Source organism: Pseudophryne corroboree, chromosome 8, assembly GCF_028390025.1.
Source record: "Pseudophryne corroboree isolate aPseCor3 chromosome 8, aPseCor3.hap2, whole genome shotgun sequence".
Taxonomy (NCBI): Eukaryota; Metazoa; Chordata; class Amphibia; order Anura; family Myobatrachidae; genus Pseudophryne; species Pseudophryne corroboree.
The window spans coordinates 433,192,806-433,336,984 of record NC_086451.1 but is presented as its reverse complement, the minus strand read 5'-3'; the positions used below and the strand labels follow the sequence as shown (position 1 = coordinate 433,336,984).

General features: G+C 46.3%; 1 protein-coding gene and 1 long non-coding RNA gene across 3 annotated transcripts; both read right to left on the bottom strand.

The window, feature by feature from the left end:
- Positions 1 to 27,862: 27,862 nt before the first annotated feature.
- Positions 27,863 to 65,452, bottom strand: LOC134947924 (uncharacterized). 2 transcript variants are annotated; one of them, XR_010182861.1, is made up of 4 exons: positions 65,240 to 65,452; positions 57,482 to 57,560; positions 56,834 to 56,869; positions 27,863 to 28,169 (listed from the first exon to the last, which is right to left on the bottom strand). It is a non-coding gene; the product is annotated as an uncharacterized LOC134947924 (long non-coding RNA). The 2 variants fall into 2 exon arrangements; XR_010182862.1 differs by lacking the exon at positions 56,834 to 56,869 and having other exon boundaries at positions 27,865 to 28,169.
- A 20,419-nt stretch (positions 65,453 to 85,871) lies between these two features.
- LOC134947923 (uncharacterized protein DDB_G0271670-like) lies at positions 85,872 to 86,516 on the bottom strand (the record flags this gene model as incomplete). Its single annotated transcript, XM_063935737.1, has 1 exon — positions 85,872 to 86,516. A coding segment is annotated over one exon (645 nt), but the record flags the coding sequence as incomplete, so codon positions are not given.
- Positions 86,517 to 144,179: the final 57,663 nt, after the last annotated feature.

The window sequence follows — 144,179 nt, the reverse complement described above, 5'->3', positions numbered from 1 at the left end:
AACACACAGGCTTTCACCTCCACTCCTATATTGGTGTGGAACAGAAAGGACTTCAACCAAGCAAATATATAATTATTAATTACCACATTACTGAACAAACTGAAAAACTAGGCGCCAAAGCCTCCAAAATGTTACCCCCTTCTCCTTTTTCGGGGATTAAGATAATCTCGGATTTAATGATGGGATGCAAATAAACTGGTGTATACCACAGAATCAAGATTGGTATTTTCCCCTCCACGGAGTCTGGAGACTTATTTTGTGAAAATCTCGTGGGTTTCTTTTTTTGCCATTTTTTTTATTTACATATTTTGTGGCAGATGCTTTATTTTTGTTTTTCACAGCTCCCAGTTACACGCATGTGAGCATACCTGTGTGTCCCAGTTACACGCATGTGAGCATATCTGTGTGTCCCAGTTACACGCATGTGAGCATACCTGTGTGTCTTGTTTATTTTATTCATATTTTATTTTTAAATAAAGCAGCCCCTTAGATGTTTTAGCAGCCCCTCCTGAGCCCCCACATCAGCCCCGGGTGGGGCAAGTTGAGTTCGAGTGGGTTCTGTAAAGTGCTAAGCATGACTGTGCAGTAATTTTTTTGGTATTGAGCCCCTGCCCTAGTGGAGCTTACCACTCTACAGTCCAAACTCATTTCATACTATAAGTAGGACGGTGGGAGGAAGCAATACTAATCTCTGTGCCCACAGCATGCCTCAGCCTAGCAAGCCAGACATCTTCCTGGCTGTAAGCCACCATGAGACTCCATACTGGGCCTTATTCAGTAACTGTTTGTGCCTCACAGGAGCTCCTGGCCCATCTAGTGCTGCAGTGCAATGGAAAGCTGATGCAATGCAAGATCACTGAAACGCTGTTATTCTAACACCGCAAGGTCTTGCAATAACCCTACGCAGCCCTTAGGAAAAGAAGATCCCTGTACAACAAATGCGCATCTTCTAAATAAATAATCCCCAAATGTGGAACATCAATAATAAATCAAAATTAAGGTTGACTAATTAGAGCCATTCATTTGAGTGAGTCCCAAACACGAAATAATTGAGAAGAACCTCTCTCTAATGCTCCGGCAGAAAATATCACTTTTACCACTCCGGCAGGTGGGCTGGATTATGATTCAGTCTCTTCTGAGTAGTGATGAGCGGGTTCGGTTCCTCGGAATCCGAACCCCCCCTAACTTCACCCATTTTACACGGGTCCGAGGCAGATTCGAATCTTCCCGCCTTGCTCGGTTAACCCGAGCGCGCCCGAATCTCATCATCCCGCTGTCGGATTCTCGCGAGATTCGGATTCTATATAAGGAGCCGCGCATCGCCGCCATTTTTTACTCGTGCATTGGAAATGATAGTGAGAGGACGTGGCTGGCGTCCTCTCACTTTGTTTCAGAACTTTCAGGGGGCTGCAAATATCTTTATTCTGGGGACCAGCAGTATTATAGGAGGAGTACAGTGCAGAATTTTGCTGACCAGTGACCACCAGTATTATACGTTCTCTGCCTGAAAAACGCTCCATATCTGTGCTCAGTGTGCTGCATATATCTGTGCTCACACTGCTTTATTGTGGGGACTGGGGACCAGCAGTATTATATAGGAGGAGTACAGTGCAGAGTTTTGCTGACCAGTGACCACCAGTATACGTTGTCTGCCTGAAAAATGCTCCATATCTGTGCTCAGTGTGCTGCATATATCTGTGCTCACACTGCTTTATTGTGGGGACTGGGGACCAGCAGTATATTATATAGGAGGAGTACAGTGCAGAGTTTTGCTGACCAGTGACCACCAGTATTATACGTTCTCTGCCTAAAAAACGCTCCATATCTGTGCTGCATTGTAGTATATAGTAGGAGTACAGTGCATAATTTTGCTGACCACCAGTATATAATATATAGCAGTACGGTACAGTAGGCCACTGCTCTTCCTACCTCTGTGTCGTCAAGTATACTATCCATCCATACCTGTGGTGCATTTCAGTTTTGCACAGTTTGCTGACCATCAGTATATAATATATAGCAGTACGGTACAGTAGGCCACTGCTCTACCTACCTCTGTGTCGTCAAGTATACTATCCATCCATACCTGTGGTGCATTTCAGTTTTGCACAGTTTGCTCACCACCAGTATATAATATATAGCAGTACGGTACAGTAGGCCACTGCTGTACCTACCTCTGTGTCGTCAAGTATACTATCCATCCATACCTGTGGTGCATTTCAGTTTTGCACAGTTTGCTGACCACCAGTATATAATATATAGCAGTACGGTACAGTAGGCCACTGCTCTACCTACCTCTGTGTCGTCAAGTATACTATCCATCCATACCTGTGGTGCATTTCAGTTTTGCAAAGTATATATAGCAGTAGGCCATTGCTATTGATACTGGCATATAATTCCACACATTAAAAAATGGAGAACAAAAATGTGGAGGGTAAAATAGGGAAAGATCAAGATCCACTTCCACCTCGTGCTGAAGCTGCTGCCATTAGTCATGGCCGAGACGATGAAATGCCATCAACGTCGTCTGCCAAGGCCGATGCCCAATGTCATAGTAGAGAGCATGTAAAATCCAAAACACTAAAGTTCAGTAAAATGACCCAAAAATCTAAATTAAAAGCGTCTGAGGAGAAGCGTAAACTTGCCAATATGCCATTTACGACACGGAGTGGCAAGGAACGGCTGAGGCCCTGGCCTATGTTCATGGCTAGTGGTTCAGCTTCACATGAGGATGGAAGCACTCATCCTCTCGCTAGAAAACTGCAGTGCCACTCCTAGATGGGCCAGGTGTTTGTGTCGGCCACTTGGGTCGCTTAGCTTAGTCACACAGCTACCTCATTGCACCTCTTTTTTTCTTTGCATCATGTGCTGTTTGGGGACTATTTTTTTGAAGTGCCATCCTGTCTGACACTGCAGTGCCACTCCTGGATGGGCCAGGTGTTTGTGTCGGCCACTTGGGTCGCTTAGCTTAGTCACACAGCTACCTCATTGCGCCTCTTTTTTTCTTTGCATCATATGCTGTTTGGGGACTATTTTTTTGAAGTGCCATCCTGTCTGACACTGCAGTGCCACTCCTAGATGGGCCAGGTGTTTGTGTCGGCCACTTGGGTCGCTTAGCTTAGTCACACAGCTACCTCATTGCGCCTCTTTTTTTCTTTGCATCATGTGCTGTTTGGGGAGTATTTTTTTGAAGTGCCATCCTGTCTGACACTGCAGTGCCACTCCTAGATGGGCCAGGTGTTTGTGTCGGCCACTTGGGTCGCTTAGCTTAGTCACACAGCTACCTCATTGCGCCTCTTTTTTTCTTTGCATCATGTGCTGTTTGGGGACTATTTTTTTGAAGTGCCATCCTGTCTGACACTGCAGTGCCACTCCTAGATGGGCCAGGTGTTTGTGTCGGCCACTTGGGTTGCTTAGCTTAGTCACACAGCTACCTCATTGCGCCTCTTTTTTTCTTTGCATCATGTGCTGTTTGGGGACTATTTTTTTGAAGTGCCATCCTGTCTGACACTGCAGTGCCACTCCTAGATGGGCCAGGTGTTTGTGTCGGCCACTTGGGTCGCTTAGCTTAGTCATCCAGTGACCTCAGTGCAAATTTTAGGATTAAAAATAATATTGTGAGGTGTGAGGTGTTCAGAATAGACTGAAAATGAGTGGAAATTATGGTTATTGAGGTTAATAATACTATGGGATCAAAATGACCCCCAAATTCTATGATTTAAGCTGTTTTTGAGGGGTTTTTGTAAAAAACACCCAAATCCAAAACACACCCGAATCCGACAAAAAAATTTCAGGGAGGTTTTGGCAAAACGCGCCCGAATCCAAAACACGGCCGCGGAACCGAATCCAAAACCAAAACACAAAACCCGAAAAATGTCCAGTGCACATCACTACTTCTGAGTCACACTGACTTTGGCCACAATATTCGCCAATTTCCATTTCCACCTTTGCCGATCGTTTTCACAAATCTGTGTTTACTGCACCCCTGAATTTTTACAGCATACAGGGCCAGTGTAATGTTATTTTAACAGCAGCACCCCTATATTTTACAGCATACAGGAGCAGTGTGCTTTTAATTTTTAACAACTGCACTCCTGAATGTTTACAGCATACAGGGCCAGTGTAATGTTAATTTAACAGCAACACCCCTATATTTTACAGCATACAGGAGCAGTGTGCTTTTAATTTTTAACAACTGCACCCCTAACCCCACCCGACGCCACCACTCACAGAGAGACCTAGGTCTGTCTCCCTCACTCTCCAAGTCTGGAGTGAAAATGGCGGTGAATCGCGGCTGTTTATATGGAATCCAAAACCCACGAGAATCCTACAGTAGGATGATGACGTTTTGCCTCGTTCTGGTATCCAAGTCTGGTGGGAAGTTCCAAGCCGTGCTCGGATACCAGCTTGGAGCGTAAAGTTCGGGGGGGAAGGGGGGTTTGGTACTCAGGGAACCGAACCTGCTCATCTCTAGTTTTGTGTTAGTTTTTCATAGAGGCTGCCTTGTGATGGGTACACATTAGAATGATGGGCAATAGGGACGATAGTCTGGCCGAATTCCCTTAGGTCTGGCCATGCTAGATTGCCGGTACACACTAGACGAGGTAATGAAGGACGGAGCAACATCCCGTTCCATCCTTCATTACACTGCACCGGGTCACGCGTGATATCTTCTGGCTGGCTGTGCTGCAGGGCCAACCAGAAGATGCCGCCTTCAACTCAAAGCCGCACGCAATAGTGGGTACACACTAGGTGATGTAGACGATTTATTGTTCCAATACGGCAAATCTTTCCGACATCGCTCTAGTGTCTACCCACCAGTCCGTGTGAATGGAGCTGGTACACATCTGTTACAGTGAGAAATACAATTGAAAGAGCAAAATGGCTGGACCAAGAGAGTCAGGGATTGGGATGCAGGGGAGTGGAATAGCAATAAGAAGAATAAGAAAAAGAATAAAGATACCTTTATAGTTTTTCCTATTACAAGCAGAATGCAACGTAGTAGAGGGAGGTTTTGATTAAGGGGCCTATAAATCTATTTTTTGTGGTACATTTTTTTTTTGTTTGCACAATATTTTAGAACTGTATATTAGTTATTTATCTACAAAACATGCTGGTGGTACTTGAGGACTGGAGTTGCGATCCCCCTGATCTAGAAATATGCTACTTATACTTCTTTTTGTGCACAATAAACCTACACACATCCTGGGTATGTCCTGCAACGGGTGGTATTTGATATGCCAGCTGTTGGGATCCCTGTGCTCAGTATAATGGCGCCGGAATCCCAACAGCCGGCATACTGACAACTATTTTCCCTCTTGCGGGGTCCACGACCCCCAGAGGGAGAATAAATAGCATGGCGTGCGTAGCGCGCCACTGTGCTCGCAGCGCGGGCTCTTTTGCGCTCGCCCCACTGTCGGCATGCCAGCGGTCGGGATCCCAGCGCCGGTATGCTGGGTGCCGGGATCCCGACCGTCGGCATAACATACTACACCCCCTGCAACTGTCCTGCCCTCTTTACTACCTCTTTAAAGTACAGCACAGCACAAAATATTTAGCAAATACACTGGACCAGTGCCGTAACTAGACATTTTAGCGCTGTGTGCAAGAAACGGCATCGGCGCCCCCATAACGTAAACCGGCGGCAGTGCACGCCGTAGGCGCGCGCAAAAGATATAGGGGCGTGGCTTCACGGGAAAGGGGTGTGGCCACAAAATAATACCAATTCATATAATGGTGCACAGTAGTCTCTATTATTCAAATTACGCCGCACAGTAGCGACACTACACCAGGTAGAGACCCTTTTTACACATTACGGCAGACAGCGTCCCCTTTTTACACATTACGGCAGACAGCGTCCCCCTTTTTACACATTACGGCAGACAGAGCCCACTCTTTACGCATTACGACGGACAGCGTCCCCTTTTTTACACATTACGGCGGACAACATCCCCTTTTTTACACATTACAGCAAACAGCTTCCCCTTTTTTACACATTACGGCAGACAGCGTTCCCTTTTTTACACATTACGGCAGACAGCGTTCCCTTTTTTACACATTACGGCAGACAGCGTTCCCCTTTTTACACATTACAGCAGACAGCGTCCCCCTTTTTACACATTACGGCAGACAGCGTCCCCCTTTTTACACATTGCAGCAGACAGAGCCCCCTCTTTATGCATTACGGCGGACAGCGTCCCCTTTTTTACACATTACGGCAGACAGCGTCCCCTTTTTTACACATTATGGCAGACAGCGTCCCCCTTTTTTACACATTACGGCAGACAGCGTCCCCCTTTTTTACACATTACGGCAGACAGCGTCCCCCTTACACCCCCTACCCTTAGAGTGGAGTGGAGTGAAGTGTACTTTGGTGTACAGAGATAAGGGTAAGAGAGAGAGTAGAGGAGACAGATAGAGAGGGGAGGGGAAAGAAGAAAAGAGAGAGGAGAAAAGGGGAAAGAGTAGGATGAGACAGACAGAAAGAATGAGAAGGGGGGAAGCAGACAGAGAGAAGGGTGGGAGAAAGAGAGAGATAAATAAAGAGAGAGAAGGGTGGGAGACTGAGAGAGAGGGTGGACCAAGGATTGAGACAGACATTCCACCCACCAGTACAGGCATCACTGTGTACTTCTCCTCTGTACAGGCGGCACTGTGTTCCTCCTTGCTCCCCCCACACCCCACCTTCATACATTCGGCAGCAGTGGATCCCCCTGTCATTGGCACTGGCAGCAGCGCTGCGGATCCCCCTGTCATTGGTGCTGGCGCCGGCAGCAGCAGCAGCAGTGGATCCCCCTGTCATTGGTGCTGGCAGCAGCGCTGCGGATCCCCCTGTCATTGGTGCTGGCAGCAGCGCCGCGGATCCCCCTGTCATTAGCGCTGGCAGCAGCGCCGCGGATACCCCTGTCATTGGCGCCGGCAGCAGCAGCGGATCCCCGTGCCAAGGCCAGTCACTACATCGTGACGTAAAGGTTGATTCTATTTCGGAGTGGGAGAAGGGACCTTCTGACGTATCTAGGGGAAGAGACACGTCACCAGGGGGAGGAGCTACGGGCGAACAGGGTACCCGAAAAGTACCCTCGCGGGCTCGCTTTGCTCGCCACGCTTCGGGCTCGGTGGCTCGCTCCGCTTCGCTCGCCACCTGATTACTAAAGGTAATAGTTGGTGGCGTGGATAGTAGAGGAACTATTCCGCTGGCCTTGCTCCTCCCCCTTGTGTTGTGACTCCTCCCCCAGACGGAAAAGGTCCCTTAGCCCACTTGATTCTAGCATCTACCGTGACGTAAAGGCAGTAAGAGGAAGGGGAGGAAATGTGAGTGGAAGGGCTGGCCCGCCCCCTTATGTTTTATTACTGCCCCTGGAGGAGAGGAACCCCGCAGCAGCAGCAGCAGTTAGTATTGATAGCTTCGGCTTTGGGGCGGGGGGAGGCGGAGCAGACAGGTATTCATCACCTGTGTATATTGTGCTGCCGGCAGATTGCGCCCCAGGTCATCCTGCGCTGTGTGCAAGGCACACAGCGCACATAGCTAGTTACGGCACTGCACTGGACCCCAAAACTGTTGTTAATATTTTACTTACCTGTACCATCCGCTACCATGCAATGGTAAATGTACTACCTGTCTTGCCTACAACACGCACCAATGTAGGATTATAAAGTCAGGTTAGTAGGAATAACACATACACAAATCACTAATTGTCTGTGGAAAATGCTGGACAATTGTTAACACTGGTAAGTGTATATTTGTCTAGAGTAGTGTGACAGACAATGGGGGTCATTCTGACCCGATTGCACGCTGCAGTTTATCGCAGCGGTGCGATCGGGTCAGAACTGCTCATGCATTGTGTCTGAAAACAAATAATTTTAATATCATTGCAAAAGCTGCAAATAAATATATCACACGTTGTGACACCTAGGTGGATATAAGGGATCTACAATTATACTGGACATGGTATAAGGGATACAGTCCTTAGGTCGACAGTCATTAGGTCGATCACTATTGGTCGACATGCATTAGGGCAACATGGGCATTAGGTCGACATGAGCTTTTCACAATCTTTTAAATTTTTTGAACTTTTTCACACATTTTACGATCCACGTGGACTACGATTAGGATTAGTAACCTGTGCCGAGCGCAGCGGTAGCGGAGTGAGGCACCTTGCCCAAAGCATGGCGAGCGGAGCGAGTCATGCGAGGGGACACGGTACACTAATTGGGGTTCCCGGTCACTTCATGAAGAAAACGACACCCAAAAATATAAAAAACCTCATGCCGACATTTTTCCATGTAGACCTTTTCCACATCAACCTGATGGCCATGTCAACCTTTTCTAGGTGTCGACATAGTGCCTGTCAACCAATAGCAGTCGACTTAACGAGTGTTGACCTAAATAGGGTCGACCCAACAAACCCATTCCATGGTATAATATGACAGTTTAATATTGTTCTTCAATTAGTATCAAGGCACAATAACAAGAAAGAAGACCATTTGCTGAGAATGGCTCCCATGTATAAGTAACAGAGGACTTGCATTGTCCAGTTGGCCGATACTGGCAGACATGAACATTTCTTGGAACCAATGTTTAAAACCTGTGTGTTACTGGGGAATGATAGCAGCTAACCTACTATTTGTTTAGTGGTTCTATCCCTGTGTTTCTCAAACCGACATTGAGTCCCCATGCTACCTGCTATTGTGTTATTTATGCTGTTTACCTACCGCCACCGGCACACGCCGCATTACAATACAGAAACACTGCATAAACTACAACTCCCAGCAGCCCTTGCTTCTGTGAGCTCCGGCAGCAAGGGTTGCTGGGAGCTGTAGTTTATGCAGCATTTTCTTTATTGTAATGCGGCGCGCTGTCGGACCCCGGCACCTACAGGGGCTCCAGCTGCTGCCTGCCTTGGTTGATGCCGGGGTGGCACCGTCGGGTGGCGCACCTCCTTGGCTGGCGCCCCTGGCGAGTGCCATCCTGGCCAATAGGTAGATACACCTCTGCCTACCTGTTCCCAAATATGTAACATAGTGGAGATACCTCTCATCCACTGATCACTCAGGTGTCTATATACTGTAACTACCATACATGGATATATGCAGTATAACACAGCGTTCGATACTGTACCACACATGAGACCACACATGAGACTTATCTACAAGCTACAAGAATCAGGGCTAGGAAGCACAATATGCACTTGGGTCAAAAATTGGTTAGATAATAGGGAGCAGCGCGTTGTGGTTAATGGATCTTTTTCAACTTGGACTGAAGTGCTAAGTGGTGTGCCGCAAGGCTCAGTATTAGGACCGCTATTGTTCAATATTTTCATTAACGACCTAACAGAAGGTCTAGAGAGCATGGTGTCAATTTTTGCAGATGATACCAAATTGTGTAAGGCTATAAATACAGAGGAGGATGCCGAGTCTCTTCAGAATGACTTAGTTAAATTAGAAGCATGGGCAGCCAAATGGAGAATGCGCTTCAATACAGACAAGTGTAAGGTAATGCACTGTCCTAACAAGAACAAAAATTACACCTACCTACTAAATGGGGTAAAATTAGGGGATTCTGTACTGGAAAAGGACTTGGGTGTCCTCATAGATAACAAGCTAAGCAGTAGTACCCAAAGTAGGACTGCAGCAAAGAAGGCTAATAAGTTATTAGCATGCATAAAACGGGGTATTGATGCTAGGGACGAGAGTATTATACGCCCGTTATATAAATCACTAGTGAGGCCACACCTTGAATACCGTGTACAATTCTGGGCACCGTACTACAAAAAGGATTTCCTGGAGCTTGAAAAGGTACAGAGGAGGGCGACCAAACTAATTAAGGGCATGGAGACGATGGAATACAAGGAAAGGCTTGAAAGACTAGGCATGTTTACATTGGAAAAGCGGAGACTAAGAGGGGATATGATCAACATCTACAAATATATAAGGGGACAATACACAGAGCTTGCGCGGGACCTGTTTTTGGTTAGATCAACACAGAGGACTCATGGACACTCGCTCAGGTTAGAGGAGAGGAGATTCCGCACAATACGGCGTAAAGGCTTTTTCACGGTAAGGACAATACGTGTTTGGAATTCCCTGCCCGAGGGAGTTGTAATGGCGGAATCTGTCAACACCTTTAAGAATGGGTTAGATAAATTCCTAATGGATAAGGATATCCAGGGGTATGGTGCATAGTCATGCATTATAGTTACTATAAATAGGGATAAAATGCAACGGCTGACAGCAGCATTAGTCAGAAATTTTAGTCAAATCATCATGCATAGGAGACCACAAATAGGTTGAACTCGATGGACAATTGTCTTTTTTCAACCTCAGATACTATGTTACTATGTTACATAGCACCTGTTATTACTTACCTGTTGGATCAGTCTGTGTACTATGATGCACCTCAGTGACGATGCTGTGCAGTAAGATCTCACGAACTCTGGTCTTATTCTTATAACCTAAGGGTCCAACCAGTGGAAACGGCGTAATATAGACCAGTCGTGCACAGCTCAGACCACAGGGCTATTTTAGCAAGATGTGGTTAACAAACTCATCTTAGACACGTCGCATCTTAACACTTTAGATGGAGTTTCCACATTTTGTGCTATGTGTGTGACTTCTGTATACAGCCCATATAAGGAGGACACGAATAGTGCAGCAATATCGCCACCTCATATATCGCTTAACCAACTAAAATAAGATACATAAATGATTGGCGTTATAAGGTCACAGTTTGTAATGTAAAATGTGACATCTAGCTCTCAACCCAAGTTTTCATATAAGTTGTAGTGAGGTGGCACACCTCACTATCTCACAGGTTATCTGAGAGTGAGTGCTGTAATACAATTCACCCCCAAAGTCACATTTTTATTATTGGAACAAACAATAAGATGAGTAGCTAGGAGAGTATTGCAGACAATCAGCTATAGCCAGCACAATACTGTATAGAGCCAACAAGGATTGACTGTACGTCCATGATACTACTGGTACATCCAGGACAGTGACCAGGTCCACCCTCAAGAGTACGTCAATTCACCTCACTTAAAGGAGAAGTGCTCCACAACCACTTCTAGCACCACCTGTAGCCATTGAAGAGTAACAGCCAAGTTCTAAGGGAACCACAGCCAACCACACACATCTTCTCTATAGCACCAATCACAAAGAGAAATAGCTGCTCCAAGAAAACCTGCCCTCTAAGGTACACACTGTCAGAACTGTAGAGATTGGCAACTTCACAACAGGGGGAGATAAAAGCACCACCCCTACCTGGAGTCACAAATTAAGCCACATAGGTATTTGCCATGGGCAGGGGGGGATTTAGGGGTCAGGCCGCCCCTAGGCACATTATTGCCACCCCCTCCCCTTAAGCACATCATTGCCACCTTAATTTCGGGTGCCAGTCCAGATGCCTCGAGACCACCAAAGCAGCCTAAGCCTCACCCTACCACAAACTCCTAGATCACAATTTGCTGACCATTGTCCCACCACCGGAATTTGTTAAATAAAATATAAAAAAAGAAGCTGTAATGATGAAAAAAGAAGCCCACCCTGCAAGTGCCACCCCTAGGCACATGCCTCACATGCCTAGTGGGAAATCCACCACTGGCCATGGACCGCACACAACATATCAATGAACATACATACCCCTGTTTGGCCGATTCCAGACCCATCATGGAATGATATCAGATCAAACCATGCAAATTGGATTGCACCATAATTGTACTTGTGCAAAGATATCACTGAAAACACTTGACAAATGTAAGCCATTTACCTAAATCCAAGATCATACCACGCGGAAGGGGTGGATGAGAAGCCAGGAGGCTTTGTAATCTAGTTCATGGCTGAAAGCCACATGCTGCCTGCTTCGTGGCCAGGAGAGGTCAGCACAACCCCATGGTGGTGGCAGCTGCCCTGCAAGAGAGACTGCCTCCCTGATAAAATTATTTCCGGATAGTCCCCATCATTTATTGTTCACTGGGTTTATTTATAGTTTCATTGTTTTGCATTTTAAATTCTCTTTTTTAAATAGATGTCAACTTGTTAGACTTCTAAATCCAGAAACGTCCAGAGACAACATTTTAAAGGGACAAATGTCTAAGACCTCGGAATAGTAACCCAGACCCTGGAAATGAGGGACAGTTGCAACTATACATTCCAAAACTAAATAGCATGTATAATTAACAGGGGTGGATTGGGCAACTGAGACCACAAGACAGTTCCTCCAGGGCTATCTCTGAGGTGCCTCGGTTCCCCCCCTCTCACAGAACAGGGGTGGGCCCCAGTGTTAGTAGAGGATGCGCTCTGTGCCTGTCTCCTTCTACCATAGAAGCCTATGGGCGCATCCCCTAGTGTTTGTCCCCTTGTGTCAGAGTCTCTCGGAGGCGGAGCTTAGTGTGTGTGTATGCTCTGATCCTCCATTTTAGAGAGAGTAAGTAAGTGTGCTGAGCTGAGACCGGGAGTGGAGCTCAGAGTGAGAGACTTACAGTGCTTCTTGCATGTACCGTGCCACCACAGCTGTCACAGAACTGGGCGGTGCACCTTCTTCACAGCGGGAGACAGACTGCATGGCTGTGCAGTCCTCCGTCCCTTACCACCGGAGACAACGTCTGCTGAGATACCGCAGCCACACAAACAGACTGATAAGTACCGCTACCAATGCTGTGTTACCTTGTATGATATAAGGGGCCAATTACCTATAACAATAATACTGAATAAACCTTCATTACTGTTTAAGTTCATTAAGTGTGTGGACTAACGTCACTATACCAGGCAATCCGCTATACTCTGCCTACAGGTCATGGGCCCAGTCTCGCATCTCAGAACTGCGTGCCCAGAACTGCGTGCCTAAAGATTAACCCCTGAGTGTTCTTAAGTAATAACACAGATAAAGTTTAAAGTGACATTTTATACAAGTGCAGAAAAGATGTATATCACAGGACACAGTATGAACTTTGCTAAGCTGAAAGGTTCAGAGAACTATGCTACATGGAAGTTTGCCATGGAGATGCAGCTTAAGCGGGAAAAGTTGTGGAAGGTCACCATAGACCCAGGAGCAGGTCCAAACCCAGATGACATAGACAGAGCCATCGGGACGATATGCTGCTCCACAGCTAAACCTGTCTCTTCAATAGTCAGTGGGAAAGTGTCAGCTAAGGACATGTGGACAGCCCTGCAAAATGCGTATGAAGACAAAGGTCTAGAAGGATAAGTATGAGACGCATGCTATATGGAACGAAACTGAGTCCCTGTAAGGACATGATTGATTATATTGATAAGTTATTGTCGATAGCTCAGCAGTTGGCATCTGTGGGGGCACAGGTGGATGAGGAAAAAGTGGCAATGGCTATGTTACATGGTTTTTTGGTGGCTGCTTTAGAGTCAAATGACACTAAGCTGACAACAGAGATTGTAAGGGCCAAGTTGCTACAGTTCCAAAAATGTATTCCCGTCAAGACCATAGCTGAGCATAGTTCTGCCTTGATCACAAAGGGCACAAAGTCCAAAAAGCACAAATTCAAATGTTTTGTATGTCACAAGATAGAACATAAAGCTTCAGATTGCAGAATGAAAAATTCCAGTGGTGTGCAGAAGCGAGTCAGCACTGAATGTAGCAGACGTCACAGGAAGGATTGTAGGTACATGAACTCAGGAGCCACTAGACATTTTAGTTGCAATAAGCATTGGTTCAATTCTTTAACACTCTGTGTTCCCACTACAGTTACAGGGATTGGAAATAAGGTCCTTACTGCATCACAAGCTGGGATAATCACAGTACGTTTAAGTATTGGAGGAGAAACAGTTGTTACAGTTATCCAAGATGTGTTGTACGTGCCTGATTTAGGAAGTAATCTCATTGCTATCAGCATCCTAGAGAAGAAAGGCTATAGAGTCCAATTTCAGGAGGGCAAGTGCATGGTGCAAAATAAAAGAGGGACTGTTATTGCTTCAGTAACCCAGTGCAACCAACTATATGTCCTGGACACTGAGGAGTGTACTGCAATGATGGCTACTGATGAAAAACAGTCAATGGAGCTGTGGCATAATGGAGCATGGGTCATCTAGGATATGACAACGTCCAGCAACTGCTAGCTGGAATGGTAAAAGGGATCACCATGAGCAATGCTGAAAGACCCATGTGTGAGAGTTGCATAACAGGCAAGTAAACTCGCAACCCATTTCCACAGTCAGTTAATAGAGCAGAGACACCGTTAGCTCAGACATGTGTGGTCCAGTGGAGGTAGAATCAATCAGTGACTATAGGTATTTCATGACTCTCATTGATGACGCCACTAGAATGACACACGTGTACTTCATTAAAGAAAATAGTGAAGTTGTCGATAAAAGTGTGGAATACAAAAACCTGGTGGAGAATCAGACAGGTCTGAAACTAAAGAGCCTGAGAACAGACAACTGTGGAGACAGTGGCGTAACTACCACCCCCGCAGCCACTGCGGAGGCTTGGAGACACAGGGCTGAGGGGGCGCCACCACTGATTGCTGCTGTGCTGTGTGTGAGTCCGGGAAGGAGGGTGTAGCGCACGCCTCTCCTGTATCCGTCCTGACTCCTGTGTCTCTGACGGCAGCGGCGTCAAATGAAGCGCCAGTTTGTGAACCAAGCAGTGCTTGCGGACCGGCAGCTGCGGCTCCTGATTGGCTGCCGGTCCGCGAGCTCTGATTGGCTCATGAGCTGGCATATCATTTGACAGACACACTGCCGGAGACACAGGAGTCAGGACGGACACAGGAGAGGTGCGCGCTGTGCCCTCCTTCCCAGACAGCACAGCAGCGGTGAACGGGGGGAGAGTGTGTACCTGGCACTGGGGGGGCATATTTGGCACTGGGGGCATATGTGTAGCTGGCACTGGGGGGGGGGCATATGGGGCACTGGAGGCATATGTGTATCTGGCACTGGGGGGCATATTTGGCACTGGGGGCATATGTGTATCTGGTACTGTGGGGGCATATGTGTTTCTGGCACTATGGAGGCATATTTTATCTGGCACTGTGGCGGAATATCTGGCACTGGGGGCACACCCCTAGCAACAAGCATTACCCCCTGGTAACAAGCACAACACCCAGCTCATGAAATCATAATGTGTCACAGGCATTACGGTGTGTGGCATACTATATCATGGGCATTGTGGTATGTGGTATAATGTCTCAGGGGCATTGCAGTGTGTGGCATAATGTATAACGGAAATTGCAGTGTGTGGCATAATGTATCACGGACATTGCGATGTGTGTCATAATGTGTCATAGGCATTGTATGTGCTATAATGTATCAGGGGCATTGCAGTTGTAACATAATGTATAACAGGCATTGCGATGCATGGCATAATGTGTCACAGGCATTACGGTATGTGGCATATTGTGTCAGGGGCATTACGGTGTGTGGCATATTGTGTAATGGGCATTATGGTGTGTGGCATAATGTGTAAGGGCCATTGCAGTATGTGGCATAATCTATACAGGGCATTACTGTAAGGAGGAAAAATGACAAATAATGTAAGGGGCATGAATCAGGATTATTTTGTTCCCTGTGGTGGCCAACGTCTGGGCGTGCAGGTTGCAAAACTGGGGTATAAGGTAGCCTTTTCCTGCAATGCTACACCCCTCTAAGCAAAGCCACACCCACCACAGCAAGGCCACACACACCTTTGCGGCACGCGCGCAGATTCATCACTTTTCTAGTGGCAATTATGGGTGGGGGGGCACCAGAGAATGTTTTGGCTTGAGGGAGAAAAATTTCTAGTTACGCCATTGGGTGGAGAGTATGATAACAACGTCTTAGCCGCATTCCTTAGGAAATATAGCATAAAGCATCAACTAACAAATGCCTACACATCGGAACAGAATGACGTGAGTGAGCGGGCAAACAGCACAATTGTTGAAAGAGTACGGTCTATGTTAAGTGATGCTGGAAAAGAAGTTTTGGGCAGAGGCAGTATCTACTGCAGTATACCTAAAGAAACAGTGGCCGTCAGGGCTGTTTCTAGCCAATTTGGCTCCCAGTGTGAGATTAAAAAATGCCCCCACCCCCCATTTACATTAAAAAAATGTGCCCCCCGCCCCCCCCCACCCCCCCATATGGCTATAAAAAGAAAAAGTATGTGCATGCCGCAGGCAAGGGGGCATGGCCTCATTAAATGTGCATGGTCTCATTTAAATGGGCGTGGCCTCATCTGAAAAGACTACCTTACACCCTAGTTTTTGATAGTGATGAGCGGGTTCGGATCCTCGGAATCCGACCCGCCCGAACTTCACCTTTTTTTTACACGGGTCCGAGCGACTCGGATCCTCCCGCCTTGCTCGGTTAACCCGAGCGCGCCCGAACGTCATCATCCCGCTGTCGGATTCTTGCGAGACTCGGATTCTATATAAGGAGCCGCGCGTCGCTGCCATTTTCACACGTGCATTGAGATTGATAGGGAGAGGACGTGGCTGGCGTCCTCTCCGTAATAGAAAAGACTAAGTCTAAGAGTGACATTGTTATAATTGTGGGGAGGATTGGGGACGGGGAGCAGCTGTTAGGGAGTACAGTGCAGGGTTTTGATTATACCACCAGTGATTTTAATCCTTTGTTTCTCTGCCTGAAAAAAACGATCCACCATATCTGTGGCTGTGCTCACTCAGTGTGCTGCACTGCTGCATGATATATCTGTGCTGAGTGCACTGCTCTGCTCACACTGCCTAATTGTGGGGACTGGGGAGCAGTTATAGCAGGAGTACAGTGCACAGTTTTGCTGACAGTGACCACCAGTCCAGTATACGTTTGTCTGCCTGAAAAACACTGTGGTGTTTTTTTTCTTTCTTCATGCTAGTTTGTTTAGCAGTCTGCTGACAGTGTCCACCAGGTCCGTTATACAGTATATTATATATATATAAGCAGCAGTACGGTAGGCCACGGCTGTACCTACCTCTGTGTCGTCAGTGCACTCGTCGTCCATAAGTATAAGTAATACTATACTATCCATCCATCTACATTGTATACCTGTGGTGTTTTTTTTTTCTTTCTACATACTAGTTTGTTTAGCAGTCTGCTGACAGTGTCCACCAGGTCCGTTATACAGTATATTATATATATATAAGCAGCAGTACGGTAGGCCACGGCTGTACCTACCTCTGTGTCGTCAGTGCACTCGTCGTCCATAAGTAATATAATACTATACTATCCATCCATCTACATTGTATACCTGTGGTGTTTTTTTTTTCTTTCTTCATACTAGTTTAGCAGTCTGCTGACAGTGTCCACCAGGTCCGTTATACAGTATATTACATATATATAAGCAGCAGTACGGTAGGCCACGGCTGTACCTACCTCTGTGTCATCAGTGCACTCGTCGTCCATAAGTATAAGTAATACTATACTATCCATCCATCTACATTGTATACCTGTGGTGTTTTTTCTTTCTTCATACTAGTTTAGCAGTCTGCTGACAGTGTCCACCAGGTCCGTTATACAGTATATTATATATATATATAAGCAGCAGTACGGTAGGCCACGGCTGTACCTACCTCTGTGTCGTCAGTGCACTCGTCGTCCATAAGTATAAGTAATACTATAATAACCATCCATCTACATTGTATACCTGTGGTGTTTTTTCTTTCTTCATACTAGTTTAGCAGTCTGCTGACAGTGTCCACCAGGTCCGTTATACAGTATATTATATATATAAGCAGCAGTACGGTAGGCCACGGCTGTACCTACCTCTGTGTCGTCACTCGTCGTCCATAAGTATAAGTAATAATAGTATACTATCCACCCATATACATTGTATACCTGTGGTGTTTTTTTTTTCTTTCTTCATACTAGTTTAGCAGTCTGCTGACAGTGTCCACCAGGTCCATTATACAGTATATTATATATATATATATATATATATATATATATATATATAAGCAGCAGTACGGTAGGCCTCGGCTGTACCTACCTCTGTGTCGTCAGTGCACTCGTCGTCCATAAGTATAAGTAATACTATACTATCCATCCATCTACATTGTATACCTGTGGTGTTTTTTTTTCTTTCTTCATACTAGTTTGTTTAGCAGTCTGCTGACAGTGTCCACCAGGTCCGTTATACAGTATATTATATATATATAAGCAGCAGTACGGTAGGCCACGGCTGTACCTACCTCTGTGTCGTCAGTGCACTCGTCGTCCATAAGTAATATAATACTATACTATCCATCCATCTACATTGTATACCTGTGGTGTTTTTTTTTTCTTTCTTCATACTAGTTTAGCAGTCTGCTGACAGTGTCCACCAGGTCCGTTATACAGTATATTACATATATATAAGCAGCAGTACGGTAGGCCACGGCTGTACCTACCTCTGTGTCATCAGTGCACTCGTCGTCCATAAGTATAAGTAATACTATACTATCCATCAATCTACATTGTATACCTGTGGTGTTTTTTCTTTCTTCATACTAGTTTAGCAGTCTGCTGACAGTGTCCACCAGGTCCGTTATACAGTATATTATATATATATAAGCAGCAGTACGGTAGGCCACGGCTGTACCTACCTCTGTGTCGTCAGTGCACTCGTCGTCCATAAGTATAAGTAATACTATACTAACCATCCATCTACATTGTATACCTGTGGTGTTTTTTCTTTCTTCATACTAGTTTAGCAGTCTGCTGACAGTGTCCACCAGGTCCGTTATACAGTATATTATATATATATAAGCAGCAGTATGGTAGGCCACGGCTGTACCTACCTCTGTGTCGTCACTCGTCGTCCATAAGTATAAGTAATAATAGTATACTATCCACCCATATACATTGTATACCTGTGGTGTTTTTTTTTTTTTTCTTCATACTAATTTAGCAGTCTGCTGACAGTGTCCACCAGGTCCGTTATACAGTATATTATATATATATATATATATATATATAAGCAGCAGTACGGTAGGCCTCGGCTGTACCTACCTCTGTGTCGTTAGTGCACTCGTCGTCCATAAGTATAAGTAATACTATACTATCCACCCATCTACATTGTATACCTGTGGTGTTTTTTTTTCTTTCTTCATACTAGTTTGTTTAGCAGTCTGCTGACAGTGTCCACCGGGTCCGTTATACAGTATATTATATATATATATAAGCAGCAGTACGGTAGGCCACGGCTGTACCTATCTCTGTGTCGTCAGTGCACTCGTCGTCCATAAGTATAAGTAATACTATACTATCCATCCATCTACATTGTATACCTGTGGTGTTTTTTTTTTCTTTCTTCATACTAGTTTGTTTAGCAGTCTGCTGACAGTGTCCACCAGGTCCGTTATACAGTATATTATATATATATAAGCAGCAGTACGGTAGGCCACGGCTGTACCTACCTCTGTGTCGTCAGTGCACTCGTCGTCCATAAGTATAAGTAATACTATACTATCCATCCATCTACATTGTATACCTGTGGTGTTTTTTCTTTCTTCATACTAGTTTAGCAGTCTGCTGACAGTGTCCACCAGGTCCGTTATACAGTATATTATATATATATAAGCAGCAGTATGGTAGGCCACGGCTGTACCTACCTCTGTGTCATCAGTGCACTCGTCGTCCATAAGTAATACTATACTATCCATCCATCTACATTGTATACCTGTGGTGGCTTTTAGTTGTGCGCAAAATATGGAGAACAAAAATGTGGAGGTTAAAAAAATAGGGAAAGATCAAGATCCACTTCCACCTCGTGCTGAAGCTGCTGCCACTAGTCATGGCCGAGGCGATGAAATGCCATCAACGTCGTCTGCCAAGGCCGATGCCCAATGTCATAGTACAGAGCATGTAAAATCCAAAACACAAAAGATCAGTAAAAAAATTACCCAAAAATCAAAATTAAAAGCGTCTGAGGAGAAGCGTAAACTTGCCAATATGCCATTTACGACACGGAGTGGCAAGGAACGGCTGAGGCCCTGGCCTATGTTCATGGCTAGTGGTTCAGCTTCACATGAGGATGGAAGCACTCATCCTCTCGCTAGAAAAAAGAAAAGACTTGCGGCAAAAGCACAGCAAAGAACTGTGCGTTCTTCGAAATCACAAATCCCAAAGGAGAGTCCAATTGTGTCGGTTGCGATGCCTGACCTTCCCAACACTGGACGGGAAGAGCTTGCGCCTTCCACCATTTGCACGCCCCCTGCAAGTGTTGAAAGGAGCACCCGCAGTCCAGTTCCTGATAGTGAAATTGAAGATGTCAGTGTTGAAGTACACCAGGATGAGGATATGGGTGTTGCTGGCGCTGGGGAGGAAATTGACAAGGAGGATTCTGATGGTGAGGTGGTTTGTTTAAGTCAGGCACCCGGGGAGACACCTGTTGTCCGTGGGAGGAATATGGCCATTGACATGCCTGGTGAAAATACCAAAAAAATCAGCTCTTCAGTGTGGAAGTATTTCAACAGAAATGCGGACAACAGGTGTCAAGCCGTGTGTTGCCTTTGTCAAGCTGTAATAAGTAGGGGTAAGGACGTTAACCACCTAGGAACATCCTCCCTTATATGTCACCTGCAGCGCATTCATAATAAGTCAGTGACAAGTTCAAAAACTTTGGGCGACAGCGGAAGCAGTCCACTGACCAGTAAATCCCTTCCTCTTGTAACCAAGCTCGCGCAAACCACACCACCAACTCCCTCAGTGTCAATTTCCTCCTTACCCAGGAAAGCCAATAGTCCTGCAGGCCATGTCACTGGCAAGTCTGACGAGTCCTCTCCTGCCTGGGATTCCTCCGATGCATCCTTGAGTGTAACGCCTACTGCTGCTGGCGCTGCTGTTGTTGCTGCTGGGAGTCGATCGTCATCTCAGAGGGGAAGTCGGAAGACCACTTGTACTACTTCCAGTAAGCAATTGACTGTCCAACAGTCCTTTGCGAGGAAGATGAAATATCACAGCAGTCATCCTGTTGCAAAGCGGATAACTGAGGCCTTGACAACTATGTTGGTATTAGACGTGCGTCCAGTATCCGCCGTTAGTTCACAGGGAACTAGACAATTGCTTGAGGTAGTGTGCCCCCGTTACCAAATACCATCTAGGTTCCACTTCTCTAGGCAGGCGATACCGAGAATGTACACGGACGTCAGAAAAAGACTCACCAGTGTCCTAAAAAATGCAGTTGTACCCAATGTCCACTTAACCACGGACATGTGGACAAGTGGAGCAGGGCAGACTCAGGACTACATGACTGTGACACCCCACTGGGTAGATGTATTGCCTCCCGCTGCAAGAACAGCAGCGGCGGCACCAGTAGCAGCATCTCGCAAACGCCAACTCGTTCCTAGGCAGGCTACGCTTTGTATCACCGCTTTCCAGAATACGCACACAGCTGAAAACCTGCAACTGAGGAAGATCATCGCAGAATGGCTTACCCCAATTGGACTCTCCTGGGGATTTGTGGCATCGGACAACGCCAGCAATATTGTGCGTGCATTACATCTGGGCAAATTCCAGCACGTCCCATGTTTTGCACATACCTTGAATTTGGTGGTGCAGAATTATTTAAAAAACGACAGGGGCGTGCAAGAGATGCTGTCGGTGGCCAGAAGAATTGTGGGACACTTTCGGCGTACAGGCACCGCGTACAGAAGACTGGAGCACCACCAAAAACACCTGAACCTGCCCTGCCATCATCTGAAGCAAGAGGTGGTAACGAGAGGGAATTCAACCCTCTATATGCTTCAGAGGATGGAGAAGCAGCAAAAGGCCATTCAAGCCTATACATCTGGCCACGATATAGGCAAAGGAGGTGGAATGCACCTGTCTCAAGCGCAGTGGAGAATGATTTCAACGTTGTGCAAGGTTTTATTATTATTATTATTATCATTTATTTATATGGCGCCACAAGGGTTCCGCAGCGTCCAATTACAGAGTACATATGCACATAATCAAAACAGTGACTTACAGTTGAAATCAATTTTGGACAAGTACAGGGTAACTAAGCATAACTACAACAGTAAATGACAGAGATAAGTTCCAGGTGGCCCAAAAACTGTGATTTGGGCAGTTGAGAATTATTAAAGAAGAAAAGGGTGAGCACATGAGGGAAGAGGGCCCTACTCATGAGAGCTTACATTCTAGGGGTAGGGGTAGACAGACAGGGGTGACACAGATGGGGTACATAGAGAGCATGGAACAGGGGGTTAGGATGAGATTTGGCTGGGTTTGGTAAAGAAATGGGTCTTGAGAGCCCGTTTGAAGTTTTGTAGAGAGGTGGAGAGTCTGAGGGGGAGAGGTAAAGAATTCCAAAGGAAGGGAGCAGCACGTGAAAAATCTTGGAGATAGGAGTGGGAGGAAGTAATCAGGAGACAGGAGAGGCGGCATGCATTAGCAGAGCGAAGAGGACGGGTGGGAGAGTAAAGGGAGATAAGGTCAGAGATGTAAATGGGAGAGGATTGGGTGAGAGCTTTGTAAGTGAGAGTGAGAAGTTTGAATTGGATTCTGAAGGGGAAGGGAAGCCAGTGAAGGGCTAGTCGGAGAGGGGAGGTGGATGTAGTGCGTTTGGTGAGGAAGATGAGCCGAGCAGCAGCATTGAGGATAGACTGGAGTGGAGAGAGGTAATTGTCAGGGAGGCCAGTTAGGAGGAGATTACAGTAGTCCAGTCTGGAAATAATCAGTGAGTGAATAATGATCTTAGTGGCATCCTGGGTGAGAAAAGGTCTGATCCTGGAAATGTTTTTGAGATGAAAATGACAGGTTTGTGAGAGGTGCTGAATGTGTGGTTTGAAGGAGAGGGAGGAGTCAAGGATTACACCAAGACAGCGTACTTGGGGGCTAGAGGAGATAGTCGTGCCATCAATGGATAATGAGATTGTGGGAGGTGAGGTTGTGCGGGAGGGTGGGAAGATGATCAGCTCAGTCTTAGACATGTTGAGTTTAAGAAAGCGCTGGGACATCCAGGAAGAGATAGCAGAAAGACAGTTAGAGGCACGAGTGAGGAGAGCCGTGGAGAGATCAGGGGAGGAGAGGTAGATTTGAGTGTCATCAGCATAGAGGTGATACTGGAAATTAAAAGAACTAATGAGTTCACCTAAAGAGGATGTATAGAGAGAGAAAAGGAGAGGCCCAAGAACAGAACCTTGGGGGACACCAACAGTTAGTGGAAGTGGGGGCGAGGTAGCATCATGAGAGGAGACAGAGAAGGAACGATCGGAGAGGTAGGAGGACAGCCAGGAGAGGGCAGTATCACGTAGACCAAGAGAGTGAAGGAGTCTGGCTCTTGTCTGTGTAGCCTCACCTGCCAGTATTTTGGCCATTACCTTGTGCCTGGCTTCAAGCCATCCTGATTGGGGCGTGCTTCCCTTATTACCCAGCTACCCTGCAGTCCAGCGCCAGTGATAGAAGTTTGATTGACATGAAGTGGGCGTTTCTGGGTGTCAACTGACTGTTTTCAGGGAGTGCTTAGAAAACGCAGGCATGGTAGAAAAAACGCAGGTGTGGCTGGGCGGGTGTGTGACGTCAAAAGCCATCCCTCCGTCATTAGAATCAACAAACAAGAAGAGTAACTACAGGGCTGGTCTTGTTTTGCACAAAATTATTTTGCAGGAGCTCTGCTGTACAAACGTTCGCACTTCTGCAAAGCGAAAATACACTCCCCAGTGGGCGGCGACAATGCGTTTGCACGGCTGCTAAAAACAGCTAGCGAGCGATCATCTCAGAATGAGGGCCTTTATGTGGTGTCTGTGTACTGCAGTCTGGCTCTTGTCTGTGTAGCCTCACCTGCCAGTAATTTGGCCATTACCTTGTGCCTGGCTTCAAGCCATCCTGATTGGGGCGTGCTTCCCTTATTACCCAGCTACCCTGCAGTCCAGCGCCAGTGATAGAAGTTTGATTGACATGAAGTGGGCGTTTCTGGGTGTCAACTGACTGTTTTCAGGGAGTGCTTAGAAAACGCAGGCATGGTAGAAAAAACGCAGGTGTGGCTGGGCGGGTGTGTGACGTCAAAAGCCATCCCTCCGTCATTAGAATCAACAAACAAGAAGAGTAACTACAGGGCTGGTCTTGTTTTGCACAAAATTATTTTGCAGGAGCTCTGCTGTACAAACGTTCGCACTTCTGCAAAGCGAAAATACACTCCCCAGTGGGCGGCGACAATGCGTTTGCACGGCTGCTAAAAACAGCTAGCGAGCGATCATCTCAGAATGAGGGCCTTTATGTGGTGTCTGTGTACTGCAGTCTGGCTCTTGTCTGTGTAGCCTCACCTGCCAGTAATTTGGCCATTACCTTGTGCCTGGCTTCAAGCCATCCTGATTGGGGCGTGCTTCCCTTATTACCCAGCTACCCTGCAGTCCAGCGCCAGTGATAGAAGTTTGTTGTTGTACCTGTATGTTCCAGTTCTTGGTTAGCTTCCTGCAAGCTTGTTCTTGGTCCCTGTCAGCGGCTTCCTGTGGAGCCTGTCTTCCTGCCTCTGGTGTGTTCCTGCGTCCAGCTTGTGTACTTAAGTGTCCTGTGTCCAGTTTCCTGAGTCCTGTTTGAGGGATCGTTTCCTGCTGTCCTCCGAGTTGCCTTCCAGTAAAGTGGTCTGGTATCCGAAGCTTCTGGGTTCCGGTCGTTTCCTGCGCACACCTGTCGTGGTGTCATTAGTAGTGGCTTTGACGCACTTTATGGCTGAAGCCGTATTGTCTTTATCTATTTTTGGTTCTATAATTTTTGCGGAGGTTTCCGCATTGCTGTCCTCGCCTTATTACGACGGGTTCGTATTTGGCAGTTAGGTTGCATTACTTGATTTGCTGTTGTTCCAGGTGGCCGCGCCGCACATAAACTACTTTGTTATTTTTTTGTATCATTCTCTGTTTTAGTCAGGTCAGTCTTAGTTAATTTTCCCCTTGTTTTCCTTTGTCTCAGTTAATGCCTTTTCTCCTATTAAGACCGGGGGGCATCGGAGTCTGGGCGGTCCTAATTCGCCCATTCAAACGTGGCTGCCATGGGCACAAGAAACCATAGTCTTGTAGGCATTAATCGACCACTGGGAAGAACAACGGAGTCAGGGATTTTTGTTAAGGGAAGCTGCGTATCTCAGTTCTATCGCAGCTTCACGTATCTGTACTCGGAACCCTTCTATTGCCACCCAATCTCTTGGGTTTCCGAGTACATTGAACATAACAGCCTTTTGGGATGTTCATCATCTTCAACATCCTCAAGACTGTCATTAAATCCTTTGTGCCATTCAAACAGATGTGTATGTGACACGCAACCTGCCCATGAGCCTCGGTTAGCATATGGAAAGATTTTGTGGGAATTTTGTTAAATTTAACAAAAAAATCTTAAGTTAACACATTGCTCTACTTTTGAACTAAGCATCTTTACGATGCACAGGAGAAACAACTTCTACGAACGCTGTGTGACAGCAAACTACGCTATCTGTGTGGGAAGAGTTAAACTTGCAAAACCATCTTGGGATAGTCCAAGGTCAATGTTCGCCCACTCCCTTTTAACTCACGCAGTATGGCTTATTTTTTTTTATAAGTACAGTCTCGTTACTTAATAGCCACACCTCATGCATATGCAAAATGTTCATCTATCCTGTTGGTCTCTAAATAATTTGCATAATGACTTATGCAGTGTGTAATAAGGGCTGGCTGTAGACCTTGTGGCGCCCAGGGCAAAAGTTTCCTTTGCCCCCCCTCCCCCCCTCTGACAGGGAAGGTATAGTTAGTGCGCGCCTAATGAGCACATAAAAAATAGAGGCGTGGCTTCAAAGGAAAGGGGCGTGGCCACATAATAGTACCAATTTACATTACACCGCACAGTAGTGTCCGTCAGTCACATTACACCGCACAGTAGTGTCCGTCAGTCACATTACACCACACATTAGTGTCTGTCAGTCAAATTACATCACACAGTAGTACCCCTTATACCATGTTAGAGCCCCTTACACACACTACACCACAGTAGAGCAGAGCCCCTTATACACGTTATGCCAGGTAGCCCCTTGCACACATTGTACCAGGTAGCCCCCTATACACATTGTACCAGGTAGCCCCTTATACACATTGCACTTATTAAGTGCCCCCTATGCAATGCCCTTATTAGTAGTGCCCCCAGTAGTAATGCCCCCAGTGTAGATATGCCCACAGTGTAGATATGCCCCCAGTGTAGCTATGCCCCTGTGTAGCTATGCCCCCAGTAGAGATGGCCCCCATAGTGATGCTACCTGTAGAGATGCCCCCAGTAGAGATGGTCTCAATAGAGATGTCCCCAGTAGTGATGCCCTCTGTAGTGATGACCCTGTGGAGATGCCCCCTGTAGAGATGACCTCAGTAGAGTGGGCCCCAGTGGAGATGCCCCCTGTAGTGATGTGCCCTCTAGAGATGCCCCCTGTAATGATGTCCCCAGTAGGGATGTCCCCAGTAGAGATGCCCCCTGTAGTGGCGTCGCCAGTGGAGATGCCCCCTGTAGTGGTGTCCCCAGTGGAGATGCCCCCTGTAGTGATGCTCCCTTCAGTGATGCCCTCTGTAGAGACGCCACCTGTAGTTACGCCCCCAACAGAGACGCCCCCAGTAGAGACGCCCCCTGTAGTGATGTCCCCAGTAGAGATACCCCCTAGTATCATCACTTACACACACACACACACACACACACACACACACACACACACACACACACAAACAACAACACAATACTCACCAGCCCCGCTCCTGTTTCCAGACCACTGCTGCCCTCTGCCTGGCGCCCGCTCCGGCCACCGGCGACTGCCTCTGAGTCGAAGGTGTCGGCTGCAGCGGGTGCCCACAGAGCCCATGGTGCCATGACTCAGGCCACAGCGCTCAGGGCACCTGACCAGCCTGCCCGTGCCTAGAACCGCTCCTGTGTAATATTACTTTTTACTTTTTGCGTAGTATAAATCGCACAATTGTTCTGCAGAAGCAGTGCCGCCACCTTTTATTTTCAAAGTTTTATACAACGTTTAGTTGACTGAATTTGTATGATCATGGGGGAACGGAGTGTGAGGATTAAGAGGCTGCAAGTTAATTCTATTCCTTTAACTCCTCTACAGCTGTATGTGACCAGAAGACTAGATATCGTGAGAATGAAGCTGGATCATGAGGGTTTTTCTTGTGCAGTAGGAAAGCTGTGGTACTTTGAGTGTGTTATCTAAGAACTGTAAATTCTTTCCACAAATGATAAGTAATTATCGCTGTATCACAGATTCAACATTATCTTACTTAGGCTGAAACCAGATCACAAAATATATTTACAAAACAGAGGGAAGAGAGAGAATGGTGGGAATTCAACTGGGTGCAGGTTTTAGCGAGGTAAAACCCTTGCATACCTTTCGCCAAATTGTGGATTAATGTGGGTATGCACATTCCCGATACCCGCAGTATTCAATTAAAAAAAATGTTTGCAGGGTTTTCAGTGCTGAAAACCCAGCAGCGCAAGTTTAAAAAAAATTAGACTCACCCCTCCGGTGGGCTCTGAGGCTCCTGGTGGTCTCCCCTCCATCTTTGCACTTGACAAGGGGCTGCTGGGAGGCTCCGGGCACTGCTGGGAGGTACGAGGGATGCCTCGGGGGGGGGGGGGGGGGGGGGAGACACTACAGTGGTGGGGTGGTCACGCACACTCATGCAGACACCACACTCACTCATACACACTCACACACACTACATGGGGTTACATAGGAAACAATTTGGACATAAGTAACACATTGAATAATGAGACCACTACATCAGGTGTGTGTGTAAATTGATGCAATATTGCTCTACACAGTGGTGAATTTCACACTTACTAATTGCACTTCAATGTATATACTAAAAATACCACAACATATTGCACATTAAAAAGCAGTGCTCGAAGCTGATCTGTGCAACAGATATGGATTTAAAATCATGTATACAGTTTTTATTGAAAAATAAAAAAAAGGAAAAAAAACAGGTTTCTGTGTAATACATTGTATACAGGTAAACTTACTGTGTAACACCGGCTTCTCTGGCTGGGACTCTGGACCCAGGGTCCGCATGTCCAATGTGGTGTCTAATGTGCATGACCAATAATATGCTTATGTGGTGTTGTCAGGGTCTTCACTGGCCAGCACTTGCGACGATGGCGGTCTCGCTTGACTGCGCTTTGGCGTTGCTGCCTGTTATGATGCTCTCATTGAGGACAAGGCAATAGGGTTCAACAGGGGGGTGGGGGGGTTTGAGTTTCCAAAAACAGCATTGCAGACAGAACGCAGGTGGATTCAGACAGAAAATCTGCAGGATTAGAAAGAAACACATTATCAGTCTTAGTAGCATTACCAGTCCAGTCTCAAGATAAATATGAGAATGTACAATGTAAACCAACAGACACTAAGTCATTAAGTGACAGTCAGGAAGTAGGGGGCCCGTGTGCAGTAGAGATGAGCGGGTTCGGTTCCTCGGAATCCGAACCCGCCCGAACTTCAGCTTTTTTCTCACGGGTCCGAGCGACTCGGATCCTCCCGCCTTGCTCGGTTAACCCGAGCGCGCCCGAACGTCATCATCCCGCTGTCGGATTCTCGCGAGACTCGGATTCTATATAAGGAGCCGCGCGTCGCCGCCATTTTCACACGTGCATTGAGATTGATAGGGAGAGGACGTGGCTGGCGTCCTCTCCGTTTATAGAGAAGCCCCCAATTGATAAAGCTAAATATTTATCTTATTTTAAAACCCTTTAAGAGGTCTAAGAACACTGTACGCTATTGACGTATGGAGTACCGTAAGGGTACGCACATTGCGTAGCAATCGCTTAGCCGTAGTCGAGATGCTCAAGCGTCACGTTCGCTCACGGCCAAGAGATCACAGGCAGGCACGCTATTGGCTGCCGACTAACGTAATGGTTCGCTATAGCGTAGCGGACGCTCGGGACCACGAGGAGATCACCAGCGGCGCTGACGCTCACAATCTTAAACCTTTATATGTAAACCATGAACAATGTATTATACAGGAAAACCTTAGTGTAGTGATAGAGTGTAGATGCAACACAGTGTAACCTTATTAACTTAAAACCGACGCTCTGAGAATACTTAACACTATAAGAAATACACAAATACCGGGCTTAGGGTCTAACGCCTTATATGAATTTTATACTTGAAAAAGAATAATACAATACAAGTCATACACTACAATATAACATAGACTAACTAACCAGATAACTACACAGGAAATACAATACAATACAATTACGTTTAAGGGAAAATGAGAGAGAAAGAGGAGGAGAGAGAGAGAGAGAGAGAGAGAGAGAGAGATATGGCTCACAATAACAATAAAGACAATATGATTGCGGAGAAAACTTACGCACAAGGGGAAACGATCGCATGCGCCTTTCTGAATATCCAGCTCCCGATTATCAGTGATGAGAACCGTTGAAGAGAGTGAGCTGGATCAGGTCGGCTTGTCTATTTATGCCCCACACACAATACAATTCAATGGTCCCTACAATCTCATTGTTCATTGGACACAGGAATTCGTCTTCGCATTATAACAAAAGGTCATAGGTTGATTCATACAGGTGGGCTGAGACCATTTCCAACTGCTCAGGTGGGTGGGAAACTAGGTTTCCCGCCGCATGGATAAGTAAGTGCAAATAATAGTAAAAGTACATAAACTTCTTATGTCCATAACTATTCGCACGAGCGATTAATCCGCTTCAAACCAACACAGAAATATTGCTAATTAAATACTCTTCCGATGGATACTAAACACCACTGTATGACCCATGTCTGACCCTTCGTATCAAACAAAGAGGGATCTCTTTGTCCATGAACATGCTATATTAACTAAACTTTCAGAATCTATCAAGGGGACCATGATCTACAAAATACATTATATAGTTAAAATATGTAACGATTGAGTCGCACGCTGGGCACACAGAAACTCTACCGTAAATGCGCATACCGTGCGCCTGCGGGTGCACGTAACAGCGGGTATGCGCACACACGGGAGAGCGCACGCATGCGCAGCGCGGACCTGTATGAGGTGCAAATATGGTAGTGTGCATCGTGTTATTTTTCTGACTTTGACAGAAGAGACTAGAGTAGAGAGAGACACAGTATTTAGTAATTTTGGGGAGCATTTTTAGGAGTACTACTACTTGCTGAAGTGTAGTGTGACTGTATATGTATATCTGACTTGTGGGGGAGACAGTGGGGAGCAGTTAGAGTCTGAGAGCAGGAGTACATATTTTAACGTACAGTGCACACTTTTGCTGCCAGAGTGCCAGCCACACTGCCATTGTGACCACACTGACCACCAGTATATTGTGATTGTCTGCTTAGGAGTACTACTTGCAAGTTGCTGATAGTGTGACCAGTGACCTGACCACCAGTTTAATTAATCACCACCAGTTTAATATATATATATAATTGTATATATATATATAATTGTATACCACCTACCCGTGTTTTTTTTCTTTTCTTTCTTCTTGATACATACTATAGTAGCTTACTGTAGCAGTCTGCGGTGCTGAGCTGACAGTGTCCATCAGGTCCGTCATCAGTCATTACATAATAAATATATATACCTGTCCGGCTGCAGTACTAGTGATATTATATATATATATATATATATATATTAATTTCATCTCATTATCATCCAGTCTATATTAGCAGAAGACACAGTACGGTAGTCCACGGCTGTAGCTACCTCTGTGTCGGCAGTCGCTCGTCCATCCATAATTGTATACCACCTACCCGTGTTTTTTTTTTTTTTTCTTTCTTCTTGATACATACTACTATAGTAGCTTACTGTAGCAGTCTGCGGTGCTGAGCTGACAGTGTCCAGCAGGTCCGTCATTACATAATAAATATATATACCTGTCCGGCTGCAGTACTAGTGATATTATATATATATATATATATTAATTTCATCTCATTATCATCCAGTCTATATTAGCAGCAGACACAGTACGGTAGTCCACGGCTGTAGCTACCTCTGTGTCGGCAGTCGCTCGTCCATCCATAATTGTATACCACCTACCCGTGGTTTTTTTTTTCTTTCTTCTTGATACATACTACTATAGTAGCTTACTGTAGCAGTCTGCGGTGCTGAGCTGACAGTGTCCAGCAGGTCCGTCATCAGTCATTACATAATAAATATATATACCTGTCCGGCTGCAGTACTAGTGATATTATATATATATATATATTAATTTCATCTCATTATCATCCAGTCTATATTAGCAGCAGACACAGTACGGTAGTCCACGGCTGTAGCTACCTCTGTGTCGGCAGTCGCTCGTCCATCCATAATTGTATACTAGTATCCATCCATCTCCATTGTTTACCTGAGGTGCCTTTTAGTTGTGCCTATTAAAATATGGAGAACAAAAATGTTGAGGTTCCAAAAATAGGGAAAGATCAAGATCCACTTCCACCTCGTGCTGAAGCTGCTGCCACTAGTCATGGCCGAGACGATGAAATGCCATCAACGTCGTCTGCCAAGGCCGATGCCCAATGTCTTAGTACAGAGCATGTAAAATCCAAAACACCAAATATCAGTAAAAAAAGGACTCCAAAATCTAAAATAAAATTGTCGGAGGAGAAGCGTAAACTTGCCAATATGCCATTTACCACACGGAGTGGCAAGGAACGGCTGAGGCCCTGGCCTATGTTCATGGCTAGTGGTTCAGCTTCACATGAGGATGGAAGCACTCAGCCTCTCGCTAGAAAACTGAAAAGACTCAAGCTGGCAAAAGCACCGCAAAGAACTGTGCGTTCTTCGAAATCCCAAATCCACAAGGAGAGTCCAATTGTGTCGGTTGCGATGCCTGACCTTCCCAACACTGGACGTGAAGAGCATGCGCCTTCCACCATTTGCACGCCCCCTGCAAGTGCTGGAAGGAGCACCCGCAGTCCAGTTCCTGATAGTCAGATTGAAGATGTCAGTGTTGAAGTACACCAGGATGAGGAGGATATGGGTGTTGCTGGCGCTGGGGAGGAAATTGACAAGGAGGATTCTGATGGTGAGGTGGTTTGTTTAAGTCAGGCACCCGGCGAGACACCTGTTGTCCGTGGGAGGAATATGGCCGTTGACATGCCTGGTGAAAATACCAAAAAAATCAGCTCTTCGGTGTGGAAGTATTTCAACAGAAATGCGGACAACATTTGTCAAGCCGTGTGTTGCCTTTGTCAAGCTGTAATAAGTAGGGGTAAGGACGTTAACCACCTCGGAACATCCTCCCTTATACGTCACCTGCAGCGCATTCATAATAAGTCAGTGACAAGTTCAAAAACTTTGGGCGACAGCGGAAGCAGTCCACTGACCAGTAAATCCCTTCCTCTTGTAACCAAGCTCACGCAAACCACCCCACCAACTCCCTCAGTGTCAATTTCCTCCTTCCCCAGGAATGCCAATAGTCCTGCAGGCCATGTCACTGGCAATTCTGACGAGTCCTCTCCTGCCTGGGATTCCTCTGATGCATCCTTGCGTGTAACGCCTACTGCTGCTGGCGCTGCTGTTGTTGCTGCTGGAAGTCGATGGTCATCCCAGAGGGGAAGTCGTAAGCCCACTTTTACTACTTCCACCAAGCAATTGACTGTCCAACAGTCCTTTGCGAGGAAGATGAAATATCACAGCAGTCATCCTGTTGCAAAGCGGATAACTGAGGCCTTGACAACTATGTTGGTGTTAGACGTGCGTCCGGTATCCGCCGTTAGTTCACAGGGAACTAGACAATTTCTTGAGGTAGTGTGCCCCCGTTACCAAATACCTTCTAGGTTCCACTTCTCTAGTCAGGCGATACCGAGAATGTACACGGACGTCAGAAAAAGACTCACCAGTGTCCTAAAAAATGCAGTTGTACCCAATGTCCACTTAACCACGGACATGTGGACAAGTGGAGCAGGGCAGGGTCAGGACTATATGACTGTGACAGCCCACTGGGTAGATGTATGGACTCCCGCCGCAAGAACAGCAGCGGCGGCACCAGTAGCAGCATCTCGCAAACGCCAACTCTTTCCTAGGCTGGCTACGCTTTGTATCACCGGTTTCCAGAATACGCACACAGCTGAAAACCTCTTACGGCAACTGAGGAAGATCATCGCGGAATGGCTTACCCCAATTGGACTCTCCTGTGGATTTGTGGCATCGGACAACGCCAGCAATATTGTGTGTGCATTAAATATGGGCAAATTCCAGCACGTCCCATGTTTTGCACATACCTTGAATTTGGTGGTGCAGAATTTTTAAAAAAACGACAGGGGCGTGCAAGAGATTCTGTCGGTGGCCAGAAGAATTGCGGGACACTTTCGGCGTACAGGCACCACGTACAGAAGACTGGAGCACCACCAAAAACGCCTGAACCTGCCCTGCCATCATCTGAAGCAAGAAGTGGTAACGAGGTGGAATTCAACCCTATATATGCTTCAGAGGTTGGAGGAGCAGCAAAAGGCCATTCAAGCCTATACAATTGAGCACAATATAGGAGGTGGAATGTACCTGTCTCAAGCGCAGTGGAGAATGATTTCAACGTTGTGCAAGGTTCTGCAACCTTTTGAACTTGCCACACGTGAAGTCAGTTCAGACACTGCCAGCCTGAGTCAGGTCATTCCCCTCATCAGGCTTTTGCAGAAGAAGCTGGAGGCATTGAAGGAGGAGCTAAAAGGGAGCGATTCCGCTAGGCATGTGGGACTTGTGGATGGAGCCCTTAATTCGCTTAACAAGGATTCACGGGTGGTCAATCTGTTGAAATCAGAGCACTACATTTTGGCCACCGTGCTCGATCCTAGATTTAAAACCTACGTTGTATCTCTCTTTCCGGCAGACACAAGTCTGCAGAGGTTCAAAGACCTGCTGGTGAGAAAATTGTCAAGTCAAGCGGAACGTGACCCGTCACCATCTCCTCCTTCACATTCTCCCGCAACTGGGGGTGCGAGGAAAAGGCTAAGAATTCCGAGCCCACCCGCTGGCGGTGATGCAGGGCAGTCTGGAGCGAGTGCTGACACCTGGTCCGGACTGAAGGACCGGCCAACGATTACGGACATGTCGTCTACTGTCACTGCATATGATTCTCTCCCCATTGAAAGAATGGTGGAGGATTATATGAGTGACCGCATCCAAGTAGGCACGTCAGACAGTCCGTACTTATACTGGCAGGAAAAAGAGGCAATTTGGAGGCCCTTGCACAAACTGGCTTTATTCTACCTAAGTTGCCCTCCCACAAGTGTGTACTCCGAAAGAGTGTTTAGTGCCGCCGCTCACCTTGTCAGCAATCGGCGTACGAGGTTACTTCCAGAAAATGTGGAGAAGATGATGTTCATTAAAATTAATTATAATCAATTCCTCCGTGGAGACATTGACCAGCAGCAATTGCCTCCACAAAGTACACAGGGAGCTGAGATGGTGGATTCCAGTGGGGACGAATTGATAATCTGTGAGGAGCGGGATGTACACGGTGATATATCGGAGGATGATGATGAGGTGGACATCTTGCCTCTGTAGAGCCAGTTTGTGCAAGGAGAGATTGCTTCTTTTTCGGTGGGGGTCCAAACCAACCCGTCATTTCAGTCACAGTCGTGTGGCAGACCCTGTCACTGAAATGATGGGTTGGTTAAAGTGTGCATGATGTCCTGTTTATACAACATAAGGGTGGGTGGGAGGGCCCAAGGACAATTCCATCTTGCACCTCTTTTTTCTTTCATTTTTATTTGCGTCATGTGCTGTTTGGGGAGTGTTTTTTGGAAGGTCCATCCTGCGTGACACTGCAGTGCCACTCCTAGATGGGCCAGGTGTTTGTGTCGGCCACTAGGGTCGCTTAGCTTACTCACACAGCTACCTCATTGCGCCTCTTTTTTTCTTCTTTGCGTCATGTGCTGTTTGGGGAGTGTTTTTTGGAAGGGCCATCCTGCGTGACACTGCAGTGCCACTCCTAGATGGGCCAGGTGTTTGTGTCGGCCACTAGGGTCGCTTAGCTTACTCACACAGCTACCTCATTGCGCCTCTTTTTTTCTTCTTTGCGTCATGTGCTGTTTGGGGAGTGTTTTTTGGAAGGGCCATCCTGCGTGACACTGCAGTGCCACTCCTAGATGGGCCAGGTGTTTGTGTCGGCCACTAGGGTCGCTTAGCTTACTCACACAGCTACCTCATTGCGCCTCTTTTTTTCTTCTTTGCGTCATGTGCTGTTTGGGGAGTGTTTTTTGGAAGGGCCATCCTGCGTGACACTGCAGTGCCACTCCTAGATGGGCCAGGTGTTTGTGTCGGCCACTAGGGTCGCTTAGCTTACTCACACAGCTACCTCATTGCGCCTCTTTTTTTCTTCTTTGCGTCATGTGCTGTTTGGGGAGTGTTTTTTGGAAGGGCCATCCTGCGTGACACTGCAGTGCCACTCCTAGATGGGCCAGGTGTTTGTGTCGGCCACTAGGGTCGCTTAGCTTACTCACACAGCTACCTCATTGCGCCTCTTTTTTTCTTCTTTGCGTCATGTGCTGTTTGGGGAGTGTTTTTTGGAAGGGCCATCCTGCGTGACACTGCAGTGCCACTCCTAGATGGGCCAGGTGTTTGTGTCGGCCACTAGGGTCGCTTAGCTTACTCACACAGCTACCTCATTGCGCCTCTTTTTTTCTTCTTTGCGTCATGTGCTGTTTGGGGAGTGTTTTTTGGAAGGGCCATCCTGCGTGACACTGCAGTGCCACTCCAAGATGGGCCAGGTGTTTGTGTCGGCCACTAGGGTCGCTTAGCTTAGTCATCCAGCGACCTCGGTGCAAATTTTAGGACTAAAAATAATATTGTGAGGTGTGAGGTATTCAGAATAGACTGAAAATGAGTGGAAATTATGGTTTTTGAGGTTAATAATACTTTGGGATCAAAATGACCCCCAAATTCTATGATTTAAGCTGTTTTTTAGTGTTTTTTGAAAAAACACCTGAATCCAAAACACACCCGAATCCGACAAAAAAAATTTGGTGAGGTTTTGCCAAAACGCGGTCGAACCCAAAACACGGCAGCGGAACTGAACCCAAAACCAAAACACAAAACCCGAAAAATTTCAAGTGCACATCTCTAGTGTGCAGTCTCTGTCCGGGCCCCCTCTTCTCCAGCAGAGCAGTAGACTTTGGGCACTAGGGTCACAGCATGGCATTTCCTCCCCCACATTAGAGGAGTGGCATGACATTTCCACCCCACCCACATTACAGCAGCAGCACAGCAGTCCCCACCACTTCCTTCATCAGAGCAGCGGAGCAGTATGGCATTCCCCGCTCCTGCCGCAGCATCAGAGCAGCAGCTGATGGAGGGCGGACAGATAGGCGGGTCGGGAAGAATGGGTGGGGGGGGGGGGAGCTTTGGATGTTCGGCGGACGATATCATTGTGTTTGTGGGGGGAGGGGGAGTCGCTGCTTCCTTCCATGTAGTAAAAAATACAGATTTGCACAGAAGTGTGCATGTGCAATACGTGCATCTTTTGTGCTGTACCCTAAAAAGAATGTATGATGGCTTATTGTTTTATAGAAATAATACTGTTAATGCCTAATATCGAATGTGTTTTATTGCTAACTTAAATTGAATAGAAATGCAATAAATGTTTCAAAACATGTGACAAAAGTGAATGTGACACATACCTCGAGTGCAGCAGCTGTATGTGCTGTCTCTGCCAACTGACTCACACAGTGGTGGAAGTTGTGAGTGGTGGTACCAGGTGCATAAATATAATGTGGGCCCCCCTGGTCCACCCCAACCCAAGTTCACAATATGCCACGGCAGTGGGTGACAGAGAGAGCGGGAGGGTGACAGTGTAAGGCAGGGGAGGCAGAGGGTGACAACAGGAGGCAAAGGGAGGCAGAGGGTGACAGCTGAATGCACTGGGAGGCAGGGGGTGACGGGGAGGCAGTGGGTGAAAGGGAGAGGCAGTGTATGACAGTGGTACAAGCACAATGGGCCTAATTCAGACCCGATCGCTGCTGTGCCTTTTTGCGCAGCGGGCGATTGGGTCTGAACTGCACATGGTATGCACCGTAATGTGCAGGCGCGTCGGTCTGCAGCAATGGGGAGCGTCGGGCAGCGACGGGATGGTGCGAGAAAAACGATCGCAAGGTGACTGACAGGAAGAAGCCGTTTGTGGGTGGCAACTGACTGTTTTTATGGAGTGTTCGGAGAAATGCAGGAGGGACCAGGCGTTTGAAGGGAGGGTTGCTGACATCAGCGCCGGGGGCGATCATTGCAGTGGATGAGTAAGTTCTGGGCTGTGCAGAGACTGCACAAACTTTTGTTTTTTGCAGCTCTCTGCACATGCGATCGCACCCCTGCACAGCGATTTTCCCCTCCGCCTGTAGGCGGCGATTACCTGATCGCAGGGATGCAAAAAACGCACCCTTGCAATCAGGTCTGAATTAGGCCCAATGTTCCTTACCTCCCAACTGTCCTGATTTTCGCGGGACTGTCTGGCTGTCCCACCCACGGGCCGCAGTGTCCCACGGTGGGGGGCGGCAGTTGGGAGGCTCCTCTCAGCGGTGAATAGACACTGTGCGCATGTGCATAGCGTCTATTCAATGACGACAAAAGGACTGGGGGCATGCCAGCAGCTCACGGAGCGCTGGTCATGCCCCCTTTAGTGACGGTAAATGGGGGCATGACTCGCGATAGCGGCACTGCCACGAGGCCGTGCCCCCTTTCATTTAAGTCACGCCCCCTTTTTCAGGCACGTGGGAGTCCCTCTTCTGGGTCCTACAATTTTGGTAGGTATGATGTTCTGTATGGTGTGGAGAACAGGAGGCATGTACCTTGGTGGAGTAGGGACACAGCAACCTCTGCTCTGTCTGTGACAGGAACCCCGCCCCTTGTGCTTTCCTCAGTTTGGCATTAGGTCAGGCAGACTCTGACAGTGCCAGTTACACCAGTTGTGGCTGCCTTTAATTCCCAGACAGCAGTGAATCAGAACAGATGTATAGGTGTCATGTATAGGAGGCAGAATGTGGCTGTGATCATTAGCGCGGATAGGTGGCAAGACTCTATCAGTTCAGCACACACTTGGTCAGTCCTGCCTCTCCCTAAGGTAACGAGCAGGTCCCTCAGGCACTGTGCCATTCATCTGGCATTGCTCAAAAAGGTCTACTAGGGGGTATTCGGGGGATAATACATTGATGGTCTGGGCCCTTATTACTCAGGAGCCCCCGGTGCAATGCACCTGCTGCACCAATGGAAGGTCTACCTCTGGACTCACATCTGAAGATGTTTTCCACTTTGTGTATGGATGTCACCGCACACCACATAGAAGTCTGCAGCTGGTAACTTAGCCATGTGACTGTACCGTATTCCGCTGTGATGTCCGCAGCTGAATGGTGATTAGAACTGAATCCCATCCCCTATGTGCGGTACATTTTTTCTTATCGTGATCACAAATTTAGAGTCTGGACCTACAGATAAGATGGCATCTGCACAGGGCACGTGATGGAAACAAGGAACAGATTGCTTTTGCTGTAGTGGGTGTTGTGTGTTTCCTGTGATCACATCAATATATCCAGAGTATATAAAGGACGAGCTAAGTTGTGATCACAACTCAATATCAGAGAGTCTGCTGACAGCACAGGTGAGAGGGTCTGAGGGACAGACTCATCTGATTCTTACCGCTGGTTTCTATGTAAGACCATATAATAATTGGTTACAGACTCTTAGTAATGTATGTCTCATATTGCAGATCTGGTCTGTCACTCACAGGATACAAGAACTGATACGGAAGGTATGTAGGGAAAAGCTTAATCGGCTATTTAAACTGTGTATAATTACAAACAAATGGTCTATGTACTAAGCCTTGTACGGAGATAAAGTGGACGGAGACAAAAAGAACCAGCCAATCAGCTCCTAACTGCAATGTTATAGGCTGTGTTTGATAAATGACAGGAGCTGATTGGCTGGTACTTTATCTCCATCCAATGCTTAGTAAATAGAGCCCCAAGTTTGAAAAATAATTCTTGCAATATTCTGCCCAGTGATCTCTTATCTGGGAAAATTGTGCGTCGTGGCGCTCCTCCACCAAGTGGTGTGTGTTGTACAAAATACCTCAGAAGGCCTCCATCATGTTTGCTGGAGCGGTCTGTGTCCAGACCACAGTCCCGTTGTCAAGACACACAGTTTTCCAAGAACCGATGGAACGGTTAGCAACATCGGAAAGATAAGCCTGTGATACACAAGTTCTATGGGAGCACATTTTAATTGCATACAAAAAAACTTGTTGTATACAGATGTGCCCAGATACACTTTGCCTCAATGAATGCGAATCGCGAGAGTTCAGGGAAGAGTGTACGCTTGCACCTGTGTCCCATATGCACTGAATGTGAAACCCATGGGAGCGAGGAGCGAGTGTACGCAGCCTGGTGTTTCATATTGGAGCATATGCCCTTGAGTACGCATTGCAGTAACAATGTCTCTGTAAATTTTTACGTATAAAAGCCTTTTTCTGATGGATCTACAGCACTGCTAGATCTTCTATCAAATATCTGGAAGAATTGCTGCATTTGAGATAAGCCTTTTACATTCATATCTAAGGTACGAGTCTATTTAGCTTTGATATATAACTTTATAGTCTGTGGTTACAGTAACACACTATGGCCACCAACACTGTTATGTCTTTCCAGGCGTACTATGTAATCAGTCACGGATATGCTACTGATGTATATACCTTGTTTGCGTAATCATATTTAGTGTGTTTATGGAGTATGGAAATATTTAATGTCAGCGGCATAGCGTCACCTCAGTCGTCCGGAGGCAAAGGTATAGGTTTCAGCTTCTCATCTACCCTCATCCTTCTGTTCTCTCTTCCTGTCGATTCCACTGTTGGTGTTGTTTACACTTTTAGGTGCAGTTGCCAGCATTTAGACGCCGCGGTAACGGCACTTCGCAGCTAATTGGATTGACCCCACAAAGTGAGGGGGGGACAGCAAGAGAGAGAAAGGGGGAGGGGTTAGCAAGCAGGAAAGACACTACCTGTTACAGACTACAGCACAGGTCTCTGATAGGGACGGGCACTTCACGGCATTAGGCCCCACCTACTTCCCCATCTTCATGGCAAGTATCCTTAGGAATTGCAAACTTACGGGGAATTTCCTCTAAATGATAACAGAGAGTCAGAAGCACATGCGGGCGGAGGAGGGGGTGTTTCTCAGTACCCAGAACCGCAACCTTAACAGAACATGACTGGAGCCCCATCCCCCAAAGCAGTGTGTATGGGGAGGGTGTAGAGCCAATATAATGCAGTTCTTTTAACTGTGTTATACTGGTTCTGCCCCCTCCCAATAGACCAGTGAATAAAGGTAGTACATCTTGAGGGGGTGGGGCCTAATGATGCAAAGTACCTGGTCATATCCCTCTTCAAGACCTGCTGCTTCATCTTTCCTCTAAAAAGAAGTATAATTGTGAATAGGGTGGCCAATCTCGGGATCATCGGGATCCCGGGATTTAGGCCAAAAATAGGTCGCAATTCAATCCCAGGACTGGCAGCTCCAATCCTGGGGATTGAGGGATCAGGTGGCCCTTTAATGCCGGGCAGCGTTGAGCATCTTAAGGATGCTGAACGCTGCCCGGCTCCCTGCGCAGCCGCAGTGTGACCTCTGAATACTGCATGGCTCCCTCCTCCCCCTGTGCAGCGTGACCTATAATTCTGAGGTCATGCTGCACAGTCACCAGCAGCCGTCACCCGCCGATACCGAGACCAATGGTACCCACCGCCTCCTCCTGCAGACAAAACAGCGCAGTCACCAGCCCATCACCCACTGCCGCTAAGATCGATGGTACCCGCCGACTCCTCCTTCAGACAACATAGCGCAGTCACCAAAAGCACGTCACCCACCGCCGCTGAGATCGATGGTACCCGCCGCCTCCTCCTGCAGACAACACAGCTCAGTCACCAGCAGCACGTCACCCGCCGCCACTGAGACTGATGGTACCTGCTGCCTCCTCCTGCAGACAACACATCTCAGTCACCAGCAGCACGTCACCCGCCGCCACTGAGACCGATGGTACCCGCTGCTTTCTCCTGCAGACAACACAGCACAGTCACTAGCAACCTGTCACCCGCTGCCACCGAGACCGATGGTACCCACCGCCTCCTCCTGCAGACAACACAGCACAGTCACCAGCAACCCGTCACCCGCCGCCACTGAGAACGATGGTACCCACCGCCTCCTCCTGCCAACAACACAGCACCCTCATGAAGTTTTTACACCCACCCGCCCTTGCAGTTTGGTAAGTTGATTTATGTCTGCGGGGTGGGTGGGGAGAAGTGGAGACACAGTTAAGAAAGCCAATCCCGGGTATCCCAGTATTGACCATTTTTCAATACCGATACCTGCAGACAATGGGCCAGTGAAAAAATTATGAATATGCTCTCTCTCTCTCTCTCTCTATATATATATATATATATATATATATTTATACTAGCTGGAGTTCCCGGCGTTGGCCCGGGATTTTAAGAATGTCTGTTTACCAAAATAAATGTAAATATTAAACACCCAGTATAAATAACATTGTAGATAGCTGAATACCCGTGCTTCGCTACGGGATGAGGATGGTAAATTAGAATGATAGTTCGTTAATTTATGTTGGTTGGAGATCTAGTATATAGGCATATCTTGCTTCCCTGACGCACTTTGTGTAGTGGCCGGACCCCTTTTTGTTCCCCCAAGGGACCCTGCTCTTCCCACTATACAACTCTCAGTCTGTGGCTTCCTGCTGCCTCCATTCCCCTCCTCACATCATGTCAGAGCCCCTGTGAAATTATTGATTTATTTACAGTTTCTTATATAGCATAGCACATTATGTATCCCCTGATATACTCTGTGCTGCTGGGGGACCGTGCTACTTCCACTATATAACTCTTAGTGTGTGGGTTTGTGCTACCTGCATTCCCCTCCTCACATCATGTCACTGGCCCTGTCACATGCAGCCCTGTCATGATATAGTCTGTGCTGCTGGCCCACCCCTGCACGCCTTTGAACATACGCAGGCCGGTAGATAACAGATCCAGAAATGCAGGGCAGTATAGAGGGCATACAGAAATGGGGTCCGGTAAAGAAAAGATAGAGAGGCGTAGGGGGGGAGAAAGGGAATGTACAGAAACGCTGTGCGATCGGTAAAGTATAGAGAGAGTCAGGGTGGTAGGGAGAGGATTAGGAGAGGCAAGGCGGTAGACAGAAAATACCGTTGCAAGAGGCTACGACCCGTTAACCCCTGCACGGGCTTCAGCTGTGCTATAATTGTTATTATATGGAGTATTACCTGCAAAAATTTTTATGCTAGTGGGTAAATATTGCAAGGGGGAAGGGCGTGCGATTGTCAAGGGGGCGTAGCCCTTTGTGAGGGCGTGAAGAGTGGCCGCAGGGCACAATGAATAACATAGTGTAGTATATACTGCTAGTGTATGCAGCGCAGCTTATACACACAGTGGTCACAGATATCAGAGCCGCATATACACACAATGGACACAGGTAGCAGCGCAGCTTATACACACAGTGGCCACAGGTAACGGAGCAGCGTATCCACACAGTGGCCAGAGGTAGGAGCGCAGCTCATACACACAATACCCACAGGTAGCAGAGCCGCTTATACACACAATACCCACAGGTAGCAGAGCCGCTTATACACACAATACCCACAGGTAGCAGAGCCGCGTATACACTCAGTGCCCACAGGTAGCATAGCCGCTTATACACACAGTGCCCACAGGTTGCAGAGACGTTTATACACAACGTGCCCACAGGTAGCAAAGCAGTTTATACACACAATGACCACAGGTAGCAGTGGTGCAGGTGGGGGAGGGGTGCCAGGGGTGGGGGGCGTGGGGGAGTGCAGATGGGGTCTGTAGATGCTGCTAGTGGTGGAAGGGCAGGTGCGGGGGGCTGTGGATGAAGGAGGGGGTCTGGAGGTGCTGTGCGTGGGGGTGGGGCGATGTAGTGGGGGTGTGGTTGGGTTATGGGTTCTAGAAGTGATGCGGGTGGAGGAGGGGTGGCTGCAGGGGAGCCGTGGATGGGGTCCGGAGGTGCTGTGGGTGGTGGTCCAGAGGTGCTGCGGGTGGGGTGGAGCATGTGGGGGTGTAGCGGGGGGGGGAAAGAGGTGGGTATGGGGGTGGGGGAGGTGCGGGGGTGCCGCGGGTGGGAAAGGGGCAGGGGGAGCTGCGGGTGTGGGTGCTACGGGTGGGGGAGGGGTGTGTGCCATGGGTGGGGGGCAGATGTGGTGGATGCTGTGGGTGTCGCAGGTGGGGGAGGGGCTGGTGGGGTGGAGGGTGTGAGGGTGTAGCGAGGTGGGTATGGGGGTGGGGGAGGTGCGGGGGTGCCGCGGGTGGGGGAGGGGCTGGAGTGCAGTGAGCAGGGGAGGGGTCGAGAGTGCAGCGGGTGGGGGAGGGGCATGTGCCGTGGATGGGGAGCAGATGTGGTGGATGCTGTGGGTGGGGGAGGGGCGAGTGGGGTGGAGTGTGTGGGGGGGGGAGAGGTGAGTATGGGGGTGGTGCGGGGGTGCCGCGGGTGGGGGATGGGTTGGTGGGGTGCTGCGGTTGTGGGTGCTATGGGTGGGCGAGGGGGCGGGAGTGCCATGGGTGGGGAAGGGGCATGTGCCTCAGGTGGGGGGCGGATGTGGGTGCCGTGGGTGGGTGGGGGGCTCGGGCGGGGGAGGTGCATGTGCCACGGGTGGGGGGCGGATGTGGTGGATGCTGCGGATAGGGTGGTGAGTGGGGGGGAGAGGTGGGTATGGGGGTGGGGGAGGGGCGGGTCGGGTGGAGGGTGTAGCGGGGGGGAGAGGTGGGTATGTGGATGGGGTGGGGGAGGTGCGGGGGTTTTGCGGGTTGTTGGTGCTACGGGTGGGGGAGGGGTCCGTAATGCCGCGGGTGGGGTGTGTGCCGTGGGTGAGGGATGGATGTGGTGGGTGCCGTGGCTGGGGGAGGGGTGGGGGGGCCGCGGGTGGGGGAGGGAGTGCGGCAGGTGGGGGAGGGGTGGGGGTGATGCAGGGGGGAGTGCCACGGGTGGATGTGATGGATGCTGCGGGTGGGAGGGGGGCGGGGGCGGAGTGGCGCGGGTGGGGGAGGGGCATGTGCTGCGGGTGGGGGGAGGATGTGGGGGATGCTGTGGGTGCCGCGGGTGGGGTGGAGGGTGCGGGGGGGAGAGGTGGGTATGGGGGTGGGGTGGGGGAGGTGCGGGGGTGCCGCGGGTGGAGGAGGGGTGGGTGTGGTTGAGGGTGCGGGGGTGTAGAAGGTGGGGGAGGTATGGGGATGCCGCGGGTGGGGGAGGTTTTTTTTGTAGGTTGCGGGTGCTACGGGTGGGGAAGGGGGCGGGAGTGCCGCGGGTGGGGGACGGATGTGGTGGGTGCTGTGGGTGCTGCGGGTGGGGGAGGGGGCGGGAGTGCCGCAGGTGGGGGAGTGGCGTGTGCCGCAGGTGGGGTGGATGCTGTAGGTGGCGCGGGTGGGAGGGTGCGGGGTGGCGCGGGGCGTGTGCCGCGGGTGGGTGGCGGATGTTGTGGATGCTGTGGGTGTCGCGGGTGGGAGGGGGGCGGGTGCGGCAGTCAGTGGTCGTCCACGGCATTCTCCTCCGGACTGTGCAGCAGCCGCAAGACTGAGGCGGTTACTGCGAGTCCCGCTTACAGTCATGCTGCAGTGTCCCGCCCCCTCACCCACCCATAGCACCCACACCCGCAGCACCCCCGACCCTCTCCCACCCGCACCACTGTCACCTTTTACATTGGTTCAGCATCCAGCAGGGCCGTAACTACGTGTGCGCCGCACTGGAGAGGAGAGAGCAGCGCCGGGCATCGGACAAGGAGGGAGGGGGACTGGAGCCGCAGCAGCGCTATTTCATTGGTAGTAAGCGCCGCTGCAGCTGTCCCCTCTCCTTCCGTATTGGCTGCCCGGCGCTGCTGTGGATGCTGGGATGCGGTTCCTTCATCCCAGCATCCACAGCAGCGCCGGGCAGCCAATACGGAAGGAGAGGGGACAGCTGCAGCGGCGCTTACTACCAATGAAATAGCGCTGCTGCGGCTCCAGTACCCCTCCCTCCTCCTCCTTGTCCGATGCCTGCACCGAGGGAGCTGCCAGCACGAGGAGCCTGTCAGCGGGGGATGGTAAGTATCTCTCTCTCTCTCTCTCTCTCTCTCAGGGGGACACCGTCTGCCATAATGTGTAAAAAGGGGGCCTGGCTGCCGCAATGTGTAAAAAGGGGGACTGGCTGCCGTAATGTGTAAAAAGGGGGACTGGCTGCCGTAATGTGTAAAAAGGGGGACTGGCTGCCGTAATGTGTAAAAAGGAGGACTGGCTGCCGTAATGTGTAAAAAGGGGGAGTGGCTGCCGTAATGTGTAAAAAGGGGGACTGGCTGCCGCAATGTGTAAAAAGGGGTACACCGTCTGCCGTAATATGTAAAAAGGGGGCCTGGCTGCCGCAATGTGTAAAAAGGGGAGTGGCTGCCGCACGTGTAAAAAGGGGGACGCTGGCTGCTGCAATATGTATAAAGGGGGAGACCGTCTGCCATAATGTGTACAAATGGGGACGCTGTCTGCTGTAATGTGTAAAAAGGGGACGCTGTCTGTTGTAATGTTAAAAAAGGGGACGCTGTCTGCTGTGATGTGTAAAAAAGGCGGACGCTGTCTGCCGTAATGTGTAAAAAAGGGGACGCTTTCTGCCGTAATGTGTAAAAAGGGGGACTGTCTGCTGTAATGTGTAAAAAGGGGGACGCTGTCTGCTGCAATGTATAAAAGGGGCTCTACCTGGTGTAGTGGCGCTACTGTGCAGCGTAATTTGAATAATGGAGACTACTGTGCACCGTAGTATGAATTGCTATTATTTTGTGGTCACGCCCCTTCCCCATAAAGCCATGCCCCTATATATTTTTCACGCGCCTGCGGCTCGCACTGCCCCTGTCTTACATGGGGGGGGGCGCCAATGTTGTTTCTTGCACACAGCTCTAAAATGCCTAGTTACGGCACTGGCATCCAGACATTACCCGCCGCGATATCACCCACTCTATCCATTACATTAGCCATCTCGGGGCTCTCAGGCTGGCAGCGCAGGGGCTGTGTTGCTGGGTCAGGTCCTCTGGGAATCTGGGTGCGGCTGTGGGGAGGAGGCTCCGGGACTCAGAGAGTATGCGGCACAGGGAGGGCTATGAAATCCTTACACTGTGCCGCTTTCATACACATCTATGCCGGTGGCCGCAGCAGCTTTTGTTCCACCTGCCCGCGGCTAGGGAGTGGGGATTGTTGATGCCGGAAGGGGCAGGCGAACTGGCATCAGAACATAGGACGCGGCAGTAAAAGGATTTTTTCCCCTTATCTACAGAGCAGAGACTTGCTGCAGATGCAGTGGCATACCCTCCAGCTGTACCTTTTTTCTATGGTCTGTACTGATTTTTGGCTCTCCAAACTTCCATTGAAAGCATAGGAAAAGGGGCGTGGCCCTTTACCCGTGGTCACGCCACTTTTCTAATTTGTACCGATTTTTATGTGTAAAATGTTGGAGGGTATGCAATTAGGCAGCTTGACAAGTAAATGTGTACAACTTGGAGTGCTGTCAGATGGCCTATCTTGAAAACAAGATGTGCCTTGGATGTGTTAGCGAACACAAATAGACATGTCCTGTATGGCTTAGTCCAATAAAGGACTCAGGGGGATATGTACTAAGCAGTGATAAAAGTGTAGAAGTGAGCCAGTGGAGAAGTTGCCCATGGCAACCAATCAGCTGCTCTGTATATTTTTAAAGTATGCAAATTATAAATGTTACGTCAATGCTGATTGGTTGCCATGGGCAACTTCTCCACTGGCTCACTTCTTCCCTTTTTTTCCACTGCTTAGTACATGTTCCCCTTAGGCACAGATTGGCCTCAAGACAGGTAACTTACGCTGAATGGGTCCAACACTGTCTCTAGGAGTAAAGAACCTTTAATGGCACCACTTTAATGGATATAGGGCCTAATTCAGTAAGGATAGTAAATTCTGCTTATTAGCAGAATTTACTATCCTTTGGAGCACATGCTGGGGGCCACCCATCGCTGGGCAAGGCCGCCCAGCATGCTAAACGGAGCCTCCCCCAGTTGAACAAGCAGAAATTGCAATCGCATGTGACGTCACGCAGCCGCCGTGATCACGCCTCTGTTTGGCTGCCTCCACACCCCATTTGCGCTGCTCTGCCACCCCGCAACGCTCCATCTCCTCCCTGGAAACGGAGCATTGCCCGCCTCCTCCCACCCCACGACTGCTTCTGCCTGATTGACAGGTAGAGGCGATCGCATTTTCTGCATTTCCCCCCCACAGAAAGTGCGGGCGCATGCTCAGGAAGGACGCTGCGCATGCGCCCGCATCTTTTTCTCAAAAATTCCTTTTGTATCGCACACTGCGATCCAACCTGAATTAGGCCCATAACACGTAGCAATGTCTCAGAATTGGCATACAATTCTGACAGAGGGCCTAATTCAGAGCTGATCGCAGCAGTAAATTTGTTAGCAGTTTGGAAAAACCAGGGGGTCATTCGAGTTGTTCGCTCGTTGCCGATTTTTGCTATGCTGCGATTTGTTGCTAATTGCGCATGCGCAAGGCACGCAGGGCACATGCGCTTAGTTATTTAACTAAAAACTTAGCAGTTTTGCTGTTGTCTGTGCGGCGCTTTTCAGTCGCACTGCTGATCGGTGAGTGATTGACAGGAAAGGGGCGTTTCTGGGTGGTAACTGAGCGTTTTCCGGGAGTGTGCTAAAAAACGCAGGTGTGTCACGGAAAACCGCGGGAGTGTCTGGAGAAACGGGGGAGTGGCTGGCCGAACGCAGGGCGTGTTTGTGACGTCAAACCAGGAACTAAACGGACTGAGCTGATCACAATCTGTGAGTAGGTCTGGAGCTACTCAGAAACTGCAAAGAATTATTTAGTAGCAATTCTGCTAATCTTTTGTTCGCAATTCTGCTAAACTAAGATACACTCCCAGAGGGCGGCGGCCTAGCGTGTGCAATGCTGCTAAAAGCAGCTAGCGAGCGAACAACTCGGAATGAGGGCCCATGTGCACTGCAGGGTGGGGGCAGATATAACATGCAGAGAGAGTAATGGTGCACATACACTTGTGAGATTATCGGTACTATCCTTCGATTTCGACCACATCTGTGAGAGAAATCGGGGGATTGTATGCACATTTAAGGTAACTTTTGACGCGATGCGTGGGAACGCTGGTTGAATATCGCGTCTCAAGATATTATGTGCTGCACATAATATTTCTCGCATCGCAGTGCGATCGCATGTGGTTTTAAACCCACATGAGATATATCGCACTGCGATGTGCGATGGGCACCCTCCAGAGGCCGCTCCCACTCGGCGGTGACGTGCCCATCAAGTGATTACCATGCGATCTATCGCATGATCACATGGTAACCACTTTGGCAGTTCAGGTGCGATTTGATTGCACCTGAACTGCCGGTGCGATGCCCCGCGATGTCGCGTCGAGGGGCATTGCACAAGTATATGGCCAGCATTAGATTTGGGTGGCTTATTTTGTTTCTGTGCAGGGTAAATACAGGCTGCTTTATTTTTACACTGCAATTTAGATTTCAGTTTGAACACACCCCACCCAAATCTAACTCTCTCTGCACATGTTACATCTGCCCCCCCTGCAGTGCACATAGGGGGTCATTCCGACCCGATCGCTCGCTGTAGTTTGTCGCAGCACAGCGATTGGGTCGGAACTGCGCATGCGCCGGCACCGCAGTGCGCCGGCGCATGGCAGTCGTCGTTGCCTAGCGATCGCCTCTGAGACAGAGGCGGACGCTGGGCGGGAGGAGGCTGGATGGCGGCGTTAAGCCGCCGTTTAGGGGGAGCGGTCCGGCCAATGCAGGCGTGGCCGGAACGTTGGGGGGGTGGGCCACGGCAGCTGCATGACGTCTCAAGCAGCCGCTGCGGCCAGTGGCAGCGACGAACGACTCCCGGCCAGCCGGTCCTGGTTGTAAAAATACGGGGGGGGAAATGACAGGGGATCCCCCATATTTTTAGAACCAGCACCGGGCTCTGCATCCGGTCCGGGTGCCAAAAATACGGGGGACAAAAGACGTAGGGGCCCCCCGTATTTTTGGAACCAGCACTGGGCTCCACTAGCTGGGGAGATAATGCCACAGCCGGGGGACACTTTTATATCGGTCCCTGCGGCCGTGGCATTAAAACCCCAACTAGTCACCACTGGCCGGGGTACCCTGGAGGAGTGGGGACCCCTTCAATCAAGGGGTCCCCCCCTCCAGCCACCCAAGGGCCAGGGGTGAAGCCTGAGGCTGTCCCCCCCATCCAAGGGGGTCAGCCCCCCATCCACAGCCCTTGGATGGGGGGGACAGCCTCGGGCTTCACCCCTGGCCCTTGGGTGGCTGGAGGGGGGGACCCCTTGATTGAAGGGGTTCCCACTCCTCCAGGGTACCCTGGCCAGAGGTGACTAGTTGGGGTTTTAATGCCACGGCCGCAGGGACCGATATAACAGTGTCCCCAGGCTGTGGCATTATCTCCCCAGCTAGTGGAGCCCGGTGCTGGTTCCAAAAATAACGGGGACCCCTGTGTCTTTTGTCCCCCATATTTTTGGCACCAGGACCGGACGCAGAGCCCGGTGCTGGTTCTAAAAATACGGGGGATCCCCTGTAATTCCCCCCCCCCCGTATTTTTACAACCAGGACCGGCTCAAAGAGCCCGAGGCTGGTTATGCTTAGGAGGGGGGACCCCACGCATTTTTTTTTCAGGTTTTTAACCCATTCCATAAAAAAAAAAATATATATATTTTAAAAAGTTAGTTTAAGATTTTTTAACTACAAAATGTAGATCTGGCACATCATACCACAATGCAAATACTCAGCACAACATAACACCTTGCCCCCACTAAAACGTGTCACAGTGCACATTATATGAGAACAATATATGAAAACAGTTGATAATTCGAAACAAAGTTAAACAGTAGATAAAAAGTTGCATAAAATGGATAGATAAAAGGTAATAATAATAGTAAGGTGAACCAGGGGATATAGTAAATAAATAATGTCAAAGTAGTTAATATCATTTTTTATTATAAAAATGGTGCAATCTCATAATAATCGTTTAGGCCACATGGAGTTAATGTATTCAATTGGTAAATCCAGTACATTTTCCTCTTAGCTAATGTGTAATCACGGTCAACTCCTCTATCACCTAAGGTCACATGCTCTATTGCCTTAAAGGTAAGGTGATCCGCATTGGCGCATTCCCTCCATGAAATTTATTGAAATGACGTGGTACTGAGTGGTTCTCCATTTTGTTCTTTATGTCTCTCACATGTTCCTGGATCTTGAAGCGCATTGGCCTTTTCGTCTTTCCAATGTATTTATATCCACAGGTGCACTCTAATAAATAAACCACATATGTAGTGGAGCAATTAATAGTGTCTTTCATTTGATAAGGTACAGATGAATCTTGATTCCAGAACTGTTTTGTTTCTTTATTCGCATATTTACAAATACAGCAGTGGGGTATATTTACTAAAATTCGTATTTTTCCGAATGAGGTTAAAGTTCAATCACGAATGACATCGAAAGTGTAAAATTGCAACTTTTTGAATTTATTACGACTAATTTACTAAGCTGTCGTATTCTGCATTTTCGTATTTACCGATGTTGATGTCATTCGTATTTTTTGGCAGTGTTTTACGTGAGTGAATTGTAAAACACTGCCGACTTTAACACAATGAATCTCGGCCGGATCTGTGAGATCCGTTCTGGGCTTCATTGTGCACCTTTCGTAAAAAATAAAACATTGTTAAAATTTAAAAAAAAAAAAAAAATGCGTGGGGTCCCCCCTCCTAAGCAAAACCAGCCTCGGGCTCTTTGAGCCGGTCCTGGTTGAAAAAATATGGGTAAAAAAATTGACCGGGGTTCCCCCATATTTAATCAACCAGCACCGGGCTCTGAGCCTGGTCCCAAAAATACGGGGGACAAAAAGCGTAGGGGTCCCCCGTATTTCTGAAACCAGCACCGGGCTCCACTAGCCAGATACATAATGCCACAGCCGGGGGACACTTTTATATTGGTCCCTGCGGCCCTGGCATTACATACCCAACTAGTCACCCCTGGCCAGGGTACCCTGGAGGAGTGGGGGCCCCTTCAATCAAGGGGTCCCCCCCCTCCAGCCACCCAAGGGCCAGGGGTGAAGCCCGAGGCTGTCCCCCCCATCCAAGGGCGGCGGATGGGGGGCTGATAGCCTTTTTGACAAAATTTTAATATTGTTTTTAGTAGCAGTACTACAAGTCCCAGCAAGCCTCCCCCGCAAGCTAGTACTTGGAGAACCACAAGTACCAGCATGCGGTGGAAAACCGGGCCCGCTGGTACCTGTAGTACTACTACTAAAAAAATACCCCAATAAAAACAGAAGACACACACCTTGAAAGTAAAAGTTTAATTCATACATCCACACCTCCAAACATACATACTTACCTATGTTCACACGAGGGTCGGTCCTCTTCTCCATGTAGAATCCATGGGGTACCTGTTGGAAAAATTATACTCACATAATCCAGTGTAGATCGGTCCTCTTCTGTTCTATTTGTAATCCACGTACTTTGCAAAATAAAAAAACGGACACCCGACCACGCACTGAAAGGGGCCCCATGTTTTCACATGGGACCCCTTTCCCCGACTACCAGGAACCCCCCCTGACTTCTGTCTAAGAGGGTTCCTTCAGCCAATCAGGGAGCGCCACGTCGTGGCACCCTCCTGATTGGCTGTGTGCTCCTGTAGTGTATGTCAGGCAGCACACGGCAGTGATACAATGTAGCGCCTATGCGCTCCATTGTAACCAATGGTGGGAACTTTGTGGTCAGCGGTTGACCGAAAGTAACCTCACCGCTGACCACAAAGTTCCCACTATTGGTTACAATGGAGCGCATAGGCGCTACATTGTATCACTGCCGTGTGCTGCCTGACATACACTACAGGAGCACACAGCCAATCAGGAGGGTGCCACGACGTGGCGCTCCCTGATTGGCTGAAGGAACCCTCTTAGACAGAAGTCAGGGGGGGTTCCTGGCAGTCGGGGAAAGGGGTCCCATGTGAAAACATGGGGCCCCTTTCAGTGCGTGGTCGGGTGTCCGTTTTTTTATTTTGCAAAGTACGTGGATTACAAATAGAACAGAAGAGGACCGATCTACACTGGATTATGTGAGTATAATTTTTCCAACAGGTACCCCATGGATTCTACATGGAGAAGAGGACCGACCCTCGTGTGAACATAGGTAAGTATGTATGTTTGGAGGTGTGGATGTATGAATTAAACTTTTACTTTCAAGGTGTGTGTCTTCTGTTTTTATTGGGGTATTTTTTTAGTAGTAGTACTACAGGTACCAGCGGGCCCGGTTTTCCACCGCATGCTGGTACTTATGGTTCTCCAAGTACCAGCTTGCGGGGGAGGCTTGCTGGGACTTGTAGTACTGCTACTAAAAACAATATTCAAATTTTGTAAAAAAGGCTATCAGCCCCCCATCCGCCGCCCTTGGATGGGGGGGACAGCCTCGGGCTTCACCCCTGGCCCTTCGGTGGCTGGAGGGGGGGGACCCCTTGATTGAAGGGGCCTCCACTCCTCCAGGGTACCCCGGCCAGGGGTGACTAGTTGGGTATGTAATGCCAGGGCCGCAGGGACCAATATAAAAGTGTCCCCCGGCTGTGGCATTATGTATCTGGCTAGTGGAGCCCGGTGCTGGTTTCAGAAATACGGGGGACCCCTACGCTTTTTGTCCCCCGTATTTTTGGAACCAGGACCAGGCGCAGAGCCCGGTGATGGTTAATTAAATATGGGGGATCCCCGGTCAATTTTTCCCCCATATTTTTTCAACCAGGACCGGCTCAATGAGCCCGGGGCTGGTTTTGCTTAGGAGGGGGGACCTACGCATTTTTTTTTTGGCAAATTTAACACTTTCCCACCCCTTCCCACTGATAAACATGCACGAATCTCATGGATCCGTGCATGCCTATCAGAACACGGTAAAAAAAAGCAGGTCTGTTTTATTTTAGCACTTTTTCACGATTGGTATTTTTTCACGGCAGTGTTTGGCTATTGTCAGCAGTGTTTGTGAATTACACTTTTTAGTAAATTACCGAGTTCTACCAAATTACAGGCGTATTTGACCGATGGTGTATTCATTCGTATTTTTTTTCTTGGACTTCCAAAAAAATACGAATGCCCTCATCACTGCCGTGATTTGAGTTTAGTTAATTCCCGAGATAACACTTTGAAGAAAAAACACCATCACGGTCAAAATCGGGACCTTAGTAAATATACCCCAGTAGTGACTGGTAAAATCCTTTAATTTCCATCCAGGTATCTTTTTTCCCCCCGAAGACAGTGGTTTTATCATAGTAGGTGCTAAAATCTCTTCAAATTCCTCGCCCTCCTATGAATTGCTCCGCTACATATGTGGTTTATTTATTAGACCTAAAACAACTCTTTCTGGCGTATAGAGACCTGACCTCAGACTAATTATCATTGGCTGCTGCTTCCTCTCGCCCTTTCTGGTGGAGCTGCCATGCAGAAAGGGGGAGGCGCTGAGGAACAGGGCCAGGGATGGACATAGTTTACACAGGCACAGGAGTGTGTGAGTGCCCCCCCCCCCCCTCCCCCGCCCCATTCCTGTGTTCTAGTTGCCAGGGGGAGAGGGAGGGTTAGTTTCTTAGGAGTCCACATTGGTGGTACTAAGGAGTGAGGGACCTGCAGTGAGGGTTCTGTCTGTGACCCGACAGCAGGTAGCCTTTTAGGGTCCTGTCCTCATCTGGTGGAGCTGTGGGAAGGGGGAGGCGCTGGGGAACAGACCTGGGGGCAGACAGCGCTTACACAGGCACAGGAGTGTGTGGGCAGCCATGGACCAGTACTCGGAAAATGTAAGGGGGCAGCTGGAGAGTTCATGGTCACCGCCCCTGCCTCATTCATTAGTTCTCTAGTTGTCGGGGAGGGGGGAGTTTCCTAGGAGTCCACATTGGTGGTGCTGGGGAGCGGGTACCTACATCGAGGGTTCTTGGACCTGGCAGAAGGGCTGAGAGGAAGGAGGAGAGGCAGAGTACTTATCTCTGCGACCTCTTAGAATCTGCACCCAGGGCGCATGTCCCCTTAGCCCCCCCTAGTTGCGGCCATGTATACAAGAAATAATGATTTTACATGAAAAAAATTGTGTTAGTAGTGTTTCTGTCCTTCTCCCATGTCACTCTGAGCAATATAGAATCCGTAAGCTGGTGCTGTCTGTTTTTGCCTAGTCCTATTTTATTACTATTGAGTTCCTAATTGTACAGCACAATGGGGCCTGATTCCGGTTTGTTAGCAAAGCAAAAAAGCATGCAAAAGAGTTAAGGTGCATACACACATGCCGAGAAAATTAGCGACGTCACTCATTTTCACCCTTCCTGAGTGTCAGTTTCTCGGCAAGTGTGTATGCTGCTGCCGCCGGCTCACAATGTTCTAGTTACGCCCCTGCCTGCACAGAAACAATATAACATCCCCAAATCTAACTCTCTCTGCACATATTACATCTGCCCCACCTGCAGTGCAGAATGGTTTTGCCTAGTTGTGCACTTTTTTGCTTTGCTAACAAACCTGAGTCAGGCCAAGTGTTGTGTATTGGAACAATATAAGTAAATCATAAAAATAATATTGACAGTTAACATTGGAAACAATGTAACTTTGCAGTAGTTCTGATTTTGCTGAATATAGATGGCGCTTCCATGTAATATATTATAGTAATTAGTAACATCCACGCAGCACTTTACTATGAGGCATAATACAGATCTACATTGTAGAATCTATCATCTGCACAGCTCCATTGTAAAGGGGGTCAGGGAGAAAAGGGGCCTTTCTTCTGCAATAGTCTGAAGACTCTGACCCTTGATGCTCACCTTTGTGCCTTCTTGTGGTAGTGGTGCCCAGGGTGACTGGAAAGATCACACCCACCCGAGGTTAGAGGAAATAGAAAGATTGCTCCGTATGGTCTGATGTAAGTAAGAATTTTCATGTGCTCAATATCTGCATAAACAGGGTCACAGACTGGAATATGGATAATGTATACTTTGCACACATTGGGACCTCATGAATGCACACAGAGGTTTCTGAGTTGGGATCAAAGCAAAAACAAAGTAACTGTGCACCTGGAGGGGGCTGCCAGGTAGGCTATGCGGGGGTTGCGGCACGGCAAGGTGGGGGACGTGATGATGCGCAGTGGTCCCGGCCCGACAATAAAATGCAGCTGATACTGGTATTGTAAAGCTGGGGATGAGGCCACAATGATCGATTCAGCATTTACAATGTCATTGTCCTCCTGAATTGCCCACTTCACTCGAGAAGTAGGCGGTCATGGACATGCGGCTGTGGGATACTTGCTCACTGTTCTGTGCATTCAGGAGAGCCACCTGAGATTCAGGAGCCCTCTGGACCTCCCTGGAGAGTAGACACGTATGGTATAAATGTTGCACCTAAATGAGAAGGTTTAAAGCAATGTGTGTTATTGGTAGAAATGTGCGGGTCCGGATTTACCAGGTTATTAACGCCAAATGAACACAAGTTTGAAAGTATCTGTTTTTTTCCTATCGGCTATCCAAAACACTTGACATCTGGAGTCAATAAGATACCTTTTTGAAATACGGGTAAATCCAAACCCGCACATCTCTAGTAATTGGTTTCCTTCAGTTGATATATTTAATAGGTTTCTATAGAGGCTCCATCCAACCTGGATTTACCAAGCTCTGGAATACAAAGATTTCCAGAGCTTGACCTCAGACCTAATGTCATCCCTCACCGCTGGCTCCACTGACGTATGTACCGGTTGACGTCCACTAGCGGTTTTAAGTGTGGGCTAGCAGGGTGGCCTCCCGGGGAGCTGCTGCCCGAGGGTGAGGCCGCAGTCACCCCGCATCTGCCCACTGTCCGCACCATGCTGGGATGTCCTCTTCCTGATACTCAACATTTGGGGGCATGGCCTCATGGGTAGGGGGCATGGCCTTGTGGAGGAGCTGCAATTGCAGGCAATGTCCCATTTTCTCAGCTGTGGGGGGCATGCCGAGCGCTCTGTGAGCTGTTGGCATGCCCCATGTCCCTTTCTCCTGGTGAACAGTCTGTTCAGTGCTGCTGTGCAGCAGGTGAGAGAGGAATAGTTGGTAGGTAATAGGTATACATCATTCCTACTGTGAAACACAGTGGTGGATCAATAATGTTTTGGGGATGTGTGAGCTACAAAGGCACTGGAAACTTGGTCAAAATTGATGGCAAGATGAATGCAGCATGTTATCAGAAAATACTGGAGGAAAATTTGCACTCATCAGCCCGGAAGCTGCGCATGGGACGCACTTGGACGTTCCAACATGACAATGATCCAAAACACAAGGCCAGGTCGACCTGTCATTGGCTACAGCAGAATAAAGTGAAGGTTCTGGAGTGGCCATCTCAGTCTCCTGACCTCAATATCATTGAGCCACTCTGGGGAGATCTCAAACGTGCAGTTCATGCAAGACAGGCCAAGAATTTACAGGAACTGGAGGCTTTTTGCCAGAAGAATGGGCAGCTTTACCATCTGAGAAAATAAAGAGCCTCATCCACAACTACCACAAAAGACTTCAAGCTGTCATTGATGTTAAAGGGGGCAATACACGGTATTAAGAACTGGGGTATGTAAACTTTTGATCAGGGTCATTTGGGTAGTTTCTGTTGTCATTATGATTTAAAAAGAGTAAACACAGTTGTTTGACAATAAATGGCTTCACCCAACCACTAACCATGAGTGAAAGAAAAGTTTGTGAGTTATCATTCATATTCTCAGACAAATGGCCAGAAAATCACAAATTCTGCTAGGGTATGTAAACTTATGAGCAGAACTGTATATGGCTATACCCCCTTTTCGACACAGGAGATCCGGAGTTTGCACCATGTGTCACCAGACCCGGTGATGCCTCTGGGTGTGGCTCCCTTATTTGAATTTTTGACTGTGCTGCAGACTCACCTCTAGAGTTGACACTGATTGCTTCTTGTTGGTACACTGCAAGAAAGACAGTACAGGGACCTAAATGCAATATTAGTGACCAATCTTTTATGTGAAAATGTTTCCGGATGTGTTGCTAAAATAATCAGTATTTTCCATAATAAAAGTACATATTCTTGTAGGTAAGATGGTGTATTTCATGCACAGTCATTCCTATAGCAGAGGAGATTACAAATGTATTTGTTCCCTTTAATGCTAGTAGACGTGATTTCTCCTAGCTGACAATCTGAGCTGAATGGAGATCTGTTAGTGTGGCTCATATAAAGTTAGGGCAATTACCTGTAGGCCATCTCTGGAGATATGTATACTGCATCAGAATAATTACAGTATATGATGTTATATAGATAGCCTGGTGCACAATAGATTACGGGGTAAATGTATGAAGCAGTGATAAGAGAGGAGAAGTGAGCCAGTGGAGAAGTTGCCCATGACAACCAATCAGCTGCTCTTATTAATTTTATATTATACAAATTATAAAATGTTAATTCAATGCTGATTGGTTGCCATGGGCAACTTCTCCTCTCTTATCACTGCTTCATACATTTACCCCTATGTTCTGTATTACGCTCGGGCTGTAACCCCCTTGCTGTATCTCTTTACAGATCACACCTGCCAGGATGCTGTCAGCTTCATCACTCATCATATTCGGGATCCTCCTCAGTCTCCCCCATCCGTCCATGTGTCAGACCTGGGATAAATTTAAGAGAGAGCACATTACAAACGTATCGGACTGTGATATTGCCATGAGTAAAACAGTAGTACGCCCTAATGAGATCAAATGCATTAATAATACCTTCATTTATTCATCTGCTGCAGATGTTACGGCAAATGTTAGGGCTATCTGTAGTGATGTCCAGGACAATGAAAATAAACTAAGTGAGAAAATGTTCAATCTCTTCAGATGTAAACCAAACAGCAATAATCCTGCACGCTGTGAGTATGATCATAGACGTTCCAAAGGTAATATATGTGTAACATGTAAGGGGGAACTACCTATATACTTAGTTGTAGAAAGAACTTGCTGAGATCTGTCTTCTAACCTTTTCTGAATAAGACATAACGGGGTCTATGTATCAAAAATGCGATAATTTTTATATTTTTTATCGTCAGTTATCGGGTATTTTTCCCGTTTTTTATCGTTTCCCCCCCCCCCACATATTTATAAATTTTCTTTAATAGAAAATGTGATTGCGATAAACGTCCAAAAATGTGATCATTATTGCTCTACTTTTCTGTCATTTTATTGCATTTTTTATCGCATTTCGAAAAAAAGGAAATGAAATGCGCATGCTCTGTTCCAGAGCCGGACATGCACAGTGAGTTCCTTGGTGGCGTTCAGCACATACCTGACCTACATCCATTGGCATTTCTATAATGGGTGCAATGGGTGCGGTGCACACGGGCTCCTGGGTCCATGGGGGTGGGCCACACCGCACCCATTTTAATACTTACTTTTCCGGAGTCCAGCACCGGGAGCTGTGATCACGCCGGAACTCGCAGCCAAAATGGCTGCTATGCATGTGCGGTAGCCAAATTGATCTTCGGATCATGGCGGGTGCCATGTTTCCGGCACAATGCCGGAGTCTACAGTGCCGTGCAGAGGAGGGGGCCCACCCGGAGGTGCACATGGGCCCCCTCTTCTGTAGAAATGCTCCTGGTTACAGCAGTAAAGAATAGCTAGTTTACTATGGGACACTTATTAGAAAACTGAAAGGGGAGGGAACTTTTACAAAGTCAATTTGATTGGTTATTGTAATGACTGTTATAAACATTTTACTAAGATGAATTTCCTCTGGCCTCTAGTAGTGTATGCTGTTTACCTCCAACAAAACTATTCAGAGTCTCAAAACACACACACACACACACACACACACACACACACACACACACACACACACATACTGCATACAATATATATGTATTTGAGAGAATTTTTATATGTATATAATATAAATCTCAAGCAAACAGAAAATATTGGTACATTTTTAGACTACTTCAATATATATATATATATATATATATATAACTACCAATGTCTTTCCTTGAAAAAACGAGGCGGCACTCCCAGGTACTTCCAATCAACGTGATATATTCAATTAGAACAGCATAACGGTTGGTCAACGTTTCAAAGCCCGCAGGCTTTTTCATCAGGACGTGAACAGTGAAATAGGAAGGAACTATGTTCCTTCCTATTTTCACTGTTCACGTCCTGACGAAAAAGCCTGCGGGCTTTGAAACGTTGACCAACCGTTATGCTGTTCTAATTGAATATATCACGTTGATTGGAAGTACCTGGGAGTGCCGCCTCGTTTTTTCAAGGAAAGACATTGGTAGTTATGAAATTTAATAGGATGGCACCCTGAGTTGAATTTTGTGAGTCCGGAGTGCCAAGCTATATTGCAATATATATATATATATATATATATATATATATATATATAAATAACACTGGAACCCCGGCACTCCGGTCTGATGCAAATCCCGCTCCGGTGCCTTCCCTTCAGGGCTTGAAAACCTCTGAACAGCATATGATACCTTGGAGAGGGCGGCACTCAAAGACTTGGCAAAAGGATGTGAATAAACAAACACACAGAATATATGTAAAAAATGCGAAAAGTATCAAAAATCTAAATTTATCTAATTTTATTATGCAAAAAACTGTTGATACATAGAGCCCCACAAGTGATACCTTATATAACACACACTGGTGCAGAAAGGCTTGGACTGGCCCACAGGGGTACAGGGGAAACCACTGGTGAGCCCCACTGTCTGAGGGCCCACCTCCTGCTCCAAGGATCAGGTTCCAGACTGTGCACTTGAATTATACATTATACATGTTACCTTATACTGTACTATGGTGTATTGTCTACAGTGCATTGCTGTTATTAATCTGTTATTAATCTGGTACATTATCATGCATGCAGCAGCTGAATTTACTGTATATATTTATGAAGGGGCCCAGACGTTGCACTCTCTAATGGTTAGTCAAAACAATGAGGTGGCAGGCCACACCCCCTCTGCAGATGGACCACACCCCTAAACATGGGCCCCTACCACTGCATCTCCCCGGTGGGCCCTACATGCCCCAGTCCGACACTGGGTGCAGATGTATTAAGCCTGGAGAAGTGATAAATGAGTGATAAACCAGTGATAAGTACAAGGTGATAACACACCAACCAATCAGCTCCAATATGTAAATTTACAGTTAGGAGCTGATTGGCTGGTGCATTATCACCTTGCACTTATCACCGCTTTATCACTTCTCCAGGCTTAATACATCTGCCCATAACAAAATATAGATCTTTCATTGTATAAAACATAGCGAGCGGCAGACCCTTCTCTGTATAACACACAGGCAGAGACTCCCTTCTGTATAACACACATGCGGAGATCCCCATCTGTATAACACACAGGCAGAGACTACCAGTGATGGATTTTACCTATGGCCTGTAGGACTGCACTAAAATCTGCCACTTCAGTGAGATCATCTGAGCCAGTTGCAGTCTGTGTGACAGGGATGGTATTGACCATCGATGATACAAAATCCTTGATGGTCTATGGCTGATGTTGAATACTTTTGCCATCAATGGGGGAGAATCCGATGGTTTCTCACCATCGATGGTAAAGAACAACCAGACAGATTTTATTTTCCCTACAATGTGTCAGGACATGAAGCACAGTTCCACCCCCGACACCCACAAAGCCCCGTCCCATTCACTGATTGGCCCACAGCCCCCTCCATAGTAAAGCAGGAGTGACGATCGGTGAATGAAACCATTGATTGTTCCTTAACAGATGGTTTTATACCATCGATGTTAGCCATCAATGGCAACTATTGATGGATAACCCACCGATGGCCATCCCTACAGTGTGATCGCACTAGCTCAGTGGATTCACTGTGACTGGCAATGACTTCTTATTGGAAGTTCTACTTGCATTGCAACTCACCCGCAGGACAGGCAGTTTCATTGGGAGGTGTTTCTTCCCTCTGGGACTGCCAGACCGGGCTGCGATTAGTAGAGAGCTGGCTTCCGGCAGGAAACCACTTCCTGCCTGATCGTCAACCCAATTTGGCTTCTATGGGCTGCAGCCGATGCAGTCCATAGAAGCCAGTGGTTTGCGCATACTCAAGCCGCGCTTGTGCACATGCGCCAGTCCCAACACCTGCCACATCCATTGACTGACCGGGGGCCCGGCAATCTCCTCTCCTCTCCAGCATGGGCAGCGGCAGCCCTCCTGCCCAAAAAAGGTAGGAGCTGCCGCTGAGCATAACACAGACATTTACTGATATTACTGCTTTATGTATGTGCTGCATTTAATGCTTCCCATAACACGTGACTGTATGCTATATACTCAGTGTCTGTATGCAGCAATTACATGACAAGCACTGCTTATCAATCTTCTGTTATTAATAAATATTCATACTGATGATTCCAGTAGTCACATTGCCGTATGTTATATTATCCAACTCCAAATACAACATCTCCATCATTTCAGAGTCCGTTATGGAAAAACATTAGCGCAACATGGAAATGGGTATGGGACTCATGGTCGACAGTGTCTAGGTTGACACCTATCGGTCGACAGTGGCTAGGTTGACACTAGAAATAGGTCGACATGAACAAGGTCGATATGAGTTTTTCCATGTTTTTCTGGTGACGTTTTCTTTGTAGAGTGACCGGAAACCCCAATTAGTGCACCGTGTCCCCTCGCATGTCTCACTGCGCTCCGCACAGGTTACCGTTTCCAGTCGTAGTCCATATGGGCAGTACGGCTGGTGTAATGGTTAGCATTACTGCCTCACAGCACTGAGGTCATGGGTTCAATTCCCACCATGGCCCTAACTGTGTGGAGTTTGTATACCTGTACTTGCGTGGGTTTCCTCCGGGTACTCCGGTTTCCTCCCACAATCCAAAAATATACTGGTAGGTTAATTGGCTCCCAACAAAAACTAACCCTAGCGTGAATGTGTGCTTGTGTACATGTGGTAGGGAATATAGATTGTAAGCTCCACTGGGGCAGGGACTGATGTGAATGGCCAAATATCCTCTGTAAAGCGCTGCGGAATATGTGTGCGCTATATAAATAACTGGTAATAAATAAATACATAAATAAATATGGATCGTAAAGTATGAAAAAGTAAAAAAAAAGGATTTTTTTTAAAAAAACCTTGCGTCTGCCTTTTTGCATGTCGACCTTGTTCACGTCGACCTAATGGTCGGGTTGACCTATTTCTGGTGTCGACATATTCACTGTCGACCAATGGGTGTCGACCTAAGTGGTGGCGACCCTGAGTCCGGATACCATGAAAATGGCGTCACCATGGTGTCGGTGTGTTGTTCTGGGCTCTGAAGTAAATTCCCTCACAGGCTGCCCCAGTAATCCCATGTGTTCCTGAGAATAGCTGCCCTCTGTGTCACACACCTGGAGGCCAGTTGGGTGTATGTGAATATTCCACGTGATGCGCTATCAGGAAGTGCGATGGCTCCAGTTGCTAGTAGTGATGCAGGAAGTGTTTGGGTAAACAGAAATTATTTGGTGGTGTTGGACAATGATATGTAAAAAATAGCCATGGTACATAGGGAAACTAATTCTACAATGTAAGTACAGGACTGATATTAATAAGTCGTTGGTGATTTTAGTCTTAAAAATAAAATAGATTAAAAAAAAACATTATTTAATAAAAGATACTGTGATGCAATAATAAAGGGGAGCATTCACCAGGAAAATCCCTATAGTCTGCACCCACATCTATTAAATATATTATTTACTTTTATTAAGGATCTATTCCGGCCTTCCAATTGTTCAAAGAGGGTGTAGTTTGTTATGCCGGCGGCCGGGATCACGGCGCTTAGCATACCGGCGCCGGGATCCCGACCTCTGGCATACCGACAGTTGGGCGAGAACAAATGAGCCCCTCGCGGGCTCGCTGTACGGTGGCGCACAACGCTATTTATTCTCCCTCCAGGGGGGTCATGGACCCCCAAGAGGGAGAATATTTGTCGTATGCCGGGTGTCGGGATTCCGGCGCTGCTATCCTGAGCTCCAGGATCCCAACAGCCGTCATACTGAATACCACCCGTCCAAAGGTGATGAAAATATTGGCCCTCATTCCGAGTTGTTCGCTCGGTATTTTTCATCGCATCGCAATGAAAATCCGCTTAGTACGCATGCGCAATGTTCGCACTGCGACTGCGCCAAGTAACTTTGCTATGTAGAAAGTAATTTTACTCACGGCTTTTTCATCGCTCCGGCGATCGTAATGTGATTGACTGGAAATGGGTGTTACTGGGCGGAAACACGGCGTTTCAGGGGCGTGTGGTTGAAAACGCTACCGTTTCCGGAAAAAACGCAGGAGTGGCCGGAGAAACGGTGGGAGTGCCTGGGCGAACGCTGGGTGTGTTTGTGACGTCAACCAGGAACGACAAGCACTGAACTGATCGCACAGGCAGAGTAAGTCTGAAGCTACTCTGAAACTGCTAAGTAGTTAGTAATCGCAATATTGCGAATACATCGGTCGCAATTTTAAGAAGCTAAGATTCACTCCCAGTAGGCGTAGGCTTAGCGTGTGTAACTCTGCTAAATTCGCCTTGCGACCGATCAACTCGGAATGAGGGCCATAATCTGCACCTTATCAGTATAAATGAAGGAAAGTGTGTTGCTCAGATCAGGAATGTAACTAGAAAGCCCAATAGATAATGATGACATAGTGGAGCACCTGCTCTGCAATTGCTCTCAAAAGAAGAGAAGGAGTACCAGTGTCTCATTTCCTCATAGAATGGGTAATAGAAGTCATTGAGACCCCTGAGGTGACAGGTCATTTATTTATGCTGGTAGAAAACAGCGTCTCCTTATTGTGGGCACTAAGGCCCATGGAGGTCTGTCCGCCAATCTGATGTGCTGCTGCAACATGTGACTGCAGCCAGTGTCAGACTGGGGCATGAAGGGCCTACCAGAGAAAGTCAATGGTGGGGGCCCACTCAAGGGGCGTGACCAGTTATTGGGTGCATGTGGTCATCACCTGGCGTGAACATCCTACAAAAGGGACGGCATAATATTATCATACCATTCAACGACAAATACTAAAAACTTCTTGGCCCATCATACACACACTTACACATTAGAGCTACATTTTGTTGGGAGCCAACTATCCTACCAGTCAGTATATTTTTGGATTGTGGGAGGAAACCAGAGTATCCAGCTGAAACCCACGCAAGAAAACTCAACACAGTTAGGGCCATGGCACAGGTGCTTTAAGAGAGGAGGGTGGCCGTGTGCAGTCTCAGATTGGGCCCGCTCCTTTCCGGCGGTGCAGTAGACTCTGGCAGAGTCTACTGTGCATGCGCAGGTCTCCTGGAACATGGTACCTCCTGGGGACATCTCTATTGTGCATGTGCGAATCAACAGAATATAGCCATAGCGGATATTTTCCAAGTGATTTTAGCCGCTTGGCAGCAAGCGCAGGGCCGACGGAGAGGTAAGTATAGTTAAATGGGTGCAGGGTGTGCGGTGTGTAGACCGCCCTGGACCCAGGAGCCCTTGCGCACCAGTACAGGTGACATACAGAGGGGTGAGGCAGAGCCTTTCCTGTCATGCTAACGTGTAAACTAGAGTTTTGACTGTTTAAGGTATATGAAAAATATAAAGAAACAGAATAAACTCTGGAGTAAAAGTCTATGACAGGTGAAGCAGTGCCCCCCCCCCCCCCCGCCTGTCGGACGAAAGGGGGCAGTTGGGGGGGCAGTTGGGAGGCTCCTGATCACTCGCTGCTCTGCTCAGTTGAGAGCAGAGCAGCGGTGAATTGACGCTGTGCGCATGCGCACAGCGTCTATTCCACTGAGCTAGAGGGAGAGGGGGCATGCCAGCAGCTCACAGAGCGCTGGCCATGCCCCCTCAGTGATGAAAATGGGGGCGTGGTTCGTGACCGCAGACCCTTCCACACAGGCCACGCCCCCTTTTCGGGGCGCGGGCGCGCTACGCGTGCCAAGATGTCCCTCCCTCCTCTGCTTCAATGTTGGGAGGTATGGTTAAAGCATACCACCCAACATGAACTTCTGAACACCCCTCTTACTGTATGATTGCTATCACCTGTGCTGAACACACCTTTCTTATCTATTAACTTGTTCAAAACAGGTGCCAACAATCGTACATTAAGAGAAAAGGCCAGAAGCAGAGCATTGTGTCCCTCCTGGAGAGGGTCATGTTGGGAGGTATGCTTAAAGTATTCTGACGTAGGCCATACAGGTATGCCTGCAGTCATTTGAGCTACTGTGACAGCAATACCCACAATGCATTTCTGCAAGGAAAGTCTCCCATGTTGTCAGTGTCACAAAATGTCCCCGATTCCGCTGCTGCTGGGTTACTCACCTGTCACCTTTTTACTGATTTCGGCTCCTCAGCAAGCATGTCACATCTGTCAATATCCTGCAGGTCAGGATTTCCTGCTTTGCTGAGTCTCCTGCCTGGGAAGTCTGCTCAGCATACACACTGCAACACATTCAGTTTGAGCATGGGACTGGGACACTAATTGCTGAAACTCCCTCCAAGCTGATTATGCACCTGAGGGTTCTTCTGTCTGCCTTTGCAGATTCCTGATTGCAGCAGTGCTATAAGGGCCTAGGCCAGAGGTTCTCAAACTCGGTCCTCGGGGGCACACACAGTGCATGTTTTGCAGGTCTCCTCACAGAATCGCAAGTGAAATAATTAGCTCCACCTGTGGACCTTTTAAAATGTGTCAGTGAGTAATTAATACACCTGTGCACCTGCTGGGTTACCTGCAAAACATGCACTGTGTGTTTCCCCGAGGACCGAGTTTGAGAACCTCTGGCCTAGGCCCTCATTCCGAGTTGTTCGCTCGTTGACGATTTTCTCTATTTTGCGATTAGTCGCTTACTGCGCATGCGCAATGTTCGCAGAGCGCATGCGCTTAGTTATTTTACTCAACAGCTAGGTATTTTACTCACGGCATTACGAGGAATTTTCTTCGTTCTGGTGATCGGAGTGTGATTGACAGGAAGTGGGTGTTTCTGGGCGGAAACTGGCCGTTTTATGGGTGTGTGTGAAAAAAACGCTGCCGTTTCTGTGAAAAACGCGGGAGTGGCTGGAGAAACGGGGGAGTGTCTGGGCGAACGCTGGGTGTGTTTGTGACGTCAAACCAGGAACGAAACTGACTGAACTGATCGCAGTGGCAGAGTAAGTCCCGAGCTACTCAGAAACTGCTAAGAAATTTCTATTCGCAATTTTGAGAATCTTTCGTTCGCAATTCTGCTAAGCTAAGATTCACTCCCAGGAGGCGGCGGCTTAGCGTGTGCAATGCTGCTAAAAGCAGCTTGCGAGCGAACAACTCGGAATGAGGGCCCTAATTCAGATCTGATCACAGCAGCAAATTTGTTAGCTAATGGACAAAACCATGTGCACTGAAGCAGAGGTGGATTTAGACACACCGATTTGGGGCCCCCCTTCCTCAAACAATCCTCAGTGTGCCTCCCCCACCAATTGTAACAGACAGGCCCTGCTGCGCCCAGTCAGTGTATGCTCCCCAATTTCCCCTTAGCCAATTAGAGCAGGCGGATGGTAGTTGTACTAGTGTATTGATTATTAGCGCACACATATTCTGCAGCGCTTTACAGAGAACATTTGCCCATTCACATCAGTCCCTTCCTCAGTGGAATTTACAATCTATTTTCTCTACCACATGTACACACATTCACACGACGGTTAATTTGTTGCGAGTCAATTAACCTATCAGTATATTTTTGGATTGTGGGAGGAAACCGGAGTACCCGGAGGAAATTCATGCAAGTACGGGGGGGGGGATATACAATCTCCACACAGTTAGGGCCATGGTGGCCCATGACCTGAGTGCTGTGAGGCAGTAATGCTAACAATTACACCGCCCATGCTGCCCTTAAAATCACACCTGGCAGCTATCTAGTCACTGACAGCTTGCCGGGAGTATTCAGCCACTGCACGGTATCCAGTTCGCTAACTTAATTGTCAGACCTCATATAATGGAGTCACACTAAAAGCACTGATCTATAGTCACTACAGTCACAGTCACTGAGGGGTGCAATACTGGATATTATAAGGGATGGGGGACCTGCTAACAGGAGATGGGTAATGTGCTAGTGTGTGTGTGTGTGTGTGTGTGTGTGTGTGTGTGTGTCTGGGGTGGGGGTGGGGGGGGTTGGGGCACTGATATATAATGCAGGCACCCATACCTTATAATACTTATTATTACACCCAATTACATAGTGTTGACTGCATTATAGTGCCCCTCCCCCCTTACTGATTGTATCAGCCTAGCAGGTCCCCCATCCCTTATAATACCCATTATTACACCCCTCAGTCAGTGTGACGGTATTGATTATATATCAGTGCACCACTGATTGTAGCAGGCATCTCCCATACACTGTAGTCTTTTAAATACAGTATTATAGCATATTGATATACATGTATCACCAGTCAGTGTGTGCCTCCTACCCAGCCATGATTGTCTAAGATGTTAGACACTGTACTTAAAATAACACTGTCTAAACCCCCCCCCCCCCCATCATCCCCCTCTCACGCCTTATTGGAATTTGAAGTAGGTGGATGTTATATAAAATGTAAAATATACTGTATAAAATACACTGGAAGAACTCATGTTTTTTTCTGTGCACATCGTGGCTCTTCTCTCTAAGCATCTGATGTCATGCACACGTATGGCATGATTGGTCATGCACACAGTACTGCAGGACTGGAGACACAGGCATGTGCTGGAGCCGGCACTCAACAGCTGTATAATTACTAGAGATGAGCGGGTTCGGTTTCTCTGAATCCGAACCCGCCCGAACTTCATGTTTTTTTACACGGGTCCGAGCGACTCGGATCTTCCCGCCTTGCTCGGTTAACCCGAGCGCGCCCGAACGTCATCATCACGCTGTCGGATTCTCGCGAGGCTCGGATTCTATCGCGAGACTCGGATTCTATATAAGGAGCCGCGCGTCGCGGCCATTTTCACACGTGCATTGAGATTGATAGGGAGAGGACGTGGCTGGCGTCCTCTCCGTTTAGAAATTAGGGAGAGGACGTGGCTGGCGTCCTCTCCGTTTAGAAATTAAAATAGATAGGAGAGTGAGAGTGAGACACTTCATTTACTTACTGGAGCTTAGAGGAGTTATACTAGTGACTGATGACCAGTGACCTGACCACCAGTGCAGTTTTATAATTTATTATTATTTAATAATCCGTTCTGTTCTTGTTCTCTGCCTGAAAAAAACGATACACAGTGACTCAGTCACACTCACATACCATATCTGTGCTCAGCCCAGTGTGCTGCATCATCTATGTATAATATCTGACTGTGCTCACACAGTTTAATTGTGGGGGAGACTGGGGAGCAGTTATAGGTTATAGCAGGAGCCAGGAGTACATATTAAACAGTGCACACTTTTGCTGCCAGAGTGCCACTGCCAGTGTGACTGACCACTGACCACTGTGACCAGTGACCTGACCACACTGACCACCAGTATAGTATATTGTGATTGTCTGCCTGAAAAAGTACACTCGTCGTGTGACTTGTGTGGTGTTTTTTTATTCTATAAAAATTAAAAAACTCATTCTGCTGACAGACAGTGTCCAGCAGGTCCGTCATTATATAATATATACCTGTCCGGCTGCAGTAGTGATATATATATATATTTTATATCATTATTTATCATCCAGTCTATACTAGCAGCAGACACAGTACGGTAGTTCACGGCTGTAGCTACCTCTGTGTCGGCACTCGGCAGTCCATCCATAATTGTATACCACCTACCCGTGGTTTTTTTTTCTTTCTTCTTTATACATACTACATTTCATTATCATCCAGTCTATATTAGCAGCAGACACAGTACAGTACGGTAGTCCACGGCTGTAGCTACCTCTGTGTCGGCACTCGGCAGTCCATCCATAATTGTATACCACCTACCCGTGGTTTTTTTTTTCTTTCTTCTTTATACATACTACATCTCATTATCATCCAGTCTATATTAGCAGCAGACACAGTACAGTACGGTAGTCCACGGCTGTAGCTACCTCTGTGTCGGCACTCGGCAGTCCATCCATAATTGTATACCACCTACCCGTGGTTTTTTCTTTCTTTCTTTCTTCTTTATACATACTACATCTCATTATCATCCAGTCTATATTAGCAGCAGACACAGTACAGTATGGTAGTCCACGGCTGTAGCTATCTCTGTGTCGGCACTCGGCAGTCCATCCATAATTGTATACCACCTACCCGTGGTTTTTTTTTTTCTTTCTTCTTTATACATACTACATCTCATTATCAACCAGTCTATATTAGCAGCAGACACAGTACGGTAGTTCACGGCTGTAGCTACCTCTGTGTCGGCACTCGGCAGTCCATCCATAATTGTATACCACCTACCCGTGTTTTTTTTTCCCTTTCTTCTTTATACATACTACATCTCATTATCAACCAGTCTATATTAGCAGCAGACACAGTACAGTACGGTAGTCCACGGCTGTAGCTACCTCTGTGTCGGCACTCGGCAGTCCATCCATAATTGTATACCACCTACCCGTGGTTTTTTTTTTCTTTCTTCTTTATACATACTACATCTCATTATCATCCAGTCTATATTAGCAGCAGACACAGTACAGTACGGTAGTCCATGGCTTTAGCTACCTCTGTGTCGGAACTCGGCAGTCCATCCATAATTGTATACCACCTACCCGTGGTTTTTTTTTTCTTTCTTCTTTATACATACTACATCTCATTATCATCTAGTCTATATTAGCAGCAGACACAGTACAGTACGGTAGTCCACGGCTGTAGCTACCTCTGTGTCGGCACTTGGCAGTCCATCCATAATTGTATACCACCTACCCGTGGTTTTTTTTTTCTTTCTTCTTTATACATACTACATCTCATTATCATCCAGTCTATATTAGCAGCAGACACAGTACAGTACGGTAGTCCACGGCTGTAGCTACCTCTGTGTCGGCACTCGGCAGTCCATCCATAATTGTATACCACCTACCCGTGGTTTTTTTTTCTTTCTTCTTTATACATACTACATCTCATTATCATCCAGTCTATATTAGCAGCAGACACAGTACAGTACGGTAGTCCACGGCTGTAGCTATCTCTGTGTCGGCACTCGGCAGTCCATCCATAATTGTATACCACGTACCCGTGTTTTTTTTTTTCTTTCTTCTTTATACATACTACATCTCATTATCATCCAGTCTATATTAGCAGCAGACACAGTACAGTACGGTAGTCCACGGCTGTAGCTACCTCTGTGTCGGCACTCGGCAGTCCATCCATAATTGTATACCACCTACCCGTGGTTTTTTTTTCTTTCTTCTTTATACATACTACATCTCATTATCATCCAGTCTATATTAGCAGCAGACACAGTACAGTACGGTAGTCCACGGCTGTAGCTATCTCTGTGTCGGCACTCGGCAGTCCATCCATAATTGTATACCACCTACCCGTGGTTTTTTTTTCTTTCTTCTTTATACATACTACATCTCATTATCATCCAGTCTATATTAGCAGCAGACACAGTACAGTACGGTAGTCCACGGCTGTAGCTACCTCTGTGTCGGCACTCGGCAGTCCATCCATAATTGTATACTAGTATCCATCCATCTCCATTGTTTACCTGAGGTGCCTTTTAGTTGTGCCTATTAAAATATGGAGAACAAAAATGTTGAGGTTCCAAAATTAGGGAAAGATCAAGATCCACTTCCACCTCGTGCTGAAGCTGCTGCCACTAGTCATGGCCGAGACGATGAAATGCCAGCAACGTCGTCTGCCAAGGCCGATGCCCAATGTCATAGTACAGAGCATGTCAAATCCAAAACACCAAATATCAGTAAAAAAAGGACTCCAAAACCTAAAATAAAATTGTCGGAGGAGAAGCGTAAACTTGCCAATATGCCATTTACCACACGGAGTGGCAAGGAACGGCTGAGGCCCTGGCCTATGTTCATGGCTAGTGGTTCAGCTTCACATGAGGATGGAAGCACTCAGCCTCTCGCTAGAAAACTGAAAAGACTCAAGCTGGCAAAAGCACCGCAAAGAACTGTGCGTTCTTCGAAATCCCAAATCCACAAGGAGAGTCCAATTGTGTCGGTTGCGATGCCTGACCTTCCCAACACTGGACGTGAAGAGCATGCGCCTTCCACCATTTGCACGCCCCCTGCAAGTGCTGGAAGGAGCACCCGCAGTCCAGTTCCTGATAGTCAGATTGAAGATGTCAGTGTTGAAGTACACCAGGATGAGGAGGATATGGGTGTTGCTGGCGCTGGGGAGGAAATTGACCAGGAGGATTCTGATGGTGAGGTGGTTTGTTTAAGTCAGGCACCCGGGGAGACACCTGTTGTCCGTGGGAGGAATATGGCCACTGACATGCCTGGTGAAAATACCAAAAAAATCAGCTCTTCGGTATGGAAGTATTTCAACAGAAATGCGGACAACAGGTGTCAAGCCGTGTGTTGCCTTTGTCAAGCTGTAATAAGTAGGGGTAAGGACGTTAACCACCTCGGAACATCCTCCCTTATACGTCACCTGCAGCGCATTCATAATAAGTCAGTGACAAGTTCAAAAACTTTGGGCGACAGCGGAAGCAGTCCACTGACCAGTAAATCCCTTCCTCTTGTAACCAAGCTCACGCAAACCACCCCACCAACTCCCTCAGTGTCAATTTCCTCCTTCCCCAGGAATGCCAATAGTCCTGCAGGCCATGTCACTGGCAATTCTGACGAGTCCTCTCCTGCCTGGGATTCCTCCGATGCATCCTTGCGTGTAACGCCTACTGCTGCTGGCGCTGCTGTTGTTGCTGCTGGGAGTCGATGGTCATCCCAGAGGGGAAGTCGTAAGCCCACTTGTACTACTTCCAGTAAGCAATTGACTGTTCAACAGTCCTTTGCGAGGAAGATGAAATATCACAGCAGTCATCCTACTGCAAAGCGGATAACTGAGGCCTTGGCATCCTGGGTGGTGAGAAACGTGGTTCCGGTATCCATCATTACTGCAGAGCCAACTAGAGACTTGTTGGAGGTACTGTGTCCCCGGTACCAAATACCATCTAGGTTCCATTTCTCTAGGCAGGCGATACCGAAAATGTACACAGACCTCAGAAAAAGAGTCACCAGTGTCCTAAAAAATGCAGCTGTACCCAATGTCCACTTAACCACGGACATGTGGACAAGTGGAGCAGGGCAGGGTCAGGACTATATGACTGTGACAGCCCACTGGGTAGATGTATGGACTCCCGCCGCAAGAACAGCAGCGGCGGCACCAGTAGCAGCATCTCGCAAACGCCAACTCTTTCCTAGGCAGGCTACGCTTTGTATCACCGCTTTCCAGAATACGCACACAGCTGAAAACCTCTTACGGCAACTGAGGAAGATCATCGCGGAATGGCTTACCCCAATTGGACTCTCCTGTGGATTTGTGGCATCGGACAACGCCAGCAATATTGTGTGTGCATTAAATATGGGCAAATTCCAGCACGTCCCATGTTTTGCACATACCTTGAATTTGGTGGTGCAGAATTTTTTAAAAAACGACAGGGGCGTGCAAGAGATGCTGTCGGTGGCCAGAAGAATTGCGGGACACTTTCGGCGTACAGGCACCACGTACAGAAGACTGGAGCACCACCAAAAACTACTGAACCTGCCCTGCCATCATCTGAAGCAAGAAGTGGTAACGAGGTGGAATTCAACCCTCTATATGCTTCAGAGGTTGGAGGAGCAGCAAAAGGCCATTCAAGCCTATACAATTGAGCACGATATAGGAGGTGGAATGCACCTGTCTCAAGCGCAGTGGAGAATGATTTCAACGTTGAGCAAGGTTCTGATGCCCTTTGAACTTGCCACACGTGAAGTCAGTTCAGACACTGCCAGCCTGAGTCAGGTCATTCCCCTCATCAGGCTTTTGCAGAAGAAGCTGGAGACATTGAAGGAGGAGCTAACACGGAGCGATTCCGCTAGGCATGTGGGACTTGTGGATGGAGCCCTTAATTCGCTTAACAAGGATTCACGGGTGGTCAATCTGTTGAAATCAGAGCACTACATTTTGGCCACCGTGCTCGATCCTAGATTTAAAGCCTACCTTGGATCTCTCTTTCCGGCAGACACAAGTCTGCTGGGGTTGAAAGACCTGCTGGTGAGAAAATTGTCAAGTCAAGCGGAACGCGACCTGTCAACATCTCCTCCTTCACATTCTCCCGCAACTGGGGGTGCGAGGAAAAGGCTCAGAATTCCGAGCCCACCCGCTGGCGGTGATGCAGGGCAGTCTGGAGCGACTGCTGATGCTGACATCTGGTCCGGACTGAAGGACCTGACAACGATTACGGACATGTCGTCTACTGTCACTGCATATGATTCTCTCAACATTGAAAGAATGGTGGAGGATTATATGAGTGACCGCATCCAAGTAGGCACGTCACACAGTCCGTACTTATACTGGCAGGAAAAAGAGGCAATTTGGAGGCCCTTGCACAAACTGGCTTTATTCTACCTAAGTTGCCCTCCCACAAGTGTGTACTCCGAAAGAGTGTTTAGTGCCGCCGCTCACCTTGTCAGCAATCGGCGTACGAGGTTACATCCAGAAAATGTGGAGAAGATGATGTTCATTAAAATGAATTATAATCAATTCCTCCGCGGAGACATTGACCAGCAGCAATTGCCTCCACAAAGTACACAGGGAGCTGAGATGGTGGATTCCAGTGGGGACGAATTGATAATCTGTGAGGAGCGGGATGTACACGGTGATATATCGGAGGATGATGATGAGGTGGACATCTTGCCTCTGTAGAGCCAGTTTGTGCAAGGAGAGATTAATTGCTTCTTTTTTGGTGGGGGTCCAAACCAACCCGTCATATCAGTCACAGTCGTGTGGCAGACCCTGTCACTGAAATGATGGGTTGGTTAAAGTGTGCATGTCCTGTTTATACAACATAAGGGTGGGTGGGAGGGCCCAAGGACAATTCCATCTTGCACCTCTTTTTTCTTTAATTTTTCTTTGCGTCATGTGCTGTTTGTGGAGGGATTTTTGGAAGGGACATCCTGCGTGACACTGCAGTGCCACTCCTAGATGGGCCCGGTGTTTGTGTCGGCCACTAGGGTCGCTTATCTTACTCACACAGCTACCTCATTGCGCCTCTTTTTTTCTTTGCGTCATGTGCTGTTTGGGGAGGGTTTTTTGGAAGGGCCATCCTGCGTGACACTGCAGTGCCACTCCTAGATGGGCCCGGTGTTTGTGTCGGCCACTAGGGTCGCTTATCTTACTCACACAGCTACCTCATTGCGCCTCTTTTTTTCTTTGCGTCATGTGCTGTTTGGGGAGGGTTTTTTGGAAGGGACATCCTGCGTGACACTGCAGTGCCACTCCTAGATGGGCCCGGTGTTTGTGTCGGCCACTAGGGTCGCTTATCTTACTCACACAGCTACCTCATTGCGCCTCTTTTTTTCTTTGCGTCATGTGCTGTTTGGGGAGGGTTTTTTGGAAGGGCCATCCTGCGTGACACTGCAGTGCCACTCCTAGATGGGCCCGGTGTTTGTGTCGGCCACTAGGGTCGCTTATCTTACTCACACAGCTACCTCATTGCGCCTCTTTTTTTCTTTGCGTCATGTGCTGTTTGGGGAGGGTTTTTTGGAAGGGACATCCTGCGTGACACTGCAGTGCCACTCCTAGATGGGCCCGGTGTTTGTGTCGGCCACTAGGGTCGCTTATCTTACTCACACAGCTACCTCATTGCGCCTCTTTTTTTCTTTGCGTCATGTGCTGTTTGGGGAGGGTTTTTTGGAAGGGCCATCCTGCGTGACACTGCAGTGCCACTCCTAGATGGGCCCGGTGTTTGTGTCGGCCACTAGGGTCGCTTATCTTACTCACACAGCTACCTCATTGCGCCTCTTTTTTTCTTTGCGTCATGTGCTGTTTGGGGAGGGTTTTTTGGAAGGGCCATCCTGCGTGACACTGCAGTGCCACTCCTAGATGGGCCCGGTGTTTGTGTCGGCCACTAGGGTCGCTTATCTTACTCACACAGCTACCTCATTGCGCCTCTTTTTTTCTTTGCGTCATGTGCTGCTTGGGGAGGGTTTTTTGGAAGGGACATCCTGCGTGACACTGCAGTGCCACTCCTGGGCCCGGTGTTTGTGTCGGCCACTAGGGTCGCTTATCTTACTCACACAGCTACCTCATTGCGCCTCTTTTTTTCTTTGCGTCATGTGCTGTTTGGGGAGGGTTTTTTGGAAGGGCCATCCTGCGTGACACTGCAGTGCCACTCCTAGATGGGCCCGGTGTTTGTGTCGGCCACTAGGGTCGCTTATCTTACTCACACAGCTACCTCATTGCGCCTCTTTTTTTCTTTGCGTCATGTGCTGTTTGGGGAGGGTTTTTTGGAAGGGACATCCTGCGTGACACTGCAGTGCCACTCCTAGATGGGCCCGGTGTTTGTGTCGGCCACTAGGGTCGCTTATCTTACTCACACAGCTACCTCATTGCGCCTCTTTTTTTCTTTGCGTCATGTGCTGTTTGGGGAGGGTTTTTTGGAAGGGACATCCTGCGTGACACTGCAGTGCCACTCCTAGATGGGCCCGGTGTTTGTGTCGGCCACTAGGGTCGCTTATCTTACTCACACAGCTACCTCATTGCGCCTCTTTTTTTCTTTGCGTCATGTGCTGTTTGGGGAGGGTTTTTTGGAAGGGCCATCCTGCGTGACACTGCAGTGCCACTCCTAGATGGGCCCGGTGTTTGTGTCGGCCACTAGGGTCGCTTATCTTACTCACACAGCTACCTCATTGCGCCTCTTTTTTTCTTTGCGTCATGTGCTGTTTGGGGAGGGTTTTTTGGAAGGGACATCCTGCGTGACACTGCAGTGCCACTCCTAGATGGGCCCGGTGTTTGTGTCGGCCACTAGGGTCGCTTATCTTACTCACACAGCTACCTCATTGCGCCTCTTTTTTTCTTTGCGTCATGTGCTGTTTGGGGAGGGTTTTTTGGAAGGGACATCCTGCGTGACACTGCAGTGCCACTCCTAGATGGGCCCGGTGTTTGTGTCGGCCACTAGGGTCGCTTATCTTACTCACACAGCTACCTCATTGCGCCTCTTTTTTTCTTTGCGTCATGTGCTGTTTGGGGAGGGTTTTTTGGAAGGGACATCCTGTGTGACACTGCAGTGCCACTCCTAGATGGGCCAGGTGTTTGTGTCGGCCACTAGGGTCGCTTAGCTTAGTCATCCAGCGACCTCGGTGCAAATTTTAGGACTAAAAATAATATTGTGAGGTGTGAGGTATTCAGAATAGACTGAAAATGAGTGGAAATGATGGTTTTTGAAGTTAATAATACTTTGGGATCAAAATGACCCCCAAATTCTATGATTTAAGCTGTTTTTTAGGTTTTTTGGAAAAAAACACCCGAATCCAAAACACACCCGAATCCGACAAAAAAAATTCGGTTAGGTTTTGCCAAAACGCGGTCGAACCCAAAACACGGCCGCGGAACCGAACCCAAAACCAAAACAGAAAACCCGAAAAATTTCCGGCGCTCATCTCTAATAATTACTGACAGACAGCAGGGAGTGTTCAGCCAGCCCAGCTCTCTGACAATTTCGGTGAAGCTCGTGGTCCACCAGAATGCCCTTTATACAGCCTTGTCGGCGGGCCCCCTGAGACCAACAGGGTCCTAAGCAGCTGCTTTGGTTGCCTTGTGGTAAATCCTCCTCTGCACTGCAGGTGGGGCAGATGTAACATGTGCAGAGAGAGTTAGATTTGGGTGAGTTATTTTGTTTCTGTGCAGGGTAAATACTGGCTGCTTTATTTTTTACACTGCAATTTAGATTACAGTTTGAACGCACCCCACCCAAATCTAACTCTCTCTGCACATGTTACATCTGCCCCCCCTGCAGTGCACATGGTTTTACCCAACTGCTAACAAATTTGCTGCTGCAATCAGATCTGAATTAGGCCCTAAGGGGGTAATTCAGACTGCATCGCTGCAGCGGCAGCGATCGCAGTCTGAATTACTTTGTGGAGTGCGCATGCGCAGTGGCTGCACTGCGCGTACGCACCCCGGGACCCCAGATAGATGATATCAGAATCTTACTGGCTTCAATCGCCTCTGCCTGATTGACAGGCAAAGGCGGTCGCGGGGTGGGAGGGGACAAGCCAACGGCGGGGTGCAGTCCAGATGGTTGGGAGGGGCGGGCCGCGACAGCTGCGTGATGTCACACCCGGAACGTGGTGGGAAGCTCCCTGCCAGCGCATCGCTGCCGTGCGAAGTTTTGTACCTGTGTGTGAGTGTGTGTGTGTGTGTGTGGTGGGGGCAGAGCTGGATTAAGGCTATGGGGGGCCCGGGGCAATTCAAACAGTAGGGCCCCTAATAAAAAGGCAGACAGATGAATAATACCACTTTTACACTCGCACTCCCGGGTCACTCCCGGGATGCTTCCCGGGATGCATTCCCAGGACTGACCCCTTTCACACTGCATTAAGACCTGGGATCGACCCGGGACAGCCCCATTTACACTGATCCCGGGATATCCCTGCAAATGCATTAGTATGTCATTAGAAATGGCCTTGGGCTCAGAAAAGATGACATCAGCTTTTCTGAGCCCAAGAAAGCTCCAATCCGAGTCCTTTTAACAGTCCCGGGATAGTGAATCCCGGGACGGACCCTTTCACACTACCCAGCTTCCCGGGACGGTCCCGGGACCAACCCTGCTTTTGACCTGGGATGAAATCCCGGGATGCTCGTCCCGGGAAATTGTCCCTGTACCCATTTACACTGAGAAGAATCCCGGGATGATGTGCGTTCACGTGCAATATCCCGGGATTTTTCTGCGAGTGTAAAAGGGGTATTACACACATTAGATATACAACAAAAAAACAATACAGCCAGCTTACTTTTTGCTCTATTGCTGGTGACACACTCATTCCTCTCTGTGTCTCCCCAGCAGGGGCTGGCTGGCAACTTTCAGCCTGGGGGGCAGTTACTAGGAAGTGGCCTGGCTAGCAATGTAAAAATGGGTGTTACAATAATGTTGGTGGTGTGGTTTGCTTAATGTGTGGTTTTAAATAGCTAATTAAATATTTAAAAAATTGTTATGACAAAAAGCTATAAACAAATACATTACCTAGCAGCCCTATCTGACTAAAGCCCCTCCATACACCAGCAATGGATTGGGGCATCAGGGGATTGGGAAAAATTAAACATATTTAAAAAATCCCAATTCCCCCGATCTGTACCATATAGTTGGCGACAAAAACAGCAAGGCCTGCACTGTAGTGGACGGCTCCCGACTGAGCGGGACCACACTAACGTCAACGTGGTCTGATGGGTGTAGTATGTTATGCCGGCGGTCGGGACCCTGGCGCCGGGATCCCGACCACCAGCATACCGGCAGTGGGGCGAGCGCAAAAGAGACCCTTGTGGGCTTGCTGCGCTCGCCATGCTGTGGGCATGGTGCGCTATGCACGCCACGCTATTTATTCTCCCTCCAGGGGGGACGTGGACACCCCAAGTGGGAGAAAAGTTGTCGGTATGTCGGGATTCCGGCGCCGGTATACTCAGCGCCAGGATCCCAACAGCCAGTATATCAAATACCACCCGGTCTGATAACTGCATCCCTAGTACCAAGTATCAGTCTTGAAATTTCTGCACCCATGCAGGCTTTGAAACATAAAAGAGTATATAAAAATACTCTCTAATCCAACCTGTTTCGTCAAACTGACTTTCTGAAGGAGATATATATATATATATATATATATATAGAGAGAGAGAGAGAGAGAGAGAAAGAAAGAAAGAAAGAGAGAGAGAGAGAGAGAGAGGGAGAGGTGGCACTCGGAGGATGTTGCTATTTACTATGTATTCATTGCATCCGACATATGTTTCAGGCAGCAGCCCATCGTCAGGGATGAATGTACAATACAATAATGCTGCTATGTACTTTCGTCCCGGACGACGGGCTCCTGCCCGAAACATATGACAGATTAAAAAAAATACATATTAAATAGCAACGTCTTCTGAGTGCCACCTCAACCTCTCCATATTTACTTTCTCATACACCAATGGAGGGCACTGGAGCAAGTAGAGACGTATAAGAGGATGGAGTGCCGGGCTTATCTATCTTATCTATCTATCTATCTATCTATCTATCTATCTATCTATCTATCTATCTATCTATCTATCTATCTATCTATCTATCTATCTTCTCCCCTGAAAAAAACAAATTATAAATGCACATAATAATTGTGCAAGGCTGACCCATCTACTTAAAGTGGGAGCCCCAATGACCGGTCTCCGGAGAAAGCAGGCCCGGCAACATGGGGAACAAAGGGGACACCAGTGCTGGGCCTCAAGGGTCAGATGGGCCCCCGGGAAACAATAATAAAAAATATGAGGCTGCAGTGTCTATTGTTACTTTTTAAAAACCATCTCCTGAACGTCTGCCCACCCCCTGCATACCCTAGTACTTGGTCTGTTCCACTGGTGATGCTGCACCGGCCCTTCCCACCCTGCCTCTTTCCACCAGCACCACTGCAACATCGCCGTGACCTTGGAGCTCAGCAGCTATAGGTGTACTGTATATACGTATATATATATATATATATATATATATATATACACACACACACACACACACACACACACACGTACGAATACTGCTGTCAAACATATACATTCACATCATTAAAGTTGGGTCGTGTGTGTGTGTTTGTGGGTCGAGGAGGGGGGGGGGGCGAGGGTTGTGGTTAGGGGCACAGAGATATCTGTGTACCGTGCCCCAAGATTTATTTTGCCGGCCCTGGGGGTAAGTATCAGAGCGCTGGGGGTGGAGCGGGGGGGTGGGTGGGGGGATTGTTGAGATGGAACAGCAATGGGTGGAGGGGTGTTGGGACAGAGCCACGATGTCTGCAGTCTGCCATCTGCATGTATCACCATTTGAGGAGAGGCATCGGGGCAATTTATTAGTAACATTCACAATTGCGTACCGGTCATAAGAGAGCACAGATAGATAGATAAATAGATACACATACATGCATATACATATGTACATATATATTTACACACACAGAACAAACCAAACCCCCCACCCCCTTTGCAAAGTGTATCTGCTCCACAGTACAAACCACCCCAGGTACTTACCTGATTTATGAAAGGGTGGAGCAGATACGAAGCAGGATGAACACTGTCACTGAGCTAGCTGGCAGGAGACTGGAGACCAGTGCTACAGGAGGGAGGATATTGGTAGACAGGAGAAGAGGGGCCAGCCTGATAGGAGCTCCACTCTGATGGCTGGTCCCAGGGGAGGGGCCAGCCACGATTAAAGCAAAACAGTGGCTAAAAGGGTCTGGCTCTGCCTCTAATAATCCCGGACTGGAGATCAGCAGTGTAGATCAGGGAATTGTAGCCCTGACTCATCTGCTCTGCCCCCAAAGCCAGCAGTACAGTCTGCATGCCTCCAGGCCCTGGCCTCTTTATATGCGCAAGTGCAGCGCGGCTGCGGCACTTTCATGTCTGCCACTGCTCCACAGGCACCACGCACCCTCCGCTGGCTCCAGTCCACACTTCTTTCCTACAGCCTGCCCTGTGCGCCTAGCAGCAGGCTGCTAGTACTACTGTACACACCATTGGACAGCTGAGCCATCGCTCAGCTGTCCTATACTGCTATGCGGCGTCACGGTTTCGGTTGCCAGGGCAACCTATAGGGAGACGCAGTGCTGCAGATCGGATCAGCAACAGAGATCCGATCTGTGGCGGGGCCCTTTTAGAAAGGGGGGCCCGGGGTACTTATCCCCTGGGCCCCCTCCTTAATCCGGCTCTGGGTGGGGGGTGGGGGGGTAAGGCCTGACATATGGGGCAAACTAAATAGCACATCTATGATCGACTCTGAATTGCCCCCATAGTCCCCTAAGCTAGGTACACACTAGACTAGGCCATGGTTGCCTATCCTCCCTCATTCTGTAGGAGACTCCCTGAAAGAGTAGCAATCTCTCTGGCTACCATGCTGCGTATGCAGGGGGCATCCTCAAATTCCAGTTCAGCGATGCAATTGCAATTAGAGTGCGATCGCAATGCTGGACGGAACTTTGCATGCTGGGATACCTTCCAGCATGCGATTGTCAGCAGTAGCAGAGTCTGCTTTTTAGAACCTGAATAGGGTCCTTTATACCTAAAGGTGCCAATACTGTGTAGTGGTATTGCATTAAAAAAAAAGAATAATAATATGAAAAAAATAAATTAAATAAGTTGTGTTTAAAAATAATAGCTAATGGAAATAAGTCTATAAAAAAAAGTTCTGTGTCAATGTCTCTATCATGATGTTCTGAAAAGTAATGCGACACACTATGGGTTTGGAGACTTTTTTGATATTTTGATAAAAAGCGTGTGCCAGACGGCTGGCTCAGAAACTGCTTGTTCAGATTAGCACCAAGGGTGGTCTTCAACTCCCACACTTTCTGAGTTACTACCACTCAGTCCATCTTGCTAGAATAGTGGAAACGTCTAGACACTTGGCGACCAAGCAATGGCCGGTTATTGAAGGACATTCAGTTAATCTCTCCCCGCTTGTCATCCCATGGCTCTGACAAATCCCTACCTTTCACCAGCCGACATTAGACCCTACTTTTAAGTGTTGGAAGAAGCTGAGAGCTCCCTCCTACTTTGATAAAGGTATCTCGCTGCTTACACCCTTAATGCAGAATCCATTCAGGATGGGCCCTTAGCAATATATTTTACCTAGGCCAATTGGTTGATAAAATTGGGCTACGCTCTTTTACAGATCTCCGTGGCGCCTTTGGTCTTCCGTCAACTTCTTTTTGGTTCTACCTCCAGTTTAGACACTACATCTCCTCACTACCATCCCTTAAAGGGGGATGGGATCCAACTCCCTTTGAATCTTTAGCACTCTCACAAGACTCACCGAGACATTTAATATCTACTTTATACCAAATATCTCTGACTGGCTTTACAGATCCAATGCCAAGCTACATCTCTGCATGGCACAGGGAACTGCCTGGCTGTTTGACGGACGACCAATGGCTCTGGATCTTTAACTATACTTTAGTGAATTCCTCTTGTGTACAGGTTTTGGAAACTCAATAATATAAGATCTTACCTCGATGGTATAGATGTTTGACAATTCTTCACCAGATGAACTCGAATCTTTCCAGTTCATGCTGGAGATGTGGACAATCTTGAGGTACCCCCTTACATATTTGGTGGCTTTGCCCAGTGCTATCAAATTTCTGGCAACAGATTAATTTCCTCTCTGAAAAGATCACCAGCCTCCCACTTCCAACTACACCTGAATTCTGGATTTTTTAATTTAATGACCATACCCATTTCGCAATTTCAAAAATAATTGCTTCGACATCTAATGAATGCAGAAAATTATACCCAGTGTTTTTGGAGATCCACCATCTGCCCTCCACTTTCTCAGTGGTTTAGAAGAATTCATTTTTACATGTCTATGGAGGATCTTACGTCCTCCTTGAACTTAACTTTCTCATCCTTTACAGCAACGTGGTATGACTGGTTGAGATTTAAAGAATCGTCAGAGTATACAGCCCACCTAATACCCAATACAAGTACAACACCCGAGTGATTCTGAAGATCATCTCACCCCTTTCCTTCCCTTTTCTTCCCTACAATCTTTCTTTCTTTCTTTCTTTCTTTCTTTCTTTCTTTCTTTCTTTCTTTCTTTCTTTCTTTCTTTCTTTCTTTCTTTCTTTCTTTCTTTCTTTCTTTCTTTCTTTCTTTCTTTCTCATATCTGGATCTAGTCAGACCAATGTCTTTTGTTGATGTTTATGTGTATATGGATAGTTGATATTTGGTCATTTTATACCAATTTTACTACTTGACTTGAATTGTATTATGACAATTGTTTGTACTGCTTGAAAATATTACTTGTATGATCTGGAAAAATCTTAATAAAGACATTGCACACAAAAAAAAAGCGTGCGCCAGGAAAATAATATTTTGTCCTATACATGGTCTTTGCCTAACTTGTAGTTCTGTATCTACAAATAAGTTCCTTGGAGCACCATCAACCCTTGTGCGGTCAGGCAGTGACCAGCCCTAATGTTGGTTTATTATTGTAATCCTAATACAATATTTCCATAGTTTACTGGTGCGGACTTCAGTCCATTTTGCTAAACTCTACTTCTGGAAGTTTATGAAAATAGTATGCTGTGCTAGTGTGTTTTAGCTGTTATGTAATGAAATATAATCTGAGGAATATTACAATAAGGAAAAATAATAATACTACTGCTACTACTACTACTACTACTACTCCTACTACTCCTACTACTGCTACTACTACTACTGCTACTCCTACTACTACTACTCCTACTCCTACTCCTGCTACTCCTACTACTACTCCTACTGCTACTGCTACTCCTACTACTCCTACTCCTACTACTACTACTACTACTGCTACTCCTACTACTACTACTGCTACTCCTACTACTACTACTACTACTGCTACTACTACTACTACTACTGCTACTCCTACTACTACTACTACTACTACTACTACTACTACTGCTACTCCTACTACCACTACTGCTACTCCTACTCCTACTACTACTACTGCTACTCTTACTACTACTACTACTGCTACTCCTACTACTACTACTACTACAGCTGCTGCTGCTACTCCTACTACTACTACTCCTACTACTACTACTACTACTACTACTACTACTACTACTCCTACTACTACTACTACTACTACTGCTACTCCTACTACTACTACTACTACTACTCCTACTCCTACTACTGCTACTCCTACTACTACTCCTACTCCTACTACTACTCCTACTACTACTACTACTACTACTGCTACTGCTACTCCTACTACTACTACTGCTACTCCTACTACTACTACTACTACTACTGCTACTCCTACTCCTACTACTACTACTACTACTACTCCTACTGTTGCTGCTACTACTACTACTCCTACTGCTACTACTACTACTACTACTACTACTACTACTCCTACTACTACTACTACTACTACTACTACTACTACTGCTACTACTACTACTACTACTACTCCTACTACTACTACTACTACTGCTACTCCTACTACTACTACTACTCCTACTCCTACTACTGCTACTCCTACTACTCCTACTACTACTACTACTACTACTACTACTCCCACTACTACTACTACTGCTACTCCTACTACTACTACTACTACTCCTACTCCTACTACTGCTACTCCTACTACTACTCCTACTCCTACTACTACTCCTACTACTACTACTACTACTACTGCTACTCCTACTACTACTACTGCTACTCCTACTACTACTACTACTACTACTACTACTGCTACTCCTACTCCTACTACTACTACTACTACTACTCCTACTGTTGCTGCTACTACTACTACTGCTACTACTCCTACTACTACTACTACTACTACTCCTACTACTACTACTACTACTACTACTGCTACTCCTACTACTACTACTACTCCTACTACTACTACTGCTACTGCTACTCCTACTACTACTACTACTACTACTACTACTCCTACTACTACTGCTACTGCTACTACTACTACTCCTACTACTACTACTACTACTACTCCTACTGCTACTCCTACTACTACTACTGCTACTACTACTACTACTACTACTACTGCTACTCCTACTACTACTACTACTACTACTACTACTGCTACTCCTACTACTACTACCACTACTCCTACTCCTACTCTTACTACTACTACTGCTACTCTTACTACTACTACTACTACTACTACTACAGCTGCTGCTACTCCTACTACTACTGCTACTCCTACTACTACTACTACTCCTCCTACTCCTACTACTACTACTACTACTGCTACTCCTACTACTACTACTACTACTCCTACTACTACTACTACTACTACTGCTACTACTACTACTACTACTACTACTACTACTCCTACTCCTACTCCTACTACTACTACTACTACTACTGCTACTACTACTACTACTACTACTCCTACTACTACTCCTACTACTACTACTACTACTACTACTACTACTACTGCTACTCCTACTACTACTACTACTACTACTACTACTACTACTACTCCTACTACTACTACTACTACTACTGCTGCTACTACTACTACTACTACTACTGCTACTACTACTACTACTACTACTACTACTACTACTACTACTACTACTGCTACTACTACTACTACTACTACTGCTACTCCTACTACTACTACTACTCCTACTACTACTCCTACTACTACTACTACTACTACTGCTACTCCTACTACTACTACTACTACTACTACTACTACTACTACTACTACTACTGCTACTCCTACTACTACTACTACTACTACTACTACTACTGCTGCTACTACTACAGCTGCTGCTGCTACTCCTACTACTACTGCTACTCCTACTACTACTACTACTACTACTACTACTCCTCCTACTCCTACTACTACTACTACTACTGCTACTCCTACTACTACTACTACTCCTACTACTACTCCTACTACTACTACTACTCCTACTACTACTACTACTACTACTACTACTACTACTACTACTACTACTGCTACTCCTACTACTACTACTACTACTACAGCTGCTGCTGCTACTCCTACTACTACTGCTACTCCTACTACTACTACTACTACTCCTACTACTACTACTACTACTACTACTGCTACTCCTACTACTACTACTACTACTACTACTCCTACTACTACTACTCCTACTACTACTACTACTACTGCTACTCCTACTACTACTACTACTACTACTACTACTACTCCTCCTACTACTACTACTACTACTACTACTACTACTACTACTACTACTGCTACTACTACTACTACTACTACTACTACTACTACTGCTACTGCTACTACTACTACTACTACTACTACTACTACTGCTACTCCTACTACTACTACTACTCCTACTACTACTCCTACTACTACTACTACTACTACTACTACTGCTACTCCTACTACTACTACTACTACTACTACTACTACTACTACTGCTACTCCTACTACTACTACTACTACTACTACTACTACTACTACTACTACTACTACTACTGCTGCTACTACTACAGCTGCTGCTGCTACTCCTACTACTACTGCTACTCCTACTACTACTACTACTACTACTACTACTACTACTCCTCCTACTCCTACTACTACTACTACTACTACTACTACTACTCCTACTACTACTACTACTACTACTACTGCTACTCCTACTACTACTACTACTACTACTACTACTACTACTACTGCTGCTACTACTACAGCTGCTGCTGCTACTCCTACTACTACTGCTACTCCTACTACTACTACTACTACTACTACTACTACTCCTCCTACTCCTACTACTACTACTACTACTACTGCTACTCCTACTACTACTACTACTCCTACTACTACTCCTACTACTACTACTACTACTACTGCTACTCCTACTACTACTACTACTACTACTACTACTACTACTACTACTGCTACTCCTACTACTACTACTACTACTACTACAGCTGCTGCTGCTACTCCTACTACTACTGCTACTCCTACTACTACTACTCCTACTCCTACTACTACTACTACTACTGCTACTCCTACTACTACTACTACTACTACTCCTACTACTACTACTCCTACTACTACTACTACTGCTACTCCTACTACTACTACTACTACTACTCCTACTACTACTACTCCTACTACTACTACTACTACTGCTACTCCTACTACTACTACTACTGCTACTCCTACTACTACTACTACTACTACTACTACTACTGCTACTCCTACTACTACTACTACTACTCCTACTGTTGCTGCTACTACTACTACTCCTACTGCTACTCCTACTACTACTCCTACTGTTGCTGCTACTACTACTACTACTACTGCTACTCCTACTACTACTACTACTCCTCCTACTGTTGCTGCTACTACTACTCCTACTGCTACTACTACTACTACTACTACTACTACTCCTACTGTTGCTGCTACTACTACTACTCCTACTGTTGCTGCTACTACTACTACTCCTACTGCTACTACCACTACAACTAATAATAATAAAAAATATTTTTATTTAAATAAATATAAAATAAAATAAAAATAACCATAAACAATGATAAAGATAAGTAATGTAAATAAAGAGAATAAAAATAAATATGTGTGTATGTATGATGGTTAAAGAAAGACGTTTAGGTTAATATCTATATTCAGGCTGTATGGCTCCAGTGTTTTTAATTTGTAAACCCACTCGGTTTCTTTTTTTCTTAGAGAGGTGACCAAATTACCTCCTCTCCAGTGGGGTGTCATCTTCTGCAGGTTTTGGTTGGGTTTTTTAGGATAGTGAGCAGATAGGTTGTGTGTCTTTAGTAGAGATGTGCACCGGAAATTTTTCGGGTTTTGTGTTTTGGTTTTGGATTCGGTCCCGCGGCCGTGTTTTGGATTCGGACATGTTTTGGCAAAACCTCCCTGAAATTTTTTTGTCGGATTTGGGTGTGTATTGGATTCGGGTGTTTTTTTTCAAAAACCCCTCAAAAACAGCTTAAATAATAGAATTTGGGGGTAATTTTGATCCTATAGTATTATTAACCTCAATAACCACAATTTCCACTAATTTCCAGTCTATTCTGAACACCTCACACCTCACAATACTATTTTTAGTCCTAAAATTTGCACCGAGGCCGCTGGATGACTAAGCAAAGCGACCCAAGAGGGCGGCACAAACACCTGGCCCATCTTGGAGTGGCACTGCAGTGTCAGACAAGATGGCACTTCAAAAAATTGGCCCCAAACAGCACATGATGTAAAGAAAAGAGAAAAAGAGATGCACTGTGGTCGCTGGACGGCTAAGCTAAGCGACACAAACACCTCAATATCACAGGAATTATTCGTTATAATCAATGGTATTATTGGTCCAAATCACTGGAAGAAAATGACAAAATCACTGGAATTATTAATTCTAATCAATGGTATTATTGGTCCAAATCACTGGAAGAAAATGACAAAATCTCTGGAATTATTCGTTCTAATCAATAGTATTATTGGTCCAAATCACCGGAAGAAAATGACAAAATCACTGGAATTAAATGGCAGTAATGTCGGGAATTATATCAAATGGCAGTACCACTGGACATATACAGAAGTGTCAGACAGGATGGCACTTAAAAAAATTGGCCCCAAACAGCACATGATGCAAAGAAAAGAGAAAAAGAGGTGCACTGTGGTCACTGGATGGCTAAGCTAAGCGACACAAACACCTCAATATCACAGGAATTATTTGTTCTAATCAATGGTATTATTGGTCCAAATCACTGGAAGAAAATGACAAAATCACTGGAATTATTTGTTCTAATCAATGGTATTATTAGTCCAAATCACTGGAAGAAAATGTCAAAATCACTGGAATTATTTGTTCTAATCAATGGTATTATTAGTCCAAATCACTGGAAGAAAATGTCAAAATCACTGGAATTATTTGTTCTAATCAATGGTATTATTAGTCCAAATCACTGGAAGAAAATGTCAAAATCACTGGAATTATTCGTTCTAATCAATGGTATTATTGGTCCAAATCACTGGAAGAAAATGACAAAATCACTGGAATTATTTGTTCTAATCAATGGTATTATTGGTCCAAATCACTGGAAGAAAATGACAAAATCACTGGAATTATTTGTTCTAATCAATGGTATTATTGGTCCAAATCACTGGAAGAAAAATGACAAAATCACTGGAATTATTTGTTCTAATCAATGGTATTATTGGTCCAAATCACTGGAAGAAAATGACAAAATCACTGGAATTATTTGTTCTAATCAATGGTATTATTGGTCCAAATCACTGGAAGAAAATGACAAAATCACTGGAATTATTTGTTCTAATCAATGGTATTATTAGTCCAAATCACTGGAAGAAAATGTCAAAATCACTGGAATTATTCCTTCTAATCAATGGTATTATTGGTCCAAATCACTGGAAGAAAATGACAAAATCACTGGAATTATTTGTTCTAATCAATGGTATTATTGGTCCAAATCACTGGAAGAAAATGACAAAATCACTGGAATTATTCATAAACATTTGTAGAAAGTCGCTGCTTTCTGATTACAGAAATGCTCAGATATTCCTGCGAATCCACAATCCCTTCCCAGAGGAAAACGAAATTGAGAAACCGTTGTTTGAGAACGTTTGTTCTCTTTCCCTTACAAAGTAACAAACCACTTTCCAAGAAGACTGACGTTTTTGGGATTATGGAGACATAATGTTTTTGAATATAAATCCTAAAGCAGGTGGTGTATTAGAGCAAAAGAGTGCAAGAGACCAGCCATGCAGTTTCTGAAATATTATGACAAAATGTTTCTGTATTTCATAAGCACTCATTCCTAACTCTGCTAAGTACTTTTTGGTATACTGTATCTGGCTTCCATGAGGTAGTTGTCCATTATTTCAGCTTCCATTGACCTTTTTGAAAGCGGTAGAAGTTATCGATTCTTTTTTCTTATTTTTATTTTCCCCTATTTTTAAGTTTCTCCTGCATAGCCCAGTAAAATGTTAAGTATTGACTTGTGCCTTCTGGGGGTCCACTTCTTCACCAAACCCAGCCAAATCTCATCCTAACACTCTGTTCCACGTTCTCTATGTACCCCATCTGTGTCACCCATGTCTGTCTACCCCCCTCTTTAGATTGTAAGCTCTCACAAGCAGGGCCCTCTTCCCTCATGTGCTTATCCTTTGTCTTACTTTAATAATCTTCAACTGTACCACATCCAGCAGTCTTCTGCCACCTGATACTTATTCCAGTGTCATCTGCTGATGTAACTATGTGTATTTACCCTGTACTTGTCCTATACTGTCATCAACTGTAAGTTGCTGTTTTCCTGTTTGATTATTTATGTACTCTGTAATTGGGCGCTGCAGAACCCTTGTGGTGCCATATAAATAAAGGATAATAATAATAATAATAATAATAATAATAATAATAATAATATAGGGTGTATAATCCCCAGGTGTATCTCACACATCACACAGTACAGTATATAGGGTGTATAATCCCCAGGTGTATCTCACACATCGCTCAGTACAGATTACAGGATGTATAATCACCAGGTATAACACACGTCGCACAGTACAGTATACATACTGGTCACAACAATGCAGCAGATATTGAGCACTGATCAGGATACTAGAAGTGACACAGAGCTGCAAGATACAGCAATGGCCTACTGTACTGTACTATATATGTATACTGCTGGTCACCAAAATGCTGCACTGTCCTACTATATACTGCTCACAATAATGCAGCACAGATATGGAATGGATACTTGCAGTGACACAGAGCTGCAAGATACAGCAATATCCTACTGTACAACTATATACTGTTGGTCACAAAAATGCTGCACTGTAATACTATATATACTGCTCACAATAATACAGCACAGATATGGAATGGATACTTGCAGTGACACAGAGCTGCAAGATACAGCAATGGCCTACTGTACTGTACAACTATATATTGTTGGTCACCAAAATGCTGCACTGTAATACTATATATACTGCTCACAAAAATGCAGCACAGATATGGAATGGATACTTGCAGTGACACAGAACTGCAAGATACAGCAATGGCCTACTGTACTGTACTATATATGTATACTGCTGGTCACCAAAATGCTGCACTGTCCTACTATATACTGCTCACAATAATGCAGCACAGATATGGAATGGATACTTGCAGTGACACAGAGCTGCAAGATACTACAGCAATGGCCTAATGTACTGTACAACTATATACTGTTGGTCACCAAAATACTGCACTGTCCTACTATATACTGCTCACAATAATGCAGCACAGATATGGAATTGATACTTGCAGTGACACAGAGCTGCAAAATACAGCAATGGCCTAATGTACAACTATATACTGTTGGTCACCAAAATGATGCACTGTAATACTATATATACTGCTCACAATAATGCAGCACAGATATGGAATGGATACTTGCAGTGACACAGAGCTGCAAGATACAGCAATGGCCTAATGTACAACTATATACTGTTGGTCACCAAAATGATGCGCTGTAATACTATATATACTGCTCACAATAATGCAGCACAGATATGGAATGGATACTTGCAGTGACACAGAGCTGCAAGATACAGCAATGGCCTACTGTACAACTATATACTGTTGGTCACCAAAATGCTGCACTGTAATACTATATATACTGCTCACAAAAATGCAGCACAGATATGGAATGGATACTTGCAGTGACACTGAGCTGCAAGATAAAGCAATGGCCTACTGTACTGTACTACTATTATACTGGTGGTCCCCAGTCCCCACAATAAAACTCACTGTGCACAGATATTTGCAGCACACTGAGCACAGATATTTGCAGCACACTGAGCACAGATATTTGCAGCACACTGAGCACAGATATTTGCAGCACAATGAGCACAGATATTTGCAGCACAATGAGCACAGATTACAGAGCTTTTCAGGGAGAGAACGCAGCCACGTCCTCTCCGTTCAATCTCCAATGCACGAGTGAAAATGGCGGCGACGCGCGGCTCTTTATATAGAATACGAATCTCGCGAGAATCTGACAGCGGGATGATGACATTCGGGCGCATTCGGGTTAACCGAGCAAGGCGGGAAGATCCGAGGCTGCCTCGGAACCGTGTAAAATAGGTGAAGTTTGAGGGGGTTCGGATCTCGAAGAACCGAACCCGCTCACCTCTAGTCTTTGGAGGGTCATTCCGACCCATTCGCATGCAGTGGTTCATCGCTGCCGTGCGAACGGGTTGGAAATGCACATGCGCGGCGTTCGCAATGCGAACGCGCATCATTGCCCGGCGACAGCCATCGCCGGGCAATGACCAGAAGAAAGAAGAAAGTGATTGCTAGCGCGATTGCAAGAAGATTGACAGCGGGGAGGGGAAGATGATCGTAGCTGTGCTATCTTAAGCACAGCTACGATAAACTCGGAATGACCCCATAGTCCCTTTGTCAAGACGCACAGTTTTCCAAGGACCAATGGAACTGATAGTGACATCTGAAAGATAAGAGGGGAGAATGAGAGAGAAAGAGAAATAAAGTGTTAGAGAGAGAGAAAGGGTGTCAGGGCGAGAGAGAGGAGTGAAAAAAGAGAGGAAAGCTAGACAGAGAGGGTGTCAGGGAGAGAGAGGGTTAAAGTTTGGAGATAGAGAGACAGAGGAACAAGAGAGGGAGGGAGGGATTACAGCAAGAGGGATACAGAGAGTCGGGATCAAAAGAGAACTAGATGCAGGGTGTCAGGGAGAGAGGGAGGGGGAGCAAGCGGGAGAGGGACAGAGGGTGTCAGAGAGAGAGAAAGACAAGACGGGGGAGAGAGTGTCACAGAGAGAGAGAGAGAGAGGGAAGAGACAGTGATAGGGAGGGGTAGAGCGCAAGAGAGAAAGAGTGTGTCAGGTAGAGCTAAATAGAGAGAGAGAGCATGTCAGGGAAAGAGGGGATGTACTAAAGAGAAAATGCAGTCAAAATCCTGAAAACTAATGTTTTTAACCTGTGGCCGCATTTTCCCTATGTACTATGCCCCTCAATCATGTGCTTCAATGCGGTGGTTAATGCCAAATTTTGCTGGCATTGCCCTATAGAAGCCTATGGGTGTCTTTCTGCATTCTGTCCTGTGAGGGATCCAATCGGAACCCTCCCAGCACCCCCCATGGCCGACACATCCCTCTGCATGCACAGAAACCCGGAAGTGCAGTGATCTTATCCGGAGAGCTGTCCTTTGCGCTACTTATCGCGTATGTAAGCACATATGAAATGAGTACAGTCGCAGTAAGTGGCGCTATGTACCGCATTGTAGAAGCGATGCTTAGTAGTTACCAGGGCCGTCTTTTCGTATGGGCTCAATGGGCTCTTGCCCAAGGGCCCCAGGAGTATAAGGGCCCTAGTCTGATAGCTAAGGGTCCCCTCTTTCCAGGGGTACCAGTTTTTTTTAAAATCGGCCCTAGGGAACCAGAGATATCCGACTTCAAAGCAGTGGTCCCCATCCAAGCCTGTTAATTGCTCTTCCCAGCCAGATATCTCGGGCTCTGTATAACTTAGAGTTTTTCTGAAGGTACATTTGAAAAGCTGGGGCTCTTCACTTTCAGTGGACACTGGCAGCTTGTCTATACTATGCCCAGAACCAGAGATATCAGCTTTCAAGCAGCTGGTCCCTGCTCAAGCTCCACACGTCTAATATGCAGTTTTATATATTTGTTGGTGGATTGCACTGGCTCCTGAACTCTAGTATCCAAGTTTTTAAACAATGTCTGTTTGGATGATGATGAGGGAGGTGTTGTTCAATCTTCTCCTGCCTCTTCCTTTTCTATTTTCAATCGGTCTTCTTCAATTTCACCAAATGTCCCTCAAAAACAGTGAAAAAGAGCAATATTTTGTAGGGTGTCTTAAATTTCAGGGGATTCTAGGTTGTATAACTCATTAGGATGGTTCGTACCGTACTCACGTATAGTACGGAGAATTTCCCACGTATAAAGGTTTCTTTTATGGACCCAAGATTTCACCCAGCTGGATGGTTTGTTCTGTATGTTCTTTCAAATTCTCACCAAGTGGTGTCAAGTCTTCAATGATGTTTTCAAGCACGTAGCGGTTTCTTTTTCCAATTTCTTCCCATGAAGTGGACCTCTACTCCCAATTACCTCCAATCTCGGTATAATGAGATATATATCAGGAGTGGAAGTTTGATAAAAAGTATTTTATTTTATGTGAACAATAAAAATAGTAGCAATAGGGCAAAAAGACTCATAACAAAACGACCAGAAGATGTTAAACCACTATCAAACAAGAGATGAAATGGATCCGGATTATCTCACCTCAGTCAATAATGGTCTGGATGGTTTGTAAGTAGTAAATGGCCCTCACACCAACGCGTTTCGACCGGGAGGTCTTTTTCAAGGTGTGTTATGAGGGCAACTGTACCTCTACTTATACCCCAAAACAGGAAACAGTCATAATGTGGGAGTGGTCAGTCGCAATTAAAATCAATATATTAAAAAACATATTTCACAGGTAAGAACCTTCAGATTCTGTAACTACTTGGTATATGACAACATTGATGGACATTTTATGTACTGATAGATTGTATTACTTATTATATTTATACATATATTGGGCTTTGCGTTCCACCTGTCCGTGGTGGAACGCACCATTTCCGCCGGAAATAGGCAGGGGAACAGGAGATGGTTCCCATTATATTCTGCCGATTGATGGTCCGCATTACGTGCTGCCGGAAGTGACGTGCGTTCCACTCGTCCGCAGTGGAACGCACTCACTGAGATGGTTCCTATTGATGGTCCGCATCATGTGCCGCCGGAAGTGATGTGCGTTCCACTCGTTCACAGTGGAACGCACTCACTGATGGGCAGTCCGCGTCACATGTGACTGGAAGTGACGTGCGTTCCACTCATTCATAGTGGAACGTACTCACTAAAGGATGGTCCGCGGCTTGTGTTTTCCGGAAGTACTGTGCGTTCCACCCGTCTTTAATGGAACGCACTTTCTCCGGATGTGGCAGACTGCAATGAGTGATGCGCACAGTGGTGTGCGTTCCAATCGTTCATAGTGGAACGCACAACCGGGAAATAGCGAGTCCTTTCTATATTCATAGTGATGGTCCAGTTGTGACAAGGGGAAAATTAGTTTGTATCTGAGAAATAAAACCTTGTGAAAAATAAAAAATAATATACTGGTAAAAATAATTACACTTAATTAATGGTAAAATATTTCCATATAATCCTATATAAGAATTTTTTCAGTGATACAGGAAGGGTTGGGTGAAGGGAAACCTTCTGTCAAGAGGGCCTCTTATTCACAGGGTCAATTATGGTGTACATACAATCTATGTTGGCTGGTATTAGTTGGATGGTACCGGAGGGATTAGGAGAGGGAGATCCACTATGGGGAGGATTTCTTCTTTATTAGATTCTCACAGGAACCATTTAATTTCGAAGTCCATATTCATTCCTTTCGGTTGTAGGGTTCCCAAATTAAAAATCGACCGCATCTCCGTCCTTGCTAATCTCTCCTCGATGTCCGTACTTCTCCAATTAAAGGATGTCAGATCATATTGACAAATATGTACGGAAAAATGTCATCACTGAAACAGAGAAAAAATTCCTCATTATTCCTCATCCATCTATCCCAGTCATCTATACTTTACCTAAGATCCATAAAGATCAGGATCACCCACCAGGGAGACCTATTGTTGCGGGAACTAACTCTATAACTTCAAATTTATCTATGTATGTTGATCATGCACTACAACCACTAGTACAAAAAACACCATCCTATTTAAGGGATTCGACAGAGGTCATCCTGGCATTGGAATCTATTGAATGGCAACCAGATTATTTTCTAATAACTGCCGATGTAACCTCCTTATACACAATAATTGATCACCAACATGGTATAGATGCCGTTACATCGTTTTTAGAAAAGGAGGAGATGGAAGGGGATTATAAAACATTCATCATTGAAAGTATAGGATTCATTCTCTCGAATAATTTTTTCTGGTTCAACGAGACTTACTATCTACAACAACATGGTACAGCCATGGGCACCAGGTTCGCCCCAAGTTACGCCAATTTATTTATGGCAAACTGGGAGGAAAATTCCGTCCTCAGTGGCCATGAATATGGGGCGAACCTGGTGCTATGGAAAAGGTATATTGATGACGTTCTGTTTATCTGGAAAGGGGATTCAGAGAGCCTGAGTACCTTCTGCGAACATCTCAACCATAACAGTAAGAATATTCAATTAACATTCGATATCAGTCAAGAATCCGTTCATTTCCTAGACCTACTAATATTTATTGAAGATAATCAACTGAACACACGCACATATATCAAACCCACAGATTGCAACTCCTACATCCCTTCTTCCAGTAACCATCATCCCAACTGGCTCACCTCAGTTCCAAAAAGCCAGTTTCATCGACTACGGAAAAACTGCTCTAAATTGGATGACTATAAAGAACAAGGAAACATTCTGATGAAACAGTTGGAAGGAAAAGGATACAGTAAGACACGACTAGAGGAGCCATATCAGGAATACATAACTATTGATAGAAACATGATGTTGAAACCAACAGTAAAAAAGGATAACAAGAAGAAAGAAGAGAATAAGATTATGTTCATAACCAAATTTAACAGTCAGTATAAGGAGGTGGAACAAATTATTAAGAAGAACTGGAACCTTCTACTTCACGACCCTATTGTAAAAGAATATCTTACAGAAAAACCGCATTTTGTCTACCGGAAAGCAGACAATATTAGAAAAAAGGTTGTCAACAGTGTAGTAGAAGGACCAAAAAATCTCAGAACCATCCGTTCAAAAGGATTTTACAGATGCGGTATGTGCCAAATGTGCAAAAACTGCAAGAGTAAAAACTCTACCATTACCCAGTACACCTCTACATCGAATAAAAAAAGCTTCGAGATCAAGGACTTCATCACCTGTGATAGTAAAAATGTGGTGTACTTGGTTCAATGTACTTGCAATAAGCAATACGTTGGTAGGACCACACGTAAACTGAAAGAAAGGATGAGTGAACACCTCAGAAATATTAAGAAAGGGGTGGAAACTCATGGAATCTCTATGCACTTTAAGAAAGACCATATGTGCAAACCCTCAGAGATTGCCCTATTTTGTGGGATACAGTTAGCCCCTAAAAATTGGAGAAGTACGGACATCGAGGAGAGATTAGCAAGGACGGAGATGCGGTCGATTTTTAATTTGGGAACCCTACAACCGAAAGGAATGAATATGGACTTCGAAATTAAATGGTTCCTGTGAGAATCTAATAAAGAAGAAATCCTCCCCATAGTGGATCTCCCTCTCCTAATCCCTCCGGTACCATCCAACTAATACCAGCCAACATAGATTGTATGTACACCATAATTGACCCTGTGAATAAGAGGCCCTCTTGACAGAAGGTTTCCCTTCACCCAACCCTTCCTGTATCACTGAAAAAATTCTTATATAGGATTATATGGAAATATTTTACCATTAATTAAGTGTAATTATTTTTACCAGTATATTATTTTTTATTTTTCACAAGGTTTTATATCTCAGATACAAACTAATTTTCCCCTTGTCACAACTGGACCATCACTATGAATATAGAAAGGACTCGCTATTTCCCGGTTGTGCGTTCCACTATGAACGATTGGAACGCACACCACTGTGCGCATCACTCATTGCAGTCTGCCACATCCGGAGAAAGTGCGTTCCATTAAAGACGGGTGGAACGCACAGTACTTCCGGAAAACACAAGCCGCGGACCATCCTTTAGTGAGTACGTTCCACTATGAATGAGTGGAACGCACGTCACTTCCAGTCACATGTGACGCGGACTGCCCATCAGTGAGTGCGTTCCACTGTGAACGAGTGGAACGCACATCACTTCCGGCGGCACATGATGCGGACCATCAATAGGAACCATCTCAGTGAGTGCGTTCCACTGCGGACGAGTGGAACGCACGTCACTTCCGGCAGCACGTAATGCGGACCATCAATCGGCAGAATATAATGGGAACCATCTCCTGTTCCCCTGCCTATTTCCGGCGGAAATGGTGCGTTCCACCACGGACAGGTGGAACGCAAAGCCCAATATATGTATAAATATAATAAGTAATACAATCTATCAGTACATAAAATGTCCATCAATGTTGTCATATACCAAGTAGTTACAGAATCTGAAGGTTCTTACCTGTGAAATATGTTTTTTAATATATTGATTTTAATTGCGACTGACCACTCCCACATTATGACTGTTTCCTGTTTTGGGGTATAAGTAGAGGTACAGTTGCCCTCATAACACACCTTGAAAAAGACCTCCCGGTCGAAACGCGTTGGTGTGAGGGCCATTTACTACTTACAAACCATCCAGACCATTATTGACTGAGGTGAGATAATCCGGATCCATTTCATCTCTTGTTTGATAGTGGTTTAACATCTTCTGGTCGTTTTGTTATGAGTCTTTTTGCCCTATTGCTACTATTTTTATTGTTCACATAAAATAAAATACTTTTTATCAAACTTCCACTCCTGATATATATCTCATTATACCGAGATTGGAGGTACTTGGGAGTAGAGGTCCACTTCATGGGAAGAAATTGGAAAAAGAAACCGCTACGTGCTTGAAAACATCATTGAAGACTTGACACCACTTGGTGAGAATTTGAAAGAACATACAGAACAAACCATCCAGCTGGGTGAAATCTTGGGTCCATAAAAGAAACCTTTATACGTGGGAAATTCTCCGTACTATACGTGAGAACGGTACGAACCATCCTAATGAGTTATACAACCTAGAATCCCCTGAAATTTAAGACACCCTAAAAAATATTGCTCTTTTTCACTGTTTTTGAGGGACATTTGGTGAAATTGAAGAAGACCGATTGAAAATAGAAAAGGAAGAGGCAGGAGAAGATTGAACAACACCTCCCTCATCATCATCCAAACAGACATTGTTTAAAAACTTTTTGACAATTTTATTAATCATTCTTAGTAGTGCGCAGTTGCAATAGTTCCCTCTGTTTTTTTTGGTTACGGTTTATGGTGTAGAGTGACACCAGGGTTCCATACAACTGCAGCCGCAGTGAGCGCAGTGGTTTACTATCTTTGTATTTTCTAGTATCCAAGTCTCCAGTTCCTCCTGACAGGTGTCCCCAGTACCTCCTGACAGGTGTCCCCAGTACCTCCTGACAGGTGTCCCCAGTACCTCCTGACAGGTGTCCCCAGTACCTCCTGATAGGTGGGACACTAATTTTTATCCCATTCAAAGCTAAGAAATCTTTTTCCAGGAACTTGAGATATCTGCAGTCAAGCAAGCTGCCCCCACCATAAAATGATGAAAATTAAGCCCACTCCACTATCAACCCCTCCCTTATGTATTAAACACCCCATAGCACCCTGGAAGTCATGTATCGGGGCCCCTTCATTCAGCCCAATGCCCCCTTCTACAGATTAGTGATCTCCCTCCCGCCCCATCTGTGCAGTAAAGGAGTAATTAGCAGAAATTACTGCTCCATGTCCTAGATGCTGAGCAGAAGATAGTACACCCCCTACCGCCTGCGGGATATCAAAACTGCCGCTAATAGCACCCCCACCCATGGAGGATGGGTAGGGGCCCCAGTGTATTGCTGTGCCCAGGGGCCCACACTGCTGCTAAGACGGCCCTGTATGTACAAGCATTGGGGGTCGGGGACGCCCAGCACAGGGCCACTACGCTTTACCACCCCGCATGTCACTGCCGCCCCCCCAGCGGCGATGCCTTTGCACTTCAAGAGTAGCTCCCAACCAGCGCAGCGTTAGCCTGCTGGCCGGGAGCCACTCATCGCTCCCTGGCCCGCAGCGGCTGCGTGTGATGTCACACAGCCGCTACGGCCCGCCCCCTGTTCAGGCAGAGGCGATCGTAGTGGCTCGACGGCCTTCGGCCGTCTAGCATGCGCCGGTGCACTGCGTTGCCGGCGCATGCGCAGTTCTGACCCGATCGCACCTCTGCAATAAACTGCAGCGTGCGATCGGGTCAGAATGACCCCCATTGTCTGTCACACTACTCTATAGACAAATACACACTTACCAGTGTTAACAATTGTCCAGCATTTTCCACAGACAATTAGTGATTTGTGTATGTGTTATTCCTACTAACCTAGTTTTTAATCCTACATTGGTGCGTGTTGTAGGCAAGACAGGTAGTACATTTACCATTGCATGGTAGCGGATGGTACAGGTAAGTAAAATATTAACAACAGTTTCGGGGTCAAGTGTATTTGCTAAATAATTTGTACTGTTCTGTACTTTAAAGAAGTAGGAAATAGAGCAGGACAGTTGCAGGGGGTGTAGTATGTTATGCCGGCGGTCGGGATCCCGGCGCTCAGCACACCGGCGCTGGGATCCCAACTGCTGGCATGCCATCAGCGGGGCGAGCGCAAAAGAGCCCACGCTGCGGGTACGGTGGCGCGCTACAAGTGTCATGCTATTTATTCTCCCACCGGGGGTCGTGGACCCCCCAAGAGGGAAAATAGTCGTCAGTATGCCGGCTGTCGGGATTCCGGCACCAGTATACTGAGCGTCGGGATCCCAACAGTCGGCATATCAAATACCACCCAATGCAGGACATACCCAGGATGTGTGTAGGTTTATTGTGCACAAAAAGAAGTATAAGTAGCATATTTCTAGATCCAGTACTCAAGTACCACCAGCATGTTTTGTAGATAAATAACTAATATACAGTTCTAAAATATTGTGCAAACAAAAAAAAGTACCACAAAAACAGATTTATAGGCCACTTAATCAAAACCTCCCTCTTCTACGTTGCATTCTGCTTGTAATAGGAAAAACTATATCTTTATTCTTTTTCTTATTGCTATTCCACTCCCCTGCATCCCAATCCCTGACTCTCTTGGTCCAGCCATTTTGCTCTTTCAATTGTATTTCTCACTCTAACAGATGCGTACCAGCTCCATTCACACGGACTGGTGGGTAGACACTAGAGCGATGTCGGATAGATTTGCTGCATTGGAACAATAAATCGTCTACATCACCTAGTGTGTACCCACTATTGATGTTGCTTTGAGTTGAAGGTGGCATCTTCTGGTTGACCCTGCAGCACGACCAGCCAGAAGATATCACACGTGACCTGGTGCAGTGTAATGAAGGATGGAACAGGATGTCGCTCCGTCCTTCATTACCTCGTCTAGTGTGTACCAGCAATCTAGCATGACGAGGCCTAAGGGAATTTGGCCTGACTCCATATAAACAGCCGTGCTTCACCACCATTTTCACTCCAGACTTGGAGAGTGAGGGAGACAAACCTCTGTCTCACTGTGGGTGGTGGCGTGGGGTAGGTGTGTGCTCTATAGGGGTGCTGCTGCAGTCACTGTGGTGTACTTGTGCTGTGTTAGGGGTGCTGTCCTGGCTGTCATTGGTGTTTCATGTGCTGTTACACATGCTGCAGCTGTACATGGGTGTAACTGTCCTCCTGTATGCTGTAAAATATAGGGGCAATGCTGTTAAAATAATATTACGCTGGCCCTGTATGCTGTAAAAATTCAGGAGTGCAGTTGTTAAAAATTAAACGCACACTGCTCCTGTATGCTGTAAAATATAGGGGTGCAGCTGTTAAAATAACATTACACTGGCCCTGTATGCTGTAAAAATTCAGGGGTGCAGTAAACACAGATTTCTGAAAACTAGTGGCAAAGGTGGAAATGGAAATTGCCGAATATTGTGGCCAAAGTCAGTGTGACTCAGAAGAGACTTAATCATAATCCAGCGCAACTGCCGGAGTGGTAAAAGTGATATTTTATGCCGGAGCATTAGAGAGAGGCTCTTCTCAAATATTTCATGTTAGGAACTCACTCAAATGAATGGCTCCAATTAGTCAACCTTAATTTTGATTTATTATTGATGTTCCACATTTGGGGATTATTTATTTCGAAGATGCGCATTTGTTGTACAGGGATCTTCTTTTCCTAAAGCCCCGTAGGGTTATCGCAAGACCTTGTGGTGTTAGAATAACAGAGTTTCAGTGATCTTGCATTGCATCAGCTTTCTATTGCACTGCAGCACTAGATGGACCAGGAGCTCATGTGAGGCACAAACAGTTACTGAATAAGGCCCAGTATGGAGTCTCATGGTGGCTTACAGCCAGGAAGATGTCTGGCTTGCTAGGCTGAGGCATGCTGTGGGCACAGAGGTTATCATTGCTCCCTCCCACAGTCCTACTTATAGTATGAAATTAGTTTGGACTGTAGAGTGGTAAGCTCCACTAGGGCAGGGGCTCAATAACAAAGAAATGTACTGCACAGTTGTGCTTAGTACTTTACCAAACCCACTCGAACTCAACTTGCCCCATTCTGGGTTGCTGTGGGAGCTCAGGAGGGGCTGCTAAAACATATAAGAGGCTGCTTTATTTAAAAATAAAATATGAATAAAATAAACAAGACACACAGGTATGCACACATGCGTGTAACTGGGAGCTGTGAAAAACAAAAATAAGGCGTCTGCCACAAAATATGTATCTAAAAATGCAATAAAAAAATGGAAAAAAAAGAAGCCCACGAGATTTTCACAAAATAAGTCTCCAGACTCCATGGAGGGGAAAATATCCAATCTTGATCCTGTGGTATACACCAGTTTATTTGCATCCCAACATTAAATCCGAGATTATCTTAATCCGTGAAAAAGGAGAAGGTGGTACAATTTTGGAGGCTTTGGCTCCTAGTTTTTCAGTTTGTCCAGTAATGTGGTAATTAATAATTATATATTTGCTTGGTTGAAGTGCTTTCTGTTCCACACCAATATAGGAGTGGAGGTGAAAGTCTGTGTGTTGTTCCTGATTGCATGTGCCTCTCTAATTTTTAATCACCTTCTTGACACTGTCCTCAGTGTCGGACTGGGGCATGAAAGCCCCACCGGGGAAATGCAGTGGAAGGGGCCCATTCTTAGAAGCTTGGCTAACTATTAGTTCATGGTCTGAGCCCCTTGATTAATAATATATATAGTAAATACTGGTAGTGCATGCATGATAATGTACCGGATTAATAACAGCAATGCCCTGTAGAAAATACACCATAGTCCTGTGCAGTATAATGTAACATATTCATAATGTATACTTGAGAGGGTGGGCCCCCCCGGTGGTTTCCCCTGTACCCCTATGGGCCAGTCCGAGCCTGACTGTCCTCTTCCTCTTGTCTCTTCTCATAATGTGAAAAGTCATCAAATATGGTGGTGGTATGTTTGTAGCTAGCTATGATTCAGAGAACTTGGCAAGCTTTTTCCAGGAGGTCCACCTGTCGCTGAAATGATGGGTTTATTAAACTGTGCATGTCCTGTTTAAACAACATAAGCATGGGTGGGAGGGCCTAAGACAATTCCATCTTGCACCTCTTTTTTTCTTTGCATTATGTGCTCTTTGGACCCTAGGTTTTAAAACTGCCATCCTGTCTGTCACTGCAGTGCCACTCCCAGATGGACCAGGTGTTTGTGCTCCCCATTTGTGTTGCTTAGCTTAGTCATCCAGCGACCTCGGTGCAACCTTTTGGCCTAAAAATAATATTGTGAGGTGTGAGGTGTTCAGAATAGACTGGAAATGAGTGGAAATGAATGTTATTGAGGTTAATAATACCATAGGATCAAAATTACCCCCAAATTCTGTAATTTTAGCCGTTTTTATGTTTTTTTCAAAAATTATCCAGATCCAAAACCAAAACCTGAAAGGGTGGTTTTGGCAAAATCAAACCAGATCCAAAACACGAGCAGTGATCCAGATCCAAAACCCCAAATCCCAAAAGTGTCTTCCGTACATCTCTACACAAAACATTATGTAATTTTAAGAGTTAGAGACATTGGTCAGGTACTAAAAAGACAGAGAGGCTCTGCTTCTGAAAAGGGAGTCATTGCGTATTTTAAAGAAACAAAAAACAAACAGTTTTAACTTAACAAACATAAAGTATTGTGTTAATGAGGGATAACAATAGAACAGAACCATATACTCTCAAAAGAGAATTTAACATAATTTATTTAACAGTTTACCATAACATATATATGTAGAGTTATAATAAAAAAGAAAGAAACAGCAATATAACCAAATAAACATGTTTCACATCCGATGGTTTGCGTACAACTACGATGGTGGGAGGACTGCGCATGCACAGACATGCTCTGCCCATGGGAAGAATGGGTCCTGCATTGTCATATGCCGTGGCCCCTAAGCCGCAGCCCGGGCGGGCGGCACTTGGCTGCATTCCCTGCCTTCTAGGAAAATCACTGCCTGTGTCTGCATCTCTGATGCAGATTCACTGGCTCCAGAAGCCTGAACAGCCCGGCCACCCTGCGTAACCTGATAGTTTCTCCCATGGCCGCTGTTCACGCAAGGGATCCGATACGGCGTCTCCAGAGCCATCTATTTACACACAATCACGCAGGAGCCGATTATTTACACACAAGCATGCAGGAGCCGCCTACTTACACACAAGCATGCAGGAGCCGCCTACTTACACACAAGCATGCAGAAGCCGCCTACTTACACACAAGCATGCAGGAGCCGCCTACTTACACACAAGCATGCAGAAGCCGCCTACTTACACACAAGCATGCAGGAGCCGCCTACTTACACACAATCATGCAGGAGCTGCCTATTTACACACAAGCATGCAGGAGCCGCCTACTTACACACAAGCATGCAGGAGCCGCCTACTTACACACAAGCATGCAGGAGCCGCCTATTTACACACAAGCATGAAGGAGCCGCCTACTTACACACAAGCATGCAGGAGCCGCCTACTTACACACAAGCATGCAGGAGCCGCCTACTTACACACAAGTATGCAGGAGCCGCCTACTTACACACAAGCATGCAGGAGCCGCCTACTTACACACAAGTATGCAGGAGCCGCCTACTTACACACAAGCATGCAGGAGCCGCCTATTTACACACAAGCATGCAGGAGCCGCCTACTTACACACAAGCATGCAGAAGCCGCCTACTTACACACAAGCATGCAGGAGCCGCCTACTTACACACAAGTATGCAGGAGCCGCCTACTTGCACACAATCATGCAGGAGGCGTCTATTTACACACAAGCATGCAGGAGCTGCCTACTTACACACAAGTATGCAGGAGCCGCCTACTTACACACAAGCATGCAGGAGCCGCCTACTTACACACAAGTATGCAGGAGCCGCCTACTTACACACAAGCATGCAGGAGCCGCCTACTTACACACAAGTATGCAGGAGCCGCCTACTTGCACACAATCATGCAGGAGCCGCCTACTTACACACAAGCATGCAGGAGCCGCCTACTTACACACAAGCATGCAGGAGCCGCCTACTTACACACAAGTATGCAGGAGCCGCCTACTTACACACAAGCATGCAGGAGCCGCCTACTTACACACAAGTATGCAGGAGCCGCCTACTTACACACAAGCATGCAGGAGCCGCCTACTTGCACACAATCATGCAGGAGCCGCCTACTTACACACAATCATGCAGGAGGCGTCTATTTACACACAAGCATGAAGGAGCTGCCTATTTAAACAAGGCACTTCCTGCAGCACTCTGAATCAACCCTAATTGAAGGTAATACAGTGACAGACAAGGCTGGAGTGCTGTAAATCTTCTATACAATTAATGAAGAATATTTCCATAGAACGCAAGATGTGTGTAATCATATAGCATGAGCAGATGTTGGTGATATTGTAGCTGTTTCCTAATCAGGGAAAATCTTATTAAGCTTAAGGCACTGTGACAGACTGTGTGATAAATGGCTTTTCTCTGCAGCCTTCCTGAAACGCTGTGTGATGTCTGTCACAGTATAATATCATTACTTAAATGATTATCAATTGCAGTATGGACACTGTCCCTGATTGGGTGAAGGCTACAATATGTCTTTTATACAAATGTATTACTGCTATTCGCATGTAAGATCTTCCGGTCCTACTGACTGTGGGGTCTATTTACTAAGCATTGGATGGAGATAAAGGGGGTAATTCAGCCCTGATAGCTAGGAAGCTAATTTTACAGTCCTGCAATCAGATAGTCGCCACCTACAGGGGGAATGTATTTTAGCTGTGCAAGTGTGCGATCACATGTGTAGCAGAGCTGTACAAACAGATTTTGTGCAGTCTCTGCGCAGCCCAGAAGTTACTCAGCCGCTGCGATCACATCAGCCTGTCTGGGACCGGAATCGACATCAGACACCCACCCTGCAAATGCTTGGTCCCGCCTGCGTCTTCCCAAACACTCCCTGAAAACGGTCAGTTGCAACCCACAAACGGCTTCTTCCTATTAATCTCCTTGCCTTCGCCCGTGCGAACAGATTCATTGCACAAATCCGTAGCTGAGCGGCGATACGCTTTATACCCATGTGCGTGTCTGCGCATTGCGGTGCATATGCATGCGCAGTTTAGACCTGATCAACCGCTGTCCTGTCGCAGCCTAGCAATCAGGTCTGAATTACCCCCAAAGTGGACAGAGACAAAGTACCAGCCAATCAACTCCGAACTGCCATGTCACATGCTCGGTTTGAAAAATGACAGTTAGGAGCTGATTTGCTGGTACTTTAGCTCCATCCACGGCCTAGTATATAGACCCCACAGCCTCTTGAAATTCCTCATTAACAACACTTGCTTGCCTGTATTTGTTACCTTGGGTGTGATATAAAAAGTAAACTTTCAGAATCTTGACGTGGATGGGATGTCGGCATTTGAAATGTTGACATCGGCCTAATTCAGGTTGGATTGCAAAATGCGATCCAACCACAAAAAATATAAGAAAGATGCGGGCGCATGCACAGCTCCTGTCATGCACCCGTCCTGCGCATGTTCCTGCATTTTCTGCAGGATGGGGGGGGGGGGCAGAAATGCAAACGCCTCTGCCTGTCAATCAGGCAGAGGCAGTTGAGGGGTGGAGCTGGGGGGCGGCAACGCTCCATTTCCTAGGCGGAGATGGAGTGTTGCGGGGGCGGATGCGGCCAACCGGGGCGTTGCATGGGTGTGATCGCGGTGGCTGCGTGACTTCACATGCAGCCGCCGTGATCAGAAACATATCGGTGGGCCTCCTGCCGGCGCGGTAGGAGGCAACCTTAATTTCTGCAATCAAGCAGACATTGCGATACGATCGAAATTTCTGCTTGATGAAGGGGGGCGGCGGTCAGGATGCTGGGCGGCCATGCCCTGCGATGTGCGGCCCCCAGCATGCGAACAAAAGGATTGCAAATTCTGCTAATTAGCATTATTTGCAGTCCTTACTGAATCAGCCCCATTTCCAGAACCTCAATGCTCGGTATGTCGACCATATTCAGCTTGCCATAGATGCCTTCACTAACCTTCCATCAGCATTCCATCCTTGTTGATATTGCGAATTTCAACATTGCATCTATATAGACATTCTGAATGCTGACATCTACACCATGTCGACATTCTGGTGTCAGCATTCTGTATACATATCGTTGCCTTTGTGATGCTATATGACTGTCTGCCATACAATGGCTGATGCATGTTCTTGATTTCTTTGTTTTCAGATCACCTCTGCAAAAATGTCCTCAAGATCACTATTTATCCTGACGTTGGGGCTCTTCCTCAGTCTCTCCCACATGTCCACATGTCAGAAGAATTGGAACGACTTTCAGAAAAACACATTATTACATCGCCAAACATCAACTGCAACAAAGCCATGGCTCAGTCTTGGGGGCAGATGTATTAACCTGGAGAAGGCATACGCAAGTGATAAACCAGTGATAAGTGCAAGGTGATAAAGTTACCAGCCAATCAGCTCCAATATGTAAATTAACAGTTAGAATCTGATTGGCTGGTGCCTTTATCACCTTGCACATATCACTGGTTTATCACTTCCTTATGATTCTCCAGGTTAATACATCTGCCCCTTGGTTCTTTGTAGGCGGGAACTGCAAGACACTGAACACCTTCATTCATTCATCACCTAAAGGCGTTATGGCTATCTGCAGACGTAGCAAAGACAACACAGAAGTGACAAGTAAAAGTAGCTTCAAGCTCACCAATTGCAGTGTTGACAAGAGAAGCAATCTTAAACGACAGCCTTGATCTCATTTGGAAAAAACTTTTAAATATGTGATATGTGTAACATGCAAGAACAGACATCCTGTACACTTTGCTGGAACTGGGAGATGCCGAAAACTGTCTTCTGAACAGGACATGTCTTTCATCTCCTCTAATGTTATACAGCAGGGAAAAATCACACCCTATTCTGTATAACACATAGGAAGACACAGTGTAGACCAGGGCTGGCCAAACCAGTCCTCGAGATCTACCAACAGGTCATGTTTTCCAGGCCTCCTGGAGATCTCTAGGCTTGTCAGTTAGGAATGAATGCAGCACAACTTAATTGGTAATGACTACACCTGTGTAATAGCTAGGTGGTCTGGAAAATGTGAACTGTTGGTAGATCTTGAGGACTGGTTTGGCCAGCTCTGGTGTAGACACTCCCCTGTATAACACACAGGAAGGCACAGACCCCTATATACTGTAGCACATCACAACATCTCCCACTGAGTAACTGAGTAGTCTCTGCTATCATTATGCCACACAGTCGTGGAACGCTTCTAATTACACATGACTGTACAGTATGTTGTATTAAGCATTTATACTGCAAGCATCGCTTATCAATCTTCTGCTATTAATAAATATGGTACCTCCACATTGCACTGTATTATTTTTATCGACATAGGTCTAATCCTATTTATATAACAGATATCATCATCATTATTATGGCAGAGTCCAATCTTGATAGAAGATTATCGCACAGTGGAAAAAGTATCATCATATCTCTGTTATTTCCTTAGCCTGTAACTTTAGCCTTGTTTTCAATTGCGTCAGACTAGGACAAATCCCAACCCAGAAAGAAAAATAGAGTATGTTGCTATAAATTGTGAATGAAGCACACACTTTATCTATATAACGATTGAGACCACTGCACACTCAGGGGTAAATTTACTAAAGCTTCTAAAAGTGACAAGAGGTCATGTTGCCCACAGCAACCAATCAGGTTCTGTCTATCATTTCTCTGTTGCATCCTAGAAAATGATAGACAGAATCTGATTGGTTGCTATGTGCAACATCACCTTTTTTCACTTTTAGAATCTTTAGTAAATTTACCACTTATACATGAATTCAACAAGCCATGGGTTCCATTAATGTGGGTTGCCACAGGTCAAAAACCCACGGGCATGACTTTTTCCTATTCAACTAGAAATCCTGGTTATCTTAATGTATACTATACTCTATTAAAAAAATTGTTGTTTGAAAAATCAAACAAGCAAAAAAAATAGTATAACACTATAAATGTCTGTGTTTTTTTCCTTGCATGGGTGTCAGGAACTGGTGCAGAATCCGGAATTCGGGAATGTCAGGAACTGGTGCAGAATCCGGAATTCGGGATCAGGTACCAAGTGGTTGACGTTACACAGAACAGAGGCGCTGAGTCTAACACACCGGAAAGGTTTTCACCAGGGAACCCCGCAAGGGTATATGGGCTTCGCGGCTTCCGACGTGCAGGTCGCGGCCCCCTGTCTGGGTCACTTGATACCTGAACTGGACTAGAGTTATGGTAGAGGTGTTGTATATGACCAACTGCAGGGATACACCGGAACAAACAGGAACTGGAGAAGGTGGCAGGGTGCACACGGCCAGATGGTACGCTGGGGCCGTGGAGATGGAACAGCAGCAGGCACTCCAGGGGGGACACAGGAGGTAGCGGCACACGGACGGACTGGGGTGCAGACACTTGGAGACAGGGTAACGACAGTCGGCAGACTAAAGTCGTCAGCAAGATGTTGAAGCTGGAATTCAATACTGGAACAAGGCAATACCCACTGGACAGATGAACTGAGACCAGAGAGGAACCAGAGAGCAGAACACCACATGGAGTAGCTATAACTGGCAAAGCCTCTTGGGATTGAGAGGCTTAAAAGAACAGGCTGGACCAATCAGTTGTGAGCACCAGACAGGCCCCCAGTAATTGATATAACATGCAGCTGCAGTGCAGACTGAGCAGGCTGACAAGCTGAATAGTAGTTTTCAGGTAACGAGCTGTAATTACAGAATCCAGACACCTGTGAAGTCAGTTGCTGAGTGCAGGAGCAAAGGCACTGGGAGACAACTATGCAGGAGCTAGCTGTGACCTGTAGTTCCACAAACTGAAGCAAAGGTAATTTATAACAATAACAAAACATGAGTGCTCAGGATTGTAACAGTACCCCCCCCCCCCCTTGAAGAGGGGTTAAGAACCCCTAAAATCAGGCTTATCCGGAAATTCACAGAAGAAAGACCTCTTAAGTCTGGGTGCATGAAGAAACCGCTCTGGTACCCAGGTTCTCTCTTCTGGACCGTAACCCTTCCAATGCACGAGGAAATAAACTTGACCCCTCCTGAACTTGGAATCCAGAATCTTTTCCACAACAAACTCCTTGTGACCTTGGACTAACACAGCGGCAGGCCTTCTGGAAGGAGATCTTCTAAATCTCTGGGACACAAATGCTGGTTTCAACAAGGAACAGTGGAAAGTGTTATTGATATTAAGTGATTTTGGTAAAAGGAGTCGAAAGGCTACTGGATTAATCTGTCTAATAATCTGGAATGGACCAATGAACCTAGGCCCAAATTTTTGAGAGGGCTGGCGTAACTTGATATTTCGAGTGGACAGCCACACCATGTCACCCACCTTAAAAGTACAAGGTCTTCGTCATCTGTCAGCAAATTGTTTGGAACGAACAGAGACTTGGTTGAGTGCCAGACGTACTCTCCTCCAAATTTTCCTCAGACGAGCTACAGGATCAAGGGAAGAAGTCTGTTGCTGCAGGATGTCAAAAGCGTTAGACCTAGGATGGAACCCAGACAGACAAAAGAAGGGTGACATGGATGAAGAAGAGTGACTGGAATTATTATATGCAAATTCAGCAAATGCCAGATGGTCCACCCAATCATTATGGTACTTGGAAACATAACAACGGAGATACTGTTCAAGAGACTGGTTCACTCGCTCAGTCTGTCCATTGGATTGCGGATGATAACCAGAGGAGAGACTAAGATTAATATCCAAGGCTGAACAGAAAGCTCGCCAGAATTGAGCAACAAACTGAGTTCCTCTGTCTGAGACGATGTCCTGTGGTAATCCATGTAATTTAAAGATATGTTGGATAAACAAGGTTGCCAATTCCCTGGCACTGGGGAGCTTGCGAAGAGGAACAAAGTGAGCCATCTTACTGAACCGGTCTACCACAACCCAAATGGTATTGTACCCCGATGACTTGGGAAGATCAACCACAAAGTCCATAGAAATATGGGACCAAGGTCTTGAGGGAACCGTAAGAGGCGTAAGATGTCCCATGGGAGCTTTACGAGGAGTTTTATGTTGAGCACAGATCTCACAAGCAAGAATGAACTCTCTAGCATCTTGATACATAGAAGGCCACCAAACTGAGCGAGACAATAAATCCAGAGTCTTAGAAATCCCTGGATGCCCAGAGACTCTTTTTACATGAAATTCAGATAAAACTGCTTTCCTGTACTCTTTAGGGACAAAGAGGAGTCCTGAGGGAGTCCCCATGGGTGCAAGAGACTGTTTGGCTTGAATCTGGGAGACTAAATCTTGAGTAAGACCAGCATGGATATTGGAAACAGGAATAATTGGTTCAGAAGAGCAGGATGAATTTTGAATTGGAAGGAAGCTTCGTGACAAGGCATCTGCTTTAAGATTCTTCGATCCTGGCCGATAGGAGATCACATAGTTGAATCTAGTGAAGAATAATGCCCATCGTGCCTGTCTTGGATTCAGTCTCTTGGCTGACTCAATATAGGATAAGTTTTTATGGTCAGTGAGGATTGTAATCACGTGTCTCGCCCCTTCCAACCAGTGCCTCCATTCTTCTAGAGCCCACTTGATAGCAAGCAGTTCACGATTTCCAACATCATAGTTGGCTTCGGCAGGAGAGAACTTTCTGGACAGAAAAGAGCACGGGTGAAGTTTAGAATCCACTGGATCTTTCTGTGATAGGACTGCTCCCACTCCCACTTCAGAAGCATCCACTTCCATAACAAAAGGCAGGTCAGGATTTGGATGACTATGAACAGGTGCAGATATAAAGGATTTTTTTAACTTGAGAAAAGCTTGTAGAGCTGAAGGTGACCAATGTGATGGATCCGCACATTTCTTGGTCAAAGCAACAATAGGTGCAACAATGTCTGAAAATGAACAAATAAATCTCCTGTAATAATTAGCGAACCCAAGAAAGCGTTGTATAGCTTTAAGGTTAGTAGGTTGTGCCCAATCTTGAATTGCTTGAAGCTTACTGGGATCCATGGAGAACCCCTTGGGAGAGATGATGTATCCTAAGAAAGCGACTTCCTTCACTTCGAATTCACATTTTTCTAACTTGGCGTATAGATGGTGCTCCCAGGAGCTTTTGCAACACCATCTGGACATGGACTCGATGCTGCTCAAGTGACCGCGAATATATCAGGATGTCATCCAAGTAGACCACAACAAATTTTCCCAGGAATTCTCGGAGCACATCATTGATAAAATCTTGGAAGAGGGCAGGAGCATTTGACAATCCAAATGGCATAACAAGGTATTCATAATGCCCAGAATGAGTGTTGAAGGCCGTCTTCCACTCGTCACCGGCCTTAATTCGTATGAGGTTATATGCCCCCCGAAGATCAATTTTAGAGAAGATTTCCGCCATCCGGAGTTGATCAAACAACACGGAAATCAAAGGCAAAGGATAAGAATTCTTAACAGTGATTTTGTTGAGTCCTCTATAATCAATGCATGGACGTAAGGAGCCGTCTTTTTTTGCCACAAAGAAGAATCCTGCTCCTACTGGTGATTTTGAGGGACGAATAAACCCTTTGCTTAGGTTCTCCTGAATATAGCCTTCCATGGCTTTAGTTTCTGGCAAAGAAAGAGCATATAATCTACCCTTAGGTAATTTATCTTCGGATACCAGACTGATGGCACAGTCGTAAGGTCGATGGGGGGAAAGAGTATCCGCCTCTTTCTTGGAGAAGACATCCGCAAATGAATGATATGGAGTCGGTAGCCCCTCTGGTATAACTTGAGAGCATCGCACTGGCAAGGACAGACATCTTCCTGTACATTCTGTTCCCCACTGTAAGAGTTATCCTGTCTTCCAGCAGATGGATGGATTATGGGATTTCAACCATGGAAGCCCTAGGACTATGGAGGCCATGGGGCAATTGACAAGGAGGACAATAATCTTCTCCGTATGCAGAAGACCAGTAGTTAAATGAACAGGAGGAGTTTGCTGAGACACTTGCCCACTGAGGAGGGGGTTACCGTCAAGGCCACAAATAGTCACAGAAGGCTTCATCTTTAGTATAGGAATGTTCCAGGACCGGGCGAAAGAGATATCCATAAAGTTAGTAGCTGCACCACAATCAACAATAGCCTTTACTGCAACTTGCTGAGTAGGTAGACTAATTTGAACTGGAAGCAAGACTGAATTTTTTGGAGAGATTCCAGCCAGACCCAGGAGTAACTCCCCTTTTACCCCTGGGTCTTGTCTTTTCCCGACTTCAGGGTGCAAACATTAGCAAAATGACCCTTTGCTCCACAATATAAGCATAGGCCCATCGATCGCCTACAAGATTTTTCCTGAGCAGAAAGACGAAAGGCCCCAATCTGCATGGGTTCACTGGCATCTTCGGCTTCTTCCAAGGCTACTGCTGAGGGAGATGGTGACCCTCCACCTTTCTCCATCCTCCGTTCCCTGATCCGACGATCTACTCGTATTGCTAACTGCATGAGCTTGTCCAGGGTTTCAGGAGTAGAATACTGGACAAGGTAGTCTTTAATTTGCTCAGTGAGGCCTAAGCGGAACTGACTTCGGAGGGCTGGGTCATTCCAACCACTATCACCTGCCCATCTGCGAAACTCAGTGCAGTATACCTCGGCCGTGTTTTTCCCTTGTCTGAGGCCTCGTAAGTGAGCCTCTGCAGAAGCTGCTCGGTCCGGGTCATCATAAAGAATTCCTAGAGCGCTAAAAAAGGCATCCACTGTGTGCAAGGCGGGATTCTCCGTTTTTAATCCGAACACCCAGGACTGGGGCTCCCCCTGCAGGAGGGAGATGATGATACCTACTCGCTGAGCCTCAGAACCAGACGATAATGGCCGGAGTCTGAAATATAGCGTGCAGCTATCACGGAATTTCTGGAACTGTTTCTGGTCACCTGTAAACCGATCTGGAAGATGCAGCTTTGGTTCAGGCCCAGGAGCTCTGGTTACAACCAATGACCTGCTAGTTTCTTCCTGGGTGGAAACTCGGAGCTTTAGATCTTGCAGTTGCTGCGTCAAATTTTGTATTTGACCAGCCAAGATTTGAGCCGGATTTTGCTGTGACGGGTCCATGCCCAGGAAGTGGTGGGCCAGTTATAATGTCAGGAACTGGTGCAGAATCCGGAATTCGGGAATGTCAGGAACTGGTGCAGAATCCGGAATTCGGGATCAGGTACCAAGTGGTTGATGTTACCCAGAACAGAGGCGCTGAGTCTAACACGCCGGAAGGTTTTCACCAGGGAACCCCGCAAGGGGATATGGGCTTTGCGGCTTCCGACGTGCAGGTCGCGGCCCCCTGTCTGGGTCACTTGATACCTGAACTGGACTAGAGTTATGGTAGAGGTGTTGTATATGACCAACCGCAGGGATACACAGGAACAAACAGGAACTGGAAAAGGTGGCAGGGTGCATACGGCCAGATGGTACGCTGGGGCCGTGGAGATGGAACAGCAGCAGGCACTCCAGGGGGGACACAGGAGGTAGCGGCACACGGACGGACTGGGGTGCAGACACTTGGAGACAGGGTAATGGCAGTCGGCAGACTAAAGTCGTCAGCAAGATGTTGAAGCTGGAATTCAATTCTGGAACAAGGCAATACCCACTGGACAGATGAACTGAGACCAGAGAGGAACCAGAGAGCAGAACACCACATGGAGTAGCTATAACTGGCAAAGCCTCTTGGGATTGAGAGGCTTAAAAGAACAGGCTGGACCAATCAGTTGTGAGCACCAGACAGGCCCCCAGTAATTGATATAACATGCAGCTGCAGTGCAGACTGAGCAGGCTGACAAGCTGAATAGTAGTTTTCAGGTAACGAGCTGTAATTACAGAATCCAGACACCTGTGAAGTCAGTTGCTGAGTGCAGGAGCAAAGGCACTGGGAGACAACTATGCAGGAGCTAGCTGTGACCTGTAGTTCCACAAACTGAAGCAAAGGTAATTTATAACAATAATAAAACATGAGTGCTCAGGATTGTAACAATGGGTATATATCTGTTTAAAAAAGAGGAAACTGCATAAAAGCAACTTTAAGAACTACCTTACAGTCAAGAAAGCAGTCTTTATCATGTGCGAGGTCATATATTTCGATATCTAATTATAATACCCCTGTGTGATAATAGTGTAAATAGTGTGCTGTGAGTACAGGTCAGTAGTACCTTAGAGGTGGTACATATATATTTCAGATATAAGTACTTAACCAACCTATTTCCAGTCAGGAGAGGATAGTGTCTCCATTATCAGAGGTTAACCTGACAAGGTAGTCCAGGAACAGAGCATTGTGTCCTCCCCCCTTTTTTTTGCCATATTATATATATATATATACACTGCTCAAAAAAATTAAGGCAACACTAAAATAACACATCCTAGATCTGAATGATTGAAATATTCTAATTAAATACTTTGTTCTTTACATAGTTGAATGTGCTGACAACAAAATCACACAACAATTATCAATGGAAATCAAATTTATTAATCCATTGAGGTCTGGATTTGGAGTCACACTCAAAATTAAAGTGGAAAAACACACTACAGGCTGATCCAACTTTGATGTAATGTCCTTAAAACAAGTCAAAATGAGGCTCAGTAGTGTGTGTGGCCTCCACGTGCCTGTATGACCTCCCTACAATGCCTGGACATGCTCCTGATGAGGTGGCGGATGGTCTCCTGAGGGATCTCCTCCCAGACCTGGACTAAAGCATCCGCCAATTCCTGGACAGTCTGTGGTGCAATGTTGGTGGATGGAGCGAGACATGATGTCCCAGATGTGCTCAATTGGATTCAGGTCTGGGGAACGGGCGGGCCAGTCCATAGCATCAATGCCTTCGTCTTGCAGGAACTGCTGACACACTCCAGCCACATGAGGTCTAGCATTGACTTGCATTAGGAGGAACCCAGGGCCAACCGCACCAGCATATGGTCTCACAAGGGGTCTGAGGATCACATCTCGGTACCTGATGGCAGTCAGGCTACCTCTAGCGAGCACATAGAGGGCTGTGCGGCCCCCCAAAGAAATGCCACCCCACACCATTACTGACCCACTGACAAACTGGTCATGATGGAGGATGTTGCAGGCAGCAGAACGTTCTCCTTAGCGTCTCCAGACTCTGTCACATGTGCTCAGTGAGAACCTGCTTTCATCTGTGAAGAGCACAGGGCGCCAGTGGCGAATTTGACAATCTTTGTGTTCTCTGGCAAATGCCAAAGGTCCTGCATGGTGTTGGGCTGTAAGCACAACCCCCACTTGTGGACGTCGGGCCCTCATATCACCCTCATGGAGTCTGTTTCTGATCGTTTGAGTAGACACATGCACATTTGTGGCTTGCTGGAGGTCATTTTGCAGGGCTCTGGCAGTGCTCCTCCTGTTCCTCCTTGCACAAAGGCGGAGGTAGTGGTCCTACTGCTGGGTTGTTGCCCTCCTACGGCCTCCTCCACATCTCCTGATGTGCTGGCCTGTGTCCTGGTAGCGCCTCCATACTCTGGACACTACGCTGACAGACACAGCAAACCTCTTTGCCACAACACGCATTGATGTGCCATCCTGGATGAGCTGCACTACCTGAGCCACTTGTGTGGGTTGTAGACTCCGTCTCATCCTACCACTAGAGTGAAAGCACCGCCAGCTTTCAAAAGTGACCAAAACATCAGCCAGAAAGCATAGGACCTGCAGAACAAATCCTTTATTGGGGGTGTCTTGCTAATTGCCTATAATTCCCACCTGTTGTCTATTTCATTTGCACAACAGCATGTGAAATTAATTGTCAATCAGTGTTGCTTCCTAAGTGGACAGTTTGATTTCACAGAAGTGTGATTGACTTGGAGTTACATTGTGTTGTTTAAGTGTTTAAGTGTTCCCTTTATTTTTTTGAGCAGTATATATATATATATATATATATAGTGTTCTCTGTTTATGCTTACATACTCTGTAAGATGCTGTGCAGCCCTTGTGACATCATATAGATAATGGATAATATTCATAATATATATGTTACCCTCACTTTACATCTCAGCTCTAAAATGTATAGTTCTCCTGGGTGTTAAGTAGGGTTCCACTGGTACAAACAAATAAGCATGATATCAAGGCATCATCATGTAGCTTCCTCACAGTTTAACCTCTTAGGGGTAGATTTGCTTAAGCTTCTAAAATAGACAAGTGCAAGTGTTGCCTAGTGTAGTACTGAGCTCCATGGTGAGCCTTGAAAAACTTACAGTGAAACGTACGTCTGCGATATGCTGTGTGCCTGTGCCTCAACCTCTATTATACTGTATTAATTTGATGAGTATTAATCATTTAACTTTGCCATGAAATAGCCATCATAATGTCAAAATACTCCCCTTCGCTGTGTTAATATTAGCCATACTGTACTAATACAAGCCTCTAGACATGTTTGCTTAAAACCTTTTATATGGATGGGTAGTGATCAAACATTGCCTCATTGCCGAATTAATTAAATCATTCTAACTACTTCATTATCAGCGTGCTTTCAATTTACACATAGGATACTTAAAAGCGCTGATGCAGATTCAATAAATAATAAGTTTAACAGTGTCTTAGAAGGATATACGAAATTATCAGGGATTAAAGGGGAATTATTTGTATACTCATATTAAGGGGTAAATTTACTAAGATTCGTATTTTCCCATTTCAGGTCAAAGTTCAATCACGAATGACATCGAAAGTGTAAAGCTGCAACTTTTTGAATTTGTTACGACGGATTTACTAAGCTGCCGTATTCGGGTTTTTCTTTTGTTCCGATGTCGATGTCATTCGTGTTTTTTTTTTATTTTTACGGCAGTGATTAGCAAAACACTGCCGACTTTTTTACAATGAATCTCGGCCGGATCTGTGTGATCCGTGCTGGGGTTCATTTTTTTTTTTAAATTAAACACTGTCAAATATTTAAAAAAAAATTGCGTGGGGTCCCCCCTCCTAAGCATAACCAGCCTCGGGCTCTTTGAGCCGATCCTGGTTGCAGAAATATGGGAAAAAAAATGACAGGGGTTCCCCCATATTTAAGCAACCAGCATTGGGCTCTGCGCCTGGTCCTGGTTCCAAAAATACGAGGGACAAAAAGAGTAGGGGTCCCCCGTATTTTTAAAACCAGCACCGGGCTCCACTAGCTGGACAGATAATGCCACAGCCGGGGGTCACTTTTATATAGTGCCCTGCGGCCGTGGCATAAAAAATCCAACTAGTCACCCCTGGCCGGGGTACCCTGGGGGAGTGGGGACCCCTTCAATCAAGGGGTCCCCCCCCCAGCCACCCAAGGGCCAGGGGTGAAGCCCGAGGCTGTCCCCCCCATCCAATGGGCTGCGGATGGGGGGGCTGATAGCCTTTGTTGTAAAAGAAAAGATATTGTTTTTAGTAGCAGTACTACAAGTCCCAGCAAGCCTCCCCCGCATGCTGGTACTTGGAGAACCACAAGTACCAGCATGCGGCGGAAAAACGGGCCCGCTGGTACCTGTAGTACTACTACTAAAAAAATACCCAAAAAAACACAAGACACACACACCGTGAAAGTATAATTTTATTACATACATACACACATACATACATACTTACCTTATGTTTCCACGCAGGTCGGTCCTCTTCTCCAGTAGAATCCAAGGGGTACCTGTTGAAGAAATTATACTCACGAGATCCAGGGGTCCAGGGTCCTCGGGGAATCCAGGTGTAATCCACGTACTTGAAAAAAATAACAAAACGGACACCCGAGCCACGCACTAAAAGGGGACCCATGTTTGCACATGGATCCCCTTTTCCCGACTGCCAGAAACCCACTCTGACTGATGTCTAAGTGGGTTTCTTCAGCCAATCAGGGAGTGCCACGTTGTAGCACTCTCCTGATCGGCTGTGTGCTCCTGTACTGAGTGACAGGCGGCACACGGCAGTGTTACAATGTAGCGCCTATGCGCTCCATTGTAACCAATGCTGGGAACTTTCTGCCCTGCGGTTGACCTAAAGTGACGTCACCGCTGAGCAGAAAGTTCCCAGCATTGGTTACAATGGAGCGCAAAGGCGCAACATTGTAACACTGCCGTGTGCCGCCTGTCACTCAGTACAGGAGCACACAGCCGATCAGGAGAGTGCTACAACGTGGCACTCCCTGATTGGCTGAAGAAACCCACTTAGACATCAGTCAGAGTGGGTTTCTGGCAGTCGGGAAAAGGGGATCCATGTGCAAACATGGGTCCCCTTTTAGTGCGTGGCTCGGGTGTCCGTTTTGTTATTTTTTTCAAGTACGTGGATTACACCTGGATTCCCCGAGGACCCTGGACCCCTGGATCTCGTGAGTATAATTTCTTCAACAGGTACCCCTTGGATTCTACTGGAGAAGAGGACCGACCTGCGTGGAAACATAAGGTAAGTATGTATGTATGTGTGTATGTATGTAATAAAATTATACTTTCACGGTGTGTGTGTCTTGTGTTTTTTTGGGTATTTTTTTAGTAGTAGTACTACAGGTACCAGCGGGCCCGTTTTTCCGCCGCATGCTGGTACTTGTGGTTCTCCAAGTACCAGCATGCGGGGGAGGCTTGCTGGGACTTGTAGTACTGCTACTAAAAACAATATCTTTTCTTTTACAACAAAGGCTATCAGCCCCCCCATCCGCAGCCCATTGGATGGGGGGGACAGCCTCGGGCTTCACCCCTGGCCCTTGGGTGGCTGGGGGGGGGGGACCCCTTGATTGAAGGGGTCCCCACTCCCCCAGGGTACCCCGGCCAGGGGTGACTAGTTGGATTTTTGATGCCACGGCCGCAGGGCACTATATAAAAGTGACCCCCGGCTGTGGCATTATCTGTCCAGCTAGTGGAGCCCGGTGCTGGTTTTAAAAATACGGGGGACCCCTACTCTTTTTGTCCCCCGTATTTTTGGAACCAGGACCAGGCGCAGAGCCCGATGCTGGTTGCTTAAATATGGGGGAACCCCTGTCAATTTTTTCACCATATTTCTGCAACCAGGATCGGCTCAAAGAGCCCGAGGCTGGTTATGCTTAGGAGGGGGGACCCCACGCAATTTTTTTTGAAAAAATAAGCACTTTCCCACCCCTTCCCACTGATATACATGCACGGATCTCATGGATCCGTGCATGCCTATCCAATCACGAATAAAAAAAAAAGGTCTGTTTTTTTTTAGCACTTTTTTACGAGTTGTAATTTTTCACGGCAGTGTTTTTTTTTTTTTGCTTTGCACTTCTTAGTAAATGACCGAGATTCATACTTAAACAGCCGCGTTTTGACCGATGGTGTATTCATTCGTGATTTTTTTCCTAGGACTTCAAAATATTACGAATGCCCTCATCACTGCCGTGATTATTGCTTAGTAAATTACCGAGATGACACTTTGATGAAAAAACGGCATCTCGGTCAAAATCGGGAGCTTAGTAAATTTACCCCTAAGAGGGAAATTAAACAGACTTAATACTAACAACATAATAAATATTGTATATAATGTTAACACTAGAGATGAGCGGGTTCGGTTTCTCTGAATCCGAACCCGCCAGAACTTCATGTTTTTTTTCACGGGTCCGAGCGACTCGGATCTTCCCGCCTTGCTCGGTTAACCCGAGCGCGCCCGAACGTCATCATGACGCTGTCGGATTCTCGCGAGGCTCGGATTCTATCGCGAGACTCGGATTCTATATAAGGAGCCGCGCGTCGCCGCCATTTTCACACGTGCATTGAGATTGATAGGGAGAGGACGTGGCTGGCGTCCTCTCCGTTTAGAATAGATTAGAGAGACACTTGATTTACTAATTTTGGGGAGCATTAGGAGTACTCAGTACAGTGCAGAGTTTTGCTGATAGTGACCACCAGTTTTATTTATAATCCGTTCTCTGCCTGAAAAAAGCGATACACAGCACACAGTGACTCAGTCACATACCATATCTGTGTGCACTGCTCAGGCTCAGGCCAGTGTGCTGCATCATCTATTATCTATATATAATATTATATATATCTGTCTGACTGCTCAGCTCACACAGCTTATAATTGTGGGGGAGACTGGGGAGCACTACTGCAGTGCCAGTTATAGGTTATAGCAGGAGCCAGGAGTACATAATATATTATATAGTGAGTGACCACCAGACACACAGTGCAGTTTATTTAATATATCCGTTCTCTGCCTGAAAAAAGCGATACACACAGTGACTCAGTCAGTCACATACCATATCTGTGTGCACTGCTCAGGCTCAGGCCAGTGTGCTGCATCATCTATATATATTATATATCTGTCTGACTGCTCAGCTCACACAGCTTATAATTGTGGGGGAGACTGGGGAGCACTACTGCAGTGCCAGTTATAGGTTATAGCAGGAGCCAGGAGTACATAATATTATATTAAAATTAAACAGTGCACACTTTTGCTGCAGGAGTGCCACTGCCAGTGTGACTAGTGACCAGTGACCTGACCACCAGTATATATAATATTAGTAGTATACTATCTCTTTATCAACCAGTCTATATTAGCAGCAGACACAGTACAGTGCGGTAGTTCACGGCTGTGGCTACCTCTGTGTCGGCACTCGGCAGCCCGTCCATAATTGTATATACCACCTAACCGTGGTTTTTTTTTCTTTCTTTATACATACATACTAGTTACGAGTATACTATCTCTTTATCAACCAGTCTATATATTAGCAGCAGACACAGTACAGTGCGGTAGTTCACGGCTGTGGCTACCTCTGTGTCGGCACTCGGCAGCCCGTCCATAATTGTATATACCACCTAACCGTGGTTTTTTTTTCTTTCTTTATACATACATACTAGTTACGAGTATACTATCTCTTTATCAACCAGTCTATATATTAGCAGCAGACACAGTACAGTGCGGTAGTTCACGGCTGTGGCTACCTCTGTGTCGGCACTCGGCAGCCCGTCCATAATTGTATATACCACCTAACCGTGTTTTTTTTTTCTTTCTTTATACATACATACTAGTTACGAGTATACTATCTCTTTATCAACCAGTCTATATATTAGCAGCAGACACAGTACAGTGCGGTAGTTCACGGCTGTGGCTACCTCTGTGTCGGCACTCGGCAGCCCGTCCATAATTGTATATACCACCTAACCGTGGTTTTTTTTTCTTTCTTTATACATACATACTAGTTACGAGTATACTATCTCTTTATCAACCAGTCTATATATTAGCAGCAGACACAGTACAGTGCGGTAGTTCACGGCTGTGGCTACCTCTGTGTCGGCACTCGGCAGCCCGTCCATAATTGTATATACCACCTAACCGTGGTTTTTTTTTCTTTCTTTATACATACATACTAGTTACGAGTATACTATCTCTTTATCAACCAGTCTATATATTAGCAGCAGACACAGTACAGTGCGGTAGTTCACGGCTGTGGCTACCTCTGTGTCGGCACTCGGCAGCCCGTCCATAATTGTATACTAGTATCCAATCCATCCATCTCCATTGTTTACCTGAGGTGCCTTTTAGTTGTGCCTATTAAAATATGGAGAACAAAAATGTTGAGGTTCCAAAATTAGGGAAAGATCAAGATCCACTTCCACCTCGTGCTGAAGCTGCTGCCACTAGTCATGGCCGAGACGATGAAATGCCAGCAACGTCGTCTGCCAAGGCCGATGCCCAATGTCATAGTACAGAGCATGTCAAATCCAAAACACCAAATATCAGTAAAAAAAGGACTCCAAAACCTAAAATAAAATTGTCGTCGGAGAAGCGTAAACTTGCCAATATGCCATTTACCACACGGAGTGGCAAGGAACGGCTGAGGCCCTGGCCTATGTTCATGGCTAGTGGTTCAGCTTCACATGAGGATGGAAGCACTCAGCCTCTCGCTAGAAAAATGAAAAGACTCAAGCTGGCAAAAGCAGCACAGCAAAGAACTGTGCATTCTTCGAAATCCCAAATCCACAAGGAGAGTCCAATTGTGTCGGTTGCGATGCCTGACCTTCCCAACACTGGACGTGAAGAGCATGCGCCTTCCACCATTTGCACGCCCCCTGCAAGTGCTGGAAGGAGCACCCGCAGTCCAGTTCCTGATAGTCAGATTGAAGATGTCAGTGTTGAAGTACACCAGGATGAGGAGGATATGGGTGTTGCTGGCGCTGGGGAGGAAATTGACCAGGAGGATTCTGATGGTGAGGTGGTTTGTTTAAGTCAGGCACCCGGGGAGACACCTGTTGTCCGTGGGAGGAATATGGCCGTTGACATGCCAGGTGAAAATACCAAAAAAATCAGCTCTTCGGTGTGGAGGTATTTCACCAGAAATGCGGACAACAGGTGTCAAGCCGTGTGTTCCCTTTGTCAAGCTGTAATAAGTAGAGGTAAGGACGTTAACCACCTCGGAACATCCTCCCTTATACGTCACCTGCAGCGCATTCATAATAAGTCAGTGACAAGTTCAAAAACTTTGGGTGACAGCGGAAGCAGTCCACTGACCAGTAAATCCCTTCCTCTTGTAACCAAGCTCACGCAAACCACCCCACCAACTCCCTCAGTGTCAATTTCCTCCTTCCCCAGGAATGCCAATAGTCCTGCAGGCCATGTCACTGGCAATTCTGACGAGTCCTCTCCTGCCTGGGATTCCTCCGATGCATCCTTGCGTGTAACGCCTACTGCTGCTGGCGCTGCTGTTGTTGCCGCTGGGAGTCGATGGTCATCCCAGAGGGGAAGTCGTAAGCCCACTTGTACTACTTCCAGTAAGCAATTGACTGTTCAACAGTCCTTTGCGAGGAAGATGAAATATCACAGCAGTCATCCTACTGCAAAGCGGATAACTGAGTCCTTGACAACTATGTTGGTGTTAGACGTGCATCCGGTATCCGCCGTTAGTTCACAGGGAACTAGACAATTTATTGAGGCAGTGTGCCCCCGTTACCAAATACCATCTAGGTTCCACTTCTCTAGGCAGGCGATACCGAGAATGTACACGGACGTCAGAAAAAGACTCACCAGTGTCCTAAAAAATGCAGTTGTACCCAATGTCCACTTAACCACGGACATGTGGACAAGTGGAGCAGGGCAGGGTCAGGACTATATGACTGTGACAGCCCACTGGGTAGATGTATGGACTCCCGCCGCAAGAACAGCAGCGGCGGCACCAGTAGCAGCATCTCGCAAACGCCAACTCTTTCCTAGGCAGGCTACGCTTTGTATCACCGCTTTCCAGAATACGCACACAGCTGAAAACCTCTTACGGCAACTGAGGAAGATCATCGCGGAATGGCTTACCCCAATTGGACTCTCCTGTGGATTTGTGGCATCGGACAACGGCAGCAATATTGTGTGTGCATTAAATATGGGCAAATTCCAGCACGTCCCATGTTTTGCACATACCTTGAATTTGGTGGTGCAGAATTTTTTAAAAAACGACAGGGGCGTGCAAGAGATGCTGTCGGTGGCCAGAAAAATTGCGGGACACTTTCGGCGTACAGGCACCACGTACAGAAGACTGGAGCACCACCAAAAACTACTGAACCTGCCCTGCCATCATCTGAAGCAAGAAGTGGTAACGAGGTGGAATTCAACCCTCTATATGCTTCAGAGGTTGGAGGAGCAGCAAAAGGCCATTCAAGCCTATACAATTGAGCACGATATAGTAGGTGGAATGCACCTGTCTCAAGTGCAGTGGAGAATGATTTCAACGTTGTGCAAGGTTCTGATGCCCTTTGAACTTGCCACACGTGAAGTCAGTTCAGACACTGCCAGCCTGAGTCAGGTCATTCCCCTCATCAGGCTTTTGCAGAAGAAGCTGGAGGCATTGAAGAAGGAGCTAAAAGGGAGCGATTCCGCTAGGCATGTGGGACTTGTGGATGCAGCCCTTAATTCGCTTAACAAGGATTCACGGGTGGTCAATCTGTTGAAATCAGAGCACTACATTTTGGCCACCGTGCTCGATCCTAGATTTAAAGCCTACCTTGGATCTCTCTTTCCGGCAGACACAGGTCTGCTGGGGTTGAAAGACCTGCTGGTGACAAAATTGTCAAGTCAAGCGGAACGCGACCTGTCAACATCTCCTCCTTCACATTCTCCCGCAACTGGGGGTGCGAGGAAAAGGCTCAGAATTCCGAGCCCACCCGCTGGCGGTGATGCAGGGCAGTCTGGAGCGACTGCTGATGCTGACATCTGGTCCGGACTGAAGGACCTGACAACGATTACGGACATGTCGTCTACTGTCACTGCATATGATTCTCTCAACATTGATAGAATGGTGGAGGATTATATGAGTGACCGCATCCAAGTAGGCACGTCACACAGTCCGTACTTATACTGGCAGGAAAAAGAGGCAATTTGGAGGCCCTTGCACAAACTGGCTTTATTCTACCTAAGTTGCCCTCCCACAAGTGTGTACTCCGAAAGAGTGTTTAGTGCCGCCGCTCACCTTGTCAGCAATCGGCGTACGAGGTTACATCCAGAAAATGTGGAGAAGATGATGTTCATTAAAATGAATTATAATCAATTCCTCCGCGGAGACATTGACCAGCAGCAATTGCCTCCACAAAGTACACAGGGAGCTGAGATGGTGGATTCCAGTGGGGACGAATTGATAATCTGTGAGGAGGGGGATGTACACGGTGATATATCGGAGGGTGAAGATGAGGTGGACATCTTGCCTCTGTAGAGCCAGTTTGTGCAAGGAGAGATTAATTGCTTCTTTTTTGGGGGGGGTCCAAACCAACCCGTCATATCAGTCACAGTCGTGTGGCAGACCCTGTCACTGAAATGATGGGTTGGTTAAAGTGTGCATGTCCTGTTTTGTTTATACAACATAAGGGTGGGTGGGAGGGCCCAAGGACAATTCCATCTTGCACCTCTTTTTTCTTTTCTTTTTCTTTGCATCATGTGCTGATTGGGGAGGGTTTTTTGGAAGGGACATCCTGCGTGACACTGCAGTGCCACTCCTAGATGGGCCCGGTGTTTGTGTCGGCCACTAGGGTCGCTAATCTTACTCACACAGTCAGCTACCTCTTTGCGCCTCTTTTTTTCTTTGCGTCATGTGCTGTTTGGGGAGGGTTTTTTGGAAGGGACATCCTGCGTGACACTGCAGTGCCACTCCTAGATGGGCCCGGTGTTTGTGTCGGCCACTAGGGTCGCTAATCTTACTCACACAGCTACCTCATTGCGCCTCTTTTTTTCTTTGCGTCATGTGCTGTTTGGGGAGGGTTTTTTGGAAGGGACATCCTGCGTGACACTGCAGTGCCACTCCTAGATGGGCCCGGTGTTTGTGTCGGCCACTAGGGTCGCTTATCTTACTCACACAGCGACCTCGGTGCAAATTTTAGGACTAAAAATAATATTGTGAGGTGTGAGGTATTCAGAATAGACTGAAAATGAGTGTAAATTATGGTTTTTGAGGTTAATAATACTTTGGGATCAAAATGACCCCCAAATTCTATGATTTAAGCTGTTTTTTAGTGTTTTTTGAAAAAAACACCCGAATCCAAAACACACCCGAATCCGACAAAAAAAATTCGGTGAGGTTTTGCCAAAACGCGTTCGAACCCAAAACACGGCCGCGGAACCGAACCCAAAACCAAAACACAAAACCCGAAAAATTTCAGGCGCTCATCTCTAGTTAACACTATAGGAACTAAATGGCTTAAATGAATAGCCTGTGATAAACACAATTACTGTGTATACAGTAATCTCATAGGCACTACAATGTTATATATATATAATGTTAAACAGTGGGTTTGCGTACAAATCCACATCAGGCCCTATAGGTGAATGGTGAGATTTCATAAATTCTAATATATGAGCTTCAATTGCGATGCCCAGTTCTGAAAAAAAACAGTATCTATACATTACCTACCCATCCCATTGGGTTGGTATCAATATACCGGTGACTGTCATCCCAGCGGTCAGGATCCCAACCATGGGATGCCGGGCGCCGGAATGCACAAAAGAGCCACTTGGGAGCTTGCTGTGCTCATCACGCTGTGGGCACGGTGGCGCACATCAGATGCCACGCTATTTTACTCCCCTCAGGGGTGTCATGGACACTCCAAGTGGGAGAATAGGTGTCTGTATCCCGGTGCCGGAGGTACATTGCAGCCTGTGTGCACAATTCACATATTTAACAATTTGTCTCAATCTGCGGTTTTATAATCTGGACAGCTCAGGGTGAGTGGAAACAACCTTACAGCATGTTGCGTGAACAGCCGCGATCTATATAATGTCATTCAAACTACACAGGAACTAAGGAACATATGCATTATAGTATTATCCACTCATTTTGAGTTATTGAGACATGTAAGAAAATGCGGCTTGGTTAATTGCCTGTCCACGCCATGTATCACAGCAGTGTGTATGAAAAACTACTGCTGCACAAGATCATTTTTTCTTTGCTGCTTTTTATTCTATGATTTCTATATTTTATTATATTTCTGTGAAGTGGTTGTCATTATTTTTTTTTAAACAGTTTTGCAAATTTAGTTAATCACCCTGGCAGACCCTCTTGACAAATTGTTTCATTTCTCTATAATGTTTAATTGTGTTACTCGCTCTGCAGTTCACACTCCAATTGTTTTATTTCTGTCTACTCTTTCACTCCATATTACTGCAACCAAGATGACCGCACCATGGGGGTCATTCCGAGTTGCCGTTGTTCACTGCGTAGCGATCAGTGAAAAAAAATCTTGTTTTGCACAAAACCATTTTGCAGGCACTCTGCTGCACAGGCGATCGCACTTCTGCAAAGCGAAAAATACACTCCCCAGTGGGCGGCGACAATGCGTTTGCACGGCTGCTAAAAACTGCTAGCGAGCGAACAACTTGGAATGACCCCCCATGTCCCTTTGGCCTAATGTCCCATGATTCCCATTGTCTCTTCTTACCACCTCCCATTAGAATATAAACTCTCATGGGCAGTGTCCTCTACCTTACTGTACTGTATGCCTCAGGGATGCGGTCAATTTACCTACAATCAAAATCCCGATGGTCAAATACCGACAACCATTGACCGATGGTCAAAATCCCGACAAGGTCAAAATACAGACATTTATAATGTCGAAAGGTTAAAAAGTCGACATGAGTTTTTCATAATTTTTTTATTGAAACTGACTTGTTTAAACTTTACCATCCCAGTGGATGGGGAATATAATAGTGTACCGAGCGCAGCGAGGCACCGTGCCCGAAGCATGGTGAGCACAGCGAGCAATGTGAAGGGACGCGGTACACTTATATGGTGTCCATGTCGACCTATGTCGATATACGCATACAAAAAAATGAAAATCTTGTGTCAACTTTTTTGACCTATCGACATCTAAAAATGTTGGTATTTTGACCTTGCCGGTATTTTGACCTTGTTGGGATTTTGATTGTAGGTGTTTCATGTTCAGTGGTGTAAATAGATTTTATTTCTTACCAGTACTTCTTGTGGACTCATGTACATGCTTACAGCGCTGGCAGGAAAACTAGGCCTGGCCTTGCCTTACATCACGTGGGCATGGTCACATGTCCGTCACATGGTTCTGCATGCTGCCGAGCATTGTGACACGCTTGGCAGGGGCAGCTAATGTCGCCGGTGGTAAAATGGTAGGGGGTATGGTGTACCAGCTGTTAATTTGATACTGGCACATTGTAGTGGCCTGTACCACCTTAATTGCACCACAGTTTGCTGTTTATCTTTGTCTTCCTCATATATAAGCAAGAAAAAAAGCCATTTGTTTCCCCCAGCACCCTGAATCATAACCGTAACCAGATATAAATTCCACATGATAACAGAATTCAGAGATCTTCGTTACACATATTTGCGCAAATGTGTGAATAAGCCCCAAAGCCGCATCAAGGCGTCTCTGTATATTTGGGGTCCCTAGCGCTATATCTAGGTGCATGGTGTGGCACCCCAAAACACCAGCATAAGCCAGAAAGCCCAGCGTGGCATACCAGTGAAAAAACTATAGTGTTAATAAATTAGTATTTAGGAAGCCGAAGCTATAGAGAAAGTGATACAAAATGAAATGCAATTAAAATAGAGAAATAGTGTTAAGAAATTAATAAGTGAAAAGTGTTAATAGAATGTAAAGGTATGCCACACTAAGGCCATCCAGCTCAGCCAGTCCAGAGGCACCACACCTCACACCTCCATTACCCCAATCTGGGTCTAAGATTAACCAGCAAGGAGCCACATGATAATGGCTCCTTACTACAATATGTCTAAGCTAAGAGCTACCTACCTTGGAGCAACCCCATAATGCTCCCTGTGGCATGTCAGGGCCTGCACCTCCTCCTAATGCAGGAACCTCTCTGCCTCTCACAACAAACACATATATTGGTAGATGCTCAATTAGCTTAGTGATATAATTCAGGTGCTCGAAAGGGAGGGGTATTTCTAAGCAAGAAAAAAAGCCATTTGTTTCCCCCAGCACCCTGAATCATAACCGTAACATGATATAAATTCCACATGATAACAGAATTCAGAGATCTTCGTTACACATATTTGCACAAATGTGTGAATAAGCTCCAAAGCCGCATCAAGGCGTCTCTGTATATTTGGGGTCCCTAGCGCTATATCTAGGTGCATGGTGTGGCACCCCAAAACACCAGCATAAGCCAGAAAGCCCAGCGTGGCATACCAGTGAAAAAACTATAGTGTTAATAAATTAGTATTTAGGAAGCCGAAGCTATAGAGAAAGTGATACAAAATTAAATGCAATTAAAATAGAGAAATAGTGTTAAGAAATTAATAAGTGAAAAGTGTTAATAGAATGTAAAGGTATGCCACACTAAGGCCATCCAGCTCAGCCAGTCCAGAGGCACCACACCTCACACCTCCATTACCCCAATCTGGGTCTAAGATTAACCAGCAAGGAGCCACATGATAATGGCTCCTTACTACAATATGTCTAAGCTAAGAGCTACCTACCTTGGAGCAACCCCATAATGCTCCCTGTGGCATGTAAGGGCCTGCACCTCCTCCTAATGCAGGAACCTCTCTGCCTCTCACAACAAACACATATATTGGTAGATGCTCAATTAGCTTAGTGATATAATTCAGGTGCTCGAAAGGGAGGGGTATTTCTAAGCAAGAAAAAAAGCCATTTGTTTCCCCCAGCACCCTGAATCATAACCGTAACCAGATATAAATTCCACATGATAACAGAATTCAGAGATCTTCGTTACACATATTTGCGCAAATGTGTGAATAAGCCCCAAAGCCCCTCCCTTTCGAGCACCTGAATTATATCACTAAGCTAATTGAGCATCTACCAATATATGTATATATGTCTTCCTCATATATCCCTGCTACGTTTTATGCTTGAATGGTTCTGTATTCATTTTGATCAAGCTGATCCCTTTTATCAAATTCTGCATATCTGTTATGTGCATGTCCTCCATGTTTTAGGTCAAATGCTGTCTGTCATGCGATTTGGTTGCAATCACATCCATTCAAATTTATTTGCCTACTTTTAATTGCTATTTGTGTCATTTTGTAGTTTTGTACCCCCCTGTCTCTCACCTACTGTGTGATGTTACTGTAATGTTTTGGTCTCTGATTATGCCCAGAGCCATCTTATCAGCAGTGTAGGCCCCTGGGCACAGCAATGCACTGAACCCCTTACCCATCCTCCAGCGGTAGGGGTGGGAGGTGCTTGCAGCGGCAGCTTTGACATCCTGCAGGTGGTAGGGGTTGTTCTATCATCCGCTCAGCATGTAGGACCTGGAGCAGTAATTTCTGCTAATTACTTTTTTACTGCACAGATGGGGCTAAACTGTAGAAGGGGGCATTAGGCTGAATGAAGAAGCCCTGTTACATGACTTCCAGGGTGGTAGGGGGGGTTCAATACGTAGGGAAGGGGTGGATAGTAGGGGTGGTCTTCAGTTTGCCGACTGTCGGGATCCCAGCGCACAGTATACCAGTGCCGGAATCCAGACAGCCGGCATACCGACACTTTTTCTCCCTCTTGGGGGTCCACGACCCCCCTGGAGGGAGAATAGATAGCGTGGCGCGCGTAGCACGCCACCGTACCTGCAAGGGGCTCATTTGCGCTCGCCCAGCTGTCGGTATGCCGGCGCTGGTATGCTGGCCGCCGGGAGCCCGGCCGCTGGCATACACTACTACATCCGGATAGTAGAGTGGGCTTAATATTTATAATTTTCCGGTGGGAGGGCAGCTTGCTTGACTGCAGATCTCTCAAGTTCCTGAAAATATATTTCTTAGCTTTGAATGGGATAAAACACTAGCGAGTCCCACCTTTCAGGAGGTACTGGGGACTTGGGGATCAGAGTTCAGGAGCCAGAGCAATTCACCAACGAAAATCTAAAACTGCATATTAGGCGTGTGGAGCTGGAGCAGGGACCAGCTGCTTGAAGGCTTATATCTCTGGTTCTGGGCATAGTAGAGACAAGGTGCCAGTGTCCACCAAAAGGGAAGAGTCACAGATTTTGGATTATACCCTCATAAAAACTCTAAGTCAGACAGAACCTGAGATATCTGGCTGGGAAGAGCAATTAACAGGCTTGGATGGGGACCACTGCTTTCAAGTCAGATATCTCTGGTTCCTCAAAGCAGATTTTCAAAAATCTGGTACCCCTGGAAAGAGGGGACCCTCAGCCATGAGCCTAGGGCCTTAATACTCCTGGGGCCCTTGGGCAAGAGCCCACTGAGCCCATACGAAAAGACGGCCCTGATTATGCCCATAGTACTATGGATAACTGTTGCGTACTGTACTTATGCTCTGTAATTCTGTTATGTCCCATGCTTACCCCTTGTACAGATCTTTCTGGCACCTTATAAATACAACATGATAATAATGTATTATGCTGTGATTGCTGTTACTGTGCAGAAATTAAATAATGCACCTATAGGTTATACGTTTACAATGTTTAGATGATTGTAATATATCTGAGGGAATGGAGTGTGAGAATTAAGAATCTGCAGAATTCTCTTCCCTTAGCTCCTCTACAGCTGTATGTGACCAGAAAACTTGATATCGTGAGCATGAAGCTGAATCATCAAGGTTTTTCTTGTGTAGTAAGAAAGCTGTGGTACTTTGCCTGCATTATCTAAGAACAATTAAATCTTTCCACAGCATGGTAAGTAATTATCACTGTTTCAAATTTCCAAAATTATTATCTTACTGAGGCAGCAACCACATCACAAAATGTATTTACATAACAGAGGGAAATGAGAAACTATGAATTAAAGGTTTGTGTTCACAATTCATGGACTAATAGAAGATTTTTTACATGTATGAAGACCCTGACTCAGGGCCGGATTAAGGCTATTGGGGGCCTCAGGCAACAAAGGTGTGGGGGGCCCCAAGCAATAAAATTGACTCTGCACCCCATCACTGTCACTACTATGCCCCTTTGCAGAGTAGGAGAGAGTGTGAGGGGACTGAGAGACAAAGAGGATGTCAGTGAGAGAAAGAGAGATAGAGGGGGGGGGGAGACAGAGAGGGGGAAGAGGGGACAATGAGAGAGGGTATCAGGGAGAAAGAGAAAAAGGATGTCAGAGAGAAATGGTGTCAGAAGGAGAGGGGGGGTCAGTGAGATAGGGTGTCAGAGCAAGAGAGAGATATATAGAGAGAGAGGGTATCAGGGAAAGAGGGAAAGAGAGACAGTGTCAAGGAGAGAGCTAGGGTGTCAGAGCAAGAGAGAGAGAGTGAGAGAGAGAGGATATCAGAGAAAGAGAGGGAATGAGAGAAAGAGAGACAGTGTCAGGGAGAGAGAGGATGAGAGAGGAGTCAGGGAGAGAGAGACAGAGAAGAACAAGAGAGGGAGAGAGTGTGTTAGGGAGAGAGAGAAAGAGGAGGGAGCAAGAGAGAGAGAGGGACAGAGAGCAGGGAGAGAGGAGCAAGAGAGAAAGAGAAGGTGTCAGGGAGAGAGACCGAGAGAGAAAGATAAAGGGTGTCAGAGAGGGAGAAAGAGACATAGAGAGAGGGGTGGAGCAAGAGAGAGGTAGAGAGTCAGGGAGAGAGAGAGATAGAGGAGCAAGAGAGAAAGAGTGGGTGTCAGGGAAAAAGACAGAGAGACAGAGGGAGGGTGTTAAGTAGGGAAAGAAAGATGGAGAGAGAGAGAGACAGAGAGAGAGAGAGAGAGAAAGATAAAGGGTGTCAGGGAGGGAGAAAGAGACATAGAGAGAGGGGTGGAGCAAGAGAGAGGTAGAGAGTCAGGTAGAGAGAGATAGAGAGAGAGGAGCTAGAGAGAAAGAGTGGGTGTCAGGGAGAAAGAGAGAGACAGAGAGAGGGTGTTAAGTAGGGAAAGAAAGATGGAGAGAGAGACAGAGAGGGATAGAGAGAGGGTGATAGAGACAGACAGGTTGAGAGAGAGGAGCAAGAGAAAAGGGGGCAGGGATAGCGAGAGGAAAGAGAAAGAAAGAAAGACCATGGTGGATCGAGTGGGAGAGAGAGAGAGGGTATCAGGGAGAGGCAGAAAATGATGCAAAATGTCATATTATCAGCATCAGATCTCATGGATTTTGGTTTTGATATAAGTCCCTCCGGACCCAGGCCCCTCCATGAGGCCCAGGTAACTAGTACCTGCCCCCCTACCCCCCCCCCCCCCACTCGGAGGCAGTGATCATAGCTGGGTGAATTCAAACACATCCAAAGTTTTTCTCACACGATCAATTTGGTGATAAATCATTGTTTAAGAAATGACGGGCATGCAGGAGACGCTGTGGCCCGAACAGTTTCAGGACATTTTCGGGATTCAGCAGCAGCATGTAGGAGATTGCATCAGCTGCAAAAACAGTTCACTGCTACCATCTGAAGCAAGAGGTAGTAACCAGGTAGCATTCCACCCTTTATATGCTTCAATGGATAGAGGAATATCAACAAGCCATCCAAAGTAATACAACAAATCATTATATTGGGAAATGAGGGGGAATGTAACTTTCTTTGTCCAGCACAGGAAATAATACTTTCTGTGTTGTGCAAAGTGCTGAAACCTTTCCAAGTAATCACCTGTGAAATGGGTTCAGACACTGATAGCTTGAGTCAGGTGATTCCCCTAATTTTGGAAAAGCAGCTCAAGAAATTGAAGGAGATTAAATGAAACAATTCCGCTAAGTATGTTTGACTTGTAGATCAAGTTCTTTATTAGCTACGCCATGGATCCAAGGGTTGCCATTATCTTGAACTCAGATTACTACATTTTGGCAAATGTGCTTGATCCTAGGTTTAAGTCATAAAAAAACTGATCTTTCCCAAGAGACCCAGTGGGGATGTAGATGAGTCAGCACAACACTTTGACATCTGGGGCAAAATTTACTAATATTCGTGTTTGAGTCGGTTTGTGTAGTGTTTAAACTCGTTTTGCATCGGGTGCATTTTCATGCAACTTTTTGAATCCATATACGCAAAGTTACGAAGCAGTCGACTTTATTGTGTTCGTGTTTTCCGATGTCGATGTCAGTCGTTTTTTTTTGGACCATTCTCGTCCGTCATTGTCATTTGCGTACGGCTTTTGGTTGTTTTTTCCGGTATTTTTTTCAAAGTTAAACGCGGCAGTTTGTTTTTAAGACCCCGGCCGCATTTTAACTTTTAGTTTAGTTTTTCATCTCCGTTCGTGATTGGTTGTGTTTCAGATGTAGGGGTGTCTGTGCGCAACCATATAAATACGCCCCAAACCGTCCGCACCTCGTGGGTTTAGTTAGTGGTGAGGAGGAGGGAGGTTGTGCTGTGGAGGTAGGTGAATTTGTGGTTTGGTGAGGAGTGTTGGTAGCGATTTCTGAGTGTGGTATTGTGTTTGAAAGTCGTCTTGTCATTCTTGTAGTCTTGTATTTTGTGGTTTTGTCTCATTTTTAGTCCAAGTTATTTTTCTTTATAGTCCCTTGTCAGTGTTTGTGTGTGTGGGTGTGTGTGTGTGAGTTGTGTAGTGGTAGTGGAGGAGTGTGTTGTTTGTCTATTGTTTTTTCTGTGTTAAGTGTTTAGACACACAATTATGTGTGACTCAGAGGTGGGTGAGGTGGAGGGTGTGAGTGAGTGTTAGTGAGGTTAGTGAGGTGGAGGAGGTGAGTGTTAGTGAGGTTAGTGAGGTGGAGGAGGTGGGTGAGGTTGCTGCAGCAGCCTCAAGTGATAGTGACAGTCAGACAGCTCCGCAGCCACGCACCACTACTAAGACTGGACGGAATGTAAAGTTTAGTTTTGCTGAAAATGTGGCATTGGTGCGTGAGCTGATGAAGTATCAGAGGCAGCTATTTGGCCCTGAGTCCGCCAAGGTGCCAACACGGAGGAAGATGGTGTTGTGGGCGAAAGTTGTTGCTGCTGTCAATAGTGAGGGGGTGGTCAAGCGGACGGAGGACACGTGCCGCAAACGGTACTATGACATAAAGCGCCGTGTCAAGTCCAAAATGGCCAAGGAGGCGAAGTTGGCTAGAAAAACCGGTGGTGGCCAGCCCTATATTGCAAGATATCTGGAGTACGAGGAGCCCATGCAGAGTGTAATACCTCCTGAAGTTGTCTCTGCAACCCATGTTCGGGATTCAGATAGGCCCAGGAAGAATGGTGAGCATGTGTATTTTAGTGATGAGCGGGTTCGGATCCTCGGGATCCGACCCGCCCGAACGTCACCTTTTTTTTACACGGGTCCGAGCGACTCGGATCCTCCCGCCTTGCTCGGTTAACCCGAGTGCGCCCGAACGTCATCATCCCGCTGTCGGATTCTCGCGAGATTCGGATTCTATATAAGGAGCCGCGCGTCGCCGCCATTTTCACACGTGCATTGAGATTGATAGGGAGAGGACGTGGCTGGCGTCCTCTCCGTTATATTAGAAAATAACAGAGTAAACTGAGTGACTTAGTTATGTGGGGAGGATTTGGGACGGGGAGCAGCTGTTAGGGAGTACAGTGCAGGGTTTACCACCAGTGAGTTAGTTTAATCCTTTGTTTCTCTGCCTGAAAAAAACGCTCCACCATATCTGTGCTCAGTGTGCTGCACTGCTGCATGATATATCTGTGCTGAGTGCACTGCTCACACTGCCTAATTGTGGGGACTGGGGAGCAGTTATAGCAGGAGTACAGTGCACAGTTTTGCTGACAGTGACCACCAGTCCAGTATACGTTTGTCTGCCTGAAAAACACTCCTGTGGTGTTTTTTTTTCTTCTTCATACTAGTTTAGCAGTCTGCTGACAGTGTCCACCAGGTCCGTTATATACAGTATATTATATATATATAAGCAGTACGGTAGGCCACGGCTGTACCTACCTCTGTGTCGTCAGTGCACTCGTCGTCCATAAGTAATATAATACTATACTTACTATCCATCCATCTACATTGTATACCTACCTGTGGTGGTTTTTTTCCCCTTCATACTAGTTTAGCTGTCTGCTGACAGTGTCCACCAGGTCCGTTATATACAGTATATTATATATATAAGCAGTACGGTAGGCCACGGCTGTACCTACCTCTGTGTTGTCAGTGCACTCGTCGTCCATAAGTAATATAATAGTATACTATCCATCCATCTACATTGTATACCTACCTGTGGTGTTTTTTCTTCTTCTTCATACTAGTTTAGCAGTCTGCTGACAGTGTCCACCAGGTCCGTTATATACAGTATATTATATATATAAGCAGTACGGTAGGCCACGGCTGTACCTACCTCTGTGTCGTCAGTGCACTCGTCGTCCATAAGTAATATAATACTATACTTACTATCCATCCATCTATATTGTATACCTACCTGTGGTGGTTTTTTTTCTCTTCATACTAGTTTAGCAGTCTGCTGACAGTGTCCACCAGATCCGTTATATACAGTATATTATATATATAAGCAGTACGGTAGGCCACGGCTGTACCTACCTCTGTGTCGTCAGTGCACTCGTCGTCCATAAGTAATATAATACTATACTATCCATCCATCTACATTGTATACCTACCTGTGGTGGTTGTTTTTTTCTTCATACTAGTTTAGCAGTCTGCTGACAGTGTCCACCAGGTCCGTTATATACAGTATATTATATATATAAGCAGTACGGTAGGCCACGGCTGTACCTACCTCTGTGTCATCAGTGCACTCGTCGTCCATAAGTAATATAATACTATACTTACTATCCATCCATCTACATTGTATACCTACCTGTGGTGGGTTTTTTTTCCCCTTCATACTAGTTTAGCAGTCTGCTGACAGTGTCCACCAGGTCCGTTATATACAGTATATTATATATATAAGCAGTACGGTAGGCCACGGCTTTACCTACCTCTGTGTCGTCAGTGCACTCGTCGTCCATAAGTAATATAATACTATACTTACTATCCATCCATCTACATTGTATACCTACCTGTGGTGGTTTTTTTTTCTTCATACTAGTTTAGCAGTCTGCTGACAGTGTCCACCAGGTCCGTTATTGTTATACAGTTTATTATATATATATAGCAGTACGGTAGGCCACGGCTGTACCTACCTCTGTGTCGTCAGTCACTCATCCTCCATAAGTAATATAATACTATACTATCCATCCATCTACATTGTATACCTGTGGTGGCTTTTAGTTGTGCGCATTAAAAAATGGAGAACAAAAATGTGGAGGTTAAAAAAATAGGGAAAGATCAAGATCCACTTCCACCTCGTGCTGAAGCTGCTGCCACTAGTCATGGCCGAGACGATGAAATGCCATCAACGTCATCTGCCAAGGCCGATGCCCAATGTCATAGTACAGAGCATGTAAAATCCAAAACACAAAAGATCAGTAAAAAAATGACCCAAAAATCAAAATTAAAAGCGTCTGAGGAGAAGCGTAAACTTGCCAATATGCCATTTATGACACGGAGTGGCAAGGAACGGCTGAGGCCCTGGCCTGTGTTCATGGCTAGTGGTTCAGCTTCACATGAGGATGGAAGCACTCATCCTCTCGCTAGAAAAAAGAAAAGACTTGCGGCAAAAGCACAGCAAAGAACTGTGCGTTCTTCGAAATCCCAAATCCCAAAGGAGAGTCCAATTGTGTCGGTTGCGATGCCTGACCTTCCCAACACTGGACGGGAAGAGCTTGCGCCTTCCACCATTTGCACGCCCCCTGCAAGTGCTGGAAGGAGCACCCGCAGTCCAGTTCCTGATAGTCAAATTGAAGATGTCACTGTTGAAGTACACCAGGATGAGGATATGGGAGTTGCTGGCGCTGGGGAGGAAATTGACAAGGAGGATTCTGATGGTGAGGTGGTTTGTTTAAGTCAGGCACCCGGGGAGACACCTGTTGTCCGTGGGAGGAATATGGCCATTGACATGCCTGGTCAAAATACAAAAAAAAATCAGCTCTTCAGTGTGGAATTATTTCAACAGAAATGCGGACAACTGGTGTCAAGCCGTGTGTTGCCTTTGTCAAGCTGTAATAAGTAGGGGTAAGGACGTTAACCACCTCAGGACATCCTCCCTTATACGTCACCTGCAGCGCATTCATAATAAGTCAGTGACAAGTTCAAAAACTTTGGGCGACAGCGGAAGCAGTCCACTGACCAGTAAATCCCTTCCTCTTGTAACCAAGCTCGCGCAAACCACACCACCAACTCCCTCAGTGTCAATTTCCTCCTTACCCAGGAAAGCCAATAGTCCTGCAGGCCATGTCACTGGCAAGTCTGACGAGTCCTCTCCTGCCTGGGATTCCTCCGATGCATCCTTGAGTGTAACGCCTACTGCTGCTGGCGCTGCTGTTGTTGCTGCTGGGAGTCGATCGTCATCCCAGAGGGGAAGTCGGAAGACCACTTGTACTACTTCCAGTAAGCAATTGACTGTCCAACAGTCCTTTGCGAGGAAGATGAAATATCACAGCAGTCATCCTGTTGCAAAGCGGATAACTGAGGCCTTGACAACTATGTTGGTATTAGACGTGCGTCCAGTATCCGCCGTTAGTTCACAGGGAACTAGACAATTGCTTGAGGTAGTGTGCCCCCGTTACCAAATACCATCTAGGTTCCACTTCTCCAGGCAGGCGATACCGAGAATGTACACGGACGTCAGAAAAAGACTCACCAGTGTCCTAAAAAATGCAGTTGTACCCAATGTCCACTTAACCACGGACATGTGGACAAGTGGACAAGTGGAGCAGGGCAGACTCAGGACTACATGACTGTGACAGCCCACTGGGTAGATGTATTGCCTCCCGCTGCAAGAACAGCAGCGGCGGCACCAGTAGCAGCATCTCGCAAACGCCAACTCGTTCCTAGGTAAGCTACGCTTTGTATCACCGCTTTCCAGAATACGCACACAGCTGAAAACCTCTTACGGCAACTGAGGAAGATCATCGCAGAATGGCTTACCCCAATTGGACTCTCCTGGGGATTTGTGGCATCGGACAACGCCAGCAATATTGTGCGTGCATTACATCTGGGCAAATTCCAGCACGTCCCATGTTTTGCACATACCTTGAATTTGGTGGTGCAGAATTATTTAAAAAACGACAGGGGCGTGCAAGAGATGCTGTCGGTGGCCAGAAGAATTGCGGGCCTCTTTCGGCGTACAGGCACCGCGTACAGAAGACTGGAGCACCACCAAAAACACCTGAACCTGCCCTGCCATCATCTGAAGCAAGAGGTGGTAACGAGGTGGAATTCAACCCTCTATATGCTTCAGAGGATGGAGGAGCAGCAAAAGGCCATTCAAGCCTATACATCTGGCCACGATATAGGCAAAGGAGGTGGAATGCACCTGTCTCAAGCGCAGTGGAGAATGATTTCAACGTTGTGCAAGGTTCTGCAACCTTTTGAACTTGCCACACGTGAAGTCAGTTCAGACACTGCCAGCCTGAGTCAGGTCATTCCCCTCATCAGGCATTTGCAGAAGAAGCTGGAGGCATTGGAGGAGGAGCTAAAACAGAGCGATTCCGCTAGGCATGTGGGACTTGTGGATGGAGCCCTTCATTCGCTTAACCAGGATTCACGGGTGGTCAATCTGTTGAAGTCAGAGCACTACATTTTGGCCACCGTGCTCGATCCTAGATTTAAAACCTACGTTGGATCTCTCTTTCCGGCCGACACAAGTCTGCAGAGGTTCAAAGAACTGCTGGTGAGAAAATTGTCAAGTAAAGCGGAACGCGACCCGTCAACATCTCCTCCTTCACATTCTCCCGCAACTGGGGGTGCGAGGAAAAGGCTACGAATTCCGAGCCCACCCGCTGGCGGTGATGCAGGGCAGTCTGGAGCGACTGCTGATGCTGACATCTGGTCCGGACTGAAGGACCTGCCAACGATTACTGACATGTCGTCTACTGTCACTGCATATGATTCTCTCACCATTGAAAGAATGGTGGAGGATTATATGAGTGACCGCATCCAAGTAGGCACGTCAGACAGTCCGTACGTATACTGGCAGGAAAAAGAGGCAATTTGGAGGCCCTTGCACAAACTGGCTTTATTCTACCTAAGTTGCCCTCCCTCCAGTGTGTACTCCGAAAGAGGGTTTAGTGCCGCCGCTCACCTTGTCAGCAATCGGCGTACGAGGTTACTTCCAGAAAATGTGGAGAAGATGATGTTCATTAAAATGAATTATAATCAATTCCTCCATGGAGACATTCACCAGCAGCAATTGCCTCCAGAAAGTGCACGGGGACCTGAGATGGTGGATTCCAGTGGGGACGAATTAATAATCTGTTAGGAGGGGGATGTACACAGTGAAAGGGGTGATGAATCGGACGATGATGATGAGGTGGACATCTTGCCTCCGTAGAGCCAGTTTGTGCAAGGAGAGATTGATTGCTTCTTTTTTGGTGGGGGCCCAAACCAACCAGTCATTTCAGTCACAGTCGTGTGGCAGACCCTGTCGCTGAAATGATGGGTTCGTTAAAGTGTGCCCGTCCTGTTTTTACAACATAAGGGTGGGTGGGAGGGCCCAAGGACAATTCCATCTTGCACCTCTTTTTTCTTTCATTTTTCTTTGCGTCATGTGCTGTTTGGGGAGTATTTTTTTGAAGGGCCATCATGCGTGACACTGCAGTGCCACTCCTAGATGGGCCAGGTGTTTGTGTCGGCCACTAGGGTCGCTTAGCTTAGTCACACAGCTACCTCATTGCGCCTCTTTTTTCTTTGCGTCATGTGCTGTTTGGGGAGTATTTTTTTGAAGGGCCATCCTGCGTGACACTGCACTGCCACTCCTAGATGGGCCAGGTGTTTGTGTCGGCCACTAGGGTCGCTTAGCTTAGTCGTCACACAGCTACCTCATTGTGCCTCTTTTTTTCTTTGCGTCATGTGCTGTTTGGGAGTATTTTTTGGAAGGGCCATCCTGCGTGACACTGCAGTGCCACTCCTAGATGGGCCAGGTGTTTGTGTCGGCCACTTGTGTCGCTTAGCTTAGTCACACAGCGACCTTGGTGCGCCTCTTTTTTTCTTTGCATCATGTGCTGTTTGGGGACTATTTTTTTGAAGTGCCATCCTGCCTGACACTGCAGTGCCACTCCTAGATGGGCCAGGTGTTTGTGTCGGCCACTTGTGTCGCTTAGCTTAGCCATCCAGCGACCTCGGTGCAAATTTTAGGACTAAAAATAATATTGTGAGGTGTGAGGTGTTCAGAATAGACTGAAAATGAGTGGAAATTATGGTTATTGAGGTTAATAATACTATGGGATCAAAATGACCCCCAAATTCTATGATTTAAGCTGTTATTTAGGGTTTTTTGAAAAAAACACCCGAATCCAAAACACACCCGAATCCGACAAAAAATTTTTGGTGAGGTTTTGCCAAAACGCGTTCGAACCCAAAACACGGCCACGGAACCGAACCCAAAACCAAAACACAAAACCCGAAAAATTTCAGGTGCACATCACTAGTGTATTTGCATTTACATTCTATGACCTTTTTTTTTTTTTTAAATGTGTGTCATGTGACGTTGCATAATACTCCCATCTTCAAGTGTGTGTCAGCAAATACATTGTTTTGGTTAATGTTTTATACAAAAGCCAATGTAACATCTTACTTTATTGTATGTCATGTGTTTTTTTCCAGTATATTTTGCATGTGTAGTTTGGACTTGGTGTGTCATTGAATTGTCCTGCAATAATGTTTTCCTTTTGGACATTTTTGTTGTTTTAATTTAGACTATGTTTTATATTTATGTTATCCATGTGCAATGTTTCTAAAAGTGTTTGTCATGTTAGAGGCTGGAGTAGTGGAAAGTGGTTTGGAAACCACTTACATGTGTAATGTAATTATTACAGAATGTACTATTTTTAAAAAAAAATTCCACTATTTGTTTGTTCAGTTTGAGTTTGTATTTGTACCGTGACACAACACTGCAGTGTAATTTTTTAATGTGTATTTTTGTTTGGTTTGGCTCATATAGTGGTAATGTGTGTTTGGAGTGCCACATCACAGAGCAATTTATATATTGCATCTGTAATATTTTTCCTTTCAATACAAAATGAAGATGTGTGTGTTTTTGGTTGTTAATGTATGTATTTTAACTTGTAGCCTATGTCAGTGTCCTGCACATGTTTTCCTGTGTCGAACTTTCCATAGTGCATATGGCTATTGGACAATGTTTATTGTTTTATGTAGTGGTTTTTTTGTTTCCGGTCCTTATGTTTTTAATATAAATAAAGCAAACATTTCTTAAAGAATAAATGTTTATAAGCATAATGGGTAGATGTATCAACAATAGCATGAAGACATGTTTTTTTTTTTTTTTTACAGTGTTTGAGAAAAGCAGTACTACTCGTCGTCCAGTAACTCCCATCACATCTGATGATGATGACGCTGCGGAAGCAGGTAAAGTGTCCAGTGTAGTATAGGGTATGTTTGTAAAGGAATGTCCATAACAAAATTTCACTTTCATTAATAGGTCCATCAAAAGAAGTCTGGAGCAGCAGAAGTGGGACTTCTGTAAGACACCACCACAAAAAACCTGTGGCAGCAAAGAAAGCAAGGTGTGATGTCCATGGCCAACCACAGCAGCCTACCCCGCCACGAAGATTATCGACAGTATGTTCGGTCCCCCCACTCCAAATTTTGGACACACCTCCAAGACGTCATCCACACTCCCCTCATCTTGATTGTGAGTATAAAACTGAAATAAATGTAAACAATTTAAGATAGTAATCCAAATTTTTATTTACCGCATTAAGTCAAAACACATCAAAAACTTATATACTTACCGAAGTAAGTAAATCATGAAATGGAATCCAAGCAAAATGGCCTTGTCCACATCCAGTAAAGATATGTAAGTCCACTTGAGCCATACAGTAGCACATTGTGTGTAAGATGCTGCAACAGAAAATCATGTTTAATTTTTGAAAATAGTACGGTTGTTTTTAAAATTTTCACATGTGTGTTTGAGCTCACATTGCCAAATACATATAAAAACATTACTATGTTTTTTTAAGAAAAGCTCTAAGGTAACACATTATGGATTACAATGTTTTTTTATGGTGGAGTATGTCTGATCTACAATAAAACTAAAGTGTTTGCTTTCCCAATTAAGTAACCAGACACATTTGCCAAAAACAGGCATATGTATGTATTTAAGTTATGAGTGATGATGTTGCTAGGCAGATTATCTAAAAGGAACAGTGAATGACATGTGTTCCATGTGTAGTGATTTGTTTACATTTATCAAACATGGATAGCTAACGGAGATTTTTTCTACATTTCAGCTTCTAGTCCTGGTAACAGCATCCCTCCGCAACAACAGCAACACAGTGACATGGAGGAGACAATCATCTTAGAAATGCAGCCATTAAGCCAAGGAATCAGCCCCCCCAGCACCTGTGAGTACCCCACCACAGCAAAGCACACCACCACCACAACACAGTCCAACAACACCAGTAACACAAGGCCCTGATCAGGTGTTTTGGACCATTTGGGCTAGACAGCCGGCCACTAATGGAGATTGCCTGCGTAGGCAGACACAAATGCTTGCAGGCCTACCATGTCACCTCAGAAGAATAACGAGAAATATGAGTAGACAAAATGAACAAACAACCGGAATTGGCAATACCATGGAACTCATGCGTACAGACATTACACAGGTCATGGGCAACTTACAGCGCATAATGGATGATCAGCACAGAATAATGGAAGAACAGCACAGGCAACAGCAAAGTTATATGAACATTTTTCTAAACAAGCAAAAGATTAATGAAAGTTTATTCCGAATTGTAGACAATCAAAATGCTGCTACACGGGAACTCAATGCCACCCTCACTAACCTGAATGAAACACTCAGATCCATGCACCAACAGCAAACAAGCAGCAGTTCTGGTACGACTACTCCAAATATGATGCCAGTCTCATCACCACCAAGACGCTCCACCAGAGCACGACAACATGACAGTGCTAAAGGCAAAGGGCAGGACAAGCAGCCACCCCCCAAAAAATAACATAAAACACAAATTAGACATTTCTGATAAGAAAATAAAATTAGTTAGTAAGTGTATGTTTGGCAAAATATATATAACACTTAGCTCCTTGACAATTTATACAACATCATTAATTATAAGTGCTACAAAGAACA